Source organism: Corylus avellana, chromosome 1 (genome assembly GCF_965113065.1).
Source record: "Corylus avellana chromosome 1, dhCorAvel1.hap1.2, whole genome shotgun sequence".
Lineage (NCBI taxonomy): Eukaryota > Viridiplantae > Streptophyta > Magnoliopsida > Fagales > Betulaceae > Corylus > Corylus avellana.
Window position 1 is genome coordinate 3,439,429 of NC_142490.1, and position 109,171 is coordinate 3,548,599.

Sequence of the window (109,171 nt, forward strand, 5' to 3'; positions counted from 1 at the left end):
AAAAGTTGCTTGTTATTCCTACCAATTCTTTTTAATTGATGTGTATTTTTTTTAAAAAAAAAAAGGTAATTGGTATGTACTTGGTTATTAAAAAATAATTGAGAGAATGATGTGTAACATGCTTCTAGAAAAAATTGTATCTTTTCTGGCAACTGATCATCTTAAAAGTTTGTGTATTAATTAATAGACATTTAAGAATAATTGTCGTTAATAATCATTTAGTTTTGACCTTCAATCATACTTATTACTAACATTCATTTAATCTTGACGATTAGATCAAACTTAAAATTTAGGTGGAAGAAAGTGGGTGATAGATCAAAGTTATTACTAATGATCACATAATTTTGACTGGTAGATTTCACTTGATTTAGTCTTCCAATTGTACAATCAATTAAATCTAACTGTTGTATCGTTTACGATCTAGTTCAAATCATTAGGTCGCATAATTACAAATTTAGATCATCTTCGGCAAATGAACTGGAAAACCGTCAGCTCTTTTAAACATAATGGCAAAATTGTCAAAAATATATATATATGAAATGACAATTTTGCTCTAGTGTTTAAATAACCGGATCTTCTTCAATTCATCATGTTCTCATAATTACAGTCCTCTAAAATTTAACAATCATGATAGTATCGCTTCTCACTCTAATATTTCATGCTAAATGTCAAGTGCGCCATCATGATACCTAACAAAGCAAAGCACGTTGTGCTTTTAGCGTCCTAGAGCCTACAACTCGCACACCCACAAGTAATAACTAGTGCATACACTCAATTATTGCTTGATTTAAAAGAGTCGTAGCGGACATGTATTGACATTAATAAATACCTTCATTTTTTAGTCTTTTTTCACGTTAAACTTTTATTTTTAAGGCTTATTAATTAACTCTTTTAATAAAAGTACCATTTCCAATTTATATATATATATATATATATATATATATATATATATATATATGAATAAATTTTAGTAACTTCCCAACATTTGACCTTGTGAAGGTGACCCCAGTGTTGGGATAAGGGGTATGGAAGTTGAAATGCAAAGAATAAGTTAACAAATAGTGTGGTCTATCACCTATATGCTGTTTAGATCAATAGGTGGGTGTGCATGCACCATAATCTTAAAGTGGAGGATGCCGTAAAGGTTTTATCCTCCTGCAATGCTTAAAATCTCCCTGCAGTCTTATGAGATTTTTTTTTAACCGAAGGAAAGGTCTTCTCAATTCTTGATGGAATTGAAGAAAGAATGAGAAATCAATTGGGAATGCTTCACTGAGTTGGAAGCGGCTCATCTGAATAACAAGTGTGCTCGAACATTAGCACTTTTAGAAATTTTATTATCTTTCCAGCTATGAAAAGAGAGCAAAATACTATTGGGTTTTTTATATTATGTTGATTAGGAAACCCTTTACTTTTTTCTTTTTCTTTTTTGAAGTGAGGATACCCTTTACCTACATCACCTAATACAACCAAATAACGCCTTCAGTAGCCAGCAATTAAGCAAAAATTAATGTTGATAAACAACCTCACCAAGAGGCCAGGAAAGTACAAAGATAAATAGAGAAAATCTACATACACTTTTCAAATTATCACTCAATTGATAATATTATTCTCAAACTTTTAATTGAGACAATGTTTTCCCAAACTATCAAAAAAATTTAATGTCCTCCCAATGACAAAAATACCCTTAGTAAAATAAAAATAAATAATTCAAAAAAAAATGAAAACTAATTAATTAATTAATTAATCTTTTGCACACACTTTTGACTCTAGGTGATAAATATGCCAATTTTTGCCAATTGATTTGTATTTGAAGCCATATCCCTTTATATAGTCTGTAAGGGCACCTTCAAAATTGGATCCGGACCAAAGCCAATAAGTTAAATAGATCATTAATTAAGATAATAGAGACAAGAAATTTTTACGTAGTTCGCTTTATAACTTACGTCAACATATTGAAGTCCTAAAAGTTACATTTTGATCTTATTCACTTATGAAATTTACAATTCGCAAGCTACATTTTTCTCCCAAATTATTTGAATTGCTAGCAATTTGAATACTCCTAACTATTCCCCCATCTCCCGATTTTTGCCAATTGATTTGTTTCATATTATAAGCATTATGCAAAGCTCTGTTGTTGACCTACAAATAAAACATTTTCAAAAATATAATAGAAAATTGAAAGTGGACAGTGATCAGAGACTACCTCTGAGGTTTTCAAGCCTGATCCTTCGAGTGAAGATTCCTTCCAATGAATGTTTGAGATCCTTCTAAACAATTTTCTATTAAGAATGTTTGAGAGAACATTTGTCCTTATGCTCCGGAGGTAGGTCGGCACAAAAATGCTATTCCACGTCATACTGAAATAGGTTAAATACTTGGGATATGTTTGGTATGTTGAATGACTATTTTATTAAAAAAAAAAAAAAAAAAAAGTTTCTATTGAGAATAGAAGGAGGTGGAATGAGAATAGTTATTCTAAGTATTAGAGCATATGATAAGGATTATCTCGTTATCATATAGTACTCTATTCCTATTAAAAGATATTCATATTTCTTAACGGAATAGTCATTTCACATACCAAACATACCCTTAGGAAACATGATTATGGATTACTCTAGAATGTTCAATGTACTCTCTATCAAGAAGAGATTAAAAATCGAAATCACTTCTTCTTTGGACAAGATTCCTTAAAATGAGAAGGGTCATTTTTTATAACATTACACCTTTACGTGAATTATGTGAAGAAGTCTACTGCTCAGTCTGCTTGTAATAACATAGAGACTTCTACTCCCCTTCTAATTTCTTGGGATTGTATTGTTTACAAACATTAGATAACTTAGATTGTAATTTGAATTTCAAATATAGATAACTTACCTCAAGTAGTTGGAACAGGATTTTCTCTAGTTGAAATGAACTAGAGAATATTCAGTTAGTTATATTATAAGGATATTTTTGTCTTTTCACTTTTTTGAGAGGATCCTAATTCAAAGTAGTTGGAAGGGGGGTAAAAGTCTCTATGTAATCACAAGCAGTAGACTTCTTCTCCTGTAGGGTCTCTTCACATAATTCACGTGAAGGTGTGTAATGTTATCAATTTAATGGTCAATATTTTATTTATATTACATATAAGTTCTAATGGTGTATACGATGCCACGTTTTCCTATCCATTCTCTAAGCAGATTTGGCATTCTCTTTACAATAAATGCAAGTTGCCTCGGATTACAATAAATGCAAATTTATTTTGGTTGGAGCAATTAACACGATTTGGTGAGAGCGGAACACAAGAATATTTCGGCGTGAGTCTAGGAATGCTTATAATGTCATCTTTGGGGCATGAACTACTAGACATAATTAGTGGCTTCAAACGTCATGTAAAAACAATGAAGAATCAAAATTTAAAATGATGTATCATCCATTATATTTCCCAATATGAGTAGTTGCTTGGTGTAATTTCTTCAAGAGTATGAGGGATTGTATGTATTAATTAATTCTTACCTTATCCCCCTCCCCCGCCCCCTCCCCCCCGCAAAAAAAAAAAAAAAAAAATTGAAACTAGTGGGAAGAACATGGGGCTCTTGATTTTACTACTATCTCACACATATTCTTATTCCCCCAACTTCTTTTGCTTGAATACTCATGCATGCGCAGCCTCCACATTCTCATCTCACCCAAATGCCAACCCCCTATATCGAATTGGTCGGTTTAATGCCATTATTCTAATCTAAGGCGTGGACCGCCCCATAAAGGAGCTAGCTGTTGCTTCCACTGAGAATTCCCAGTACAAAAGTGTGACTTCATAGCAGCTAAATCTGCAATATTCTCTGCTCATCCATTTCAAATCTCTTGCAACTTGTTCTAGTGCTTCAAGTGGTCACATACTGCTGACTGTGATCAACTCTCACACTTCCCTCAACTCCCCGGAACTTGGATGCCTTTGCTGCTTTCATTTACATCCCTATGCATGTCTAGTGGATGATACTATCAAAATCTGTCAAATCCTACTCGTGTTCTTTGAATGACATAAGTGTCTACTTTTGCTGCGCCTAGTGAAAAAGGCCTACTCTAGGATAGGAAGACTCTATAAATAGCTTGGATTATATTTCATCTAATTAAGCTTAATCCCAACAACAAAGATGACCACAGTACTACTCCCTCGGCTTCCCATTCTGTTTCTTTTGTTCTCATTGTGTTTCTTGTTTCCTCCAGCTCAGGGAATACTTCATAGTTACACAAAACAGAGTCATTTGCAACCAATATCAGGAATTTCACAACCACCTGCGCCTGCTCCTGAGGTGGATTCTGGTGGTGACATTACTATTTTTAATGTGCTGTCTTTTGGTGCCATTGGAAATGGTGTAACTGATGACACACAAGCATTCAAGATGGCTTGGGATACTGCTTGCCAAGCTGAAGAATCAGGGATTCTTCTTGTTCCTAAGGGCTATTCCTTCATGATGCAATCTACAATATTCACAGGGCCTTGTAACTCTGGCATAGTATTTCAGGTAATTCTGGCATTCTGCTGAAGCTGAGATTTTTGTATAATTCTTTTGAGAGTAATTTGTTCTTTTAACTGAAAACGTGATGGGTTTTTTGGCTGGATAATGAGAAGATTGATGGGACTATTATGCCGCCGGATGGACCTGATTCATGGCCGAAAAATAATAGCAAGCGACAATGGCTGGTTTTCTACAGAATCAATGGAATGTCATTGCAAGGGGGTGGTGTCATAGATGGCAGAGGAGAGAAATGGTGGAATCTTCCTTGCAAACCGCATAAAGTAAGCTATTTTTATCTCTTATATAAACTTACTACGAGAAATTCGGTCATTAGCTGCTAAAAGTCCAAAAGTAGTCGCTGATAAAGTTTAGGGTCGTCTCGAATAAGTTCAGAACCCAAAACAATATGTCGTCGTACTTGAGTTTACCACTACAAATTTATCTACTTATTTGCCTATGTATATCAATGTGACAGGGAATTAATGGAACAACGCAGCCAGGTGCCTGTGATAGTCCAGTTGTAAGCGACAAACACAGTAGAACTTTTTCTGGGCACTTGATGCCTTAGTAAAAGAAAGTGTATTTATTTGAATTTTATGTTGCAGGCCATAAGATTCTTCATGAGCTCCAATTTGACAGTCCAGGGACTTAAAGTTAAGAACAGCCCCCAATTTCATGTCCGCTTTGATGGTTGTCAAAACGTCCATATAGAGATGCTCAACATAAAAGCGCCTGCTGGAAGTCCCAACACGGATGGAATTCACATTGAGAACACAAACAATGTCAAAATATATAACTCGGCTGTATCCAATGGTGATTCTTTTTTCTATACACTTAAATTATTCATCTTTGTTTGTCCATTTCCCACCTCAGAAGCTCATTATCTTTTTGGTTATCAACCTTCCCTGTAGGTGATGACTGTGTATCAATTGGAGCTGGTTCTTATAATATCGATATAAAGAACATAACATGCGGTCCAAGTCATGGGATAAGGTATCTCACTGCTCTCTATTCAAGTTCTGTGCTTTCCAGAACAGAAATAGCAGAAAAAGTTCAGACTCTAAAGAGGGTCTAGCAAAGACTCTTAATACTTGTAATCCTTGTAGTAACTATTTTTATATAAACTTTGGGTATAATTCACTCTTAAAAACTAGCTTGTAAGGGAGAGTGACCAAGACCTTATATACACATAGTTAGAGCATATTTGGAATTGCGTTTGAAAAATAGAGCTTTTAAGTCAAAAAACGTTTTTGGGCAAAAGCTTCATTTTTAAGCTTTTGCCAAAAGTGCGTTTTGGTCATTTTTATACTTTTTGAACCTTTAAAAGCGTTTTTAATTTTGTTTTATCAAATAAGTACTTTTTTCTTCAAACTGACTTTTTGAATATTAAAAATACTTTTAGGCCGCTCAAACGCAATTTCAAAAATGTCCTTAAGCTTTTACTTAAGCCATGTGGGATACTAGGATCGTAACATACCACCACATTTCATAGCTGACGTTTACGATGGCCCACTCTATCAACATTGACTCGATGATAATCATTTCTTTTATGGCGGCTCCACTTGCTTATTAGTATTCAATGACTTAACACTATGCTCATACATAGTACCAAGACATTTTAATCCAACCTATCAGTCACTCTCTCTATGACTCAACAACAAAGTCGCAATCATTTTAATCTCATACTCGACAAACTGTATCCGATTCCATACTTGACATAGTAGCTAACTTTGATACCAAATAATACAAACCTTAGTTGGGCTTGTATTTAAGCCACATGGAACACTTATGATCGTGGCAACGTTCTTTTTCTTTCTAATGGGTGCAGCATCGGCAGCCTAGGAGTGCGAAATTCCCGAGCCTGTGTCTCCAACATCACAGTGAGTGACTCAGTGATCAAGCATTCAGATAATGGAGTTCGGATCAAAACATGGCAGGGTGGATCAGGAGCTGTATCTAAAATAACCTTCCACAACATACACATGGACACCGTCAGAAACCCAATCATCATAGACCAATACTACTGCCAAACCAAGAACTGCCCCAACCAAACATCTGCAGTTGTCATATCTGATGTTTTGTACACAAACATCAAAGGAACCTACGATGTGAGAAGCCCACCAATGCATTTTGTCTGCAGTGACACTGTCCCATGCACAAACCTGACACTCTCCGAAGTGGAGCTACTTCCTGCCCAAGGAAACATTCTGGCAAACCCAGTCTGCTGGAATGCTTATGGGACTATGCAGACAATTAGTATTCCACCAGTTTTCTGCTTGTTGGAGGGGATTCCACAAATGATGCAACAGAGTGATGTTGATCGGTGTTAACCAATCTGGACTTGGTGGACCATTATGCAGATCCGAGTAAATTTAGATACATATATGTCAAAAGGCAAAAGCAAAAGAAAAAGCAAAAGTACTATGAATATTTAGATACATGTCTCTTTATATATTTGCTTATGCAAATGATACGACCGGCTCTTCCACTAGGCACCTTAGGCCCACGGTGGGCTAAAGCCTCCAAAATAGTAGTAGTATTTGTAATATATATATATATATATATATATATTTGTGAAAAAAACTGTTCAGGTTGCTTCCATTAAAAAAAAAAAAAAAAAAAAGACAAAAAATATTTTGGTGCATGCAAATTTGCCAAAAATAATTTCTTAATCTTGAAATTTTTTCAAACATAATATTTATTTGGTTTTGATGTATTTTCAGAACTAAAAGATTTAAAACAAGTTTACAAATAGAAGAAAGCATTCGATCAAAGTACTAAATTTTGTATTGTATACTTATAGCGGCGCCGTATTTGCCCTTAAAACGGCCAAAATTATTTGTAACGTCTCATTGCGCAGTCAGTACTTTTATTACGTCGAAATTGCAGCCTTAATAATTGGAAGGTCGACTCAACACCTAAATTTCAGCAACAATAGTTCTTTTTGGCTCCTACTTTCAGATGCAACCAGTTGAAGTACAGATAATCCTCTCTCCCAAACACAATTGTTTCAGCTCTTTTCAAGAATTTCAATTTGTATATGCACTAATTTTCCCAAGTATTTTCATGGGTGTTCGGGAAAACTTTATATCTTGCCCTCCAAGGTGTGGATGGACGAATAAGAAGAACCACGTTGAAATTGGAAAACCCTAATTCGAGCTTTCACAAAAAAAAAATTCTCACGACTTATCACTCCAAGTATATGGGGTTGTGCGTTAGCACGGTACCACATCTAATTGGTAGGCTGTGTGCGCAGAATTTTCCGCTTAATCCCATTAAAAAAAAAAAAAAAAAAAAAAAAAAAAAAAAAAAAATCACTAAATCAGCTTACTTCCGGCTTTCAAATCTAAGTTCTTGTGATAATTGACTTTTTGTGTATTATTAATGTTGTTAGTTCTTTTCTATTTCAATTCCATTAACATCTCCAAACATGTATCTGCCTCATCTGCCTTACATTTTTATCTTTCTCCATCACCTTTATTTCACAGTTTCATATTCTCTAATGCTAAAGCATTAAACACAGGACGAGAAGCTAGGAGGAAATAAACAAAGAAATTAAGCACAAGAAAAGAATAATACTACTTTTCATACCCATTTATTACTCATTTCAGCTGACATTGCATGCTTTAGGTGGCTTTTCATGTCAGCCGGTGTGAATTTGTATGATAAATAGGTGTAAATAGTAGTGTTACTCTAAACCTGTTTGAAGCAAACTGCATAATGAAAAGCAAGAGTGAGTGAAGTTGGGAGAATATATAGATAATTAAATGGGCAAAGATTATTCAAGTAAACTGGCAGTTCATTCACAAATTGCCACAAGATTTCAGCGAGTTGCCAAAACCCTTGTAAAAGCATTAATCGAAATACATTAAGTAAATCTGCCATAGATTCATTTTCCATTAGAACACACTTGGTATTTATTAAAGCATTTTAATAGAAATGCATCCATCCACCTTTACAAAAATGGCTGACATCAGAACAAGCACATGAGCTCCTGCACATAAGGTTGTGGGTGGATGATATTAACATAAAGAAGCAAGTACCTCCAACAAGGCAGCAGCAAACTGCATTTGGGTCTCCTCGTCTATAGTCAAGAAGAGAGGCACATGCACAAAGAGAGATTTGGTCCCATTTTGCTCTGCAAACCGAAGGGAATGATAGTAAACATAATTGCATACAAACCGGCCTGCATCGTCCGAGGTCATCACTTCGTAACCCATCTTTGCCAAGGCCTTGGTAATGTCCTCAACAGGAAGAGAAGTCTGCATGCAGTTAGAACAAGAATATAGTATAGTTACAAATAAATCACAAAATTATGCTAAACAAAACACATTGTCCAACCAAGCCATTTGCAGCATATTAACCATGTGAGAAATTCTATTTTGGGGTAACAATGACATGAAGTCTTGTATAAACAGATACCTCTACACAAGAATCAATACAACCTGAAGAGCAGAGAGAGCGTCTACTCCTGAAAATTTTGGCCAATTTCATCTTTTTAAGGAAATTGGTACATGTGTAACTGTGTTCTACTGAAACACTACGAAAGACTACTCTTGATACTGTTCATAACGACCTTAATGTACTGTAGAAGAGTCCATTTCTTTCATTTTTTTTGAGTGTTGGGAGTCGTAAAGAAAAGCCCCGATGCCATCAAGAATGAGAATGTTATACTGAGGCTTTATTTTATGAAATTACAACCAAACGCACCTCAGCCCCTTAATTCTTATTGAAGTTGGACAAGCTCTTTTCACCGACAAAGATAGCAGCTCCAACAAAAGGCACCGCTCAAATAACTCATACAAAGTTAGAAGCAGAAAGTTTTCACTATCTGATTCCCGGCCATATCATAAAGTTTCCTTCCTTTACACTCAGGATACAAACATATGTCTTCCAATAATCATATCCTTCCCCATGAAATGTAACAAATCCTTAAACCAATCAAAGATTCAATGCTCAAACACAGTACTGCCCCATAGCATGCGCTGCAACTTCAGGGAAATGAACAAGAAAGAAAGCATTTTAAGATAAAGTGCCCTTGAAAGGCATAAATACCAAACTTTTAACACTCCATTCATCTTTTATACTGACAATTGCTACAGTCCATGAAGCAAGTACGTTTATAATTATATAAATTTATAGCACTAAACACGAGGTCAATTACAACTCAATGAAAATTGTATGAAAACAGAAATATATACATACAACCCACTCTACCTGTCGTGTGTGTGAAACTCCGCCATCTGCAGGAATGATTGGGACTTTCTACAAAACATAAAACGAGGAAAGTTCAATGAAATTGACTTTAAAATGTCCAAATAAAAATCCTTGCGAGGACAAGAAACCTCAGCACTATATCAAACGATTCTAACCTGGGGCTTCCATCCCATCTCATCAGGACAACGAAAGGTAGCTTCATTGACAGCTTGATGCTCAATAGCAAACCTTGTTGCACCACTATTAACTCCAAAGTGTATCTGAAGAAATGTAGTTACAAAGGTTAGATAACACATAGATACAGAAATATAATGAGTTCAAATGGACAAACAAATGTCTGCTGGAGTGACAGATTCTGTTCTGGATCTAGATTAAGGTTCTAAAATTCAATTTTAGTCAAATCATAAGTAAATGGTTTCATGCAGTCAAATAATAACTTTTTATTGTCCCCAACTTCTCATCTTCTCTCTCTAAAGGTCTAGAGATCGAAACCATATTTAGTTGCAAGTATGCAACATAATTTACAGAGGATCTAGTTGACAATTACCAATCTTGATTACTATCAGATTCATCCCTGACGTTTACAAGTTTCTAGTGCTGCATAATGTTACTTTATGGAATTGTTGGACTTGTTTAATGAAAGTGAAATTAGGTACATGACTCTATATTGTTGAATAGATTTGTTAATCATATGAAGATAAAATCTTTCTTGTCTTGAACTATATTTCAAGTAGGTTTCCTTCTCTTTATGGGTATGTTCCGAAGATCCTGGAGAGATAAGATTTGTTATCATCCAAGTATTCTAAATTTTGTGCAACTACCACACAGCAGTAAAGAGCTGTTTCCCAATGAAGTATCCAGGATGCACTTCTTCAATTTTTCCAACTATATAGTGGAGTTCTAATCACAGATACCGATCCTAACAGACCTTACCAGCTTATGATTTCTGTTGAAAGAATAGGAAATAAGAAAGAAAAATTGAGAACATGGGAAAAGAGTAATTTGGCAAAAACATAAAACCGAGCAGGAGAGATTAGAGGTGTGGGCAACTGACCCAAATAGTTAAATCAAGAACTTGGAAATGGAGTAATTTGGCATAAACATAAAACTGAGCAGCAGAGATTAGACACGTGGGAAACTGACCCAAATGGTTCTTCCAGAGTTTGAAGATTCAGAATTCTCCCCACTAATGGCAGATTTCAATATCTGGTATAAGGAAGGAAGCGCTCCCTGTCCCGCAGTTTCAAGAACGCTGCAACTCCCAATAATTAGACCTTTTGGCAATCCCTTCTTCTTCATATACTCTTTGAGATTACCAACAATTGTCTCAGTTGGATTCTCTGAAACTCCATGGAATTTCTTAAACCCCGTCACATGAATTGTCACTGCAGGAGGCCCTTCGGACCCCATTTACCAATTATCCAGATATATCTAAAAATGCGTTATAGCATCAAAATCAAAAGTAATATCTAAGTACCTGCTGACCTGCATCAAACCAGAGGAAATGGGTTAGGCAGTCAGGAAGCAACAAGCATGGTGAACTAGGAAAGCCATAATATATATCCACAATCAACGTAATTTTCAAATTCATGGACTATGTTTAAACTGATTATATAAACTCCCAAGTAGAATAATCCTAGAAAGCCATAATCTTGTTATCTAGGATGAATGTAATTTCAAATTTCATGAACTATTTTTAAACTGATTATCACAATGCCCGACGTAAAATTTGCCTTTACCATAGAATCCTAGAAATCTATAATCTTCTTTTTCTTATTTTATAGATAAGTTTCTATACAACTTTATGATACTTCACATACAAAGATACAATTGAGGGACAAAGAGAGACTCCGGCATTTAATTGGGAAAGCTCAAAGGCAATATCACAGTTGGAAAAACCCCAATAGTGTGAATAGTCTCGGTAGCAGACAAAAATCTAGCCACATAACAAATGACTGCATACAACAGCGGAAATCAAAAAGCTAAGAAAACAAAACAAAAAAAAATCCTTTGGAATTCATTAACAACAGACAAGAACCCAGTTTCTAAAATCACTACTAGATCAACTACAACAGTAATCCGATCGCAAATCAAAGATATACATATCCCACAGCAGATTAAACCATTCAGAGAACTATGAAGGAAAAGAATCCCAAATCCCAACGAACAACTGGATTAAAGACAAACCACCCAGAACCCAAAACCAAAAAAGTTAATACCAATCAGAATCACGCTTGATCAGACACATGGGTGATCACAGATATCAAAAACCCAGAAATCTACCTCTAGAAAGAAAGCCCAGAAATCAAGATTATAGCATATTGGTTGTGAAAAGTTGTATTAATAAAAGAGAGATCGTGGGCTTTCTCCCTCACCTGTTATAATCTTCACATAGGAAAAGGAGATGGACTCAACAACCAATCTTATCAGCTCAAAGATGATTTAACTGGTAATGATTCCGATCAGAGACTATAATAAAAGAAAGCGATAGAAATACAGAAAGATATTAAAAAGAAAAAGAAAAAAATTAAAATTTATTTAGGTAACGTGGTAGTGGAGGGTCACTTTCAAACAACATAAAAAAATTTACTAGTACATCAATTATGGATTAGCATTATTATATATATCCCGTGTGCGTTAAGACTTCTGGAACGACGTTTCGTTCACACTACAATGCTTTTCTATATGAGAAGTTGCAAACTGTATACAAAAGTTCTTGGGCTAATGATTTGTCGTTTTATTGGTCACTGTGCTTTTGGTCCCCTTTGTTTGGTTTGGTGGTCGTGTCAGATGAAAGAAAATTATTCCTTATTTTGATCGACATATAATATCCACGCATGGGTTTTTATTTTTATATAAGTTATATATCTTATCCAGTGGAAATTGAGTTATATATTTAAACAAATATTTTGTGTTTCTAATTATTTGGTAATATTTTTGACCCGAAAATAGAAACAAAGATAGAATAAGTTAACTAATGTTATTCAGTAAAGGACCCGGCTTCTATGCGGTTATGCAAACTACCGCATATCTGCGGTAGTTTGCTTGGATGGCTGAGATTTATCGAGGGGGTTTTACCCAAAAGACTAACGGCATACTCCATACAGAAGGAGAAAAAAAAAAAAAAAACCTTACGGTGGCTAACCCATGGAACTTCTGTATTAGTTACGATAATTACAAAAATGCCCACATCTTTTTCAATATTTTATGCGTGAATATTACTTTGGTTTTGATATTTAAAGGGTTTAAAAGGGGATTTTAAGTAAGAGATCGCTTTGATCGATAGACAAGTAAGCAGCATGCAGGGCTTCCAGTAATTGTAATAGTTGTTAGGATTCCTTGAAAGATGTTGAACGAATATGGTGAAAATGAGAAGACGAGAAGCCATTCGATGAGAATTTGATACCTATTGGCGGGGGCGCCGCTAATGCTGTAGGAGTTGTGGCAGATCCAGACAAGAGCGGCACTAGGAAGGAAGCTAAGGCGTTCTTGGCCGTTGTCGCTGCTACTGGCAATTGAGCTATGGAGAGACTCAAGCTCGCTGAAGAATTTGTAGCAAATATACATAGAGTGAGAGTGAGAGAGAGAAGTCTGTTTTGGGTGTAAAAAAAAAAAAAGAAAAAGGAAAAGACAAGTCTGTTTTGGATGGTTCATGGACGAAATTGACGGAATTTTTTTTGTTCGTCAAATTGTTTGGAGTATGCCGTTAGTTTTTGGTTTAAAACCCCCTTGATAAATCTGGACCATCCAAGCAAACTACCGCAGATATGCGGTAGTTTGCAGGACCGCATAGAAGCCAAGTCCTTCAGTAAATTACTATCCGATTGTCATATAACTGTAATGATATATAGCAATCTACTAAATAACATTTACTCAAATTTTTTGACATGTCCACACAAGAAAAATAAGAAAAAATATTTGAACTAGTGACCTACGCTTCATGAGGCGTGATTCACAGCCGAATAGACAAAACAAAGTGGTGATTTACTGTCATGTCATCTAATTGTATGACAAATGTACGTAAGCTTATGAAATAAAATTACTTTGTTAACAAACATGGCTTGTTTTTTATTCCACACGTATTTTGATCACATGTCAATTTAATAAATTAGATTACAAAAAAAAAAAAAAAAAAAAAAAAAAAAAAAAACTTGGAAGAAATAGTTGTTCTTGTGGTTTTTATTTTTTTGTTTTTTCAAATGAAAAAAAAAAAATCCAAATTTTTAACTTGATTTTGTTGAAACAAAAAACATGGTTATATAAGCATGAAAATAAATTGGCTGTCCTATAAAAGGCCAAAAATGAATGCAATCCTCGATTATAGCAAACATACCATCTTTGAATGTTACTTTCATGATGAATAAACTGTCAATGGAAAAGAAATTGACACATGACAGTTTTGCATTTTTTTTTTCTTTTCTTTTACTAGGATACATGTATCTTGCCCATTGTTAGGTTTCTCGAGAGATTCTTATTAGAAAAATGAATATAAATGTATACATGTATCTTGCTTAAGGGGACTATCCAGAGCCGTTTAGGGGTGGTGTGATCACCCTCGTCGCATTTTGGAGTGGCCGTATTTGCTTCGAGGGGTGGCCACAGCCACTCGGTAGGTCATTGGGTGTGGCCACGGCCACTCACAAAGTTCCTTTGGGGTGGTCATGGCCACCCTGCGGATCGTCAGGGGTGGCAGCGACCACTCTCGTTGCTTAATGGGGTGGTCGGCCACCCTTTTTTTTTTAATTTGAGTTTGAAAAAAATAAATGAGGTTTTTTGTAATTTTGATCAATTCCAATTTTTACATGTGTGTTGTTACCAAACTAAGGAATATGAATAACTATTCAATTCCACAATTTTTTATTCCTAGTAGTAACTATTCATTTTCCAGTAGACTAAACCTTCTGCGAATCAAACGAGGCCTAAGTCTCTTCCTTTAATTTGATATGGGAGTGTTGAAAGTTTGAATTTGATTTGAGGTCCTACTTCAATTAGGCTTTGAGTCAGATTGTTGTATTAGATTCTTTAAGAAGTTCTAATTGGACCCAGATTGAGACTCCTACTCTAAAGATCCTTTCCTTGTGGGCATGTCATTGGCCTTGAAACCCAGTATCTAATGGGCTAGTTGAGTGAAATTATTCCCAACAAAGTACAATACTGAGAATAAAACTGAGATTGTCCTCCATCCATATTTGTTTTAAAGATTGAGAAATAATTGCACTTGTCAAACAGTGGGCTGCTTCATTTGCCTCATTGCGAGTGTATTGAACAAAATTATTCAACCTTACTTGGATATCCTCAATTAGTTGGCCATATCGGATCCACCAAGAATCTGCCTTACAACAAAGCGTTCACAATTTTTAACGCATCTCCCTCAATAATTTCTCTTTGGAATCCCAAGTTGTTATTGAATGTTATAGCCTTTCAAGAGCCCGCTACTTCAACAACTATTGGACCCATAATAAACGAGACTATGGAACCCATAGATGCAATGACAAAACTTAACTCATCCCTTACAATTACTCCCAATCCCATCATCTTATTCAGAATATAAAGCATGTCAATTTATCTTGACTACCCTATAAGGAGGCTCTTTTAATTATAGTACCTTCGTATTGTTTGGCAAGAACTCATTACTATTTATCTAAAAAATTTAATTTTTATTATTTATATTTTTTTACATCACATTATTTACTTATTATTATTATTTAAATAAAAAATTACTGCAAAACATATATATATATATATATATTTCACATACATGGATGAATGACAATGGAATGTTAAAGGTTGTCCAAATATTTGTAATTATGATTGAGTAGACTACTTTTACTTTGATGGGTTATCTGTTACTAAAATCAAAATTCAAATGATTTGAATTTCTGAATTATTATTTATTTATTATTATTATTCAACTTTCGGTTGTAAGAATCCCTGTTGGCATTCAGCTTTTGTCTAAGCTTGTCATGAGAGTTGAATAAGTCACGTTGTTATCATTCATAATTATGATGGTCTTCAAAGCCATCTGACAGCTCAGAACAATATATATATATATATATATATATATATATATTTATGAAGAATGGGAAATTTTCAACATTTGGGTGCCTCCCTCTGCCTACCTATATTAATTGGACTGTCCCTCACCTTTTTGTGCGGACATGTCAATATATATATATATATATAAAAAAAAAAAAGCGCCCTCACATTTAACTATATCTTTTTTATAAAAAGTTTATAATTAAATTTATATTGTTAAAAAAATTGCAACACGTTTTTTTAAATTTAGGGAATCACTGGGATTTTTTTAAAGTTTCCCATATTTATTGGTTGCATTGTCAATCAAGGTGCTAATAATAGCGACAACTTCAACTAGTTTTTTGCATAGGAAAAAAAAAAAAATCATACCAAAATATTAAAATCTCGCTTTCACATGAGAAAGTGACAGAATTAAAGCAGACATTATTTGTTGTTTGTGTCAAGAGTGTTTTGTGATAGAGTTTGTTGGGTTATGGGCTGTCAAGCCCACGTTGTTCAGAAATTTATCATATTTTTCAACATCAGTGAGATGTGAAATAAGCATAAGCAAAAATGGGCAATTACAAACACAGAGATTTATGTGGTTCACCACTAAGGATTTTGTCTACCAAGTTTTCGCTATTTATTGAGAAACAATACATGAGGTGTCACACACACAAAACCCTAAAACTAGAAGTGACTATAAATACCATCCACAACTAGGTCAAAACACCAAGACGGCAAAAAAAAAAGAGAAGGTTCTATTGGTTCAAGCCTCCGCTGCATCAACTAAGCCTAAAATAATTTCATTTAAACTGTAGAACTTTAAATATTGAATCGGGTTGAGTTCAAGTTGGGCCTAATACAAACGAGGCTCCACGTAGCCTAATACACATGGCCTAAATACCAAACCTCATTTAATTTAGGTATCGACCCATTAACCCGATAGTACCGAACGTGCATATCAAAGAGTAAATTTTTAAATTGTTATCATTCCACATGGCCACGTAGCTGCCACTTGGGCCACTATTTTATAATTAAATTGTACACCTATATACTTGAATGATAAGTCGTGTTTTAATTAAAGTAGACGTAAGATGAATCACATGTGAAAAATAGGTCGTGGTACAAAAGCAGATGTCCCATGGAAAGTAGTTGCAAACAAGACTATATATAAAAAGTAACTCATAGCAAGGTGAAAAAGGGGAATTATGGTCTCTACCCAAAATTCTGTGCACTAGCAATTTATTACTTAAATGAGAGTTTGAGTCTACACTCTCGATAATAAATGTTAAAATAATAATTAATTAATTAATTGTTTATTAGCTTAAACTTTTAAAACGATTGACGAGTTACTCTGTGATTATTGGTGATAATAAATAATAGTGACTAATTGTCTTATTTTTCTGGCCATGCCAAGAGTCATATAAATTATGTCTCATTCTATATTCAACAATCCCAACCGCCACGTATTGATTAGTTTATAGATACGTTTAAATTTTGTCAGCCCAATACTTTTTATACAATAATTCATGGAATGTTTTGATTGTAATGGAATAAATTAGAAATTTCATGAACATGGGTAATTTTTTTCTTATTAACTAGGAAAAACTTCACTTCATATTCTTTAATTATTACGTATTTTAAGAAAACTCTTTAAATTTTAAAAATTTTTAATTTCACTACCTAAACTTTCAAGTTGATGCTTTGTTACTTTGTACCTCCTCTGTCAAATTTAAAACGTTACAAGTAATAAAATAACTTTTATACTCTTGACTTTTTTTTATAAAATCTCAAAGCTACCCTTAATTTTTAAATAAAATTTTTTTTAAAAAAAAATCGAAAGGTAATTTGATATTTTTTAGTAATTTTTGTTAGGAGTTAACAATAGAATTTAATTGAAGAGGATCAATTGAATCAAATTAAAAGTTCATGAGATAAATTAAAAATTTTTTAAATTTAAAAAATATTTTCAAAACGCATGTGCCCACCAAATTACTCATATTAAGACTTTACCGTTGTGGCGTTGCAAGACAAAAAAAAAATGGTCACAAATCACAAGATGACAGTTGTTCCCTTTTTAACGGCCCTGATTGCACTCACTTCACCGCATCAAAAACCATCACAATTCCTTCAATCAATATTCGTATCATCAAACTCAAATCTTGACCGTATTGACAGAAAACATACACGGATAGTGTCCCTCCTGCACCCAACACCACAGTCTGTATTTTGCAACCGTCCTCCGCTTTCTGTTCCTACGACACTGTGTTGGTATGTGTGTACCTTAAACCTTAAACCTCGAACAGAAGCTACCTTCGAAACCCAGAAGAAGCAAGGGGATGTCGATGTCATTTTCATCTTTCTCAGTATCCTTCTCGGAATCGTCCTTTATCAGGCCCGCCTCTCTCTGCCAAACTCCTGCAAAAGTGTCACTTCGTAGCTTCCCGGTGAGTTTTGCATCAGCATCACACACACACACACACACACATGAAGTTTAGAATTTGGATTCTGGGAAAAGTGTGGGGAAATGAAAGAAAGTAAAAGTTTTGGATTTTGGGTCTTATTAGTAAGAGAAAAATTACTTGTCTTGTTGAAGCTATCAGCTTACTTGAGCTGAGTTGAGGGTTCAATTATGAGAAACCCAAAGTGAGAAAAGAGAATGAAATGCTCAAGATTTTATTTTCCTATATTTTTTCTTTCTTTTTTCCCTTATTTACTCAATGGAGGTTTAGATATTTTTGTTTGTTGGAATTGATTCTGTCCCATTGAATATATACTGCAATATAATCAATTCTATGACTTCTAGGAATCAATTAGTTTCAATCTTTTTTAGCATAAATTGATTCTGTTCCTTTAGATGTTGTCCACTTTTTGATACTACGAACAGTTATAGAATTATGTCACAGAAATTGTTGATAGAACATATTGCGCAGTTTTACCATACACGAGGAAATATGAACGTCTTGCCTTGTTTGTGCAGGATGCAGTAGACAACTGTCATTCCTTAACTAGTGGTCGCCTTGTGTGCTATGGTGGGGCTGGCAATTTCTGCAAAAGGTTTTATGGCTTAAGAATATGGATACTGGAGAGCCTAAACCTTCGGCGGAGGAATAGAAAATATGGACCAGCAAATGAGTTTAAGAGTATAAGAAGTCAAGAGAAAGATCATTTAACGAATCATTTGGAAACAATTTCATCATGTGAGGGACAAGTTATACATGTGCAAAATGGTTAGGCATAACTTTATAATGCTCCGTGTGCTTGTTATTATTGCTTTTTCTACATCAATATAGATTTATGTTATCCATTCTTTAATTTCTATTCAAATTGTAAATTATCTCTGTCAAAAAACTTAACATGGATGACACTTGCAGATTCTAGTGAAACAACTCGAACAACTCCACAACCTGAAGAAAATTCCTCCCCTAATTATCAACATGATGTCCCCGTGGAAGTTGTCACTTCTATGGAATTTGAAGCTGTTTTACAAACACATTCCTCCAGTTTTTCATTTGAGGGTAGTAAAGCACCCTCACTCTGCATTGCTGTCATAGGAGCTACTGGTGAGCTTGCAAGGAGAAAGATTTTTCCAGCGTTGTTTGCTTTGTATTATAGCGGCTTTCTCCCGGAGGTAGAAAAAAGTTTATATCATTTTTCGGTTGGAGTTCTATCTATACAGTTGGGTTTTCTAAATCTATTTTTATCATAATCTCAGTTCTGCTTTCCCATGGCTTCAGAATATAGGTATTTTTGGTTACTCAAGAAAGAATTTGACAGAGGAAGAGATGAGATCCATTTTAGCTTCAACTTTAACTTGCCGCATTGATCATCAGTATGATTCTCTTACCACCCTTGATGTTATGCGCTTATGATAATCTTATGTCTCCGACCAACCAATTTTTAAAAAAAAAACTTACAAAAATCCTTAATTTCAGCTTATACAGTTTTTGAATTTTCAGATGGAACACAAATACATTAAGTTGCTTGTTTGTTTACTGCTTGTAAAGCAACTCGCAACTTGCTTTAAATATCTTAAACATCACTTTGAGGTCTTTGTGTGCATCGTTCAGGATGGGCAATTGACAATGGGAAATGACTATGTGCATATTCATTTGTAACCAAAGGAATGCATTTCATAGTGCTTATTGTTACAAGGCTTTCTTATTCCAAAGCATTAAAGTGTTATGCACAGACATGTAATCTCATTTCATCTAAAATTTATGTAGATCAAAATGATCGTCAGATATAAGAATCTATATAATTGCATCTCTTAGTTGTCCTGTGGTTAGTCATGTTCCAAAAATACTTTAATCATTGAGGTTAAGAATACTTTGCAGACAAAACTGTGGGGACAAGATGGATGCCTTTCTCAGAAGAATATACTACCTTAATGAAGGTTATGACAATAGATATGGGATGTCGAAGCTCAATGCCCGGATGGAGCAGATTGAGGTGAAGTTGAAGAATACACCAACACACACAAGATGCTTCTGATATTTGCTACTTTTTCACTTTCAAATATGCATACAAGATGCTTCTGGCATTCGATTCCGTAACAGCTTACCTGTCTCAGGGGGATTCTGAAGCTAACAGGATATTTTACCTTTCTGTGCCACAAGAAGCTCTTTTAGATGTTGCATCCTCTCTTGCTAGTAATGCACAGACCCAAAAGGGTTGGAATCGTATAATCATTGAGAAACCTTTTGGCTTTGATGCACTGTCATCTTATCGGCTGACACAGTCTCTTCTTACCAAGTTCAAGGAGAAGCAAATATACAGGTTGCTATGCACGCTTTTATATCTTGTGATGTACACATATGTGCATACACATACACGTGTGTGTGTGTGTGTATATATATATATATATATATATATATATATATATATTTTGGCCCATCACTTTACAAATTGAAACAATCTTATTTCAGGATTGATCATCTTCTAGGAAGGAACCTTATTGAAAACCTTACAGTTTTAAGGTTTGCTAATCTAGTCTTTCTGCCATTGTGGAGCCGTACATATATACGCAATGTGCAGGTATTTTTTAATAATGACATCAACATGTGCCTCCTGCAACGTACTGAACATTGACTGAATTATTAAATAACTTCTTGCAGGTTATTTTATCAGAAGACATGGGTGTGCAGGCAGGAAGGTAATCATAAGGGTCTCATTGCTGTTTCAAGTAGATATGATCATCGAGGGTAACCAATAGGATATTGTTTTATATTCTTCTTTTCCATTTGTGCAGGTATTTTGATGGTTATGGCATCATCCGTGATATAGTACACAGTCATATACTCCAGACAATAGCTTTGCTTGCCATGGAACCTCCTATAAGTCTTGATGGTGAAGATGTTCGAAATGAAAAGGTATGCATGCGTGTTATAGTACATTCAAAGCATCTAGTTGTGTTGGTGAGAAGCTTCTTTTCAGGTCAAGGTTCTGAGGTCAATTCGCAAATTGGAACCTAGCGATATAACTCTTGGCCAGTATAAAGCGAGTAGTGGAGACAAGGTTGATGTATGTTTGAACAGTCTGACCCCCACATATTTCGCTGCTGCATTATACATTGACAATGCACGCTGGGATGGTGTGCCTTTCTTGATCAAAGCTGGCTTGGGACTCATCAAACACCGGTAAGATCTATTGCAGTAATTCTATTGTGTGGCAACGTGATCTCTATTGGTCAAATTTTTAGAGTCTACTGCCTGACTGTACCAACTTCTATATTCTTCTGCATGGCAGAAAGTTGTATTAAGTCTTTAGGGGGGTAGAATAGTTGTGGGGTGTTTAGGAATTGGTAGCTCCTCTCTTTTGACTCCCTTTAATGTATTAACTCTAGTAATTGGCATTTTGTCCTCAAAACTTTGAGTCAAACATGGGATTTCTTTGCGAGTTGAACTTCGATAGAGTTGTAGGGAAATTATGATTTGTTATATTATTCTTCTGATTCGGAAGATTTTGGAAATTGTAAAACATTGAATGATGTTTCAGCTTAACTTTGGAAGAGGATGAATAGAGAAATTAATTTCTTAATTTTTTTTTCTTTTTTGGATCTGGGTCATCAATAAATACCAAAATGAAGGTTTTGGTGAACTCTCAATCTATGTTCATAGAAAATAATCCTAAGGGTGGTTATGGGTGTGTACATATGCATGCATTGTCTTACAAGTACATCGATAATTATTGTTCTGAGAAAAAGAAAATAATATTTACTATCTATGAGCGAATAGTATATAATTGGTTTGAACTAGACCAGTTTAACAGCATATATCCTTAACAAGATTAGTTGTACCTTGCAGAGTGGAGATACGTATCCAGTTTCATCATGTTCCAGGAAACCTATATCGTAAATGTCTCGGGCATAATTTTGACCTTGCCAGTAATGAGCTGATTCTACGTGACGCGCCTGAGGAAGCCATTTTAGTCAGAGTTAACAATAAGATTCCAGGATTAGGGTTGCAGTTGGATTCTCCAGAGCTGAACTTGCTCTACAAGGACAAGTAAGCACTTCAATAATTTGTTGCACTACAACTGTTTATAGCACCACACGGCCAATGTAGTATCAATGGATGTACTTGAGTTTAACTGTAGGTATAAAGTGGAGGTGCCTGATTCATATGAGCATCTTCTTCTTGATGTCATTGATGGGGACAACCATCTATTTATGAGAAGTGACGAGCTTGCAGCTGCATGGAATATTCTAGCTCCAGTTCTGCGTGAGATGGACAAGAAAAATATTGTACCAGAGCTGTATGAGTTGGGGGGTAGAGGTCCAGTTGGAGCATACTATCTTTGGGCCAAACATGGGGTTCCATGGCCAGAGGATTAGCAAAGCTTTCTGTCGTGAGTTCTTGTTGCAAATAACCAACTACACTATATATTCACACACACACACACACGCACATATGTGTTAATCATTTCACCATCAGGAATAAAATGGATAGAACTGTCGATTATGGCTATCATGCATATTTTGGTTTGTCTCAATGTGTTTGCTGGGTGGACAAAGTTCTCATCCAAAATGCTTCCAATCCAGTCTATTAAACTCATATTTGTTATCAAAGCAAGTGATTTTCACATTCATTTTAAATTAGATATAATTGGTTTTCAGAGTACTGTCTTGCACACCATGGCTGCGATTGTTTATGTATATTTATACTCTGTCAAATTACATAATTTGGATTACAACAAACACTTGGGGCTTATTTGAGATTGTGTTTAAGAAATAGAGCTTTTAAGTTTAAAAAAAAAAAAAAAAAAAGTTTTTGAGCAAAAACTTCATTTTTAAGCTTTTGCCAAAAGTGTGTTTTGACCATTTTTAGGTTTTCTGACCTTCAAAAGAGCTTCAATTTTTTTTATCAAACGAGTTTTTTTTTTCTTTTTGTTCAAAAAGGCTTTTAGGGTGTTAAAAACATAATCCCAAACATGCCATTAGTAGTTGAGATTACAAAGGACAACTGAGGCTAGCCTTTGTCTTTTGTGGATTATTTTCGAGACTGACCCTTGTTCCTTTGGTGTTGTCTTCATCACGTTTGGATTGGGTTGAGTTTAGAGCTTTTTTAGAGCAAAAAAGTCTAAGAAAGGTTTTAATATTTTTACCTTGTATAACGTTTTATGTACTAAAAGCATTTTTTAAACTCCTTAACACAATTTGAAATGCGCTCTTACTCTCTTAGAAGTGTGTGTCTTTTGAGTAGCATCAAATCACCAAAACAAGCTTTCAAGAATCATCGTCATCTTCCATACTTCACACTTACAAGGGCAATGATGATCCTTAAAAAGCATTTGTTTTTAAAATTGTGCGATATGGACTTTATGAGTTGTCCCATATACATTGAAAAGAAAAAGTATGTACAAATTGCCTTATGAGCCGGCAATTTTTGTTGGTTATGATGATTCATGACCCGGGGAATATAATTTTTAGTACAACACATTTGATCATGGGACATATATTTGTTAGATTTCCTCAAAAGTCATGTCGTGACCCTATCATTCTTTAAATTGAATCCTTCCACTAACATTAATTGCAAGTTTGAATTTGAGCCGTAAAAAGTTTTTTATTTTTTATTTTATACCAATAACAAAGGCAGAGTGAACCTAACTAAACATCCTTAAAAATAAGCATGACAATGCATAATTATGAATCATCAATATATTCTAATCGTTTAAAGCTACATCAATTTAATATAAAATATGTGTGATAAATAAGTGCGAATAACCTATCTCGTTCAACACACGACGTCAAAGCGAAAAATGGATCTAATTAGATTTGGATTACAAAAAAATTATGGGCAAGGATTGGAGGGTAGGGAATATTAATAATATCTAATGGGACTGGGAAGGGGACCCATCCTGACCTAAAGTATTCCACCATTTAAATCAAGGGCTCAGCAAGATGCCACATCACATGTCATGTTGCAGGCCGTCACACATGGTAGGTGGAAAACATTACGTTATGGAGCGGTGAGTGAATGACGCATGCAATGATTCTTCCACATACGTGAACCTAGGTTGCTAGTTTACCAACATGCCCATCACAAAGCCATGTCAAATAATAAAATGCACATGGGCTGATGGGCATTATCGTAACTTGCTATAAACAACGCGGTCCGACCATTATTGTATAGAGTCAACTTACACGGTTTTTACTTCATGAAATATGTGCACGCAATGCAATCCCTTCGATCACCTCCTGCCTATTTAAGGTCGGTGCACCTGAGAAAAATATATGCAATGGGGAAGCAAAGTCATTGTCTATTCAAGCCATGATCAATAAGAAAAGACTCCTGCCAGTCTTGTTTGTTTTTTCTCAAAATCTGTGTCTCTTTGTGAGATATTTTAGTTCACAAGAGAGAGGGTTTTGAGGAATATTTCTTCTTCTGAGCAAGCATGGCAGGAGAAAGAAAGAAGAGGAAGATGGAGAGTGAGGGGAAGGGGGAGGAGGAAGAAGATGGTGAGGAGGAGAGGAAGATGGAGATGTTCTTTGCTTTGATCAGAAGCACAAGAGATGTGAGGGATCGTTTGAGGGGTGGTTTGAATGAAGCAAAGGAGAAAGGGTCGTCAGAAGATCATCAGAAGAAATTGGTTGAGAAAGAGATCAAGGCAATCTGGAATCCTACTTTCAGGCCAGAGGATTTCATGCAGGATGACAAGTCTAAGAGGCCTCCTGGTGATGTCCAAGAAGCAGGGCCTTCTAAGAGAGAAAAAGGAGAAGGAGATGAGAAGGAAGATGATAAGGAAGGAGGAGGAGGAGGAGAAGGAGGAGGAGGAGGAGGAGGAGGCAATGGTATAGACCTAAATCTTTCTTTGTAGAAGATTGAACTATATGGGTGTTTTTCCTTCATGGGATATGGTTGGCCAATATATGCCACATATATAGTTTTGTGTTGCTTTCGGAAGAAAAGGACCACTTTGCTATGTAATTTATTATAAGTTGTAGTGCAAATCATTTTCCTTGTCCTATGCCATGTGTTGGTATCCATAGCTTTCAAAAGAGAAGTTGCTCTTCCATTTGGTCTCATTTGACGACTCTCTTTTTTTCTTTGATAACGAGAAATTCTTCTAAAGTAGGGTTACTTTGTATACTCATGTCCACATTAGATGAATTTTGAAGTTCGAACCCATGTAAAAGAGGAGAAACATTAATAAACAACTCAAAACACAAAATACTCGAAATTACTTTCATCTTTATGTCACATCATAATACTTTATAACCTATAATTTTTTTTTTTTTTTTAAAAAAAAGACTCAAATGGTTTTATCAAACAAAATCGCTCAAACGAGAATGGGATAAGTTGGGTTTTCACCTCCACCCGAGATCTATCTACCTGGATAGATAGTTAGACAGTTATTTATTCAAGTTGCTAGTAATTAATTCAGACAAATAATCGGGTATTAAGCCACTTGGATTTTTAGGGAGAAAATTAGGGTTGCCCCAAACTTGGTCCAAAAATTGGTCTGGCCTTTGTTCACAGAGACATTCCTGCAAAAATTTTGAGTGAAGGGCAATATGAGTGAGTAGTGTTGAGTGTCACTAGGTTAAGTGATCCTCTAGTCTCACTCTCATAACCACGTTTTACAGCTTCAAACCAACTTTGAAATCCGAGACACTTTTTAGCATTTTCTCATAGACTCTGACATGAAAATATCTTCCCAAAGGCAAAGGCATAGCCACCCATCGATCGGTAGAAGTTGAAAGCTGCATGTACGAGTAACCAATAAGATGAAGGGAAAGGATTGATGAGTGATGCAATGGCATGACATCAAGCAAGCAAGCAAGCAATTATATATTAATATGGCCACTTTGAAAACGAAGGGATTAATTGGTTCGCATCAAACGCAACTTTCAGTGGACCATATTTAAAGACTCCCCAACCAACTAAGGTCCCACCTAATTGCCAGATTTTTCAAGGAATTGTTCCTGTGCAATCAGTGATGCTAATCAGAAAGACAGTAAGTCAATGATACCAATCAGAGGTGAAACAATCATTGACTGGTAATTTGGAATGGATTATTAAGGGTAAATTATCACTTGTCCCAAAAACTTACTGATTAAATGAGTTAACGGTTTGCATGAACCCAAGAAAAGTAAGGCCACGAAGAAGAAGAAGGTGGTCCATGGACTTGTATGTCTCCATGGAAACAGAGCAGGAGATGGCAAATGCCCATGGAAACAACCAGAGTTCTTCGAAGGAGCAGGGAGAGAAGAAATTGATAAGAAAGAAGAACGTATGGAAAGGAATTGTTATGTTGTAATGACAAAGTAAATCTAATATCAACTCAAGCTACAAGGTATGCTTTGCCAGTTTCTGTTACGAATCTCAATATCAAGTAGTTTGGAGAGAATCTGGACCTTCTTCAAACATATGTTTGAGAATAAACTTTTGTCTATATTTTTATTAGCACTGAAACAAGCTTTAAATAGACTAACATCCAACAATAAGACTCATAATATAAAACATAGTTAAAACTCTTACTTGTAATCACCTTGATACATCTCAGAAGATGAGCTTTATTTGACACCCACTAAAACACTACTCAACAAAAGACTCCAAAGATATGATGTTGAAAAGACTTCTATTCCATCCCCTAAACAATAGAAAAGGTGTTTAAACAGGTTCCCAGCACAAAGTAGGTTTTCTGCTAAATGGGTTCAAATGGATTTGTCTTAATTATATATTATAAATGCTAAATGGTGTTTATGGATCTTACAAGTGTAATCCCTGGTTTTACACAGAAGCCTGAGAGTAGAAAGTTCGAAAGCTACTACCCAAAGAAGCTACCACAAGAATAACAGTTAAGATGTGTTTCACAAGTTGCTGCTTAAAAGATGCTTTATAAAAATGACAGTAAGCAGTCACTTTTCTTTTTTGTCTGTCAACCGTGTAAAACATGTCAAACGGGAATTACGTGCCTATAACACTGTTCAGGCATTTATGGGTTGTTGTCTGTTGGAAAATAATATGTGGGATTTTGTGAATTAAAGAAAGTATAGCAGAATACTATATGGGAATGGCTGAACTTCGTACAATAAGGCAAGTTTAAATCTATCTCTTAGACAAATAAAAGTAGTTTATAGAACTATAAGAGGAGAAGAAGATGTAAATGGAATTTCTGAAATTAGCCTTTTATAGAAGTATAAGAGGCTCTTATATGACCTCTGAAATCAAGTTTTTGAATACAATTGTATGTGGAAAGTGAGCTACAGCCGGGCCAAGTGTGACCTGACACCACTAGCATGTGTCTACCCAAAAGCCAATTTAGTCTTATTGAAAGACAATCCTTAAGAAGGAAACAAAAGTTATCCTAACTTTTCAATGTGAGAGAAAGTGAAAGACATAAATGAAGTGAAAGTTGAAATTTTAAATTACTTATTTTAATGAAATAATTCAACATTGTCAATGCATGTTTATATTTTAACTCAACAATGAGTGCAGCCCAAATTCAACCGCATAATTTTTATGCGTTGTGAAGATTGACAAGAACAACAAATTGGACAAAATCAACCAGGAAAAAAAATCAGAAGCCTTTTCATTTATCTAATAACATCGGACCATTTGATATTTTTGCCTTCATTACTTTCTTCCTCGCAGGAGATAAGCCATGTAGAGAACACTGAGCTCTATGGTTGATTTGCTAAATTTTGCAATTTACTTTTTTCAACGCACAGAAACAATAATTTATCACAATCTTACCCTAAAATTGTCCAATGTCAAAACTTTGCCTGAATATCTAATATGAGACTCACAGACAGTGAGTATGTATAACTGCCCTTGGATCTATTAATGAACATTAGAGGCTGTGCAGTGTGCAATCACCAATAGTCTATGCAAGAACACAATCCGTCCTTGAAATGATGAAATCTATTAGCATCCCTCAAAATGATCTCCCTCCCTGTTACTTTCGCCATTAATTTGATTGCAGAATGGCAGTCCCCGCAAACCCGAAGATTCTTCATCACCCGAATTGGCCTTCCTTCTGGCACCTTTAGGAGTCCATATGCAACAGCCAGTTTCTCACTATGATAAAGCAGGCTATGCACCTTCTCCTCTTCATCCATATCATGCAGCACAAAACTACCATCAGGACAATACCCAGCTTCTTTTAACAATCCACTTAATCTCTCCAACATTCTCATGATTATTTCCTGCTCAGGATGGCCCATGCTATCTCCCCCAGTAAACATATGAACGTTCTTCTCCACCTCAATCCAGCTACAGCCAGGTGACTTCCTCACCCTCCTTGCTCTCATTTTTCTCCTTAACTCTGCAACATCACTCCACTTACCTTTGGAAGCATAAATATTTGACAGCAAAATATAAGGCCCGGAATTTTCAGGCTCAAGCTCTACTAGTTTCTTTGCTGCAACTTCAGCCAAATCCAACTTCATGTGGGTTCTACATGCACCTAAGAAAGCACCCCAAACAATAGCATCTGCCTCCACTCGCAAGTCTGGCATGTTCTCAATGAATCCCATTGCTTCATTTAACTGGCCTGCTCGGCCAAGCAGATCAACCATGCAAGCGTAGTGTGCAGTTTTTGGCTCTACTCGATATTTGGAGTTCATTGAGTCAAAAATTTCATGCCCTTCTTTAACCTTTCCAGTGTAGCTACATGCAGAAAGAACTCCGACAAAGGTGACATCATCTGGCAAAATGTTCAAAGAGCACATCTCATGGAAAATCTGCAAAGCTTCCTCTCCTAAACCATGTTGGGCATACCCTGTAATAATAGAATTCCACATAACAGTATCCTTGAGAGCAAACCTGTCAAACACCAGCTTTGCCTTCACAAGGTTGCCACATTTAACATACATTGTGATCAAAACTGAGGCAACATACGTATCAAGATCAAATTGGGATCTCACCAACTGGGCATGTACCTGTTTACCGTAATCAAGATTTGCCAGGCTGGCACAAATACAAAGAACACTGATCAAAGAAGGGACGTTTGGCCTAAATCTTTCTCTTTGCATCACATCAAATAAATTAAGTGCTTCCAATTCAAATCCTTTCCGTTCATAAGCCTTTATCATTGCACTCCAAGTCACATCATCTTTCTCCCTCATTTGGTCAAAGACCCACCTTGCTTTAGCTACCTCCCCTTTCTGGCCAATTCCAAGGATCATTGCATTACAAGCAATAATTGACTTCACTGGCATTGCCTGAAAAAGCTCTGAAGCCTCTTTTATCCGTCCACATTGAATGTACCCTATCAGCATCGCTGTCCAGGACACCTCATTTTTCTCTGGCATCACTTCAAAAAGCTTTCTAGCTATCTCAACCCGCTGGTTATGAACATACCCAGAAATCATTGCAGTCCAAGTAATCACGTTCCTACGTGGCATCTCATCAAAAATCTCACGAGCTTCAGCCAGCCGGCCTTTCTGACAATACCCTCCAATCATGCTAGTCCTCGCCACCACATCCTTCTCGGGCATCATATCAAAAAGCTGACGAGCCTCATCAACCCGACCCTCTTGAATAAGACCACCCAACATCACTGTCCAGGACACAACATTCTTTTCAGGAATTTTCCAAAAGAGTGATTCCGCCTCCGAAATCATACCCTCTTGAACATATCCCCTAACCATAACTGTCCACGAAACTACATTCCTTTCAGGCATCATATCAAATATTTTTCTAGCTTCAGTGACCATCCCATTCTTTATATACCCGGATATCAATCCGTTCCAAGATACAGTATTCTTCTCCGGCATTCTATCAAACAAAATCCGGGCTTCACGGGGCCGAGAATTTTGGAAATACCCGGCAACAATTGAGTTCCAAGCGACAATACTTTGATCATGCATTTGATCAAACAGCCTCCGGGCATTCTCGATTTGGCCGAGACGGGCATACTGTGAAATTTGCGAAACTGCAACACTTGTACAGTATATTCGATATGGGACTAACCTAAACTGCATTGTTTAACTAGAATCTGAATCACCTAGATGAAAAAGACACCAAATTTCAGAACTTTTGTTGGGTAATTTACTTCTTGAATACCCACAAATCAAATATGGCTGAAAATGGTGCAACAGTGATAAAGTAAGAATTTTGGTTCAGAATTTTGAAGATTAAGGCTGGGACCTTTTGATAGTACGCAAAAGCACGAAAAATAATACTGAGACGTGGAGCGCGGAAAACTCCCCAAGAGGGGCGGCACCTGTACTTGACACTATGAGGACCCAGAAGTGTTGCGGCGACTATTTCGTCATAAGAAATGTTCTTGCTCAAAAGGTCTACAGTGTAGTTATCTATAGACGCGCTGTTAAGTCGTCATATAAAAAGGCCATGAGTTGGATAGCACGTTTTATTATTATTATTTTATGAATAATTTTATTTTTTTATTTGCATAACTTTTGTTTTTGATATCCAAGGGAAATAGAATGTAATGATTTAATGGGCTTCTTTTTTTTTTTTCTTTTTCTTTTTTTTTTCTAATTGAATGAGGGAAAAAAGGGTTATAAGGAAGGGTCATTTTCATTCATGATCCGAATGGAAGAAGGAATAGGAGACCCCTTGGGAATGCTTTTAAAAACATGATTGGAAGCGGCCCATTTAGCTAAAGCATATGCCCTAAAGTTGGCATATCGGGAGATTTTCAAAGCACTCCAACTTTGAAAAGAAGATAAAGCTAAACTAATATTCAAAATACAGTTAGCAAAAGACTAAGAATGAAAAAGAGGCGGGTTGTTCACAGCCAATATAACTAGAAGCGCATCACCTTCCAAAGATAGACATCTAAGACTCAAAGAGGCAGCTAAACGAACAGTCAAAAAAGCTGCAAAAGCTTCACCCTGCAAAACATCAGTGAAAGAAAGTTTATGAGTAGCTGCCACCAAGATGATTCCCATATCATTGCATTGCTGCAGTCCCTGCAAAAAACCCCCTAATAACAACATCAAAATTTGCTTTAAAACAGCCCAAGCGGGAGGCCTCCACAAAGAAAGAAGGGCTAGGTCTCTCCAAGCAGAAATGTGATGATTCAAATTTAAGGAAATCTGAATAATAACTTTATTAGGAGAGGGTTGAATACCATCATGAACCAATTGATTCCTAGCAAGCCAAATGAAGTCCAAGGTAAGAGCCGCAAAAAGTTGAAATTTCCTAACTTCAAGCTTTGGAATACCAAGGGTTGCCATAGGATATAAAATAGCTAACACCCAATCAGAAATAGGCCTAGTGGAGAAAGCCAAAAAAGAGGGGTCAAGGAGAGCATCTCCAAAGAATTTTGGCCAAGTGACACTCCAAGAAAATGTGAGAAAGAGTCTCCAAGGGACCTAGTAACTGAATTTGAAGCCCTAATTGTTGAGTAGCTATATTTTAGAAGAAAATTGCAGACATCAATCAAATTAGGAATTATTATTATTATTATTTTTTTCATTCAGTAATGGGAAAGGGTTATAAGAGATTGTACAACCATAACGGAATGGGCACTCTAATAATAAAACCCAAATAAAAAAAGCAATACCAAAATAATAACAAACAGTAAGCAATAAATTCATTAATGATCCCAAAATGACCATAAATGAGCTAAGTCTTTTTAAAAGCCACATAAGACAGTAAAAGGTGATAAAAGGGCTCAATGAGGAGCTCTAAAAGGTAATGGTAACATCCATCGTGGTTGTCGAAGAGGAGGTACTGTCAAGAACCGAACGGGATCTGTCAAACTAGGAAGTTAGTAATATGGTACTTCATGCTAGAATTGTTATGGCAACCATCTTTGAGCGTAATTTTTATATTGGGTTTTTCTTAATTGTGGATAAAAAAACATAGAGGTTTGTGGGATTGAAGGTCATGCTACCAATTTTTCAGCACTACCCTTTTAGTGGGGCTAGGGTCACACTATGCCTCAACTCAAGCCTATACGGCCCTCTTGCGCTTTGCACAACCCGACAATTCCAACCTCCGGCCATCCCTTCCTACCATTTTTGCTTAGAAAAAAAAAAAAAGAGAGAAGAAAAAAAAAGCAATATTTATTTATATCAAACAATACAGTTGGTGGATATGGAGGTAACTCTTCCATGCACTCTTTTGCTTGACATTGACAAAAATCAACCCTTTTACAAAGACCAACCTGCCTGTTTCATCGTTACTATAAAAAAGAGATACATTATTAACTTCATGGCTTGCGCACTAATCATTTCCCTAACCACGACAAAAGAAATCAAACGTTGTACGTGGTGTAGAATAAGCTGTGGAAAGTACTTTTGATGCTACAAAGGAATTTGCAGCTTCTGTGTAATGGATCCCATCCCAATTTACAACTTTAGATCCTTCCTCGCAGGCCTGAGAGCCAGGATGCCCACATGTCACCCTTATATTGTAATTGTATGGAGGACCTCCATTGCCGCAGCATGCCATTAGGGGACTTGAGAAACCTACAACAAGTAATGTGTTAGAATGTTTTCAATATTTATGATTTATTTAGTTTTCTCGTAGGTTTATTTGGTTTCTTATTCACCACTTATAGCCTCTGTAGAAAATAAACCATTGTAATACGGTGAAGATGTAGCCTTAAGAGCCTTAGTCTCGTCTTCTCTCTGCGCTTCCCGCTCTCTCTTTCATATTGTATATGCTATTATATATTTCTACATAGTTATCTGAACTTGCAGTAGATTAGGCTATGTGAATAAGGATTAGATTGCTGTTCAAATTTCAAAACCATGAGAGAACAAAAGCAATTGGTGAAGGAGAAAACACTAAGAGCATGTTTGAAATTGCGTTTAAGAAATATAGCTTTTAAGTCAAAATGTGTTTTTTTGACAAAAACTTTATTTTTAAGCTTTTGCTAAAAGTACATTTTGGCCATTTTTTGAGCTTTTTTGACCATTAAAAACGCTTTCAATTTTTTTTACCAAATAGATATTTTTTTCTCCAAATGGACTTTTTTGAGTGATAAACGCATTTTTAAACTCCTCAAACACAAACTCAAATAGGCCCTAAAAACATTAAGCTTACCGTATTCGGTGGAGTTGGCAATGAGATCATACTTGATGGCATATATATCTACATAGACTATATTAGCATCCCTTAGTTCAGATCTCATCTCTAGGCATAAATGGCGCAGTCCTTCGTTGAACAATCCTGCAGCAGAATTGTAACTAGAAAGACATCCATGAGGATCCAAATCCTTCTTTTCAACTAATGACAGTTTTTGAGGCAGACAACCCAATGGTCCAGTGTTGTGTATCCAAAAGTTCCTCCCCCCATGATCATATAAGGTCTGCATAATGCATTGATCATCAGGGCAAGTGCATGACTAACAAAGAGTACAATTTTTGCAGGAGTATTGGGAAATTTTCTTCATATAAACTCACCTTGACAGCATTCTTGATTTCTGTAATGATTGATGGGATTCTTTTAACGACTTCCGCATAGGTTAGGTTCTTCAAGAATGAATCAGCAATGTCATTTTGTCCCATATCAATCATGTAAAGAGCATCCTGGAAGCCCTCATCATTGATCATGTTTCCCAAACCTATACATAGTAAGGCAGAATTGCACACAATTTTTCGATCTTAAACATCTCAATAATTAGAAACCAATTGTAAGAGCATGATTCCTCCCTACTTGACTAAAATGTGGCAATTTTAGACTCAATGCTCAGTCAAATTTCACTGTTAATTTCACATAGTACAACCACATCTATGTGCTAAATTAGAAAAGAGTGAAACTTTGATAGGACGGTTATAATCTATTTAGTTTTCTTATAGGTTTATTCACTTCCTTATTTAGTCAGTGTTTCTTGTTCATTACTCTTAGCCTCTAGAGATCATTGTAATATAATTTATCATACGTCAATATAATCAAGATGTTGCCCTAAGGGCCTTTGTCTGTGTTTTCTTCTCTCTCTGCTTCCGCTCTCTCTTTCATATTATATCCCATTATACATTTCTACATCACCTATTTTCACTTACATTCAAGATCTTCAAAAAGTTAAAAGTGTTCTTTTTATGAAAAAAATAATTTAAATGCTTTGTTCTGGACAAATTAGGTGTGCTTTGATTTGGTCCATACTTATATTATAATCCAACATTCAACTTCAAGTAAAACACAACAATCTATTTGGCTCCCACTCATTCAATCAAACCCAGAAAGGGAACCATCTATATTGTTTATAAATTTTTCCTCCAAACTAATTAAATTGAAGAAATTTTGTTTAACTCAGTTTGATAACCTGATATATATGTTTCATGCAAGACTCACATATATATTAGATGGGATTGGATTGGAGGAAATTCATTCATTAGTGTAAAAAGCCTAGAATGTAAATGCAAAGTAAAAGAGAAATATATTACCTGTGGTAACAAGTTCAAGGGTGCGAGCCTTGAAACGAAGGAACTGCATGAGCTGAATATTCAAAGAAAAGGGGACATATTTGGGGAGAGTAGAGGACCCCACCACTGCAAAGTTTGCTCCATTTGTGAATTTGGACCCCAAGGAGTCTAGGTATGGGCTCAGATAACTCGTATTCAAACTCTGGCCTACATTAACAAAAAAAAAAAAAAAAAAAAAATCTTACTTGGATATTTATAATTTAATAATGTCATGTTTTCAAAATTGGATAACATGTCCCTGACACCCTGTCAGACCGCTTCATGGGTACTTGTCATTCGCAGGACCAAAAATTAAAAAAAAAAAAGAAAAAAAAAAAAGAGGAAATCAAAGAAGAAAGAAGATAGATAAGGCTGTCTCTCCATTCCCTATCACACATGCAGTGACTATTATTACATAAATTACACTGGTCTAAATTATATATATATATTAAGAAAAATGTTAAGGGGTAATAACACTTTCACTAATATACGAGTAATAACATGATGATTGATGTGGAATTTATTCATTAGAGATTATCAAAATAATTAATAAAAAAAAACGCACAAATACCAATAAATAAACTCTACATCATGTTAGTGCTCATATGTTAGTAAAAGAATTAGTACTCCTAACATTTCTCATATATTAAAGTAAAAAATGTGCTAGAAAGCCAAACAAATGAATCCAACAAAATTTTCAAACTGACATGACAAGAGTTTTTAAATTAAAAAAATAAAATTTTCTCTCCCTTGTCTGCCACTCACGATCTGCCACGTCAGTTTGAAAATTTTTTTGGATTCATTTGTTTGGCTCCCTAGCACTTCTCTTAAAGTAAATATCACCCTATTTAGAATATGATATCGCTAGAGGTGGTAATTTGTATTCGTGTGTTGAATTCGGTTCGTGTCCAGACAAAGATATAAGACTATATAAGTCAATCATAATCTAAACTATCAATTCTAACTTTCTAATTTTGTATTGAGTTTGTATCATGTTCGCAGATCAAATAAAAAATTATTAGTCATTATATCGTGTGTCAAGTTTAAATTATGTCAAAACATGAATATAAGACTATATAGGTCAATCATAATCCAACTCAACTATTTAACCCTTTAACACTTTTAATATTCAAAATTTGCAGCCCTAAATATCACTCCATTTGAAATGAAAAAAAAAAAAAAAAAAACCAATAAATCCAAATCTAGAAATCTCTCCATTTTTTACTTTTATTTCCAAAAAAAAAACATTATTATAAAACATTATTATTCGGTGCCAAGACAAAAACATGACAAATCTCTGTCACGAGATTCACATCACACGGCAAAGTGGGCCCCAGCCAATGAAGACAGGGTGGGCCCCTTTACCCAGCGTCATTAATGTTACACACCAGTCCCGACTCAAGTAAAAATGATAGATAGATTACAGTGGAGTAATGAGACCGTTGGGAACAATATGTAACCAGCGTGATGGACGGTTGACATGATGCCACATGTAAACCAACTTTTTTTTTAAAAAAAAAAAAAAGGGTGGGGATCAGCGCACTTACAGAGGAGGTCGATCAGGAGGCGACCATCGGAGAGCCTGCCGGTTGATCTGCGGAAGAAGGTGCGGCCATTGGGCCAATCGACAGGGAAACCGAGTCCGGCGACGAGCCCGCCGGTGTCCGAGTTGGAGTCGCCGAAGTTGAAGATAACGGGCGGTCTCTTGCACTGAGAGAGAACCGGATGCGGAAGAAAAAGCAAGGGAACAAGCAACAGCAAAAAGGAGGAGAATTGGGAAAGAGAGTGAGACACCATAGTTGGAGTGAAAGAGAGAATGAGCTTCTTTTTCACTTTTCTTTTGTCCTTTTAATATATATTGCGTTACTATTTAGGCTGTGTTTGGTTGTCAGCACGGGTGAGTGTCGCGACTCGCGATCATTATTTTCCGAAAAAATAATGAAAATACAATTGATTGAGAAGGAGCTTAAAAAGCGTTTTTAATATTTACAAAATTGTGCCAAATAAAATTGGCTTTTTTTCTTTCTAAAAAACCATTTCAGGCTTCTTTTTTTTTTTTTTTAATATTTTATATATATATATATATATATATATATATATATATTTCACAAATTGGGCCACATTTGGCTAGCAAAGGGCTAGGCATCCCAGGAGGGACTGCTTTTGTGTACTGGCCCATGCCATCTCTCTCTCACACACACACACGCACGCACAAAACCGGTGCATTGTAATTCACTGCATCTAAGCCTTTAGGACATTTGCATTATTGCATTGGATTAGCTAAAATAGATAGTAATCTAAAATTAAGATAGAACTCTCCAAGAAAAGGAAAATTCTGGCAATGAAACCAATTAAGATGTTTAATTATAGTACTCTTTGTTTCCTTTTAGACGATACATCAAATCTAAACAAGTGATCATAGAAGCAACAAGAACTAACAAGTGAGATGATTGTCGCAAGGAATAACACCAATTAGGTTACAATATTCAATGTAATACACAACACGTTTTTTCACTCTCGCAGGGTTTGCACCATCACATGTGTGGTGATTAATGGCTCGAATTATTGCCCTGAATCCTTGGCCTATGATTGGATGAACAAAATACCATAAGGCTATCTTAAACGAAATAACTTGGTGGTTTGCCACAATTTCAGGACAGTTTAACCAGTTGAACCCATTGCTCTTTTTTGCTACTCCGTAGTTGAAATTCCAAGATAGCTAAAGCGGTTCACGATCTTAATAACCTTTGTCCAAATTACAAGGATATTCTGGGTATGCCTTGTTACAATATTTTTTCGAGCGACCATCTATCTCCTCTATATAGCATAAGTTTGCACAAAAAAAATAGAGGGCAAACATCTTGATAAAGTTTATGTTTAATTATCAATAAAAGTCACAAGTAATGAATAAGTTTCGAAAGTATATATTGTATTCAATGGAAATGACATGCAAAATATAATAATCTATTAAATATGATTGAAAGCTATTATAAATTATAGAGCCAAGTTTGTTGCTTGAGAAGATACTCAATATCAGATTTGATTAATTTACAAAATAGCTTAAAATGTAACTTTTTGGGCGTGTGCATGCAGCATGTATGTAATGGTTATATGAAAGTGATTATATAGATGAGAGAGATCTTACGTCCAACCACACTTGTTTTTGTTTTTTTGACATGTCCACACAAGGGAAGAGGGAAGGGGGATTTGAACTAGTGATTTCCGCTTCATTAGGTATGGTCCACAGCCGATTGAGCTACCCCTTGAAAACCCAACCACACTTGTTACATGGGCAAAGAACGCTTCATACTCGCGCTTAGAATCCTCGTCCGAGCCAATACTACAAAAATCACTAAATGATTCGAGAGCTTCAAGAAACGATGCTTTTGTGTAAAAGCTCTTTCCAGCACAACTTGTATCGGCTTGGTCAAATATCCCATTGAAGAATTTTGTTGTCACAATCTCAGCCACCAAAACATAATTAGTCGGAAGGGAGGTATAACAAGTGCCCTTGATAATTCCAACTAGGATAAGGGTAATAGATTCCTTTTCATGTTAAAGACAACTACCATTTTGGAAAAAGAAAATGTATGATGGGGAAAATTGAAGTTAGGAAATTGGATATTTATAGTGCGAGTTAAGGTGAAAATGTTCAGCTTTCAATCTGAATATGATAATTTATAAAGATCAATGCCAACATTACCAAATAAGAACTAATTAAGGAGTATAAAATGTTCTTAATTATCATTTTTACATTATTTTTGAAATGCAGTCCAATTAATTAACCTCTTCAAGTGTTGAGAAATTTGTACTAAATTAAGTGCATGTTGATGATCTTATCTTGACTCTTAAGTTGATGGTTTACCCATTAATAATCAAGAAAAAAATTTAGATATTACTATTTTAGTGATCACTATCTATCATCATAACATGCACATATTTGTGTGGTTTAGCAATTTTTAAGTCGATTATTTTAAGATCTGGATTGGATTAGCCCAAAAGGCAGTCTTTCATACTCTTGAGTTGGTGGTTTACCCATTAATAACCAGGAAAAAAAATTAGATATTACTATTTTAGTGATCACTATCTATCATCATAACATGCACATATTTGTGTGGTTTAACCATTTTTAAGTCGATTATTTTAAGATATAGATTGGATTAGCCCAAAAGGCAGCATTTCGATCATACTTCATAGGGTTCGATGACATCCCTCTTTAAACAATCGAGTCAAGAGCCAACAAAATGTTAACAAGATTTAAACCTAAACCAACTTAAGATGTTAAAAGCCAGCGTTTTGTAAGTAAAATCAATATGTGATGGAAATCGTTTATAGTGAATGTATTTGGGGTTGATTTGGTTATTTTTGAAAAGTTCTTCAAATAGTTTTCGCTTCATATATTAACAAAATTTGTGTTCTTTTTCTTTTATACTTGTTGTAATTTTGGTATTGATAACTGTGATAATTGCACACAATTTAGTTAAATGAGCGGCTTCACACTTACATTTCCTCATTTGTTTCTTGCCAAGAAAAAACAAATAGGATTAACCGTGCGTGCATGCATGCATCATGATACAATTTGTGCTTATAACACGGAGCACAATCTGTGTTAATTTTCTTGGAGTGTGTTTGGAAACATACTTGAGCAAGCTTTGCATGGCATGGGAGACTATACCTTGTTTATGTTCTCGTTTTTCCACGGACTCCGACGGTGGTTGGCAAATATAGCAAATGAATTGCGAAAGAATGCGTGCGAGAAGAAAAAAGAAGCTTCTCCTTATAAAGTTGTTTACGGTTTTAAAAAATAAAAAATTATTTTACAAAAATTAAAGAATGTTTTTTTAGTCAACCGAGAATATTTTCAGTTTAACCACGGTTTTCGATCTTATCAAATACTAAAAATAAAAAAGAAAATATTTTAGGTCAAAACAAACGGAACGAACGTTGATATTAATTTGTATATGTGCATTATTTTCTTCCAACCCCTGAATTTCAAGCTGGCAATTACTTCACTAAATGCGTATAAAGCATGTGAGAACATCATCAACCTCAAAAGGTTGCAATCTGTCAAATGTATATACTTATTTCAGCTAAAAAACAATGGCAGATTAGATGTGAAGTTAATGCCAGCTTGTTGGTTGGCATGCAATATATTCGTGAAGAAGCTAACGATAATTAAGATTGCAATATATTTTGAAGAATAAATGACGATCAATTATTTTCCTCTTATTTCCTTGAATTAAATTTAATATCCTCTCTCTCTCTCTCTCTCTCTCTCTCTCTATATATATATATATATATATATATATATATATATATAATTTAAGAGAGTGGTCATACCACCCCAAATTAGTTAGAGAGGGTGGTTAATTAAATAACCCATATTGCCTATCGCTCTCAATTTTGAGCGAAAGGGGTGGCCGAACCATCCCAAAAGGTTGGAGGTTGTTTGGCCATCTTTTCTGACCAATTTGGTAGACCACCGATCGATTAGAATTTTATTTTTTTTGTTTTTACTATAGGGGGTACGTGTTGCAATATTATTAGTGTTAACGTTGTACTCCAACGGTTTTTGCCAAAGTTTTGGACGGAAGCCGGGTGTAGGGACTTATTTAATAATTTTGCTTACCACGTGGAGTTTTTAGTCAGTTTACATACCCTAACGAGCTATTTGTAACTCGGTAAACCACGTAGACAGATTTTACATTTTTTTTTTTTGAAGTAATTCCACTTAAAAATATGACTAAGGTAATTAAAACTGGATCCATTAATTTGTTAAACTATGTTAGAATGAAGTGATCACAGTAGAATTCTACAGCTTCAGCTTGTGCTCCAAGAACATCGATGGTAATAAATTATTCTGTCTGTCCCAAAATAAATGTTACATTTATTTTGCCTTAAATGAATACAAAAATGTATAAATATATAAGTTCACCGGATGCAATTCGGATTCGGATTCCCTGAAATTCTTAGGGAAATTCTAATTTATGAAATTTCAGATCCAAGCCATTTATTTTCATCCAAGAGCCATTATCCTGCCACGTGTCCCACTACTAATAAAATAATAAAATAATGATAATGATTAATATTAATTATTAATATCATTAAAAATTTATTATTATTTTATTAGTAGTGGGACACGTGGCAGGATAATGGCTCTTGGATGAAAATAAATGGCTTGGATCTGAAATTTCAGAAACTCGAATTCCCCTAGGAATTTCAAGAAATCCGAATCTTTCCGGATCCCCTAGAATTCCTCTAGGAATTATAGTTTCTGAAATTTCACATCCAGACCATCCATTTTCATCCAAAAGTAATTATCCTGCCACATGTCACACTACTAATAAAATAATAATAAATTTTTAATGATCATCATTATTTTGTTATTTTATTAGTAGTGAGACACGTGGCAGGATAATTACTTTTGAATGAAAATGGATGGTCTGGATGTGAAATTTCAGAAACTAAAATTCCTAGAGGAATTCTAGGGGATCCAGATCCAGTTCACTTAAAAACAATTTCAAATTTAATTTTTCTAATTTGAATATATCTTCTTAATTCATTTACTAAATTTTTTATTTAATTAAAATAAACTTTTATATATTTTCACACTTATACCACATGAAAACATAATTTCAAATAGAAATATATATATATATATATATATATAGTGGAGAAACAGCTGTGACTGTTTGTCTTTTCCTATGCTACGTACATCTTCGAGAAAAGAAAAAAAGATATAACGTATAGCAATTTATATATATTCCATTTATAAAGAGTATGTCATAAAGCAATGTGTTTTGCTTTTTTCCACTACTGCACATGTTATATATGGAGAAATTTTGTTGCATAGTAGTAGCTAGCCATCCCTTTCTCGAAGCCAACAAGAAAGCCAAATATATATGGGTTTCCTTCCTTTACTCAATACAAATACTAGCATTTTTTTGCTTATTTATTTATTTATTTGAAATTTAATTTTTACAATAAAAAAACTAATGTTTATTTTAAATTCATCAAATGCACACCCAAACAAAGTCTTAGCTCCCGTAGTAAAATTGGATAAAAAAAATAACCCCATTGTCTACTGATCATTTACATGAGCTGATCATAGCGGTGTAAATTTGTTGAACCGGATGCGAAAGAGTATGAGTTGTAACAGCCGAGGGGAGGGGGGGTGGGGGCCCATAAGGCAGGCAGAGTGAGTGGGACCCAGATATTGTTTAAGGTGATAATTGCTAATGCTTTGCATAAAGGAATTTGGTTCCTTGAAGCCTCTGAATGGAGGCCAAGACAAAAACTGAAAGCTCCTTTATGTGGTTGTGGCAATATTCACTTGTTCCCACGCATAACTCCAGGTGTTGCACGAAATCAATCTTCAACGGCTTCTCTCTTTTCGATGCAAGATTCTCTTCATTTACTTTCTGTTGCACCTCTCTCCCTGGCCTCCTCCTCTATATCTACGACTTGGATCCTCTCCATTTCTGAGAGACCTCTTTCTCTATCTCTCTAAAACACCTTCTTTATATATAAAGATAAAGAAGGTGGTGGTTAGCTATGGCGGGGGATCTTATGCCTTTCTTGGTGAATGTTCTGCTGCAAGTTTGCTATGCAGGGATGAACATCATATCGATGCTTGCCATGCAATCCGGCATGCACCCGCTTGTGCTCGTCGCTTACCGGCAGGTTTTCGCGACCATGGCAATCGCACCATTTGCTTATTTCATGGAGTGGTAAATAAAACTCTTTCTTCTTTATCTATCGGGTTTCTTGCATGCATGGCTTTGCTTTACTCACGTTTTGCTTGTTTTCTTGCTTTTAGAGTTGGTGGTTTTTGGACTTTTCTTCCTTCTCTTGTACACAAATATTCTTTCTACTTTCCTTTATTTCTTCATATATATCCATTTTTCTTTTTTTTTTTTTCTTCTTTTTTTTAAAAAACATATATATAATTAATATATTTTCTTTTGAATGATTCAGATTTTAGTTCCATGAGGATGGAGCTTTTCTGGGTTTTTTTTTTTTTGAACAGATTTTCTTTTCTTGAAGATTTTGAAACTACTGACAACTCTGTAGGTGAGAAAAAGAGATTTGCTTTATTGCAGAAAAAGCAAAATAGAGGCCATGCAATGCATGCTCACCTCGTAACCCTAATATCATTTCTTTGGGAAAGCCCTTCATAATTAATGTGACGGCCGGGCTGACAGATTATTATTATTATTATTATTATTTTATAGAAAAATTGAAATTAAAATTAAATAATTGAAAAAAGTACATAAAATATTAGATCCATGTCACTGATCTTGTTGCTAGTTTTAGCTATATATGGGTCATAGGAGGTAGCCATTCATGCATGTTGCCTACTTGCCTTCAATGCCGCCACATCAAGGCATGGAGCTAGGGATGGATCTTGCTTGTCTTTGAAGACTAGAATTAAATCCATGATTAATGTGTTTCACCTAATTAATATATACCATATTACTCATTAGGTTTTCCTAAAGTTTCAATTTGTGATCTATGGTTGCAGTTCCTGTTTTTTACGTGACCAGCACTCTCATATCATATATATATTGTTGCGTGGGGGTCTTGTATACATTTCTATGGCCCCCAGCAATCAGTTCTCAAGTAAAAGCTTTGTTTAAAGAGGCATAATTAGCACTCATTTGATGATCAACTTCTAATTTTGCTCATAATTTCTTTTCGCTTCATCAGACGTGTAGGTGTACACAAAATGCGTGAGGGTACGTATTACAATTTTTACTACACAACATCATTTATATTAGTTTGTAGTAAAAGTTGTACTACTCTTAGCACCACTCGATGTAACTTACATTATTTGTTTGTTGGCTAAATCAAGCTGGAAAAGTCAGTGTTGTAGATCTAGACTTTCTTTAACAATATATTAATTGACTAATGCTAAATACTATATTATCATTCCATTGGGCTGATTTGGCATTCCGTACCCATCAACCCTAGTTAAAAAAAATTAAAAAAAAAAAAACTCATGGGTATTGTCAGATCAACCTAGTTGGATCTGGGTATGGTATGTAACATTATTACTCATATCAATTGCAAAATCAATAATCTTATGATTTTAGGAAATTTAACTTTAGTATATATAATATGTTAATCAATTAATTACTCGTATATCTTTCTGCAGGAGAACGAGACCCAGGATTACACTACCTATTTTGTTGGAGATATTAGTGTGTTCCCTAACAGGGTAAGTGTTCAATCCTAATTTAATGTACGTCTGATCTTTGCCTTGTCAAACAATATATATATATATATATATATATATATATATATATATATATATTATTTTATTTTTCTTTTTTCTCTTATTTCAAAGGTGCCCTAGCTTGATGAGCTGAAAATATTGCAGGGCAACAGGAAACCAGCTCGCATACTTTGTAGGGTTAAAAAACTCAACCCCAACGATTGGATGTGCATTAACTAATACACTTCCAGCATTCACTTTCATCCTTGCTGTTCTTTTCAGGTATATATAGTTTGTTTATTCTTCTGATTATTCAGGAATTAATGCACTTGTTTACACTATTACCCTTTCATGGGTAGGCAAGAAACTGTGGGGATCAAGACGAAGGCAGGCCAAGCAAAAGTGATTGGGACAATTGTATGTGTTGGGGGAGCCCTTTTATTGTCATTCTACCATGGGCACACCATTGATATAAAGGAATCCAGCATTCATTGGACTTATGCACAGAATATGGAAAAGAAGAGTTCTATCTCTAGCGACCAAAAGAACCCCATCTTGGGCCCCGTTTTCCTCATTTTTAGTTCTCTCTCTTGGGCACTATGGTTCATTCTTCAAGTAAGTCTTCTCACAGATTCAAAATTTTCACCATATATTTTGATTGGGTTGGAGTTGTATTAATTAGATCATTCTCTATAGATATACAAGTGATAATTCATGTTTGAATCGTGTAAAAATATGGGTACAAGACAAGAAGATATAAACTCTAACTTGGCTTGTTTAGTTAAATGGGTTAAACTCATTAGCCATAATTTGCTAATTTCATATTATTAGATGCCTCGACGTGTCAAAAAGTCTTATAATGAGTATATAAGACTATTTAGTTCAATCATAATCTGACTCATGTAATAAAACAAGCCCATTAACAATAACCCGTTAATTTTGAATCGTGTAAAATCATAGTTATAAAACAATTTATGTCAACTTTAACTTAGCTTATTTAGTTAAATGGGTTAGACTCATTGACCATAATCTACTGTTTTCATATTAGGTTAACGTGTCGACATGTCAAAAAGTGTTATAATGAGTATATTGGACTATATAGTTTAATCATAATCTGACGCATGTAATAAAATAGGTTAGACCCATTAACCATAACTTATTAATTTTGTGTCGGGTTCACGTATCGTATAAGAAATTACTAGTTCTAACATGGTCGATGCACCAATTATTGACATTCCCTTGTACTATTTACATGTTTAATAATGGCAGGCAAGATTGAACGAGAGGTTTCCAGCTCCTTACACAAGCACTACATTGATGTGTTTCATGGCCAGCATTGAGTGTGGGATCATTGCCTTAATTCCCAAACATGACAAGTCCTCATGGTCATTGGCCGATCCAATGAGGCTCTTTGCATCCCTCTACGCAGTATATATATATATATACATGCTTCAATTCCCTTTTCTTTTCTCTTCTTTTCTGGAAAATGGAGACATTTCAAGTACTTAATTTAAATGATGATAATATGTTGATTTTCAGGGATGTGTTTGTTCTGCAATAGCATTTGTTATCATTTCCTGGGCTATCCACATGAAAGGCCCTCTCTATGTCTCAGTTTTCAGCCCCTTGTTGCTTGTGGTCGTCGCTATTTCTAGTTGGGCCCTGCTGGGTGAGAAATTATATGTTGGAACGTAAGTATATATATGATCACAATTTACTTGCTCACTTTTTCTTTTTTTAATTTTTTTTTTTTTTTTTTAAAAAAAAAAAAAAAAAAAAAAAAACATTTTTGTTACTAAATTTATGTGATAAATATTTCAGAGCTCTAGGGTCTCTTTTGATTGTGATGGGGCTCTATGCTGTTCTGTGGGGGAAGAACAAGGAGACGAGAGTGAGGAGTAGTGGTTTTAAGAATTCAGAATCAACAGAAGTAGAAGACGAGAAGGAAGACTTGGAACTGCAGTTTGATGCAAAATCAAATGGGAATTATCTGCTTACAACAAGAGAGGAGAAGCAACAAGAGAAGTAATATATCCACAATTCAATATTATTGAATGCTAGCTCCCATGCATGTCCAAGTTTGTTAGAAGTTTCAATAAAATCTTCCTTTTCGATCGGTCTCCAAACTGTCCAAGTTTTCACAAATACTTGTGCTGTATCACCTGTTGTAATAAATTAAGAATGTATGAATGCAAAGGAGTTTGAAGGTTTTTCCCGTTAGGGTGGAAATTCCCGATCGATCGATCAGGATAATGAGAAATGAAATTGTCAATGAAAAACTTTTCAGCCCATTCCATATTTATAGCATTGCATTGCTTCTTCTTTTTATAGCCTTCATGAAAGTTATCACCTAATTCCATGGAGATGATTTGGTGCGAGAATGACCATGCACGCTTATTATGATGTGATCATCCTTTACATCATTATTTACCGCTTGATCACACTATAACAATAGGTAATAAACTTAGTTGAGCATGATGATTACCTTAGTACTAGTAACTCTTCCATGCCAACTCTCATTTGTGATTCACACATGTGATCAACATTAGATTATAATTTGCTTATATGTGTGCACACTTTGTTATTACCTTATACGACCACATCCTTTACTATATGCTCGATCTCTCACCAAGCATATAAGAAGTGACTTAATTTTGTTATATTTCAAGCAAATGATATCAATTCGATCTCGTTGGTTGGAAACATAGTCCACACCGATACCACAATTGAAGATTTCAACTTGCATATACAAATCCAAGTGTCGACCTGCGCCAAACCTTTAATCAAGTACTTCATCTAAAGCTATTATTTTTTAGATTTTCCTTTATACACATTAGTAGCGTCTTTTGCACTCTTAGAGCATAAATATTACTCAATCTCAATATAATGCCTTTTAGTGGACTTTACATTTATGTGAATTATAATACTTGTATCTCGTGAGTGTGATCTACCTTTAATTGACCAATTATGCCTCCTATTAGGCAGAAGTGTATAGAATCGTTCATCCATGCATCCTTGGATCCTTCCGACTATGTGTTAATCCATGTAACTATCATCTAGGTGTTTCTTAATCATATTGCCGCCATATATATGGCCTCTAAATTTATTCAAAGGCAATCACTTGGTTATAAGATTGGCCACCATCTCTATCAAATGAATAATTTAAACTTTAATTTCAATCATCTCCATTATATCTTGAATATAGTAATAATTTAAATAAATGCATTTGCCCTTGGAGCTATGTGCTCAACTTTTTATTCAAAAAATAGCAAATTTGTTGTCACAAAACACATTGACTAGTATGCTATTGTCTTTTAAGGACAAAATTTTCCTTCAAACCAGGTTAGGGGAATTTTCTTCAACTTAGTCTATAAAAGTAACATGTGTCCTTTGAGCATGTGAGATGTACATGTTTTTTTAATAGTAGAGACAAAGTTGAAATAAATTTTATTAAAAATTCATGTGTATCTCACATGTTATTAAAAAAATGGACATAGTTTACCTCTAAATTGGGTTGGAGGAATTTTCTTCAACCTAATATATAAAAGTGACATGTGTCCCTTGAACATGTAAGATTTACATGTTTTTTTAATAACAAAAACAAAGTTGGAATACATTTTATTAAAAACTCATGTGCATCTCACATGTTATTAAAAAAATAGACACATGTCACTTTTATAGACTAAGTTGAAGGAAATTTCTCCAACTCAGTTTGGAGGAAAACTTTGTCCTAAAAAAAGGGACACATGTCATTTTTATAGATTAGATTTGAGGAAATTTCTCCAACCCAGTTTAAAGAAAAACTTTGTCCTAACTTTTAATATAAGTATATGTTTAAACTTTTAATTCAAACTCATTTGAGCTGAGTTCAACCAACCACTATTTCACTCGGCTCGAATACAACCCATATAGACCGCAATAGAATTAACCGAGAAGGAAAAACATTATACAAATGGTAATTTTGATTTCATATGTAACTCTATGGGCGAAAACCATTGAAAAAAAAAAGAAGGGGAAACTTCAGAAAACCCCCCTGAAGTTCCAGCCGATTTGAAATACCCCCCTGAATTTTCAAAACTCTCATTTAAGCCCCCTGAACTTCCATTTTCTCTCACTTTTGACCACTTTAACATTAAACTACGTCGTTTTGAATGTTTTATACCCATTTTACCCTTCCCCAAAACTACGTCGTTTTGTGTCATAAAATTACCCAGCCTAAAACGACGTCGTTTTAGGCATTAATTTATATTTTTTTTAAAAAAGAAAAAATTTAAAAATTTAAAAAAAGAAGAAAAAAGAAAAAAATTGGGGTGGCTTCAGCCACCCCCTTGGCCAAAATGGGGTGGCCGAACCACCCCATTTTTGGCCAAGGGGGTGGCAGAGCCACCCTTGGCCGGTCTGGGGGTGGTCCGGCCACCCCCAAAAGGGGAAAAAAAAAGGGGGGGGGGTGCATATGGGGTGGCCGAACCACCCCTTGGCCATGGGGGTGGTTCGACCACCCCCAGATCGGCCAGGGAGCCACCCCCGGTTTTTTTTTTTTTTTTTTTTTTTTTTTTTTTTTAATTTTAATTTTTTTATATATATATTTTACATTTTTTTAATTTTTTTTTAAAAAAATTATGCTTAAAACGAAGTCATTTTGGGCTGGATATGTGTTGTGATTTTAGGACACAAAACGACATAGTTTTGGGGAAGGGTAAAATGGGTATAAAACATCCAAAACGACGTAGTTTAATGTTAAAGGGGTCCAAAGTGAGAGAAAACCAAAGTTTAGGGAGTCTAAATGAGAGCTTTGAAAATTCAGGGGGGTTTTCGAAAGTTTTCCCAAAAAAAAAAAAGGTGCTGATGTGGCAAGATCAAACAACACTGGCAGTGGGACCCACAATTTAAGCATGACCTGTACACAATACGTTCTCAAAGACTCCGTGCCAAACCCTAGAGCGGACGTCATACCAAATGTTTTTGCCAAAAGAGATAGACGTCGTTAAAACGACCGTTATCTCCAACCCCTATTTAAAACCTTCACAACCCCAACCATTTCTATTCGTCCCCATTTTGCTCTCGCACTCGCTCGTTCTCTCTCACGCAGGGCAGCTTCCCAGATCTGCCCAACTTCACCTTTGTCATAAACCATGTGAGCATCTCTATGTATATGCGTATTCTAGATCTCGGTTTGGGTTGGGATCTGAATCTGTTTCCTTTTGGTTTGTGAATGTTTTGGTCGAGTCGTTGTTGTTCATTTGAATGTTTTGTGGGATTTTTGTTTGCGTTTTAGATGACAAATTTGATGTGCTTTACGGAGACCCATTTGGATTTGTGCTTTGTATGACATTTGTGGTTCCGAAGTTCTGGCAGATCTGTTCTGTCTAGGATCCTTTTGGATGTGATTTATAGAAACCCATTTTGTTATGTAGAAAATGCAAAAGAACGAAATCAGTGCCTGTCTTCCATTGAAATTGTCATTTTCTTAATGAAATAATGGGATCCTGTTTTTTCGTATAGTTGGGTAGGTTTATGATTTGTATGCGTAGATCTGATTCGTGGTGTAATATGTTGATGGATGCAATCTTTGCCTTTTTTTAGATGAATCTGGTTATAAATGTCATCTCTGAGATAAAGGTGGTTCTTTTAGATCAAGTTGGCAAGATTATTTTTTAAAAGCCCACCGTTTTTTAACATTAAGATAAATAATGAAGATCTCGTAAGAACATCTACCTCAAGGTTAGAAAAAATACTTTATATATCAATGCGTAAATCATTGTAATGAAATAACCAACTTATCTCTTGTTGTGCTTCTATGCCAAGGATCATGATCGTGTATGTCTCGTGTGCGTTCTTATGAGTAATGTGGTGTGTAAATATGCATGCGCATATATGATTTGGTCTGACTTGGGATTTTGGGAATTCAGCTGTGATAAGAGATGGGGCTGTCTTTCACCAAGCTTTTCAGCCGGCTTTTTGCCAAGAAGGAGATGAGAATTCTTATGGTGGGTCTTGATGCGGCGGGTAAGACCACTATTTTGTACAAGCTCAAGCTGGGAGAGATTGTGACCACCATTCCCACCATTGGTATGTTTTTTCTATTTCTCATCATTGTTCAATTGTTTAGTTTTGCAACAAGTTTGCAGTTCTAGGTGATGTGTTTTGAAAAATTCCTTTGTTGCTCAGAATTTTGACCAATGATCCTTGTTTGCCTTTTCACTCAGGTTTCAATGTGGAGACTGTGGAATACAAGAACATTAGCTTCACTGTCTGGGATGTTGGGGGCCAGGACAAGGTTTGTGTTTTTTTTTTAACAACCAGAATTTCTGGCTAAATTAAATAAGGAAAACAGCCTGTGGTCGCTCATTTCTTAAGGTGGTGATGATAATTTATTAGAAGTCATTTCAGCTCCATTAATTCAGAAGTGAATGCAAATGAAGGAGCTCCAATCCTGGTGTAACATGTATAGAATATAATTTGTATTCTTTCCAATGTGAATATTTGTTTGCATTTTTATCCCGGTATAGGAATCATATAGAAGTGCGTGCCTTTCTGTATACTTAAATGTGTTTAATTAATTAAATAATTAAATTGTATTTTTATACACATTCTTTCCATGAGTGTGTACATATATATACTTCACATACAAACGGAGAGACAGAGACTTACAGTCGTCTGCTAACTTGCATTTGCATGTGCTTCTATTGAATTGGATTTTTGTGCTTATTGACGGTCTTGTGCTGATTAGATGATACTCCATTTGCACACAACAAAATCATGAGCTACATGTACTAGCCACCTTCTGATTCTGTTTTTTCTTGGCTATATGAGAAAAAGCTATTCACTCTGTGGCAGACATTCCACATGTATGAGCACGTATGCATGGCTGAGTTATGTGTAGTTGCAGTTGCTGGCGATTAATGTGCTTATGTATGGCCTTGTGCTGATTGGATGCTTTCCTTCCCGTTAGCACACAACACATACATAAGCTACATTAATTTGAGCCACCTTATCTTTCAGTTTTTCCTTTGGTTGTATGAGAAAAGGCTAGCCACGCTGTGGCAGGCACAAGTATTTACCTATTTGTTTGAAGTATTTCATCTGCATGAATTCTATGTAGTCATCCTTGTTCATATGAATGTGCTTATTGACGGTCTTGTGCTGATTAGTTTTACCATCAGCACATAACATAATCATAAGCTACATTTACTAATGCCACCTTGTCTTTCAGTTTTTTCCTTTGCTATATAAGGAAAGGCTATCCATGTTGTGGCATACATGATATCAACATATACATACATGTACATAATGTTAATGTCTGCTGTTATTTTTTACTGTGCTTTTGTAGATGAATGTATGGTGCATGTCATTCTTTAAAAATTGGCACGCTTATGGGTGATCCATTGCTACATATAAAAGGCTATCCATGTTGTGGCATACATGATATCAACATATATGTACATGCACATACATAAACACATACATGTATATAATGTTAATGCCTTTTTTTTTATTGTGCTTTAGTAGATGGATGTATGGTGTATGTCATGCTTTAAAAATTGGCACACTTATGGGTGATCACTGCTAATTAATTGTTTTTAGCTGTTTATTTAATTCTGTTCTGAGCTTTTCTGTTAGGCTGCCTTTCTCGTAACTTATACAACACAAGAACACTATGGCATGCATACATTTGTATCGTGCGTTACGTTGTTTATGCATGTGATTGTTGTTGTAAGAGCTTGCTCATGTACTGCCTTGGTGCTGAATTTGAAATTGTATATAGTTATAAATTTCGATGTTTTCATAATTCATGAACTAAATCCATTGTTAATGAGAGGCTCGACAAGGGCACTGCCTTTTTGGCTTTTTTAGAGAAAGGATGGTTCATTACGGCTTATGGTATTATTGGTCTGTGTGATTTTGATTTATGTGCTTTCATTTCCTACAATAATTATATTGTTTGGTTGCGCACCTTTACGCTTTCATCGAAATGAATTAATTATAAAATAGTAGTACGCCAAGTTGTTAAGTTTGTGGAAAGCTTTGTCATGTGTTGTAGTGTAGTCATTGTTGTGTCAAAGCCTTTTTCTGAGTCCTGTATTGTGTATATTCAGATTCGGCCTTTGTGGAGACATTACTTCCAAAACACTCAGGGCCTTATCTTCGTGGTTGATAGCAATGACCGTGACCGTGTGGTTGAGGCCAGGGATGAACTTCACCGGATGTTGAATGAGGTAATGAATGGCGCGATTCTTATATTTGCTGAATAAAACCTTTAATATTTCAATTTAGTTAGGGATGCATCGGAAATAAGTAAAATTTACATCTTTGAAATTGTTATTGAGATTATGCATTATTAATCTTCTAGGAGCCCGGCTATCTTCATAAAGAATGAAATTGGTTATTAATGTTTTATGTATCCTTGTTAATTTTGTAGCATAAAAAAGGACTTAAAATAGTATATATCTACATTGCTGATTGTAAGCAAGTAGTACCATTTAGTTCTTACCATGTGTGTTTTGAAAAGTTTCTCTTACATACTAATTTTGTTTGTTGGATTTGTAGGATGAATTGAGGGATGCTGTGCTGCTTGTATTTGCAAACAAGCAGGATCTTCCAAATGCTATGAATGCTGCTGAGATTACTGATAAGCTTGGTCTTCACTCCCTCCGCCAACGCCACTGGTATATTCTCTCTCTCTCTCTTTTTGTCCCGTCGATTGGTAATTAAGTATCTGCTGATTGAGTCCTGGTTATTGTGGGTTGTGTTGCAGGTACATCCAGAGCACGTGTGCCACTTCAGGGGAAGGGCTCTATGAGGGTCTAGACTGGCTTTCCAACAATATTGCTAACAAGGTTGGGCTCTAACACTGTTGGAACACATAACCTTGTAAAAACTTTTTTATTGTAATTATGGACTTGTTATTCATTTGGTCTTTTGTTTTTAAATTCTTGCAGGCTTAGGAGATCAATCCGTTATTATTCAGCAACTTTTTGGGCTGCAATCTCTGTCAAAGGGAATGTTAGCGCTTGTTATTTGGTGTTGATGCGTTTTACCTTGTTACTGTCCCGAGAATATATCTGTTTGTTTAGATAATTGTTACAACTATATTCATAGAAATTGGGGCATTTGGCCTTGTAGATTCTAAATAATTCATGATTCACAGTTTATACGTGATTTATCCGTTGTGTTTCGGGCAATGTTATGGTTGAAATAACTTGTCTCCCTCTGTTTTTACTTATATAAAAAAAAATATAGCTTGTCTCCCTCTCTGGTAAACCCCATTTTATGATTATGGATAATTCTCCCATCTGTGAATGCTATGGTGTGAATTGTAGATGTGAGTACCTCAGTTTCTAGGGCTTGATTATGGGGCGGATGATCTAATCTTTCAATTCCTTATTGCATTTCAAAAGCTTTTCATGGGACGTTTTGATGAGGTTATAATATTTTTAGGAATCTTAAAAGATGATTGCCTCGCTTTGGCTCTACATACATCCAATGGATTATTTAAATTATTTAAATTGTTCTTTATTTTTATTAAATTAGCCGTTGTACCTCTTCAAGAAATTAGCAAATGATCTTCAAGAAATAGTTGATTTAATTATGTCAAACCTCTTCAAATCAGAATATCCTCGCTCTCACAATTTTTTTTTTTTTACACAAAAATTCCTCAAGGGCTCAATGCCTTCATCAGAAAACTCAGTTTTGTCGCCGCCCTCCATTTCAAATTGTAATAATTGTATTGTATAATATGCGGACAATTTAGTCTCATTTTTTTGCCGGATCCGTTTACGATAGAAAGAGGGGTGAGAGAAATGTTTAAAAATGCATCCCATTATGCTACTGTGGCAATAAGGTAATTCTATTTTTTGTCCCCCAAATTTCAAGTTTTTTAGTTTTATATATATATATATATATATATATTATTAAGAATGACACATGTCGCATTTTATTGGTGCTGGCATGGCATGGTAACAAAATCCGTTAAGTGTTTTTGACGAAATTTGACTGCAACAACTAAATTGTTATTTTGGCCTACTTCGAGAAACTTTGAATTTTTTTCTTTTAGACGTGCACACAAGAGTTGGAAGAAAAGATTCAAATTAGTGACCTTCGCTTCATAAGACATGGCCTCCAACCAATTGAATTACATCTTAAAGACCTGAATTATTGTTTATATCACATTGACTAATTTTTCATTTTTCCATTTCTTTTTAAAACAAAAGTCGATCCAAAAGCTGTTGAACATTGCCATATCAATCCAAAAAGATATGAGTATAACATATAACACTACTCTTGAATAATCAAATGAGTTTGAGATTTTTAAAGGTGTTTTGAATAGGGGTAAAAATGTGGTTGTAGTTAACAGTTATTGACTACAACCGCTAACCACCAAGACGATTAACCGGTGGTTAGTAGTTATTGAATAACGACCGGTTAGCACTTCTTTTATTTATTTATTTATTTATTTTTAAATAGAACAAGAAAAAAATCATAAAAATCTAAAACGAGGCCGTTTCATGTATATATAGGCAATTAACGGTTTTTCCAAATTCTTAAACCGGCACCGCCCTAGACTGTTAGTGTTTTTTCTAACTGCTTAGCAAGCGATTTTATAGTCCTTTCTCTTCCTCTTCCTCTAGTATTATAGAAATCTATGCAACGTAAAACAATTTGAATCTTATTGTGTTTTTTTTGTAATAATAATATCACAGTTGATATAATTAAACAACAGCATATGATGCAACAATTTCTGTTGTCATTCCAATTCATACGAACCCAAGCAATGCATAGCCTAATAGATTCTCCAAAGTGGATGTTTTATGAAGGACTCTTCCTTTGTGTTGAATTCATCTACGACCTCAGAACACTATTTGAGCTGAACGAAAAGTTGTCTTCTCCGGCAACGGTAGAATGCAGCCGCCCTGCTGCCCAGCCATTGTTAATTGCACGAACAGCAGCACGGGCCGGATCACCTATCGCACGGCTTCCTTCAGTTTGTTCGTTGAATTCTGGAAGACCACGTGCCTTTCTCTCCTTCCTTCTCTTCCTGTCCTCATCTCGTTCTTTCCTCAGCCATGTCTCAACTGTTCTCTGCAAATCCAATCCCAGTTACACTTTACACACACACTCTCATAATTCTATGATATTTGATAAGAAACACATTCAAATTACCATTAATGACAATTTGCTGTTTTCCTTAACTTTATCCATAGGCATTGCTATTTGCAACTTCCCATGAGCCACATAAACCTGAAAACATAATAGTTTTGATCTTGAGGAGATGTGAAAACTCATCCAAAATTTAGGACATAAGAACATCTTGGAAGAAGAAGGGAAAAAAAAAAAAGGAACCCAGACATACAATATGAGATGGCCAGTCCTCTAGGCCATCAAATATATGTGTTGCATAGATGATTGTGCCACCTCGCTCTACACACTCCCTTTTTAGAAACCTTAGAAGGTCAGCCCTCGCTAGTACATCAAGGTCAACTGTTATCTCATCAAGAAGAAGAACCTAGAAAAAAAAAAAAAAAAGCTTAAGATACAAATTTAAACAATGTACCCATGGTGAGTGCATAAAGAAAAAGGGGAAAAAAAAAATATTGTGGTTGCACTCATATATTGTATATATTACAGAAATACCTTGAACGGCTTGAGGAGACCCATACAAATCTGCACTCGTCTTCTCTGACCATCAGATGCCTTGTGCATCCTCCATGATAGATCGATGTCCAGTACCTATGTTACCAAGGAAACAAGTTACATAATGGTAGTCCTGATGTTGGTGCAACTGTACATGGTTTGTGGACTCACAAATACAATTTACACTAGTCTTCTCTGAATATTAGCTACCTTGTGCATCCTCTATGAGATTATAAGATTAATATCTGAAATGCCTATACTGCAGATTGCACATATTGCTAGCCGTGAGATGGGACAACATCAATTGTACCATAGACAATCACCAATGTCAAAAAATGAACCCCTTATGCTGTTTCCATTCAACATTTTTACATGCATCACCAATGGCCAAGATGCTGTTTCCATTTCCATTCAACATTGTATTATTCTCTTGAATATCATAAGAAACCCTAGATGAGTAATCCAACACAGAAGTTGCTTTTTCTTTATAAGAAGAATCTGAGAACGAGTCCTGTCCCAGCTTGCTAGCTATTACAAGGGTGTGTTAGTGTTAATGTCTTTTGTAACTTGAGGCTTGTATAATTGATAACTCTTGAATATTTGGGGCAATTTCTTGATTTCTTCCTACTGGTGAGTTAGACTTGAACGCTTTCTTTTCATATATCCATGTATATAGAAACAAACTATGCAAGATTATCAGTTTAAGCTCGCATGCATGAAGATTCAATCTCAAGGAAAGAACTTAGTGCATCGTACCTTGATTAACTCAGCTCTTCTTTGAGGATCAATCCCTGCAACTCCATGTATCATTTTTTCTGCAGAAACATCCATTTGTATTGGAACGTCAAACCCTGCAAAAGCAACTTCTCGTCTCCACTGCAAAAAAATAATTCCCCAAAAAAAAGAAAGAAAGAAGAGGTTAACATGATTACAACTATTAAAGCCATCAAATTTTATTACAAGATGTTCTCCAACATACTCAAGCATCTGCAACATAAAATTGAGCACTATTGCGCATGCAAATCTGGGTTCAAATGGAATTTGTACTTGTACAAAATTTCAAAACAAAAGAGTAAAGATATCTGCTTAAAATTCACACAAAAAAAAAGGAAACTTGGGGAAAATATATTTTTAAAATTTTGTAAATTTTTTCAAATAAATTTGTCTGAAATTTTTGCTTGCATGCTCAAGTCAAAATTTGGTGAGTTATATATTAAAATTTACCAAAGGAGAAAAAAGATTGAAAAGAAAAACATATGGGTGTTTTTGGCAAGTTTGATCCCAAATGGATTTCATGCAATTTTTTTTCTTCAATGTCTAATACAAAAGACTAAGAGCATCTAAGCAAAGCTCGCAAGTTAACTGTAAACCTAAAAGCAACATAATCAGATCTATAAAAGAAATTAAACATACCAGCTTATGTTTTATGTAGACCGACTCATTAAATTGTTGAAGACAAAGAAAAATGAAAAACACAAACCTCCCCACCAAGATAGCTGAGATCACCGGAAGATGTCAATGTGGTGTCATGAAAAGCTGATCTTCCCAGCACACGAACCATATGGGGTTCCACCATGTGCTTCCCTCCCAATATCTTCAGAATTGTGGTTTTACCTACAATAACAGTCATTTAACATACACGCACAAATAAGAACTTTTATACTGAATTATTCCAGTTAGATTGCTAAGACAATGCAATAAAGGAAAAGAAACAATAAAAAATATTGGGACTTTATCTTCTTATCTTTTGCTCCATTTTCTCAACAATCAAACAGCGGTTAAACGAAACATTCTTCCCATGTTATAATACAATTATTCAACAAACAAACCATCATATTGGGATTCCACTTCTCAAACCATTACAAATTAACTACAGAAAACATTAGCCTTTGAGATATAATTTTTTTCTAAATTACCTTCAAATTTCTCTCGCCAACCAACCAGTGAGTCAAACAGAACTCTGAGCTAAAGATAGAACACGCCAGAACAATAGGTTCCCACTATGCCCATTTCATTTTTTTAGTTTTACTTGAATTCTGAGCAACCAAACAGTGCTAAGGATTGAACATGTCAGACTAGTGGTTTCAACTATCCCCATTTCATTGCAGAGAAATCCCATTACAATTTAACTACGAAAACATGAATCTTTGGCTCAAAATTTTCCTCCATTTTCTGGGCAGCCAAACAGGTAGTATTTTTTTTTTTTTTTTTATAAAAAAAACAGAGTACCAAGGAAAATGCTGAAGATGGAAAAGAAACATAAATGGAACGAACCAGCGCCATTGGATCCAACAAGGAGGCAGCGATCACCGGCGTGGAGGGTGAGATAGAAATCGTCGATGAGAGGTGTGGAGCCCGCAGGCGGATGGCCGTCGATTCCCGGGTAGGTGAATCTCAGACCGTTGATCTCTATCGCTGGCTCTGAATTTTGCTCGACGCCCATTTTTTCAGATACACAGTTTCTCAGAGAGAGGGAGAGAGACTTTATAGGCGCAGAGCCGGTGAATTTGGTGACTCAGTGGTGGGTGAGGGAGAGAGAGAGAGAGAGAGAGAGACCGAGTCGGTGAGGCGTGGCAGAGTGCCATTCACTTGACGAAGAATAATGAGTCTGGTGAGGAAGCTCACACATCACACAGAGTGCATACCTATTTTCCCCATGTTTAATTCATCAAATTTGCCCTAGAGTTACTATATCACCCTTAAGTAGGGGAGGTAATTAGTTTGAATTTTTTTTTTTTTTTTAGATATCCGTATAAGAGGGGAGAGAGGAAAATTTGAACTAGTGATCTCCGCTTCATTAGGTTAGAAACTTATGAAGGGGAGGTTACCACCGCACAAGAGGGGAGAGAGGAGAATTCGAACTAGTGATCTCCGCTTCGTTAGGCGTGGTCTCCAGTCGATTGAGCTACCTCTTAGAGATTACTAATTTGAATCTTCCTCCTCTTCTTATGCGGATATGTCAAAAAAATAAAAAAAAAAAATCACCAAATTCGAGCAATTATTTTTAAATTAAATAACTAAAATTTAGTCCCCTAATATTTATTTATTTTACCAACTCAATATATACATGTTTTTTTTTTTTCTTTTTCAAATTAGATTTGAAGTACATTTAAGTTAATTGAGGTGGCAACACACATAAAGAAAGCAAGAGTGATCAAGTTGAACAATAAACAATATAAGTTTGTTTACTTCATAATCAGCTAAAGCTTAATAAAATTGAAAGTTTTTTTAACTCAATTTATAAAATTATCATTTTTTTTTAAAAAAAGTACTTATTATGTTTGTTTAATGACACTTGAAAAACACATATATTTTTAATAAAATATTTTTTAAATTTATTAAAAAGATATATATATTTCTCGCATGAAGAAATTGGAAAGCAAAATTGATATGCTTTGAAGTGGCCCATGCAGGTCTCGAACCTGCGACCTTCGCGTTATTAGCACGACGCTCTAACCAACTGAGCTAATAGGCCAGTTGAGTCTTCTCATCAGCCTATATTATAATACTGTAAGTCATTGAAGTTCCGGGTTAGATATCATATTTCAGAGTTTCTCTGCATTTAGATTCATCGGTCAGCGTCTTCTTCATATTTTCTATTTCTTCAGATTCCGAAAAGGCCCTTGGAAATGGCTGCAATTTACAGCCTCTACATCATCAACAAGTCAGGTGGCTTGATCTTCTACAAGGTAAATCGGAAATTATTTTCTGTTTGTTTCCCGAGAATATATTTATATATATTTTTTCTGAGAAAATGGGAAGTAAGATTTACTGGAAACTGTTTGAATGGGGTCTATTTGATATATTTGGTCGCTGGGAAAGTGTGGGAGAGCCAAATAAACCAAATCGAATTTGGGGACTGAGGATAGTGAATGTCTGATTTCGTTTCTCTTTTTCACTGTTTTTCTCCGCTGCCAAAAAAGATGGGTGTCTTGTATATTCCATGGAAACAAACAGATTGTTAATGATTTTTATATTGGGGATGATTTACCTCTTTTTTCTATTAAAGAGTCTTAGAATCATTGGTCTGGTGAACGAATGGTAACTTATTTCCTTTCCTGGAAAGTTTTTAGTTTTCGATGGAAACTACCATACATGTGTGTGTATGTGTGTCTGTGTGTATTAGGCATTGCATTTGTGAAACAAAAAACTTTAATTTATCCCTTTTCTGGGGGGAAAATAGGATTGTAGATCTGTGGTACTTACTAATTTTTATTTTCCGGAAATTTTTTTAATGTTTCATTGGGGAACAAAAAACAGAGTTTGTTTAATAGAAATACAGCTTGTTTGAAGAAATTTGTGTGTATATGGGCTGTGACAATTAGGATTATGGATCTTCTGGACGGATGGACACAAATGATAGCTTGCGGGTGGCGAGCTTATGGCACTCGATGCACGCAATCTCTCAGCAGTTATCACCGGTTTCAGGTTGTTTGGGGATTGAGCTTCTTGAAGCCGATACATTTGACCTCCATTGCTTCCAATCGCTCACCGGTAAATTTTGATCAAACATTGGAATTATTAATGTTTTTATATGATGGGCGTCAACTATTTGAAAGAAATTCAATACATTTGCATACAAGAAGCTAGCCGTAGTTACTGTTAATCCTTGTGTTGCTAATCTAATAAGCCTCATCAACTCACAGATGTGTGCATTTCAGTGTTTGGTTACTCATACAATTTTGTCTAAAGCTTTGTCACTTTTAAGGTTGTAATGTAGTAAGTGTGGAGATGTGAAAGATAATTGACAGATACGCATACAAGAAGCTAAAGATTCTTTTGGCAGCCTAAATGTTTCATATCTAGTAAGCCGCATGCAGATTTGGAGTGGTTCACTGCTATATTGTTAGACACGCATTCATGTCAAGCATTACCATTTTAATGGTTTTAATTTAACCTAACTTAGTTGTTTGAAGAAATATTGATAGTCCGACATGCTAGAATATAATGATATTTATTAGCAATCCATATATTGCTAGTTGATATCTCAAACGTTTACAGTGACTAAATGTGGTTGTTTGTTTATTTATCCCCAAGATCTCAAAAAGTGAACTGCTTTGAGACAACACTTCATTATATGTCACATTTGGAGTTTTTGAATTGAGGGAAATGAGAGTGCTTAGCGTATTTTAGAACAAGGGAGATATGAGTTACTATCTGTTTACTTGTCACTAATGAATCACCTATTGCGGTGTTGGTGGCTTAGGAGGACTTAACAAAGCTGTTAGGGGTTGCTCTCTATCTAATTATTTATAGATTCTTAATTTAGTGGTTTTTATAGGAGCTTTTTAACCCTTTACCTTGGTAAGGTTTTTACCCCTATGTAGTGCTTTATCTACAATGGTGCTTTTCAACGTACCATCTTTTGTAGATACCAGTTATAGCGTTACGATGTGATTATAAAAAATTGTTAGATACTGAGTAAACTGTCCTTTTGTGTCCAATTTTGTATTTTTCTTAACATTTTTTTAAGAAATGTGAGATGCATGATCTGAGGTCCACTATGGAAGCATCGAATATTAAATGTGGTTCAAATCATGATTGCTTTAGTATTCAAATTGCATAAAATAAATAATTTTTTTTTTTTTTTTTTTTTTTTTTTTTTTAATTACAACGACGTATAAGCAGATATTTAAATACATGATTTGGAAATTTGTTAAAGACTAGTCTTCTGTTCAATGTTGGTGTTTTTGGCTTTTGCCTTGAAATGGGGCACTTCACTGATTTGAAAATGTTCTTTACGAGTATTGGAGTATGATTGGGGTTTTAGAACAGTCTACTATGCCCTTTGGAAGTGAAATTTAACATGAGTTTGTTAAGCTAGTATTGGATGTTCTTTTCTGGAAAATGCTGACTTAAAAAGGATAATTGCTTTTTCTGGCAGGGACAAAGTTTTTTGTGGTCTCTGAGCCTGGGACACAACACATGGATGGTCTCTTGAAAGTCATCTATGAATTGTACACGGATTATGTCTTGAAGAATCCCTTCTATGAGATGGAGATGCCTATTCGGTGCGAACTTTTTGATATCAACCTAACACAGGCAATACAGAAGGATCGTGTTGTTTTGTTGGGCCGATGATCTGCTTGGGAACTTGTATCTGACCTGTTTGTTATGTGATCTGCTCATTAGGATGTACATGTTGAGAGAAATCTTGTTTTATTGTTTTATAAGATACTTTATTGTTGATTTGTGTCAACTCTGATGTTAAATATCTGGATGATTAAGCATGTGAGGAATGAGAAATTCAACAATTGAGAGTTTTTTTGAAGGTACATTACAATATGCTTTTATTTTTTACCAGATAGTGTTACTAAGATATCCAACCAGGGGTCTGTACTCAGCAGGTAGATGCAGAGCTTTTTATGTGAAATAAAATTGTATACATAAGACATGATATGAAACTATGCTAAATTGTAGTAGGAAATTTATTGTAGGCTGTTGTGTTGAAAATGAAATGTGGAGTGTACATCTGAAAATTTTATCGAAACCTTAATAGTAATGCTCAACTTCTATCTTATTGAGTTGGTGTGGCAATGACTATCAGCTCTTAGCCTAGTAAGATGGAAGTTCAGTATTTAGAATTGCTCAACTCTTGAACATAAAAATCAGTTTTTAAGGATTATAAGAGAATGGCAAGATCAAGCTAGCACTGAAACTGAATGCATTTCATTGTAAGCTGTAGTGTCAAAGAACTCAGCATCAATCAAATATGTTACTAAGCTAGTTGGCTTCTACAAGTTATATCCATCTGTATTATCATCTGAAGTTTCACATATCAAACAGCTCACCATGCTCCACCTCCCCCACCCCTCCAAAAGAAGGGTGGGAAAAATTAAATTAGCTTTTGTGTAACAATCATTTACCTCAATCAAATTCTTACACACCAAACGCATAGAAGAATTCTAAAACAATGATAGGTTTGGAAGACAGATCCAAGGAAAGAATTCTTGTTGCAAGCATACTTATTTCAACGGGAAAAAGAATCACAAAAAAATGCCAACTTAAGTTAGATAACATAAATGAGTACATGCATTTTCTTAAATAAATTCATATTACTTTATGATCACAAACGCTTTATATAACAAACAAACTGTTTTCTTGTTTCCATTTATCTTCAGTAGCGGAGCTTGCAAAGACAACAAGGGAAGAGAATATTGGAATTCGGCAAGTAAGACCCAAGACCTTATATGGGTCTTACTGGCAGAATTCTCAATAGCCTCTTCCGACTGGTGTGGTGAAGAAAAAGAACAGATAAAGTTTCAGACTTTCTTCTCACCTTTCTTGTTCCAATATTTTTTGATTTCCTTCCATCTTAAGTAGCCAATATCATTGTAATCAGGACCAAATTCGAAATGTCTCGTTCTGAATAATCTTGTTTTTGGTATGGCACTACTAGTTGCATCATCAGAAATGATCTTCATCTTGGCCATAAGTGTTCGCAAATCATCTCTTGACCACGATTATTCGCTCTTGTAAGTCCAACCGCCTTACAAGAGCCGAATGATTTAACTAATTGGATCGTCTTTGAAGTATTACCAATATTGGCTCTCTTGAGCATTCAAGGTTCTACAAGGCTCTTAAAAACAGCCAATAGTTGAGATTTGCCAGCTAGCTTTTGGCTTAAGCTTAGACCTGACTTAAGAAGGAGGGATGGCAGTGTTGTAGTATCCCAATATCCCAATATCATTCAACATGATATTACAAACTCAATGAAGAAAGTTTAGGAGCTTAATTATAATACATAAGGAGAATCCCTACCACAAACAATGCCATCCCTCCTCCTAGAAAATATGGACCCAATTTAGAGGATCCAATTAGGATAAGATCATTCTAATCATGAAAGATATCTATGAGGCTAGTAATGCCATATCAAAAACAAGATTAGCAAGAAGTAGTCACTTTATATCACGTTCTGATTACAATCTCTGAATATCAATGAGCGTTAATTTTTTCGTAAATAGAAACCACAATTACCCATTTTGTAGAAGGTTTGAAATCTGATTTGGCCAATGATTATTGGACATGTTTTTGTTTCCTCCTCTTTCACAAAGTGGGGATCAATGATATCTATATATCTTGGCTATTCTCATATATAACATCCAATCTTATAAAAAGACTAAGATAGAAGCATATTGTACATGAATCAAAGTCATACATATTATGCAACTCATGCAAAAGATGCTCATAAGAACTATTATGATGACTCATGCAAAATATATTTAAAGATTATTATTATGCATAACTGGTGATACCAATCATGCCAACATTGTGGCAGCTTCATTTTTCACACAAGACAAGCATGATTGCACTGAGCATGATGTTGCTTCTTCCCCTGCTCTGAAAGACCTAATTGCGTGAGCACATCCTTGAACTATTTTAATCGAAAATATGATAATTTATCCTAGGAGAGAAAATAGAAAGTTGTTATTAAAATCAATCCAAACAAAAAAACACCTACCAGCAATCTTAAAATACTCGGTCAAATGATGAGACACGTGTCAGTTGTAGATTAGTTTGACGTACTTTGGCGTCAGTTGCTAAATGGTAAAGCTTCATTCCAATTGCTTGTTATGTATACTAGCTTATAACTCACGCTATGCGTGACATTTTTCATTATAATTTAATTTTAAAATTTAAACATATCATTTTTCATTATAAGTTAAAAAGATGTATAAAAATATATCTCACCTCTTTAAATAAAAAAATAAAAAAAAAATTAAATCTTTGTTCCTATAAGTATATATGATTTAAAATGAATAGTATAAAGAAAAAAAAATTAGCAAGAAGAATACATAGATTATAATATAATTAAGGCAATTAATGACGTTAATTAATGACATGTGGATTATATTGAAATATAATTAACACATGCAATTAATGACATCATATAGATATATAGATAGAATTAACGCAATTAATTATATTGAAATATAATTAATGACTCTAATTAATGGCTTAAAAAACAGATTATATATATATATATACTCAAAAATGGAAGATTTCATGCAAGGATTAATGGTAAGTAACCTTAAGAAAACATGAGTGTGTCAATGTGGTGAGGAAGTGGAAACAACAGAGGCTAGTAATGAATTAAACTTTTTATGCAAACTCCAAATCATGAAACAAACTGATGAACTCAATTGGAGATGGTTTTGTTGAACTATATATAGCTACCTTCCAAGCTTGATCGCTTGTCGATCGAAACGAAAAATTAACTTTGTTGGGACAAAATAGTTGAGTATGCCTGGTTTTAACATAACATACATGAACATATGTATGTATGGAATGTATGCATGTATGCATGGAACAGCAGGAAGTCATTACAGAGTGTGTACTGCATACATTTCCTGGGTGTCTGTCTAACAAAACCGTATAATAAATTTGTTGGATATGGCTATTATTGCCCTGGATGGCTGGATTGCTTTTGAGTAAGAGAACTCATTCTGGTGCTGCATATTAAAATGTTAATTACATGATTAAATTAACCCTTTTTTATAAGCTTATTTTTTGAAATAAGTGGTAATTTAACACTATAGTAGGTTGGAACGAAGTTTTATTAAAATATCCTGGATAATTTTACTGGTCATATATATATATATATATATGTGTGTGTGTGTGTGTGTTATCTTTCAGAAAGAATGATAGAAATATTCTTTATAGCATCATAATACATACTATAGCACACCAAACCACACTAGCCATGGTTTTTATTCCTAAGTAACAATTACCACAAAGGTAGTGGACCTGGACAAACTATTAAACATGCTTTACTTAATTATTTGCTAAATAGTGTGGCAGAGAACCTCAAAGAGCTGATCATATTGTTTCACACTAACTTTATTTTTACTGAAGTTTACATACTAATTATTCATGCCATCTTCTTCATAGAAAGCTCAAGTACAACTTTTTCCAGGTTGGCAATCAGTTGTATAAACATGGTGAGTCTCAATTGATGATCCAGAAGGATTGCCATAGCTTCCATAGCTCTCATTGTTATCATCTTGGCTGCTGTTTCCTTTGTCGGCATTTGCTGCTACAACTGTAGGGGCTCGACTGCCTTTAGCAGTTGGCTTAACATCAGCAGGAGCACTGTTGACTTCAGTTTTTCCTTTGGCTCCCTCCTCCAACAGAAACCTTTTGGCATCACCTTGGAAAGAAAGGAGGAGAAATCCCATGGCAACTAGAGCAAGTACTGTCTTCATGATTAACCTGCACTTAATTGAAACCAAATTATGATTAGTTAGAACTACTATACCAAGATTAAAATATAATTTATCAAATCCTATTGCAGCTCAAATGAACCAAACAACATTGAACATGTTGGAGTACCTTATCTTCTTTCTCTGCCTGTATATGATGGGGATAGAGAGCATTGAACTCAAGGAAGAGCATTTATAGAAGAAATTCCCTAGCTTCATCATGATCTATAAGTGGAAAGGTGGGATTTTTAGTGGGGGTAATCACAGTAGGAGCCTTATTGGGAAGACTAGTGCAAGTATGCTCAATAGTGAGCAGCAGCCAAAATAGTAACAATGAAAAACAGTAAATAATCAATGAAATATTTTCTGTAATGGTGTGAGATTTACATGGTGTTATTAGTACTTTAAGTTTGATTATGTTTGCCATTATAGGGTTCAACAAGCAAGTGGTACCTTCTATAGCACACAATTTGCTGCACTATGCACCACTGATATCATGGTGCAATGGTGAGTGAAAGATGACAGATTTATAATGTCATTAATCTAATTAATCATCTTGGAATTTATCTGGCTTCTTTGATTCTATCAAATAGTTAACTAGTTGCTTCTTTTCCACCTAAAAGGTACAAAACCAGGTAAACTTAAGATTGGGGATGTTTGGGCTTCTAGGCCCATATTTTTCCTTTAATCCAAAAAAGCAATAGCTTATATGGACACAGCCCATTCCTCCCCCCCCCCCCCCCCCCCCCCTTAGCAGCCCATAAGCTGGTCGTGATGGTAACCCTAATGGGTTTAGTTCCGTTTACGGAATCTTGTCACTTATTACGGCCTTTATTGGCTGTTTCTGTTCGCTTGATAGACCGAGTCATTCATTTGACATATTTCCAACTGTTCTTCAGAAGGCTCTATCTCCTTTGTTTTTTATTTTCATGTAATTCCCCTTTTCCTTCCTCCACTTTGAATAGGAAAAAATAAAATAAAATAAAAAATTAGAGAGAATGATTTCTTTTAATCTAGTCCATTAACTTATATGGGTTCAAAATTCATGTGAGAGTTTTAAAAATGTATATCACAATTACATGTTTTATTAAAAATGAATATAAAAATTAACAGTAATATTATAAATCATATTTTTTACTTTACAACTAACCTATAATGTTTAGGTGGTAGTCAATCAATCCTTAGATATTTTATTTTTTAGTTTTAACAATAACTGATTTAAGAATTGGTTGAGACTATTACGTTAGGATTGTAAAATAATTATGGGATAAAAATATATTTCTCAAATAAAATATGTATGTGAAAAATGAAAATCATGCATTTTAATAAGGGTTAAATACCAAATACCCCCCTGGGGTTTGGTAACTTTATTTTTACCCTCCTGGGGTTTCATTTTTATCACAGGACCCCCTTGAGTTTTGATAAAAGACCAAGTTAGTCCATCCGTTAGTTGACCGTTTATGACTGACACGTGGACTAATCAGATGTTGACACGTGGCACCAATTTAATTTTTAAAATTTTTTAAATTAAAAAAATGTTTTTTTTTTTAAAAAAAAAAAAAAAGAAAAGAAAAGAAAAACAATTCGGCCACCCCCTTTGGCCATGGGGGTGGCCAGGGGGTGGCCTGGCCACCCCCATCTGGCCGGATGGGGGTGGCCGAGCCACCCCCTGGGCACCAGGGGGTGGCCGAGCCACCCCCTTGGGCTCCAAGGGGGTGGCCGAAGCCACCCCCAGGGCTCCATGGAGGTGGCCCTTGGGGGTGGTTTCGGCCACCCCCAGTGGGTAAAGGGGGTGGCTTCGGCCACCCCCTTGGAGCCCAAGCCAGGGGTGGCTCGGCCACCCCCATCCGGCCAGATGGGGGTGGCCTGGCCACCCCCAATGTTTTCCGTTTCTGTTTTTTTTTTTTTTTTTTTTTAAATACATTTTTTTTTAATTTTTAATTTTTTTTAAAATATATATATATATATATATATATATATATATATATATATATATATATATATATATATTTTAATTTAAAAAAAATTAAAAATTAATATATGTGCCACGTGTCGATGTCTGATTGGTCCACGTGTAAGTCCTAACGGTCAACTAGCGGATGGACTAATTTGGTCACTTATCAAAACCACAGGTATCTCCTATGATAAAAATGAAACCTCATGGAGAAAAAAATAAAGTTACCAAACTCCAGGGGGGTTTGGAGTATTTAACCCTTTTAATAAACTGGATTTTAGAAAGAAAAAAAATTTGCACCCAATTTCAAAGAAACTGTATGAAAGAGTGGTCACCAAGTGGATAATGGACCAATTCTTGCACACCTCAGTAATTAAAAACAAAAAAAAAAATCTGCATAATTGAAAAAACATTTATTTCCTTCAAAAACTACCCCCGGAAATCCTTAAAAGGACAATACACCCACCTTCAGCTGCACAGACATTTCACAGAACATGATGGGTACTTTCGTCCCAGCGAAAGACGATATAACAAGCCACCCTCCCCGCCACTCACAGACAGAATCAGTTAGTTTAGTTTATCACCCGCCACCATCGCCATGGCCATGAACTTGAAACAACTACTTTCAGCTCCCTCTTCTCTGTCACGCCCCAACACACTCTCCCACTTCTCTGCCAACCCAAGAGGGCTAAAACCCAGTTCACTCCCTGCCTATTTCCTCCATTGCCAGCCGAAACGCCTTCGAAAAATGTTGGTGAGAGCGAGTTTGAAGGTTGAGGAGAAGAGTGTTGAAGAAGAGTCTTCTGGGAGGAAGTGGGGGAAGGTTTCTGCCGTGTTGTTTGACATGGATGGAGTGTTGTGTAATAGCGAAGAGCCTTCAAGAAGGGCCGCCGTCGACGTGTTCGCCGAAATGGGGGTCCAAGTAACTGTCGAGGATTTTGTGCCATTCATGGGAACTGGTAATGAATATAAATCTGAATTGTATTCATTTTTATTGGGTAGTAGTTCGACATTGTTAGTTATATTTGTATTTGTGACGAAAACTGTGGGGAATGTGATTAGTGAATTATTCATACCGTGTTGCTGTGTTTTTTAGTGAGGAATGTTTTTGTTTTGGCGCTATTAGAATATCAAAGCAGAAGTTCTGATATCGAACTCTGTCTTCATCATTTACTTCCCATTTCAATTAAATATTTCGCATGTTGGATTTCATATATTAAGGAAGAGTTAATATAAATTAAATGTTAGTTTAATTGAAATGGATGGTGAATTGACGGAATCATGGTTTGAACTCAGAACCTCTGACTCCACAATTCATCCCTATTTAATTAAATATTTTACATGTTGAGCATCACCTATTAAAAAAGAGTTTGAGCCACACATGAGGAGAAGTGTAAAACATTGATTAAATTATTCAATTTACCTCTTTCTATCAGCTTAAACTTTTGGAATAAATGGTGATTCAACACTACTAGTTTAAGCTTTTGGGATAAGTGGAAGATTTAACAATTACTAATAAGCCCTAGTATTGGTGATAATTTGTTGGAGGGAAATATTGCAAGTGGGTAAATGGCTTCGTCTGTTGTTACCTTCTTCCCATTCTTCATGGCAAAGTGGGTAATTGTGCCCAATATGCTTTTGGGGTTTTATCACGAGGGTTGGAATTGAAAGAACCCAAATTTTCAAACTTTGGATCTTTCTGCCATGCAGTGAAAGTGATAAATCCCCATTCTGATTTACTAATGTGCAGACTTTTGAAATAACACCTTTGTTTTTAAAACCTTTACTAGGTGAAGCAAACTTTTTAGGAGGAGTTGCTTCTGTTAAGGGAGTTGAGGGATTCAATCCCGAGGCTGCAAAAAAACGGTTCTTTGAGATATATTTAGATCAGGTAATTGATTACTATCTTTATCTACAACTTATGTTAAAAACATGATGCAATGACAAAATTTGTCACGATGGTGCTACTCCCAGTCACCAAATAGTCACTAATGTAAGAAATTCTATGCTAACAACTGAGACCTAAAGTTTGCACTTTTTGTAGTATGCAAAACCAAATTCAGGAATAGGATTTCCAGGAGCCCTTGAACTCATTACACAGGTATGTGGGGGGCAACAAATCATGGATCACATGATGTTACTACATTGTTGCTGCATCTAGTTATGAAATAACTTACTGCTGCTGCATAACAGTGTAAAAGCAAAGGGCTTAAAGTTGCTGTTGCATCTAGTGCTGATCGTATCAAGGTTGATGCGAATCTTGCTGCTGCCGGTTTACCGTTGTCAATGTAAGCCAATCCAATCACATGCTGTGTTTCTCAGATTTATGTAATAGTGGTACATATTATTGTCACCAATTTTTACTTTTTAATTATTTATATGTTGGTGCAATAATCACTGAACACTAACATGTTTTGCTAGTTAGATCACCAAGATGAATATCTTAAGCTTCAAACTTGACTTGAACTCAAATAACATTGAAGAGTGGAAGCCTTAACGATAAATATCATGTATAGTTTCATAAAGGTTCAGACATACTTGCTAAAAAAAGAAAAAAAGGTTCAAATTTATAGAGTTAATTTCTGATTAGTTCAAAATGGAACTGAACTCATGAGAGTCTAACAACTGGGTGTAGCCTTAGAAGGAAAGAAGAACGTAGTTTGTAGGTAATTGTAAACATACTGGGAAATGTCAAATATGTATACTAATGTTTTCCCAGTTGTTGAACAGTAAACATTGTACAACACAGGATGTAGAATATAATCATGACAAAGAGGACATGCAAGTAAGCAACTTGGTGTTATTGGGTGCTGGGAATGAGTATGTTTCTAGGAATCAGATTAGTCTAAACCCATAGTTGAACTGTAGATTTCACCCAAATATTTGAGAGTAGACTGTAAATTTCATCTTTATGAGACTTTTTGTTCTAATTATTTTGTTAACCTCCTTTCAGGTTTGACGCTATTGTGTCAGCAGATGCTTTTGAGAATTTGAAACCTGCTCCTGATATTTTCTTTGCTGCATCAAAGATTTTAAATGTGCCCCCAATTGAGGTATACTGACAGATTCTGCATGTTGATTATCTTTGGAGACATGTTTTCTAGATAACGTCTTCATTGACTTCAGATAGTGGATGTAATGAATTTGTGATTATTGCTACGTAATTTCTCTGTTATATTTTAGCTATACTGTTAAGGAGATTGATTCATTGGGGAGTCTTTTAGTGAACCCATAATTTAATATGTTGAGACACCACTCAACTTAAAAGCTTAAGCCTATGGGTTTGGGCCAATCACTCGCATTTCTAACATCTTTCGTGGAACTCAAACTTTTCTATACTAACACGTGTATACTCAACAATTTCCCCCTCACGTGTGAGTCTATTACCACATTACTACACTCCCCTCAAACGGAAGCTTTTTATCAATTTTATTGGCCCTCTCCAAAATTACTTCTGGACTATTTGGGTTTGCCTGTGCCATGCACATTTGTCTATACTCTAGGGGCTCTTGTTTGTGCCTATGCCATGAACCTTTTTGCCTTTTTTTCCAGATTGTTCATACTTGCACCTTGTACCTTTGTCCCTACTCCAGGGACTCTTGTTTGTGCCCGTACCATGAACCTTTGAACTTACTCCAAAGATCCTTGTCCATACTCAAACCTTACCTTTGTCCCTACTCCAAGGACCCTTGCATGTGCCTACGTCATTCCACCATACCGCACACTATCACTGACTCTAATACCACTTGTAAGAGAGATTGATATATTGGAGAGTCTTTTAGTGGGCCCATAATATAGCATGTTGAGACACCACCTAATCCAAAAGTTTAAACCCATGGGTTGGGGCCCAATAATATTATAGTAATCACTCTCACTTATGACATCTTTGGTGACACTCAAACCTTTATACAGTTACACGTGTATACTCAACATATGCTTTTCTGGAAGACAAAATTTATTTCTTAAGACAAGGAGAGGTGGAAAGGTCACTGATAAGCACACTTGCACATTATTAGACAAATACTTGGATAGTTTATATAAATGATGATTTCCTTGAATGTCTCACAAAGTTTCTAAGAAAGAATTGGCTTCTTCAGCTTTTGCCATGGACTAAATATTAAAGATTGTTCCTATATGTTCATTCTCATTTAATTTTTACATCTAAATTTTTTTCCCAATTTCTCTTCACCATACTATGACTGAGAGTTTGTCAGCATAATTTTCCATGGATGAAATTGTCCCTTGTAATATTTTTCCAACCAATCACTGTTATATAAAATAAATAATTTTATGCCTCTATTTTGCTAGTGTATTGTTATTGAAGATGCACTAGCAGGAGTTCAAGCTGCCAAAGCTGCTCAAATGAGGTAACTGTGTTAATATTATGTGTTTTTATGTGTTCAAATCAAGTGTAAATAAATATTTTTCAATGTCTCAATTTATTGACTTTGAGTTGGTCTACCATGTGCCTAATTATTGTTTGTTTTGTCTCTTTGCAACCACTAGGCCATATATTTATTTGGTAAAAATGTTAATGTTAATCTTCTTTTTGGTGCTTGCAGATGTATAGCTGTGAAAACTACGTTGTCAGAAGAAATTCTAAAGACTGCTGGTCCATCCCTTATCCGAAATGAGATAGGGAATATTTCACTTGATGATATTCTCAGTGGTGGCTCTGATGGCTATAGTATGTAGTCCTGAGAGTACGCTGCAAATGTCATTTTGTACCATCATTAATGTAGACTGCTGAGCTATACTTAGTGCCATGTTTTAAGAACTATAAGTAAGACCCAATTTTTTGTAATTGGTATCCTATGTATTGGAATTTACTCCTTTATTGATAAGTGCACCTTTCTATACCAATTATGTGATGCTAAACCTTACATTTAGTGGTTATAATACTGTTCTCGTAGCAAACTTTTTGTTTTTGTTTTTTTTTTGGGTGGGGGGTGTATATAGTGAACTATCTATAGTTTCTGCCTCACGATGACTCATGAAGGCATGCCATTGCAGATGAGACGAAGCAGGAAAATCAGTATCTTTCTACTTCTGCACAAACCTCTCCTTCAGTTCTCACAGAAAGGACAGATAATGGGTCAATTCAAAACAGGGATGCTACCAATGGTGGAAATTTTTCCATTGGGGGGTTAGACAGGTTCTATATCTACTTATGTTATCACTTACAATTTATTTTGGATCTTTATACTTTTTGCCAAAAAATCTGGTTTGCAAGAGAAATGGAGAGATGACAATTATACTCGACTTGACAAAATGCAGCAGAACTGAAATTGAAATTCCCAACTGAGCTCAGTCAACGTTAATCTAAACTATTGGGACCTGTTACATCAAACCTTTGGATAGCTGAAAAATATTAAGTTCATATTCTGTTAGCATCTACTGTGAGACAAAAAAACTTGATCTAAGTCTGTTGTAGCTTACTGAATATTTATTCAAAGTATATTAAAGATACCATTTTAAACTTAAAGGGGATCTTCTATAATTTTAGCTAGGATGTTAGCATGGATTACACTTTACCTAGGGTTATACAAGTTGTGAAAAGTGAAGTTTTTTTAACTAAAAGGATTTATTGCAAAACTTCCTATTCACATTTGAATGGTAAGAATCTTGTTCAAACGGAGAATCCAAGTAAAAGGGATGGATTAGATCAGTTGGAGCACGTTTGAAGCTCTGTTCGAAAGTGTTGCTCATATTTGGATAGACAGATTGAGTCGGTTGAAGCACAATTGACAGCCCATTCAAACATGGACCAAAAAATAGAGTTCATATATGATCTGTTTGAAGGGCAGTTGAAGCATATTTGATATTTGAACCAAGATGGTGTCTTATAACCGAGTGCTCCAGATGCCAATAAGCCATTAGAATGGCACAACACAATTTCGAAAATGGCACACTGTTTTAGGGTTTTTCAAAGCGTTCTATAGATACAATATACACTCACAACTAGCAACAGACTTTTCTGAATATTTTTTAGAGTTTTAAGAGAAAAGTATCAGAACTTAAAAGGCTTTGAAAGTTTATAAAAAAGAGAAGTTCACAATGCTTGATAGAAAAGATATTTTTGTGAGTGTGACAAATGAAAAACCAAAGAGATTGTTTTCACATCTATCAATGTTTCATAGATATACCTTTTAGAGGCAGTCCCATAAAGCCACAAGGATAATTTTGATTCTTTAGCACATCGTGGTGTGAAGTCCAGAATGCGTAAATTCAAAAACATTGTGTGGATAGGTGGGAAGTAAGTTGAAGAGTCGATGTGTGATATCAAACAAACAACAAAGGTGAGGATCATTGGGGTATTAATTGGTGAACAAGAAAGAGCAGTACAATATGAATCTCATTATGTTGAGCTGGCTATAAGTTTGTAAACAATCTTTGTAAGTCTTGTACTCGTATATTTCTGATGGTTATATTAATTAGTATTGGATATATGTATCTTTTCCAAATTGATGAAAAACATCTAATTTCAGTCATTTTTGGCCTGTAATTTTCCTCAAAAGCTGGAATTCAATGCATGTAATCCTATTTACTAGACAGCTTATTGTTCTTACAATCTCATCTGTGAGTGGTGTCATCCATCAACATAAGAATATTTCTTTTCCAGTTTCCTTTTCCAACAGAACCAACAGCTTATTTTTTGAGCAACTTTAGCTTGGGGCTGGAGAAATAATTTATGAACAGGTTGCAGGGTTCTCGGCGAGATATTTTCAGATATGGAAGTTTGGGGATTGCAATTTCTTGTCTCATCTTTACCATTGCAAACTGGAAGGTATAAGTAACTTGATAGAAATGAATACGAGAGAATATATTTGCATATTTTATATTAATGTTGAATCTCACCATTGCAATCTTTCCCTAGGCCATTGTTCTTTGCATACTATTTTAGTTTATTTAATAAAAATAAATAAACCTTTCGTGCTTTTGCAGGCAATGCAATATACATCCCCAAAAGCTATTTGGAATTTGTTATTTGGAGTTGACCAGCCATCTTTTGAACTGAATAAAGGTTTTGAACTACTGATACATGTCATGTAACATACCCAAAAGCTGCACTTTGTTTTTCTTGGCTTGCATTCCTGTTCTCTAGTTTTTGTTCTTTCATGGTTTTATCTAAATTACGAATTATTTAGTCTAGAGAACTATGGTTCTCTTGATTGTATTATCTTTTTGTATCTGTTTCTTTCATAGTTACTGCTGAAGTAAGAATGGAATACTTATGCACTTTATTGGTTATAGGTGAATCAAGGAACGGCAGAATCCAACAATTTGTGAACTATATATCTGATCTAGAAACCAGGTAAGTATTTGCCCACTTCTCCTTTCTAGGATGTACTTTTACATTGTATCTCTCTTCATTTTTGTCTACTCAGTTTGTTACTATTACCTTCCATAAAATTAAAAGTGAATCATCTATAACTATGTAAGGGGAACTTCTCGAACTGTGCCAGAATTTCCACCTAAACTCGATTGGCTGAATACGGCTCCCCTTCAGTTTCGCAGGGTAAAGTCTTTTAACTTTATTTTTTTTAGTGATACTAATATTAGTGTGGCTTTAGCTTTGGTTTTCATATATATATATTTTTTTGGCAGGATTTGAAAGGAAAAGTGGTTCTGCTGGATTTTTGGACCTATTGTTGCATAAATTGTATGCATGTGTTGCCTGATCTTGAGTTTTTGGAGAAAAAATACAAGGATATGCCGGTATATCCTTCTCTTTTATTTTACAGATTTAAATCTGTTGGCAGGCTCAAATTTCACATGATATTAGCTTCTGCTTTTATCAAAGTGCTCATGACTAATTGAATAGAGTCTGATGAGCTTCAGTATTTTATTTTATTTTCTCTCTTCTATGGTGAATGTGATTGCTCTCTTAGGTCATTTGAGACACCATTGCTTTATCTCTAAGAAGAGAGAGACTTGCTTCTACTTGAAATTAGCATTATCTACCTTTCGGTGGTGTGCCCATGCATATAGAAATTTACTTATTTAGATTGTACATATATATGGATTGAACATACAGCATCAATATTTATCTTGAACTACAATACAATCTTATAACAAAAGCTTTATGAATCTATAAATTGTAAACATAAACTAAAATAGCGAGGTGAATTTAACAAAAAGTACCAACTATAAGTTAATTGATACATTCCATGGGCAAATCTCTCTCTCTCTCTCTCTCTCTCTCTCTCTCTGCGGTAGCTAATTTTGACTTATGTTTTTTGGCCTTGACAGAAAGCAACCACAAAAATTGACCATTAAGTGATTGTTTTATATATGCTCATGCTTGTGCAGTTCACAGTTGTGGGAGTACACTCTGCAAAGTTTGACAATGAGAAAGATTTAGAAGCCATTCGCAATGCTGTGTTACGCTATGGCATCACTCACCCAGTAAGCTTATTGTTTAGCACTTAGTATGAGCAGAGGTTTGATCTTTCAAAGTATATAGGGTGTTTTGGAACTAGGGTACATTTTTTTGCTTCAGCAAAACACTTCCAATCTTCCATTCGTTCAGCTTATGAAGTTTAGACTTCTTTAAACTGATATCTACCAGAAATCTGTCCTTGGGACTGTCTGATTTTCCGCAATCTGTGAGATACCCTGATTTTGGTTGCACATATGCTTAATGCAATTTTAAAAAATTCACAAAATTTAGGCTTTTGGTTACATTTTACATTTATCAAAATGTAGTTGCACAGTGTGCTTTCTGTTTTACTTGTTCCCATGCTGATGAACATGGTGTTCCTTACATTCTACTTTCATTGTGAGACAAAAAAATGTCCTTTTTCATACTTATCTTACATTGTTATTGTAGTAATCTTTAAAATCTTTGAAATTTCACCACTTCATGTATGGAAGTGGTGAATGATATTTCCAATATGATGCTCTTAATCAAACTGGAATATCACGTCTTCTGTTACATGGAAAAGCTCCCTATATTGTTTGATATTTTCTGATTCTTTTTACAATTTAGGTTGTCAATGATGGAGATATGTATCTATGGCGAGAGCTAGGTGTAAACTCATGGCCAACTTTTGCTATTGTCGGCCCCAATGGTAAACTCCTTGCACAAATATCAGGCGAAGGCCATCGACAGGTACTGATGACCACCTCTAAATTTTGTTATGGAGATGATAAAAGCAGACTTGTATTCTTTAGTAAGTGCATTATGGTTTTGTCTTAACAGTGTCAATTCCATATGGTGTTTAAGTGTGGCACTCCATGTGCTTGTCTGCACGTGTTTAACTAATCTTCTTAATTGGAAGACTCTCATACCAATGGATGGGAAAGAAGTAAAACCAAAAGGGGGAAAATTTGAAACTTTTAAATGGTGCAAGAACTTGGGAGATGAAGGCAAATTAATACCTGCTTGTCAAAGAACTTTAAAGATACACCATTGATAGAGAGATCTACGTCAAATACATACTTTTCCTTTTAGAGCATGTTTGAGATTGTATTTGAGAAATAGAGCTTTTAAATCAAAAGACACTTTTTGATAAAAGCCTCATTTTTAAGCTTTTGTCAAAAGTACATTTTTGCCATTTTTAAGCTTTTTAGACCCTTAAAAGCACTTTCAATTGTTTTTACTAAATGAGTACTTTTCTTCAAACGGGCTTTTTGAGTTTTAAACGCACTTTTAAGCTCCTCAGACGCACACCCAAACAAGCCTTTAAAGGAATTCCTCCTATCCGATGCGGCCTTTGTGAAAATCAATGCAGTTGAGAGCAACTGTCATAGTTTCTCTGTTGTTGTGATGTTATTTTAAATCCAATTCTGCTGCAGAAGTGACTTTTTTTCCTCATATATGATCTCATTCCCATTAATTAAATTTGTAATATCATTTAAAATGTCCTTACATTGAATAAATTATCTTCTTTGTGGTATCTTACCGACAACATCAAATAACATTTTTTTAAGAAGATATTTCATACTTGTGTACAGCTGGTTATTGTACTTTATGGTTCTATTTTCTTACCCTTACTCATTAAATGGTCATCAAATAAGAAAACTAAGTCTTTTTCTTTTGTTTCATTTTGAAGGATCTTGACGACTTAGTGGAGGCAGCTCTTCTGTTTTATGGCAGAAAGAAGATCTTGTACAACACACCAATTCCATTGAGTTTAGAGAAAAATAATGATCCTCGCTTATTTACATCTCCATTGAAGTTTCCTGGAAAGCTAGCCATCGATGCCCTTAACAACAGGCTCTTCATTTCAGATAGTAACCATAACCGCATAGTGGGTTCTCTTTCTCTCTCTCAAACATGCACACATGCACACACACACTTAAAGAAGTGTACTTTTTGTCTGGTCTTAAAATGTAAAGAAAAGTATATCAAGCATATCAAACACTAAGATCCCTCTGCGTCACAGCAAGGCTGTCCAACAAGCCTGAACAGAAAGAGCTTACCAGCATAGGGTCACCAATATTTCAAACAAAGACCTTATAGATAACCAGACTCAAATACCATGTTAGAGAACTGATTGTCTTGAAAACTTAAACTTTTAAGTGACAGGTCCATTAATGCATGTCAAACTTTTAAGAACAATAGTACATGTGAATTCCTTTATCCTTAATCCTTTATGACAGATCACAAATGGAATGTGAACATGTTTTGATGTACTCAGATTGTTATTTAGCGATCTTGTCACATTTGGAGTTCAGGTGGTAACCGACCTTGATGGGAATTTTCTTGTCCAAATTGGGACCACAGGAGAGGAAGGTTTACGTGATGGTAACTTTGATGATGCCATCTTTAACCACCCTCAGGTGAGAATTAAGTTAATATCTTACTCAGCCATCCTGAATTGAGTATCATGCTTTCCTTTTTGAGGTATCCCAAAATGAGTGTCAACTTCCAAAATGTCAAAACATTTATACCTTTATATTCCCTCATCAATTAAAAAGAAAAAGAATAAAGAGACATTAAAAATCATGCCCACTTCAGATATTTTAGTAAAACTGGTATACTTTTTTTATTTTATTTTTTAATTGCGTATACTTTTTCTTCTTCATTCAACATCATGCCACTCAAACCAAGACACTCAATTTAAGACGGATGGAGTAATTTTTTTTAAATCTGTTGTGTTGACCATCCAACATATTCAATAGGTTATTAATCTTGTTACTTCCCTTCATTTACAAATGGCTGAATGTGTTCTGAGGTTTGTCATCCCATTAAATGAAGGGCTGAATGCGTTCTGGGGTTTGTCATCCCATGTCATGTGTTCACTATTGCCTGTATGAACAGTAACATTTTAGTTGTTGCTTCTTTAGGGCTTAGCTTACAATGCAAAGAAAAATCGCCTTTATGTCGCGGATACTGACAACCATGCTTTGAGGTATGTGGTGACTTCAGAACTATCCCTTGAGTGCTTAAGTGGTTGCTGGTGGTCTTTCCAGCTATTAAAATGGTTGTATCTTCTCAATGCCATTGTTTTAAGTTGATTATTGCTTCCTCAAGTAAAGTTCATATGCTTCTGTTTTCATTCTTTTAAATCGGTGCGATAGATCTTCTGTGATAATTACGGGTCGCCATACAAGAAACATGTACAAGAATTGAAAAACTTATGATTTCTAGCTGCTTGTGCTTCAAAAATGTCTGAAACTCAAAATCTGTATTTAATGCCTAAGATGTTTGAGACTGTGGAAATGATCTATGCTAATTTGATAATGGAGCAATTCTTTTATTTGCGTCCGTCATGGAAAATAGAACTATGATTTTAAGTACAAAAGTTTGACTGCACAGATCCATAATCCAAGTAGCACAATCATCCCTAACATTGATGTTTCATAAGAAGCAAGTTAGAGAAATGACCGCAAGAACGGATGGAGGTAAAAAGAAAATATTATTTTTTATGCTTGACAACATATGAAATATCCCAATGGACTATAAATCCTGTTAGAATATTTAATTAAATGATGAAATTCACTAATTCTTACTAGCTTAAGCTTTTGGGAGCACTGACGATTTAACGTAATATTAGAGCAGTGGTGCTGGATTTAAACACTAACTCTATAGTTTACCCCATTTCAATTAAAATATTTCATGTGTTATCTAATCTAACTTGTGAGAGGGAATGTTATTAAATGATTAAATTCATTATTTCCTATTATCTTAAACTTTTGGGACAACTGATGATTTAGCAATGATTGAATTGTGCTGAAACTTAGATATTTGAGGCAGAACAAGGAAGGAAAGGAAAGAATGGAACTAAAATTTAGAAAATAATCTACTCTACCAGAATAAATGGTAAACAGAAACTATAAAAGTTTTGAACCTTTGTAATTATGTTTCGCTCCCTACTTTTCTGCACAAGGTAAAATTTGAAGTAACTATTCTTCTTCTATTTCCCACACGTATTCCATCTTGTCCCAACTAGGAGTGGAGTGAATCCTAATTCATTTACCTTTAGCATGGAAACAGGGAAATCACACTAATAGTGTTTGTAGTAACCTTTACGAATGAGTTTCTAAAATTTTTAACCATCATCATTGTAGGGAGATTGATTTTGTCAGTGAGACAGTGCGTACTCTTGCTGGAAATGGATCCAAAGGTTCTGACTACAGAGGGGGAGAAAAAGGAACCAATCAGGTAAGATTCCAAAAGGTGAAATTTGAGGATCTAGTTCTAGATCACAGTAGTTTAAACCAAAAAATAGGCTTCTTGTATATGCTATATAATTATGCTTCATCAAGCTGGGTGCACAAATGTTAATAAAAATCTTGTTGAACGAGTAATCTAAATTTTTAGAATTATTAAATTTAATATATAAATTTTCTGGACAAATATCTCTCTATACTTTTTGAAATCTTTAGTATATTCTTCCAGCTTCTCAACTCTCCATGGGATGTCTGCTTTGAGCCAGTCAATGAGAAAATTTACATTGCCATGGCTGGCCAGCACCAGATCTGGGAACATAATACATTAGATGGAGTTACTAGAGCATTCAGTGGTGATGGTTATGAAAGAAACTTGAATGGATCTAGGTATTGGCTTTTGTTCATATATATATATATATATATATATATATATATATATATATATATATGTCAATAGGTAATTAGATTGTATTAGACCCTAATTGGCAACCATAAAACTCATCCTTACATTTTATTATAATTTTCTTGAGTGTTTTCATGGTAGATAGACATTGATAATTTTTATGTTTTATTATTGAGATAGCTCTACAAGCACATCATTCGCACAACCTTCTGGACTTTCACTATCTCCTGGTAATATTTTAACCTGAAAGAACTTCAAACACCATTTAAAATACTATTTTGTACTTTCATCTGTTATCATGAAAGTTCACTCTGTTGCATGTTTGTAGATTTGATGGTGATTTATATTGCGGATAGTGAGAGTAGCTCCATTCGAGCACTTGATCTAAAAACTGGAGGATCAAGATTGCTAGCTGGTGGTGATCCTGTGTTCTCAGACAATTTATTCAAGGTAATTTTGTTTTACAATTAAGTAATTAGTTTCATAATTGACAGATAGTATTGTTTTTATTTATGTACTCCTTGTACACAGTAAAAACAAATCTTAAATTTTCTTGTTCAGATTCTAACATTTTATTTTATCTATTTCCTTCTAATAAGTCGTGTGATGTTTAACCTTTGCAGTTTGGAGACCATGACGGAATAGGGTCTGAAGTACTTCTTCAACATCCATTGGGTGTCCTATGTGCAAAGGATGGAAACATTTATATAGCAGATAGCTATAATCACAAGGTATTTAGATCATGATGAAGATGCTTTAGAAATATGCTTGCTCTAACATTCACTACGCACTTTTGAGGACTTCAATTAACTGTCTTAGCTGATTTCAACTTTGAATAAATATATATACATATATGTGTGTGTGGGTGTGTGTATAAATCTACGTACTCTGAAAATATTGCCTGATCCCTCTTATTGTGCTTAGTAGACAGTAGGCTGTTCTTCCTATCGCTCATATTAAGATTGCTGTTAAACAATCACTTATATAGCTACCTATTCATGTATGCATGTGTGTATACTCATTGCTCCATCCTTCCTACTTTGCTCAGATGGCAGTAGGACTCTTCTTCTTGTCACTCATATTAAGGGCCGTTTGGTATGCAGAATGGCTATTCCATTAGAAAAAATAATAGCTATTACTGGGAATGGAATAACTATTCGTATTTCTTAATTTGGTGACAACAGAGATGGTCTCACTAGAATGGAACCAAAATTACTACAATACCCAATTTTCTTAAAAAAAAAAAAAAATGTGGGTGCTGACCACCCAAGAGCTTGGGTGGCCGGCCACCCATAATAGAGCCTTGGGGGTGGTTACACCACCCTTGAAGCCCCTCATGGTCGACCCCTAAGGTGCTTTGGCGGTGGAAAAGACCACTCCTGAGTATCAAATTCGAAACGCATTGTAAAATCTCAGGAACCCCACAAGAAAACCCGAACTCTGCCATAAAAATCAAACACAAACCAAACACCAATTTTAAAAAACAACCACTCAGGCCCAACTCTCCCTCACTCTTCCCCATCTTCTCGTCCAAATTCAATCTTGCATTGGATATGATAACCGGAGAGGCTGCTGATAGCCAATTAGGATTCGATCTAGGCGTGGACAAGATCAAAGAATTGAACGAGATTGGAGTGCGCTCTACGTCGTGGTCAGGTCGAGAAGAAGTGGAGAACTTCGTGAATGAGCTTTCCAAGCAGCTAATGGGCATGAGGTCAAGGGTGGCATTGATGTTGGCCAATCAAATCTTGCAATTGCAATTGGCATCTTTTCAGCACCCAGGGAAGTAGCAGTTGTCATGGGTTTTGGACAGGTCATCTTCCATGGCCATGGTGGTGCTTGATTTTTCAGAGGGTGATGCTAAGAGAACCTTCTTTTCCATCCCCAGGGCTTTGTCAAGGGGTGGCCGGCCACCCACAATTTCATTACGTTTTAGTTTTTTCTTTTTCTAAAAAAAAAAAAAATTAATGTGTGTGTGTTTTTTTTTTGGAAAACATTGTTTATTCATGAAGGAATAGCTATTCCTCTCCTCTTTTAGAGGAATAGCTATTCCTTGAAATGGTGTGCTACCAAACAAAATAATGGCTATTCCAAAAGAATAGACATTCCATTCCGAATGTCTATTCCACAAACTAAACAAGCTCTAATGTTGCTGTTAAACAGCCAATTACATAGCTACCCATTCATGAATGTATGTCTAATCTGAAAATATTGCTCCATACCTCCTATTGTGCTCAGAAGACATTCGGTTGGTTCCTCATATCGTTCAATAATGTTGTTGTTAACTAGCCAATTATATAGCTACCTATTAATGTTAGGATTCAATATTCCATGTGCATTCTTCAATTTCACTTAGGGTACCCGTTGAAATACTTCCAGATTATACAAAGACCAAATATTAACCTTTGACTAATTTACTTGTATCCTGAATCTTGACATGTTATACGAAAAACAATTTTAATGGTCAATTATATTTTATAAAATCTTGTACAAAGTAATAGATTCAAAGTAATATAAGTCACAAGGTTGAATGGCGCCACTAGGTGATTCTCATTGGCACATACTGAACTTGTCACTTAGTTCCCTTTTACTATAAAGGAAATTTCTATGGTCTGGATTTTATTCAAATGATGTACACAAACTTCTACTCTTTTGGATGGTTATTAAAAATAGTTCTTATCTCCAACTTGATCTCCTATAGTTGCATCACATACTGTTCATTTTAGAATAGTTGCAATGCATTTCTCAAGGTGCTCCACTGCTTTGGTTAAACTACATTTTCTTGTTACCTAAACTTCAGATCAAGAAGCTAGATCCAGCTAGTAAAAGAGTCAGTACCTTAGCAGGGACAGGGAAAGCTGGTTTCAAGGATGGAACAGCCCTGACAGCTCAGGTACTTTTATTCTTATTTGATGAAAATTCTTCAACAGCAATGCTACAGAACCTAGTCTATATCATTTTGTATGAACTCATTATCCCAGAAGTTCGATATAGATTGCATCTTGATGTGTATGTTCATATTTATTGCGTATCTACACAAACAAGGAACATATGAAAGAGTAAGCATTTATCTAGGATAGGGAATACCAGATGCAGTCAATCTGTTTAGGATTCCCTAGAATTTTTAGGGTATTCTATTGAGTAGAATTCTTCAGATCTCAACCAATGGTTTGGAATTTAATTGTTGAGATTTTTCCATATCAACGGTTGTCACAGCCAAAATATGGATAAATGTGGTAACTGTTGAGGTGATAAATGTTAAAGTAATGATTAAGCAATTAAATTTATCTCTTCCTATCAGCTAAAGCTTTTGGGACAACTGGTAATTTAACAATGACAAAATCTCAACCATTAAATTCCAAACCATTGGTTGAGATATGAAAAAAATCTACTAAGTAGAACACCCTAAAAATTCTGGGGAATCTCGATCCCAGTCAATCAATAACCTTTTTAATTTATTAATTGCTCAGCTACTTAGGAGGGAAAAGCTTGTTTCAACTGTATAAGCTAAATTACTGAATTTCCGCTTCACATTGTAGCCTACAATGTCACTTTTTAATGCATTTATTTGTTCTTGCAGCTCTCAGAGCCATCAGGAATCATTGAAGCAGAAAATGGTGATTCTCATACCTATTAGTATGCCAAAAATAATTTGTTTGCCATAACATTGTAATACACCTGTGATATTACAAAATCTTGTCAACATTCTAATTGGTTTCCTCCTTTCATTTGTTGTAAAGGAAGTTGTGTTGGTTGGATTGAGCTGTACTTCCTCCGACAAGTAGATCCATGTTTTACTGAATCATCAATAATTCTGTCGTTAGATAACTAGCTTAACTGTTATTGAATGTCATAATCATATTGTAGCACAAGCTTGATTGGTTTGAAATAAATATCATCTGCTGTCATAAGTATATGCAGCTTTTGCTTTCTCCTTACAGAGAGCTTGGAAAACGTATCTCTTTCATGCTATGCCCAAGAACATAGACATTACAAGAGTAGTGATCATAGGAGGAATTCAGAAAATAGTAATGTATGGTTTTTCTCCCAGTTATTTGAGGAGTAATGCTAGAAGGAAGACTAGAGTTCAATAATGAAATGATCATCATTAAATTTTGATCTATTGGTAATTTTAAAAGCCATATCATATTTGAGAGGACTCTAGTTCAACTTCTAGCATTACTCATCTGAAAAGCATGAAAATAGAATCTACTATACTCAACTACTATCGAATAGCACTCAGACTTTGTGATGTGATTAAGGAATTTTACATTGTATTTAGGTCAAATAGTTACTTTCTTATCCTATCTCCCATCTTTTTCCCCCCGACTGAACTTTGATTCTCAATGAAACCCATTTAATACTAGTGATGTTCATAAAATGTATTTACCTCTCAGAGACACAGAGAATGCCTAACCATATAAAGCTCAAGTGTTCATTGCCATTGTCTTTGTTGTAATGATACACTCATATTTTTGTTGTTTATTTCTCCCTTTAGCATCCAATTACCTGAAATGGTTATTGTGCTTTGTAATGTTTAAATTTTCTCCAAAAAAATTGCTGAATTTCAATACCTTATCATCTAACATATTTTGGAAATGCCACCATGCATAGAATAAATCTTAAACCACAATTTTTTTTTTCTTGCAACCAAATATGGACAGTTCCAACTAATGTGGACCAGTTTTTTCAAATCAACCACTGTTGAACAAAACTTTTCCAATCATCTGCTATCCTTAGATGCATGGCCGGTGGAGAGAATTATATTAATAAACAAATAGGAAATTGGGCTTCAATTCTTGTGACTTGAAAATTAATAACAAGCTTATGTTGAAGGTATTTTTTGTCATGCTGCAGGAAGATTTCTCATAGCTGATACAAACAACAGCGTAATTAGATATCTAGACTTGAACAAGGAAGAACCTGAACTCCTTACTTTAGAGCTGAAAGGTGTTAAGCCTCCTGTATCAAAATCTCGATCTTTAAAGCGCCTTAGGAGACGATCATCACCTGACACACAGACCATTACTGTTGATGGTGTTTCGTCCAATGAGGGAAACTTGGCTCTTAAGATTATGTTACCTGAAGAGTACCATTTCTCAAAGGTTCCCCACCCTTCTCGCTGTCTCTCTCTCTCTGATATACATACATAGGTTCAACTCTCTAATAACATCTCATTTTTATTTATGTATTCACATTTCAATAGGGTAAAATGATCCTTTCTGTGTTTGTTCACTTTTATATTCCATAATTTACTACCTCATAAATTGTAATGCAGGAAGCACGCAGTAAATTTAGTGTTGAAAGTGAACCTGAAAATTCAATGGTTATTGATCCCTTGGATGGATTTCTTAGTCCAGAAGGATCTGCAGTACTTCATTTCAGGAGATCTTCTCCCTCACCTTCAATGGGCAGAATAAATTGCAAGGTAAGCCTCATTTTCGGGTTGTAAACTTTGTCCGCAAAGAAATAACTATTTGAACTATTTCAATTCAACCTTGTTCTTCTGACAATTCTACTTCCTAGTAATTGCAGCTGCGTGTAGCACCATAGAGTTCATGATTCTGGTTTCAGGGGCCTTTACCTTTACCTTGTGGTGTTTCACTCATTATGCATCTTATGTGGCTTCATATCCTTGTTCTTTTGCTAAAAACAAACACAAGAACGTCAAAAGAGGTTGACATTAAAGATTATAGATGGAAGTTGAAGTCCTGGACCAATTGCCCTCTAAAAATAAGATGAAGCTTAGCTATCAAAAGCCAAGTAGAATCTTCCAAGAGCGACATAGAAAACGAAAAAAAAAAAAAAAAACTGTTTTCTTTAGGCCTTTCTATGCCCCCATTTGTTTCACAGAATATATTTGGCCAGAGCATTAGAAACTCGATAATTAGATGATAGAGATTTTTAAATCATTATGTCTATCTGCTCTAATTAGTTCCAACAAAATGCAGGTTTATTATTGTAGAAATAGCAATAAAGAGAGAAGCATTAAAAAATTACAAAGAAACAAATTCCAGGTTGAGCTCACAATTTGTCAATTTTGTGTATGAAATACTGTGGCTTGTCTTCACAGGTTTACTATTGCAAGGAAGATGAGGTCTGTCTGTACCAATCTCTGTTATTTGAGGTACCCTTCCAAGAGGAAATTCCAGACTCTGCCCCAGCAGAAATCACACTTGCATATGTTGTGAAGCCCAAAACTCCAACAAGCACCTTACAGCTACCAATTGCCCGCTAACCCAAATACCATGTATACATGTTGTAAGATCCCTTACTACTTTTGGCTCATTTTTATTTTCATGAAAACATGATATTCGATCAGATGCAGCCGTAATAATTTTTTGTTATTCTTTGACCAGAGTTATAGAAATCAGTATAATGATAGAGGAACAAAATGAATAAAATAATTTTCCAGTACTTCTTTATAGTGCTTTTCTTTTATGAAATAACATGTTGGGCAAACATAATTCATAGTTTTCTTTGACACTTGAATTACTTCAGATTTCTCAAATCATATTGAAAAATTCCTGGAGTTTATTTAACTTAAGAAGAAGAGAAGTTCCATGCAGTGAGGTAAGAATTAAATTATTTTGACCGTTTCTACCAGTAACCGTATATACTGATTATGAACATTGATATCAAATGGATGACAAGAGCAGCTAATTCTAGTCAACCAGTCAATTTTCGAGAATATATCTTTGAAGTGTACAAGCCCTCCCCAGGTCTGTTGCAGGCCTGTATATTGATTTTATCCTAATGATGTCTCAAATTAACAATATGCCATATTTTGTTTAAGGCCTTCCATTAGCTTCCTTCAGGTGTCAATCTCCATTGTATATATTCATATAATTATTGTTGTTGTTATCATTAATTAAATATTAGTCACCATCATCATTGTCACAGGGATAAGCAAGGGATGGATTGCTAACCAAGACACACACTCGTGCGCACTTGTCTTCAAATGATTAAATGATGACAATGTGGTCAATTATTTGGAGTTATTTAGTTTTCTTAATACAGAGGAGTAGATTAGCCCCCTAAATGCTTAGCAAAGAAATAAAGTATTAGATAGAGACAATCTTTAACTCCAATAAAATTATGTGAGAGTAATAAATATGTGTTTTAGACATTAATGCATTATAATAATTAAGAAATTGACAACATAAAACGCGTTTGTTCCACCAAATCTCATGTTTATCTTCTTTCCAACATTTTTGTCTAACTACTTGGTGCAATGCACCATGTGAGTACTGGTTTGTTCCTGATCTGTTGAACATGGTGGGAATTAGTGTGTTCAGGCATGGAGAAAATTTGTAACTGTGCAATCAAGCGGTGTGAAGATTAATAGGAGCATGAATCTGTTAGGACTGACTAATGGAAGAAGATTAATGACTCCTGTTCATTTTCTGAAATTCTTCTGCATAATGAAAGAGTCAGCAACAACTTAACAATTTAAAAATCTAAGAGATGGTTTGCATGTCAAACTCATGAATTCATAAATTATTATTAGTAGAAGGAGAAAGTATAATTAAAGAAAGTGAGTGGCAAACAATGCATATTTAATTCAAAAACCCATGTTAGGGAGCAATGCACCGAAACTAATCACAGTCGTTTGTCGTGTATAATCACGGGTTTTAACTAATACATTCTGTCCAGCTATTTGAGCTTCAGTTAAGTTTTCTTAAGAAATATTTTAATTGGTTTAGGAGACCAAATAGAACCTAATTGGTTTCTTCATAGAAAGTGGTTAAGAGAAAAGATAAGTAAGAACTTCATTGGAACGTGCGTTAGAATTATGTGGTCAATCAGAGAAGCCAAATTGCTTAGGACTTTTCCATTATTATAATTACAAGTAAATCTTACTTTCTGACTTAGATAACTTCAGAATCTGAACCTGCATGTAACCGACCTGATCTGCTACAACATAACAATCAAAAATTCAGAGCAGAAAATCTATGAGAGAGAATGGAACTGCAATTTATTTAACATATCCTTAGGGTAAACTTCATTTCTTTACTAAGATCACTTTAAAAATCTGTGAGGCAAGAATTTGCAATGGTATTAAATCATTCAATATCACATTCTAGAGTAAATCTCATTTTCTCCTTTTCCCCCTCTCCTGCATTGAATATATATATGAAAAAGAAAAGAGTAAATCTCATTTCCTGACCAAGATAACTTTAAAAATTGTTGCATTTAGAGGCCATAAATGCTCATAGATTTTTGAAAGAGAGAGAGAGAGAGAGAGAGAGAGAGAGAGTATTTAATCTTTTCAATTTTAGGGGAGGGGGCAAGTAATCTTTGTTTTTTCTGTTGGGACCTAAATGTTAATCTATTTAATAAGACTGGATTGACTCCTTGTGACATTGAAGCCTGTCTCACTCAAGGAGGCAAGCTCTCTGGCATGTCATTGGCAATGGGGGCTCATCGGAATCTTCTAGGGTTTAATTATTTTTCTTCTTGGTCTGCTGATTATGTGGACATCTAATTATTAGGGTTTCTGCAAGACCATACCACAATTTACTTTGTTACAATTCAGGGTTCCCAAAATCAGAGAAGAGCAGAAATTTGATTGCATTCAGAATCAGAAAGAAACAGAAATTGATTTACAGAATTTGATTTGGAGGCAATGTGGATCAAGCCTGACCACACCCATAAAGTGGGGGTGAGTCCAAATCCCCCCTCCCTCCCCCATCTGTAAAAGAACAAAATATAAGGCCCAGATGATAGAAAGTGCCATGAAAGCAACCACATGCTTTCCTTTTTTCACTATAATTTATATTGTGGTGCATCACCCACTAATCATTGCTCAGCATAAAAACAAATTCCACTGGCCCCATGCCAAAACCCAATTGCCAGAAGCCAACACATGCTTTTATTATCCGATAACTCTTTTCCATATCATCAACCACTGCCAATTACGAACCCTAACTTTTATTTGTTTTTACTCTAAAATGTGCAACAGATTAATAGATGAACCCATTCAATGTTTCTGAGCTTTATTGCGTGGCCTTCAACAAACATTCAATAGGGCATTCCGTACCTGCCTTAGAGGACAAGGTGAAGTAACAATAATATGTTATATTATATAGTTTTTTTTATAACACTTTCTAAAGTATTAATATTCCCAACATACCGTTCCGTGGCCGGTTCAATAAAAATTGAAGCCTAAGGTAAAAAAATTAAAAATTAGTCTTTTAGCTTTATGAGATATAAAATTACTAATCAAATTTTTATGTTCTACGTCACTTTTTTCACCCTTTTTTTTTAAAAAAAAAAATTCTTATAGCATGTCAAATGGCGTCTCTCATTTTATTTTTCTTAAGGTCTTTCATCTTTTTAAAAAAATTTGTGATAAAAAATAATGTCGTACCCGCTACCCGCTAACATTTTGAAATTTCACGGTTCGATCTGACCGTCTGAATATAGGCGGCATGCCACTGTTTGATTGGTCGTTTTCAGCCTGCAGGCACGTTTGGTAAAAAGCTAAACCAGGAAGTAAGAAAATTTCCCTTCTCAAATTCGCACATTTGAAATGTTTTGATGCTGTGTGTTGGGAGAACAAGATATTTCACTTGCTGGGTGGCGTACAAAGAACATTAATATATCACCAAACACCTCCTAACTCCCAAGTCCCTTCCTAAATTATTATGTCGCACCAAATCAGGGTTTAAGCCTTTTTGGTTGGCCTAATGTAATCTTATTATTGTTATTAGTAGTATTATTAGTATTATTTCTTAGCTTTGTGTGCAAGGTAATATGATTCCATCAACAAGCCATTTGATGCACATGTTTTCTTTCAATTTTCTCTTTAATTCTATTGATTTACATAGATGAATTGAATAGAAAAAAAAGTACAATTAATTGGGCAAGTTGTCCACCATCCCCATTGTCCAATCAATCAAGGTTGAATTTGGGCATGGATGAGGCAATCACTAGCAAGATCAATCTAAGGTCTCTTTTGATATTTACTACCTACTCTACTCTGTCTACCACTATTATTTAATTAAACTTGAGTGTTAAGCTAATTCAATCCATGGTTATCATTTCCCACTACTACAAATATATTGCAATTTGCTGTCATTTATTTTATTTAGTTTTTACTGTGTTTTATTTTAATAAAAAAAACAAACAGTAGAAGTCCACATCATTAGTAATCCAAAACCAAGGATCAAAGTTGGATATTTTTAAGTGAATGGTTGCTAAAACTAAACCACAATTTGCAAATAAAATTTATAAAAAATATTAGGAAAATGCCTGCAAAAGGGTCACTGAATTTGGGTTGGCTACAAACATTGAAACTATTGGGAACATTTAACCAAGTCTATCAAAATCTTAGTACCCATCTTAAGACATGAATTAGGACGAGCAAAACAAAACAAAAAAAAAAAAAAAGTTCTGATATGACATAAAAGTAAAAGTAATTTTGAGCGTTCTATAAATAGTTTGTATTTTATGTTGTTTTTGAATGTTTTTATTTTGAAAAGAGAAAACAAAAGAGAGAAGAAAAAATCAATAGAGCCCACGTGCCGAATAGCTCGAGATGCAGGGCTCACATAAGAGTGTTAAATATTTCTCGTCCCAACTTTCTCATACAACAAGAAAAATGTTATTTTGCATTCTTGACGCTATTATAGCAGTCGCCTAGCCTATTAAATTGACTGTATATGTTGGATTCACCCTTAATTTTTTTTAACTTAAGAAAATACAAAATGGTATTTTTAATAATAAAAGAAAGGTGAATCCAGCAAAGCTCACAAGTTTCACAACAATTAATAAATACAAATATTTATTTCCGATATTTTGAGTTAAAACTGACATTGAATATTTTAAAGATAGAGAACCTCGGCGCACGAAAACGGGAGGGCAAATACGAAGGAAGGCGTGATTGCTTTTAAAGCCTCCCCCTCACCTTCCCTGACTTCCTACAATCTCTCTCTCTCTCTCTCTCTCTCTCTTGTTTACCAAAAGAAAAACCAAAAACTCGAAATTCTTGCCAAACAGGCGAATTCGAAGCCTTTCGCTCATTCATCACAACGTTAAAAAATATTTCCATCTTCTTCACCCTCATCGTCCACTCCAATTCCAAAAGGTATATCGGGAAATACTTTGCTACAAACTCCATTTCAAATATATGTATTTTTGATGTGGATGAAATCGAACAGGTTGTTGAATTTTGTTTCTGATTTGCTGTTACTTGTTTTTGATCCGCAGGTTTATACAAAGAATATTGTAAGCTTTCTTAACTCAAGACTGTGGCTGCGGTTCGATTCGTTTCTATGGCGTCTTCGATCTCCGAGTTAAATTTTGAGGAGTCGAATCGGAAAAAGAGGAGGAAAACCGGGGAAGAAGCGCGAGATCCGAATACTGGACCCGAAACCAGGTGGAGATCCGACAGGGAGCAGAGGATCTACTCCACGAAGCTTTTCGAGGCTCTCCGGCAGGTGCGCCGGAATTCCTCGCAGGCTTTTAAGGTCTCCGGCGGACGCGAGGTCCGGGCGGCGGCGGACCGGGTTCTCGCCGTGTCGGCCAAGGGTCGGACACGGTGGAGCCGGGCGATTCTGACGAGTCGACTCGGGTTGAGACTCGGTTGCAACAAGCACAAGAAGGCGAAGGTGGGGAAGGTGACCGGCTCTAGCCGGTTAAAGAGACCGGCGAAGAAGAGGCATTTACCGGCTGTGCAGAGGAAAGCCAAGGTTCTAAGCCGGTTGGTTCCCGGTTGCCGGAAGGTCTCGTTTCCGAACCTTCTGGAAGAAGCGAGCGATTACATTGCCGCTCTGGAGATGCAGGTCCGAGCCATGACCGCGCTCACGGAGCTCCTCACCGGGGCGCCGGTCGATCGGCTCGGCTCGAGCCCTGGCTCGTTGTTATAATGGCCCTGGCTTTACCATGCCAGGTGTTCTTTCTTTTCTTTCTTTCTTTTTTTTTTTTTTTTTTTTAATATTGTTTTATGGATTTTATAAATTCATGTATTTTATTGTGTACATGACCTTTTCTTCTTTTGGAGCTCCACTATCTTTAAATTCTTTTTTTTTGTTAAATAATTTATACTTCATTTGAATTGAATATGCTACCCAAATTGATTCTCTTCGGACAGTGCTTAGCGTGAGGGGCCGATTGGCAAACAGTTTGGCCGGCAAAGTTTTAATATATTAATTTGGTCTCTTTATTGGGGCAAAAGGATAATCTATAGGGGTTTTGGGGGTGAATTGAAAAACCATAATTTTGCGTTCAAGCTTATGTATTGTGCCATGGAAAGGGTGAAAATGGAAATTGGTGACCTTTTAGGCTCCAAATAATAATAATAATTAAAAAAAAAAAAAAACGCAAAGAGAGAGAGAAAGAGAGAGAGTGAGAGTTTCAAGGATGCATGTGCGTGGGCTCAAAAGAGTCTCAATGGACAGTGCACTACCTTATCACATAAAATGAAAATGGTGTTTTGTATATTGATATGCAACTCTAGTACAGCTGATTCAATGGTGATGAGATTATATTGCAGTCGTATAACAATTTATTAAATATTTATTGAACTGCGAGACAAAAAGCCAGATCACAGTGTAAAGAAATAAGAGTAATTCTTATAACTACAACTATGGGTTAGAGAAATTTTTTCTAATTTAAAAATGCATGATAGTATGATACGCATTTTGGACCGTTGAAATAAATTTTTTTAGTTCAATTTGAAAAAAGCCTTTGTTCTATAACTAATGTTCAAATGGTATTTCCTTTTTTGTTAATATATGGTATGAAAGGATAAAAGAATGAAAGAATATAATGTGATTAGGTATATTGGTTAAGACTTAGGAGGTAGGAGGGATTTTTAAGCATCATGTGACTTTTTCTTACTAATTAGTTCAAAGGTAAAAGCCATCCATCCCTACAGTCAAAACAAGACCATGATAATCCTTGCCATGCCAACAACTTGCAACCTAACATGTATCTTTTATTCACACAACACAATGTTTTTGCCCATTCCTACTGCTCCTACTCAGACAACCAAGGACTGGTTTTTCCCATTCCTGCCTGTGGAATGTTTCCTGACAAGGCATGGCTTTCAGATTTTTATGTCCCATTGCTTCTCAACAGTCAGTTACCAATCTCTCTGTAAGTTTTGGTTTTAAACTTCCAATGTCCTTTTTGTTTATTTCCCCTAGGATCCAACAACAATTAGAGGGCATGCAGCTGAATCTTTTGGCCAAAAAAAAGAAAGAATCTTGTTCAAACATTACTAGCCTCTCAAAATTAAGGGTGACAATTAAAAGGGTCATGTCTTTCAACACTAACCTACTAATTTGGTGATCGGTTAGTGTTAAATTTACGGGTTGTGTCAAAAATTGCCAGCCTGACTCAAAACATCTTAATTAATAGCATATTTGTATTGCATTATAAAAGGAAGTAAATATGATGCACTGAGTTATTGTAGTCCTTTTGGAGAACATGAAGCCACACAAGGTGGTGAACTTTATCTGAGCATGAGCATGGTAAGAAAGAGGGAAAAAGGATAGAAGAAAGAAAAGTGAAGTTGAAAGTAGAGAGTGAGATCCTCTGTGGTAGATGTGGATATTTGTAGGGGTACTAAATTTGCCAGTTATGGGGGGAGGGGAACCCCACAGCCAAAAAAGTTAGGGCATAGGCCAAATTGGTCATATGAAAGCCAGCCTCACATCATGTGCAAAAGAGGCCCTACAGTTTCAAGTGCACTGACCCCCAACAATGGCTTGCATGTGATGTGAAGAGAATAGGGAAATGGTTCTATGGGTTTTGAAGCAATTAATCTGCATTGTTGTATGAAGAACAAATATTATTATCATTATTATTAATTTATTATGGTGGAAAAAGACAAGGAATTAGGGGACCGACAGGTGGAGGAAGCAGTATTGGTCACCCTTAAGAAGCAAACCTTTTTCCCAAATTTAAGGGGCCAACACGTGCGCAACCAAGACTGCCCAGCTGTCAATTTTTGGATCGAGACAGGTAGAGGCCGAGTGGCATCCCTATCAAAAGGGCTTTTTTCTGAGCCAAATTGGTCATCATATTCATGGTTGAGTCAAGGACCACGTATGTATATACGTGTGTTGTGTTTATTGTAGGCTTTGCCTCTCCAACAAACAAAAAATCACATATTATCTGTGGACTCTGCTGCTTTCATTGATTTCTTTCTTTCTACATACACCATGATTCACATGCATCCATGTGCCTTCATTTAACTATCCATCTTTTTTCAAAAAAACAAACTATCCATCTTTCTCTCTCTCTCTCTCTCTCTCTCTCTAGCTTGAATAAACCTAAAGATGCACCCAATGATCCACTAGCTTTGTTTTTGGGGCTGCCCTACCTATGTGGGGAACCCTTCAGCATTGATGTCTCTAGGCCAGGTGTTCTTGCATTCTTATGGATTCAAAGGAACCTTATTTGTAATACTTAAGTTGATGGAAAGAATTAAAGGAACCTTATTTGTAATACTTTGATTTAAACTAGGGTTAAAAAATATTTAATTATGACTAAGGATTAATAACGAACAACATTCGACATCAAAACTTGAAAAAAAAAAAAAAAAAAAAAAAAAAAAGCTTGAATTGAGACTTCGGCCATTGTTGGGCCTGCATGATCAATCACTAAGCCAAAAACCCTAAAGTGATCGATTATCCCTCTTTTCAATATTCAGTGATCGATTGGTATCAGACAAATGCGACAAATGGCTTATTTAAGAACCCTTAAATTAACTTTAGCGACCATTTGATGAAAGAAATTTGTGGGTCTAACTCATCTTATAAAATCGGTTCGATAAGAGAAGATTGCTCACTCCTTATGAACATGCCTAAGATCTTGTCAACAAGTAATGTGGAATTATTCCTCAATATTTGATTGAGTAAGATGCCAGTACGAGCCTTTTTCCTTTCATGGTTAGAATTTTTGTCATTTGTCCAAGACTTAACTAGCAATAGCTTAGGGACAAGTGAGGTGCATTGAAGAGTAAACTACCATGAAAATTGCTACTTCAAGTCTCAACCCCACCAACTAGTAATGGTTCCTTGGAAGAAATTCTGCTGCCTTGCCCATTTGCCCAACCTCCCTACACGTCCAGCTCTGCTTTGACTGGTGTGATTTGTTGTGTAATATCCTTGGTCTCCATCACCCACCACATCCTTTTTATGATTTCTATGCATACATTTCTGAATCTTAGGTGCACAATTTAAAGCCCATGTTAAATATTTGTTACTCTGATCGTACATTGTTTGCTGCTAGATCTCACAGGCCATTTAAGGACGGAATCACAATTTTTTATTCGGTCGGGTAAAAATATGGGCGGGAGATCGATCTTAATTTTGACAATGACCAAACCTAATTTTAAGTCTAAATATGAATATATACTAGAAAGTTTCCAACACTTGGTTTATGTACCTATGTCCACCAATAGGATCATATATTTGCCTTTTCTTTTTACACTGTAAAATCAATCTTATCATATATAAGTAGGAGGGAGAGCAATCGACTACTAATGGTTGCATTATTTCAGTAGGGGTTCATGTTGATAATCCCATGCTGGTTTGAAATTGCCTTTTTTAGCAGTATTAGTTTCTTGATGGGTCGAGTCATTTATTTAACCTATTCCCAACTATCCTTAGGATGGCGCTGTCACTTTTGTATTTCTTGTTTCTGTAATTCACCCCCCCTTTTCTCCCTTTCTCACATTGGAAAAAAAAAAATGGAGTGAGAGAAGGCAACCTTGTGGCTATTATAGCCTAATGAACCAAATCCTCATTGCATTAATTAGCTAGAAATGGGACATGCTACATGTCTATTTTGTTTTAAGGACATGATATGCCATAATCCTCCAAAATTTGAGTCCGCGGCCGAAAATGACTACCTTCGCTAATATGTTTTTTAAAAAAATAAAAAATAAAAAAAATTATTGTGATGTGACATATAAATAAAAATATATAGTTTTAAATGTTTTATGTTTTAAGTTGTTTTTTAATATTTTTATTTTAAAAAGAGAAAAAAAAAAAAATGAATGCTCTTCTTCATACCCATTTTTCACCTAGAGAAGAATGTTTTACGTTTTTTTTTTTTAAGTGACTAACATGAAATGTCACTTAAAACACGTTATATCACCTAGCTAGTATAAAATAATGTATGATAAATGGATAAGTTATATATATATAACTTGTAGCACGTTTTGTAGGCTGACACTCCACATTTCAATTTCTGAGTGAGTGGTATCTGATTCTCACAAATTGGCACCATGTGCCATTTGTCATTGCACTTGCACCAAGTGACGTGTCACAATTCTGATCAATACAACGCATATTCTTCTACAATATTCTAATTTTCTTCTATACTATTTCTAAGTCAATAATTCGTATAATGGCTTATCTGACTCTACAAATTTTTGGATTTAAAAAAAAAAAAAAAAAAAGTCACAAACATAGCCGATCTTCAGCAAACAAGGCCAGTTACTTTAGGGCTACAACTTAAAGTTGACCACGTGATTGTCTTAGGGCCACTACTTTTATAGGTTGAGCTCAACCAATCTCAGGCCAACACGGCCATGAAAAGGATTTGGCTCTGAAGTTGCCAAGCACTTGTGTTGTGCTTGGATTCAATGTTTCCATTTCCGGCCTACAAATGTGTGTTTTTTTTTTTTTTTTTTGGCAAATAACCCAACATTAATTTATTATTATTTCCATTTAAGACCGAAATATTTTTTTTTTCTTTGACTGGTCAACCAACTTTAGAGCAGTCTTTTATGTTTGAAAAAAATATTTTTATATATTTTTTAAAATTAGAGGCCCAAAAATGCACCCTAATAGTAAGTGGATTGAATTGGGAGGGAGATTCTGGAAAATAAGGCACTAAACGACAGCAGAGAAACCACTTTTGAGTTGTCAAAGTCCAACAACCACCGGCCTTGGCCTAAGGCAGCCCCAAAAAACAAAACAAAATTGGTCACGTTTGGGTTGGGGCCCAAGCAAAGTGAGGGACAAAAAAGTGTCAAATCAGGGTTTTGGTAGTTTACAAATATATATAAATAAATGAACCTCGTGTCGTGTCCTGGCACAGCCTATTACTATTATCACAAGGGATGTCCTCAATAAGACACGACCATCAATTTCTCATTAATTTCCCACACGTGCTTCCTTGGTGGCTATGAAAAAGACCCCTGATTCGCTTTCTTTGCTGGTATTAGCATCCGTAAATGTCCTCATACCAACATCATCTAACATTTCTTCAACCTCATCAATACTCTATACTTGCATTCTTCAAACTATGCTAAGTAGTCTTATTTATACTAAATCAATCTTCTTTCCCATGAAATATCCATTGATCCTCCACCATGCTCATATGCTCATAATATCAATTTGCACAATCACGACATGAACACTTCATCCTATCAAATCTATCCAATGAATTACTTTTAAAAGCAATAGGGAAATTCCAGATGCACCATTTTATTAACAGCTTCTCAAAAGCTTCAATTTCTAATGAATTACTTTTCTTGTTCAAATCTGAACTTTTCGTAAAAATAGAAAGCATGACCCTAAGCCAAGTTTCATTTACATCCATATGGGGGCCTAACTGAAAAGTAATAGTTCAGAAAATGCCAACTAGGCACAGCTAAGCAAAGATTTTGTAGGTTTGTCCTATGAAATTGGCCAAGATTAGACAACTTTATTCACGAACACACTAAAACTGACAACTATAAAGTACTGGAATAAAAAACAATCATGCAGTAAATGTCACATTCAGAGCAGAAAGGGCCAATAATCCAGCAGCAGCACAACAGTCACGCCTTGAGCCATACATGCTTCCTTTCGAAGGGAAATAAACTAGCTTAGGTTAAAAGTAATAATTAAGTATGTCCAGCCTGCAAAATTTTATCTTTTCAGCAGTAATCATAAAGATAAGGAGATTCTTTCATGGGCTGGTCCTGGCATTTTTGGTTGTTTAACTCTTAGGTGATTGCTTCCAAAGAGTTGATTCATCCTTGGAGCTCTTGTTTGTTGCAAGTTTAATAAGAATAATTGTTTGATTCACTGTAAGCTGTAAGACAAATCAGTCATGAAATAGTACTACACTCTGTCTTTTCTAATTTGATCAATGCTATCTCTTAAATTTGTTTTGTTACTTAGGATTGATAGTGGTAGGTTTGCTCATTGAACTTGGTGCCAATGCAAACATTCAGTGTGACGCTCCACCATTTAGCATTTGGCATCTATTCAAGCATTTAGGTTTCAAGGAAAATAATCGATTGAAAGTAAAAACCATTTGGCACCGAATTCAGCATGATTGCAATACAATGAAGAAACGCAAACATAAATTGTAAAGAAGTGCAAAACATATAATGAAGATTGACGATTACAACTATCTTCTTACTTTCGAAACTAATAAAACTTTTCAAATTCAAACAGCAAAACAATATCATCGGCTCCCACATGCAACAAACCACCAAATAATGAAGCAAAAATGACCAATTGATCATCTGCCAGAGCCAACATCTGTTTGAGTCATCTGCTTCCAAATTACAGTCCATTATCAAGCACTTATCCTTCAAAACAACCATAAATTTTCAGACTTTGATGTGCAAACATGCCCAAAAATATATATATATATATATAGAGACCCCAGCTCTGGCAAAATGCAACTTAAGGGACTCAAGAAAAAAAACATTTAACACTCGACCTAGATGTGAAAATGAAGATAATAATTAGTATGCATCCCAAGAATTTCAATTTTGGCTTCCCTTCACATTTTAGAGTATTGAAAAGCACAGAACTAGTATGTGGACCGATATTGAACCTAGCAGCATTAATTGGAAGAAATCCCATTCTTCAGCAAATGTAAATCAAGTAACAAAAACTGAAAATTGATTAGATTTTGAACAATGTATCCTCACCAAACGAACGGGGATGTTAGTCTTCTTTGCAAAACGTAGCAAGACTGATGTGCATTCGTTCACCTGCACGGATCAGAGCAGAATCAGAGCACAGCTTATGAACAGTCCAGAAACCACCATAGAACATCACAGCATATACATGCAATCAATGCACTTGGAAACAAAGAATACGTCTTACACCCCACACTAATAATTTGTCAACATTAGAGCTAAACCAGAAAATGAAAATAATTTAACAATTAATGACTAGTGCTATGAATTAATTAGAGGTATCCCCAAAAGTAGTGACTCAGAGCTCGAAACAAACCTGCTCGATATGGCCAAGAACGAGACTCTAAAAGTTTTACTGCTCCTTCGAGAAATCTCGCCGATGGTCCTCCTCCTTGCACTTCGAGAAATCTCACCGATGGTCCTCCTCCTTGCACTTTGAGAAATCTTTCCGATGGTCCTCCTTCTTACAGTTTGAGAAATCTCACCGATTGTCCTCGGAAATGGCCACAGCCGATGGTGCTTCAGCGACGGAGAGAAAGAAAGAGAGATTTCCGATAGAGAAAGAAAAAATATAGATTAGGGCAAAAGTGAAGTGAGACGAGGGGTTTTGATTTTTGGTGCGGATTTTCACTCGTTCCCGCGTTTTGTTTTTTTCTTTCCCCTGAAAAACTTTTTGATATGACGTGGCTGATATATAATTAGTGGCAACGACATAACTGGATTGGCGCTTATACTTATAGGTAACAACGACAACACGTGTTGCCGCTCATACATAATTTATATAGATAAATGTTACATACATTTTCATTTATATATGTTTTTTTATTTGCACATTTTTTTTTGGACGCATTACTAAAAATTATCACTTTATATAATAGTGATTCATTTAAAATTTAATGGTAATTTTTAGTATCATATGACTCACATCAAAGAGTGTATACTTAGGAAATTGAAAGTAAAAGTGTACGTGTGTAGCATTTTTCTTATATATAAGTTTTTTTTTTTTTTTTTTTTACACAGAATATCCACGACGACACATCGTAATTGTCATTGATAAATTATTATCAACAATGACAAATGGTCTTAATAGGTAATATCTTCGCAACGACCACAATGTGTCGTTGTTGTTATGTATATTTGGTATAAGCCTTTTTTTTTTTTTGGTACTTAGACTATCCACGATGATATGTTCTAGTAGTCGTTGATAATTGCATAATAGAGGTCGTCATTAATATGTTATTCACATTTTTTTTTATTCAATTTACACATTTTCATTTTAGCAACAAGAATTGTCGTCGCTCAAAGTAATATGTCGCCACTATAAAATTTATTCAACTTCGACTTCGAGGGCGTAAAAAAAGATATTCTCACTTGTATATCTGCAACGACAAATAAAATGTCGTTTATAACAATTGGTTATTAGCGACGACCATGTAGAGAATGTCGTTGTTGATATTGCGATCGTTAAAGACCAAAATTCTTATAGATAGCATCATAAAAGGCCTACTTAACCTCTTCATTTGGAAAAATTAATAATACCTTTTGGTTCCCGATAGTACGGCCCAATTTACTTGCTAATTCAACTAAATCCCACCCATCAAGCTTGGGCTTCTTAAGAACCCCCAGCAGTAGCAGCCGTTGGATCATGCATATGATATATATAACTGCAGGATCCCAAAACTATACATCTGGGGAGGATTTAAGGAGCCCAACATGACAAAATCTGCTATGAACAAAACCAAGTTTAAGAAAATAATGAAATGTTGATTTTTATTATTTTTGCCAATAAGATCTTGCTTGAATTTCATGAAATCTTTGCTGATATCGTTGGCAGTTTTCTTACTTTCTTTTTTCTTCTCTCTGTTGAGGATTGTCTCTGAAGCTGTGGAATGGATTGTTGCACTGGATAATATCATTTTTTTGGTCTTTATTTTGATTATATGTAATTTTTTTTCCCCCTTTAATTTCAATGGGTCGCTATTGTAATCGTTATTTTTACTCATCCATTAAAAATAAAAAATAAAATAAAAATCTAGCTAATCTTGGTTATAATGCATGGAGCAAAGAGTAGATAGATATTATCAAACAAAAGCAATGCCAAATAACGTACTAGCATTGAATTTTTTTTTTTTTTTTTTTATTCTCTCTAAATAATCTCAAGCAGTAGTACTGAACCTTAAAAGATCACACCCACCATAAGTACTCCAACATAGAATTTTAAGGAAACATAACCTAGAAAACACCAGACCCATACAAAATCATACACAAAAAGCCCACAAAACAAGGCCAACAAAACCCTAGCTAATTAAAGCAAACTCAAGAGACTGTTTGCAACCATATAAGAAGCATAAGCATCATAGATGGCATGCTTTACCTGTTCATGTGAAAAAACCCTAGCAGTCCAGTCTGAGAAAGCATTATTAACACTTTTGGGTTCCCCATAGAAGAGCCCAACTTCACTTGCTAACTCAACTAAATCACACCCATCATCATCAAGATTGGGCTTCTTAAGAACCCTAGCAGCCAAATGACCCAATTCTACACCTGTCTTACACCCACACATCTGTGGCCAATGTCTCAGTTTGCTGAGTTTTTCCTGCACTCCAACTCCCACAAAACACACATTTTGATCATTCAAAAACCTCTTCAAAGATCCAGGAAATGAATCTATGTAGTAGAGCTGAACTATGAGGCAGTGACTTCCTGCACAGAGAATCAACAAAGCTGCACCATTGTATCTTGGGATGCACTTAATATCAAATGCCACAAGAGGAGCCACAGAAGGCAGCCTCTCAAAGGAAGACCTGAGCTCTGCAATATGTGCATCTACAAGAGCAGCTCGATCTACTATACTCACCTTTACATGAACTCCTTGTATTTCTATTTCATATCTACACATTTTGGATAGGAGTGAAATGGGAATATTCATCATGCTTTCTTTTCTTCTAGCTCTCCCACACAGGATAATACAAGAAGTGAGTACATGAGGGAAACCCTAGCTGCATTGAACCGTTTATACAAGTATGAGTTTGGTGGTTTGGTGGCAGCTAGCTAGACTTTTTAATTACCTGAGAGTCTAGATAAGTTATTACAAAGGAAGTAAAATGTCTCATTAGTTGGTAGTCTGTTACACCTGATTCCTAGTATTATACTTTATATTGTTCATCTTAACAAATACAGAACCAGGGGTCCTGAGACCCGCTCATATTTTATTTTATTTTTTATAGGAGCCAAACTTACCTTTTAGGAAATATATATGTATCGTTAAATATATATAAATATTTTTAAAGATACATTTTGAAATCGGGGGGACGTGCCCCCGACTCCTGTTTTTGTCTCTAAATGTTTGCTTAATTTTTTATTTTATTTTTTTTTTCTTTTCAGATAAAAAAAAGGGGAATCGATCCTAGAATTCTACTTTATATTTTTTTATGTTAATCCAAATTCTTTTTTTCTTAAGAGTAAAATTTTCATGAATCATATTTATCTAAATGAGTATAATTGGTGTGATTATTAAACCATTAATATGTTGGGTTTAATAAAATCTTAGTTCATGAAGCTATATCTTTTGTCTCCTCCATATATATACCTCTCTTTATACTATCTTTGAGTGGAGAGGGAGGGGACCATATATATTGGAATAGGTATTAGGGAGCCTCCAAATTTTAAGCTATTGGAATATTATAAATTATTTAGTGAAATCTCTTAATTAGCATTTTATAGCTGGATCCTTAACTCAAATGGAAGTTTCATAATATTAAGAGATTAGGAAATATTGAGTCTTGAGGAGACCAAAAACTCTAAAATCTACAAAGATTTAATTAAAAGTTGTCTGAATTTTTGAAGAATTTCATTGGAACTTATTCATTTAATATATATATATATATATAAATTCAAGCACTTCTGCAAGATCAAATGTCTGGTCTGATTGCTTAATGAACCAAATGTGAACTACCTGAAACTTGGTCTAATATTTAAGAAGATCAAAGGAACACCTATATATAAAACATCACAATTTGATCTCTTTCCGCATAAAGATTGAACTTCTCTGGCCTACTCTGAAAATGATCAGTACAGTACTACCCATTAACACTAAGCTTCTTGAGAGCTAGCTAGCCAGTTGAATGAACCCGGCAATTTTATTATTATTATTATTTTAAGTAGGATACGTACAAAGAAACTTTAAAAAGAGGTTGCAACGGGGATGGAGTGGATGAGATGGGAATGCAGCCCGTGTAAAGTTTGGCTGCGGCCTAAAATGCAGCATTGTAGATGCAAAAAATGGCACTTCCGTTTACTTTCCGAGCTTTCTAAGCGGAGGACGCAAGTATATATATGGTAGCAAGCTATGGTCGATGTACGTGTTTGAAAATGGTGGTAAACCCAGTAATATGTTAAATGCAAAGATATACAACTCACCCATATAATTAAGTACATGCATTTTCCACATTGGATATGATATTTATGAGAGAAAAGGAAGCCTAGATCCAAATTATGCATCTGGCCATAGCTAGGGACCAAGCGTGACCAACAACCCAGCTTTCTATCCGTATAATAATAATAATATAATATCATATATATATATATATATATATAGTAGGGAAAATCAAGTATGCCTATCATTATATATATATATATATATATATATATGCGCTTGATGCTTAATATTGAGAAAAGTAGAAAACAGTTCTTAATTATTGCAAGAGGGTGTTTGCACAGGTGAAACTCTATGGATTTACTAATTACCAGAAAAAGAGAATGTTTCACTTCAAATTTGAGTAACCATGATTGCACTTCATCCACGTACATTCAATCATATCTCCTAATCCCAAATTAATACACACCATTCTCAAATGGGATCATCTATGCTAGAATAACAAAAAAATGGTTAAATATACGTAAGTTTCCTAAACAATCAATCGTATTCAAAAAAAGTCTTATGAATTGTTTCCCAAATAAAAAAAATAAAAAAAAAAACCCATGAAATGACAGATGTGACACTTAGATATATTAAACTACAATTTTATTGCAATTAAGCCACTTTTTTGTCATTCTTCCAAAAATACCCCTGTTTTCTTTTTAAAAAAATGAATGAATTTATTAAAAAAAAAATAATTTTTGATTAAATACTAAAATACATATAGTAAGGTTCAATTAGTATAGAAAGAATTTGCATGAAATTTTGATTTAAGAAAAGAGGTATTTTTGGAAGAATGATAGAAAAGTGGTTTAATTGCAACAAAATAGTAACTAGTTTGATGTATCTAAGTGTCACGCTTGTCGGTTTATAGGGCAAAATCAATCACAGTTGTTAGTTGAGGGGACTAAACTATATTTATCCTCCCCCCCCCTCCCCCCCCCCCAAAAAAATAAATAAAAAAAAAAAAGAAGTGTTTTGGGTTCTTGGTAAAATTGAAAGTCTAATTAATTAATTACTGTCTTTTTTATGCTTTTAACTTGATAGTTTGCTGAGCTTTTCCTGCACTCCAACTCCCACAAAACACACATTTTGATCATTCAAAAACCTCTTCAAAGATCCAGGAAATGAATCTATGTAGTAGAGCTGAACTATGAGGCAGTGACTTCCTGCACAGAGAATCAACAATGCTGCACCATTGTATCTTGGGATGCACTTAATATCAAATGCAACAAGAGGGCTTCTCAAAGGAAGACCTTAGCACTGCAATATGTGCATCTACAAGAGCAGCTCGATCTACTATATATACTCATCTTTACATGAACTCCTTGTATTTCTATTTCATATCTACACATTTTGGATAGGAGTGAAATGGGAATATTCATCATGCTTTTTTTTCTAGCTCTCCCACACAGGATAATACAAGAAGTGAGTACATGAGGGAAACCCTAGCTGCATTGAACCGTTTATACAAGTATGAGTTTGGTGGTTTGGTGGCAATTACTTGGTAGTCTAGATAAGTTATTACAAAGGAAGTAAAATGTCTCATTAGTTGGTAGTCTGTTACACCTGATTCCTGGGATTCTATTTTATATTGTTCATCTTAACAAATACAGAATTAGGGGTCCTGAGACCCGCTCATATTTTATTTTATTTTTGATAGGGGCTAAACTTAGGCCTAAGTATATATATATATATATCGTTAAATATATATAAACATTTAAAGATAAATTTTGAAACCAGGGGGACATGCCCCCGATTGCCTGTTTTCATCTCTAAATGTTTGTCTAATTTTTGTTTTTTTTTGTTTTTTTTTTTGTTTTTTTTTTGTTTTTTTATATCAAAAAAACAACCGGAATCGATCCTAGAATCCTACTTTATATTTTTTTTATGTTAATCCAAATTCTTATAAAGTTTTTTTTTTTCTTAGAGTAAAATTTTCATGAATCATATTTATCTAAAAGAGGATAAATGGTGTGATTATTAGACCATTAATATGTTGGGTTTAATAAAATCTTAGTTCTTGAAGCTATATCTTTTGTCTCCTCCATGCATGTTACCTCTCTTTATACTCTTTGAGTGGGGAGGGAGGGGACCATATATATTGGAATAGGTATTGGAATATTATAAATTATTTAGTAAAATCTCTTAATTAGCATTTTATAGCTGGATCCTTTACTCTAATGGAAGTTTCATAATATTAAGAGATTAGGAAATATTGAGTCTTGAGGAGCCCAAAAACTCTAAAATCTACAAAGATTTAATTAAAAGTTGTATGAATTTTTGAAGAATTTCATTGGAACTTATTCATTTAATAAAAAAAGAAAAAAAAAAATTCAAGCACTTCTGCAAGATCAAATTAATGTTTGGTCTGATTGCTTAATGAACCAAAGGTGAACTACCTGAAACTTGATCTAATATTTAAGAAGATCAAAGGAACACCTATAAAACATCACAATTTGATCTCTTTCTGCGGAAAGAATGAACTTCTCTGGCCAACTCTGCAAATGATTCTTGAGAGCTAGCTAGCAACCAAGTAATCCAAATATTGAGTGAGCTCGGCAATTATTATTATTATTATTTTAAGTACGACACGTATGAAGAAACCTTAAAAAGAGGTTGCAACGGAGATGAAGTGAATGAAATGGGAATGCAGCCTGTGTAAAGTTTGGCTATGGCCTAAAATGCTGCATTGTAGATGTAAAAATTGACACTTCCATTTACTTTCCGAGCTTTCCAAGCGGAGGACGCAAGTATGGTAGCAAAGGTCGATGTGTTTGAAAATGGTGGTAAATCCAGCAATATGTTAAATGCAAAGATATACAACTCACCCATATAATTAAGTACATGCATTTTCCTCATTGGATATGATATTAATGAGAGAAAAGGAAGCCTAGATCCAAATTATGCATCTGGCCATAGCTAGGGACCAAGCGTGACCAACAACCCAGCTTTCTATGCGTATAATAATAATAATAATATATATATATATAGGCTTGATGCTTAATATTGTGACAAGTAGAAAGCAGTAGTTGATTATTGCAAGAGGGTGTTTAAACAGGTGAGACTCTATGGATTTACTAATTACCAGAAAAAGAGAATGTTTCACGTCAAATTTGAGTAACCATGATTGCACTTCATCCACATTCAATCATATCTCCTAATTCCAAATTAATACACACCATTCTCAAATGGGATCATCTGTTAGAGAATATATTTCCTACATAAAAGGAAATATATCAAATTAATATTATATATTATTTATCGATTGTAATCAGGTTTGATGGTAATCAAATCTATCAAATTTGATTACCATACTTATCTATTTCAATTCTCCTATAAATAGGAGCATCTGTAGTATAATATCAATCATTTAATAAGAGCCTAATGTAGCTCTGTGGGCTTTATCTGTGGACGTAAGCCATAGACTAAACCATGTAAAATTTTTGTGTCTATTTTATTTTTATTTCCACTTTTACTTTTATTTTTTTTACGAATTTTTTCATGATATCAGAGCAAATGGTTAACACCAATATTTGATCCTGACATCCTATGATTCCATTCCCTTCCTCCCGCCGTCACACAAAAAAAAAATGTTGTTGTTCCAATTCTTCTTAGGACAAATCTAGTTTTCCTTTTCTATGTCTTTTCTTTGGTTTTCCAAACAATGGTGTGTGTGTTGGAGATCAAGTTTTCATCCAACCCACACCACACGATTTCAACCCACGTTGATAATCAGGGGAGAGCATGATGAGGATTCCCCTTGCCATGAGAACTCTTCAATGTCAAGACACCCGACGATTTCTACAATCACTTCACATCCATTTTGGTAGATTTGATGGTTGCAGCAACCTCCATTGACCCCACATGTGGCCTATGCAGGCTATGCTCTTTGATTTTTCTGTTTTTTGGTTGATGTAAAAAAAAAAAAAAAATCAAAAGAGGCTTTGTTCTCTCAGAATGGCTCTCTCCGTGCGTGATCGTTGGTGCTCCACTGTAGCACCTCCTCTCCTTTCATTCCGCAAGTTTCTTCCCAGCCAGATCTCCACTGGCCCACTGCCAGCTAGCCTTGCACCGTGACGACCACAAGTCCACAACCTCCGTCAGCGCCAGCCCACCGTCTTGAACGCACCAACCGTCGTCGAACCACCCCATCTTGCTGGCACTGCTACCGAAGTCGCCGTAGCCGCAATCCGTTTCATCTCACGCCAGATCGTGTTTCAGGAGGTTTGTTTTGTGAAGTAAAAGTGTGTTTGGTTACGGGTTTTGGTTTACCCTTATTTTAGTGTGCATATATTCTTGTTCTAAGCTTAGGAATATGATATCATGGTATAGTTGTTATACCTGGTTCTGTTTGGTTATGGGATTAAGTAATCCTTATCCCAGTTTAATGTAATTTATAACAGGATTTTCATTAAAAAAAAAAGAAATCAAAAATCAAAAATCAAAAGAGGCAAAGTTGCCCACCATTGGCCCATCGTTCGCCTACTTCTCGGCTCTGTGGTATTGTTTTAAAACTCAGGCGATTTTAGCTCATAGTTGGCTCTCACTTCAGCTTAAAGTTGGCTCTTTCTTCTCTAAAAGAATCCATAATCGCTCATTCTCTTTCTCTCTTAGCCCACAGTTGGCTCTTTCTTCTCTAAAAGAGGCCATAGCTGCCCATCTCATTTCTCTCTTAGCCCATAGTTGGCTTTCATATAAGGCCCATAGTTGGCCCATTCCGGCCAAATGTTGCCGATGTTCAAGAGCTGCTGATACTTCCAATTCCGGCGCTATCTCACCTCCTTAAGTGCTATAGTCAAGAAACAAACTCAAGATTTCATAAGTTCACACCTTGTGTTTGAGGGGAAATATTAGAGAATATATTTCCTACATAAAAGAAAATATATCAAATTGATATTATAAATTATTTATTGATTGTAATAATGTTTGATGGTAATCAAATCAATCAGATTTGATTACCATAAAAGGAAATATATTTCCTACATAAAAAGAAATATATCAAATTGATATTATATATTATTTATTGATTGTAATCAGGTTTGATGGTAATCAAATCAATCAGATTTAATTACCATACTTATCTATTTCAATTCTCCTATAAATATGAGCATCTGTATTGTAATATTAATCATTCAATAAGAGACTAATGTAGCCCTGTGGACTTTATACGTAAGTCATAGACCAAATCACGTAAAAAATTTTGTGTCTATTTTATTTTTATTTCTGCTTTTACTTTTATTTCTTTACGAATTTCTTCATCATCTATGC

General features: G+C 35.1%; 12 protein-coding genes, 1 long non-coding RNA gene, 1 other non-coding gene and 2 pseudogenes across 21 annotated transcripts; 8 read left to right on the plus strand and 8 right to left on the minus strand.

Annotated features, from left to right (window-relative positions):
• The first annotated feature begins 4,313 nt into the window (after positions 1–4,313).
• Positions 4,314–7,015, plus strand: LOC132168540 (polygalacturonase At1g48100). The gene is made up of 6 exons (XM_059579538.2): positions 4,314–4,508; positions 4,616–4,783; positions 4,978–5,022; positions 5,108–5,315; positions 5,414–5,495; positions 6,331–7,015. Exons 1-6 carry the CDS (start codon positions 4,386–4,388, stop codon positions 6,830–6,832), a joined length of 1,128 nt encoding a protein of 375 aa, XP_059435521.2. The 5' UTR covers positions 4,314–4,385; the 3' UTR covers positions 6,833–7,015.
• Positions 7,016–8,236: 1,221 nt separating this feature from the next.
• On the minus strand, positions 8,237–12,304 carry LOC132172848 (Peptidase C15, pyroglutamyl peptidase I-like protein). Of its 2 annotated transcripts, none has more exons than XM_059584413.2 (5): positions 12,095–12,304; positions 10,863–11,204; positions 9,875–9,979; positions 9,720–9,767; positions 8,237–8,764 (listed from the first exon to the last, which is right to left on the minus strand). In XM_059584413.2, exons 2-5 carry the CDS (start codon positions 11,127–11,129, stop codon positions 8,525–8,527), a joined length of 660 nt encoding a protein of 219 aa, XP_059440396.1. In that variant the 5' UTR covers positions 11,130–11,204; positions 12,095–12,304; the 3' UTR covers positions 8,237–8,524. The 2 variants fall into 2 exon arrangements, with proteins under 2 accessions (XP_059440396.1, XP_059440397.1); XM_059584414.2 differs by lacking the exon at positions 12,095–12,304 and adding an exon at positions 12,003–12,085.
• A 5,593-nt stretch (positions 12,305–17,897) lies between these two features.
• On the plus strand, positions 17,898–22,858 carry G6PD4 (glucose-6-phosphate dehydrogenase 4). The gene is made up of 12 exons (XM_059581497.2): positions 17,898–18,184; positions 18,718–18,967; positions 19,112–19,368; positions 19,475–19,569; positions 20,075–20,189; positions 20,311–20,516; positions 20,666–20,774; positions 20,855–20,892; positions 20,989–21,109; positions 21,174–21,376; positions 22,043–22,243; positions 22,335–22,858. Exons 1-12 carry the CDS (start codon positions 18,077–18,079, stop codon positions 22,570–22,572), a joined length of 1,941 nt encoding a protein of 646 aa, XP_059437480.2. The 5' UTR covers positions 17,898–18,076; the 3' UTR covers positions 22,573–22,858.
• A 1,517-nt stretch (positions 22,859–24,375) lies between these two features.
• LOC132172510 (uncharacterized) lies at positions 24,376–25,208 on the plus strand. The gene has a single exon (XM_059584025.2). The coding sequence runs from the start codon at positions 24,633–24,635 to the stop codon at positions 25,053–25,055; it is 423 nt and encodes a 140-aa protein (XP_059440008.2). The 5' UTR covers positions 24,376–24,632; the 3' UTR covers positions 25,056–25,208.
• Positions 25,209–27,686: 2,478 nt separating this feature from the next.
• LOC132171647 (pentatricopeptide repeat-containing protein At1g56690, mitochondrial pseudogene) lies at positions 27,687–30,344 on the minus strand (annotated as a pseudogene).
• A 1,860-nt stretch (positions 30,345–32,204) lies between these two features.
• LOC132171045 (GDSL-like Lipase/Acylhydrolase superfamily protein) lies at positions 32,205–36,415 on the minus strand. Its single transcript, XM_059582249.2, has 5 exons — positions 36,114–36,415; positions 34,549–34,734; positions 33,568–33,728; positions 33,209–33,473; positions 32,205–32,628 (listed from the first exon to the last, which is right to left on the minus strand). Exons 1-5 carry the CDS (start codon positions 36,361–36,363, stop codon positions 32,396–32,398), a joined length of 1,095 nt encoding a protein of 364 aa, XP_059438232.2. The 5' UTR covers positions 36,364–36,415; the 3' UTR covers positions 32,205–32,395.
• Positions 36,416–37,000: 585 nt separating this feature from the next.
• LOC132168546 (endochitinase EP3-like) lies at positions 37,001–38,138 on the minus strand (annotated as a pseudogene).
• A 3,864-nt stretch (positions 38,139–42,002) lies between these two features.
• Positions 42,003–46,068, plus strand: UMAMIT25 (nodulin MtN21 /EamA-like transporter family protein). Its single transcript, XM_059583594.2, has 7 exons — positions 42,003–42,296; positions 43,724–43,786; positions 43,949–44,065; positions 44,143–44,398; positions 45,053–45,211; positions 45,323–45,474; positions 45,605–46,068. The coding sequence occupies exons 1-7, from the start codon at positions 42,121–42,123 to the stop codon at positions 45,810–45,812; spliced, it is 1,131 nt and encodes a 376-aa protein (XP_059439577.2). The 5' UTR covers positions 42,003–42,120; the 3' UTR covers positions 45,813–46,068.
• A 2,746-nt stretch (positions 46,069–48,814) lies between these two features.
• LOC132172913 (ADP-ribosylation factor) lies at positions 48,815–53,036 on the plus strand. Of its 2 annotated transcripts, XM_059584474.2 has the most exons (7): positions 48,815–48,917; positions 49,693–49,852; positions 49,990–50,060; positions 51,880–51,999; positions 52,331–52,449; positions 52,539–52,620; positions 52,723–53,036. In XM_059584474.2, the coding sequence occupies exons 2-7, from the start codon at positions 49,705–49,707 to the stop codon at positions 52,726–52,728; spliced, it is 546 nt and encodes a 181-aa protein (XP_059440457.1). In that variant the 5' UTR covers positions 48,815–48,917; positions 49,693–49,704; the 3' UTR covers positions 52,729–53,036. The 2 variants fall into 2 exon arrangements, with proteins under 2 accessions (XP_059440457.1, XP_088368657.1); XM_088512531.1 differs by lacking the exon at positions 52,723–53,036 and having other exon boundaries at positions 52,539–52,632.
• A 1,360-nt stretch (positions 53,037–54,396) lies between these two features.
• On the minus strand, positions 54,397–58,054 carry ABCI20 (non-intrinsic ABC protein 9). The gene is made up of 7 exons (XM_059581931.2): positions 57,689–58,054; positions 56,895–57,028; positions 56,171–56,290; positions 55,415–55,510; positions 55,134–55,286; positions 54,944–55,021; positions 54,397–54,862 (listed from the first exon to the last, which is right to left on the minus strand). The coding sequence occupies exons 1-7, from the start codon at positions 57,855–57,857 to the stop codon at positions 54,623–54,625; spliced, it is 990 nt and encodes a 329-aa protein (XP_059437914.1). The 5' UTR covers positions 57,858–58,054; the 3' UTR covers positions 54,397–54,622.
• Positions 58,055–58,815: 761 nt separating this feature from the next.
• Positions 58,816–58,889, minus strand: TRNAI-AAU (transfer RNA isoleucine (anticodon AAU)). Its single transcript has one exon. It is a non-coding gene; the product is annotated as a tRNA-Ile (tRNA).
• Positions 58,890–58,986: 97 nt separating this feature from the next.
• LOC132172914 (SNARE-like superfamily protein) lies at positions 58,987–61,685 on the plus strand. The gene is made up of 3 exons (XM_059584475.2): positions 58,987–59,103; positions 59,740–59,908; positions 61,299–61,685. The coding sequence occupies exons 1-3, from the start codon at positions 59,044–59,046 to the stop codon at positions 61,493–61,495; spliced, it is 426 nt and encodes a 141-aa protein (XP_059440458.1). The 5' UTR covers positions 58,987–59,043; the 3' UTR covers positions 61,496–61,685.
• A 6,443-nt stretch (positions 61,686–68,128) lies between these two features.
• On the plus strand, positions 68,129–87,541 carry LOC132172657 (haloacid dehalogenase-like hydrolase family protein). 6 transcript variants are annotated; one of them, XM_059584192.2, is made up of 29 exons: positions 68,129–68,529; positions 69,361–69,461; positions 69,615–69,671; positions 69,764–69,858; positions 70,524–70,623; positions 71,879–71,937; positions 72,133–72,257; positions 72,584–72,725; positions 74,270–74,357; positions 74,516–74,594; positions 74,825–74,885; positions 75,014–75,089; positions 75,179–75,289; positions 75,884–75,979; positions 76,563–76,685; positions 77,629–77,826; positions 78,254–78,358; positions 78,866–78,930; positions 80,090–80,183; positions 80,421–80,578; positions 80,775–80,824; positions 80,923–81,044; positions 81,218–81,325; positions 83,395–83,487; positions 84,175–84,211; positions 85,452–85,699; positions 85,873–86,022; positions 86,668–86,855; positions 87,498–87,541. In XM_059584192.2, exons 1-28 carry the CDS (start codon positions 68,169–68,171, stop codon positions 86,830–86,832), a joined length of 3,267 nt encoding a protein of 1,088 aa, XP_059440175.2. In that variant the 5' UTR covers positions 68,129–68,168; the 3' UTR covers positions 86,833–86,855; positions 87,498–87,541. The 6 variants fall into 6 exon arrangements, with proteins under 6 accessions (XP_059440175.2, XP_059440174.2, XP_059440173.2 ...); XM_059584191.2 differs by lacking the exon at positions 87,498–87,541 and adding an exon at positions 87,096–87,303; XM_059584190.2 differs by lacking the exon at positions 87,498–87,541 and having other exon boundaries at positions 86,668–87,003.
• A 3,895-nt stretch (positions 87,542–91,436) lies between these two features.
• Positions 91,437–92,522, plus strand: LOC132171692 (basic helix-loop-helix (bHLH) DNA-binding superfamily protein). Its single transcript, XM_059583074.2, has 2 exons — positions 91,437–91,686; positions 91,809–92,522. Exon 2 carries the CDS (start codon positions 91,874–91,876, stop codon positions 92,465–92,467), a length of 594 nt encoding a protein of 197 aa, XP_059439057.1. The 5' UTR covers positions 91,437–91,686; positions 91,809–91,873; the 3' UTR covers positions 92,468–92,522.
• A 6,392-nt stretch (positions 92,523–98,914) lies between these two features.
• Positions 98,915–100,131, minus strand: LOC132172433 (uncharacterized). Its single transcript, XR_009439138.2, has 2 exons — positions 99,800–100,131; positions 98,915–99,555 (listed from the first exon to the last, which is right to left on the minus strand). It is a non-coding gene; the product is annotated as an uncharacterized LOC132172433 (long non-coding RNA).
• A 1,657-nt stretch (positions 100,132–101,788) lies between these two features.
• On the minus strand, positions 101,789–102,415 carry LOC132168552 (uncharacterized). The gene has a single exon (XM_059579548.2). The coding sequence runs from the start codon at positions 102,413–102,415 to the stop codon at positions 101,789–101,791; it is 627 nt and encodes a 208-aa protein (XP_059435531.2).
• Between the last annotated feature and the right edge of the window lie 6,756 nt (positions 102,416–109,171).

Bases quoted from the DNA above. Each gene is read 5' to 3' on its own strand.
- LOC132172848 (XM_059584413.2), bottom strand. From the start codon at position 11,129: ATGGGGTCCGAAGGGCCTCCTGCAGTGACAATTCATGTGACGGGGTTT. The intron at 9,980-10,862 runs GTCAGTTTCCCA...ACATTTCTTCAG, and splicing joins ACTCTGGAAGAACCATTTGG to ATACACTTTGGAGTTAATAG. The intron at 8,765-9,719 runs GTAGAGTGGGTT...AACTGCATGCAG, and splicing joins GAGTTTCACACACACGACAG to ACTTCTCTTCCTGTTGAGGA.
- LOC132172657 (XM_059584192.2), top strand. From the start codon at position 68,169: ATGGCCATGAACTTGAAACAACTACTTTCAGCTCCCTCTTCTCTGTCA. The intron at 71,938-72,132 runs GTAACTGTGTTA...TGGTGCTTGCAG, and splicing joins GCCAAAGCTGCTCAAATGAG to ATGTATAGCTGTGAAAACTA. The intron at 83,488-84,174 runs GTACTTTTATTC...TTGTTCTTGCAG, and splicing joins GAACAGCCCTGACAGCTCAG to CTCTCAGAGCCATCAGGAAT.
- LOC132172913 (XM_088512531.1), top strand. From the start codon at position 49,705: ATGGGGCTGTCTTTCACCAAGCTTTTCAGCCGGCTTTTTGCCAAGAAG. The intron at 50,061-51,879 runs GTTTGTGTTTTT...GTGTATATTCAG, and splicing joins ATGTTGGGGGCCAGGACAAG to ATTCGGCCTTTGTGGAGACA. The intron at 52,450-52,538 runs GTATATTCTCTC...GTTGTGTTGCAG, and splicing joins TCCCTCCGCCAACGCCACTG to GTACATCCAGAGCACGTGTG.
- ABCI20 (XM_059581931.2), bottom strand. From the start codon at position 57,857: ATGGGCGTCGAGCAAAATTCAGAGCCAGCGATAGAGATCAACGGTCTG. The intron at 57,029-57,688 runs GTTCGTTCCATT...CTGTTATTGTAG, and splicing joins TGTTGGATCCAATGGCGCTG to GTAAAACCACAATTCTGAAG. The intron at 55,287-55,414 runs GTATTTCTGTAA...TTTTTTTTCTAG, and splicing joins GTCTCCTCAAGCCGTTCAAG to GTTCTTCTTCTTGATGAGAT.
- UMAMIT25 (XM_059583594.2), top strand. From the start codon at position 42,121: ATGGCGGGGGATCTTATGCCTTTCTTGGTGAATGTTCTGCTGCAAGTT. The intron at 43,787-43,948 runs GTAAGTGTTCAA...AAAATATTGCAG, and splicing joins TTAGTGTGTTCCCTAACAGG to GGCAACAGGAAACCAGCTCG. The intron at 45,212-45,322 runs GTATATATATAT...GTTGATTTTCAG, and splicing joins TCTTTGCATCCCTCTACGCA to GGATGTGTTTGTTCTGCAAT.
- LOC132172510 (XM_059584025.2), top strand. From the start codon at position 24,633: ATGGCAGGAGAAAGAAAGAAGAGGAAGATGGAGAGTGAGGGGAAGGGG.
- LOC132172914 (XM_059584475.2), top strand. From the start codon at position 59,044: ATGGCTGCAATTTACAGCCTCTACATCATCAACAAGTCAGGTGGCTTG. The intron at 59,104-59,739 runs GTAAATCGGAAA...TGTGACAATTAG, and splicing joins GTGGCTTGATCTTCTACAAG to GATTATGGATCTTCTGGACG. The intron at 59,909-61,298 runs GTAAATTTTGAT...TTTTTCTGGCAG, and splicing joins TTGCTTCCAATCGCTCACCG to GGACAAAGTTTTTTGTGGTC.
- LOC132168552 (XM_059579548.2), bottom strand. From the start codon at position 102,415: ATGATGAATATTCCCATTTCACTCCTATCCAAAATGTGTAGATATGAA.
- G6PD4 (XM_059581497.2), top strand. From the start codon at position 18,077: ATGTCGATGTCATTTTCATCTTTCTCAGTATCCTTCTCGGAATCGTCC. The intron at 18,968-19,111 runs GTTAGGCATAAC...TGACACTTGCAG, and splicing joins AGTTATACATGTGCAAAATG to ATTCTAGTGAAACAACTCGA. The intron at 19,570-20,074 runs GTATGATTCTCT...AATACTTTGCAG, and splicing joins ACTTGCCGCATTGATCATCA to ACAAAACTGTGGGGACAAGA.
- LOC132168540 (XM_059579538.2), top strand. From the start codon at position 4,386: ATGGCTTGGGATACTGCTTGCCAAGCTGAAGAATCAGGGATTCTTCTT. The intron at 4,509-4,615 runs GTAATTCTGGCA...GATAATGAGAAG, and splicing joins ACTCTGGCATAGTATTTCAG to ATTGATGGGACTATTATGCC. The intron at 5,023-5,107 runs GTAAGCGACAAA...TTTATGTTGCAG, and splicing joins GTGCCTGTGATAGTCCAGTT to GCCATAAGATTCTTCATGAG.
- LOC132171045 (XM_059582249.2), bottom strand. From the start codon at position 36,363: ATGGTGTCTCACTCTCTTTCCCAATTCTCCTCCTTTTTGCTGTTGCTT. The intron at 33,474-33,567 runs GTGAGTTTATAT...TGCATTATGCAG, and splicing joins AAATCAAGAATGCTGTCAAG to ACCTTATATGATCATGGGGG. The intron at 32,629-33,208 runs GTAAGCTTAATG...TACTTGTTGTAG, and splicing joins TGCCAACTCCACCGAATACG to GTTTCTCAAGTCCCCTAATG.
- LOC132171692 (XM_059583074.2), top strand. From the start codon at position 91,874: ATGGCGTCTTCGATCTCCGAGTTAAATTTTGAGGAGTCGAATCGGAAA.